Below are 144,179 nucleotides of genomic sequence, written 5' to 3' on the forward strand. Positions count from 1 at the left end.
CCACTGAGCCACACAAGCATCCCTCTTAGAAGTTATCTCTTAGAAGTAGTCTGTCAAGTGGTGGTTAGGTAATCATTTCAAAATTCAATTACAGTGACAGAAAACTTGTCAAAAGGCTAAGAAAATTAAAAAATTATATCCAGTGAGCTTTCCAGCTGTCATTTTCTAGTGGACATCAAGAGTTCAGTTACTAGGTATCACATTTAAAACTTGAGGGTGGGCCTAGATTTAAATAATAATCATACATTTACTTACCCTTTCTGAGGGAAAAGGGGGAGGAGTTAAAGTTTTAAGACGGGCTGTGTATTTGACTAAATGGAGTCAAGAATCTTACCACTTTACATGTATGAATAAAAACCTCATTTGTACCCCTATTTAGTATTTATAGCCTAGCATGTCAATGTACAGGACTAGGAAAAAAATTATTACTCCTACTTGCAAATTAAAATTCTCTTCACCTAGATCAGAAGGCCAACAATGGACACCTGGCCAAATCCAGCTGCTGCTGTTTCTCTGTGCTCCATGAACTAGCTAAGCTTGGTCTCTACATTTTTTAAGGTTGAAAAAGACAAAATTATACACTTTTTAACAAGTGGAAAGCACGTGAATTTCAAATTTCATTGTTCATAAATAGAGTCTTTGCATATAGTGTTTATGTATTGTTTATGGCTGCTCTGGGGGCCACCACAACAGAATTGAGCAGCAACAGAGACCTTAGGGCTTGCAAAGCCTACAATACTACCTGGTCCTTTCCTGAATGTTTTTTTTTTTTTTTTTTTAAGATTTATTTATTTATGATAGACCTAGAGAGAGGGAGGCAGAGACACAGGAGGAGGGAGAAGCAGGCTCCATGCCAGGAGCCCGACCCGGGACTCGATCCCGACTCCAGGATCACGCCCTGGGCCAAAGGCAGGCACTAAACCGCTGAGCCACCCAGGGATCCCCCTCCTGAATGCTTTCTGACCCTTCATCTACATACTCCCTCACTTGGAGGGGAGAACATTAGAAGTCCCAAACTGGCAATTCCCTGGTGAATTAGCCCCCCAAAGTCTTGCAGAGGCTAGGTTTGGTTGATTTTCAAAAAACATTTTAAAATGCTTTTAGATAAGGGATGAAGGCTCCAAGGCTCCAATTCATTACTTTCCTGCACTTCTTACTGTGTACCACCTTCATCTATTTATATTACCTGCCTCATTTCTAAAGGATTTGAGTTTGTAATGAATGATTTAGATGAGTGGTCCTTACACTTTTTCTGTAGGGCCAGACAGTAAATATTTTAGGCTTTGTGATAAAAAATAAGTTGGTAGAATGTTTTTAATGAACAAAATTCAAGATACAATTGAGTATAAATAATTACATTATAACTCTTTTGGGGGAATAACACTCATTCCATTAATTGGAGTTCTAAGTGTTTCCTATCATCAAAATCAGTCGTAAATGGTTATCTGTAATGAGACTTTACACATTTCATCTATAAAGAGGCCTTTTCACACAATACTGCCAAATACTGGCATTAATCCAGAAGCACAAGATTTTAACTGGGCATATTCATCACTTGGAAGGGATTTGTAAATGTAAAATCCTGTTAGATTCTTCCCTTAATACTTTCCTTACAGTATGTCATTACATAGTACATTAATCATTTCCAATTGAAGGTAGCAGCTCAATTATAGGTAAATGGATTTTGAAATTTGTGAATTTCCTTTGCATTTTCGCCAAGGTCCCAAAAATTCTGAACACAGAAAATGTGTTCACTGCTAATTTGAGAATGGAAAGATTGTTTCTTGTTTTAATTTTTAATAGCATTAGAAATGTAGAACAGGGATGCCTGGGTGGCTCAATGGTTGTGTATCTGCCTTTGGCTCCGGGCATGATCCCAGGGCCCAGGATGGAGTCCTGCATCAGGGAGCCTGCTTCTCCCTCTGCCTGCCTCTCTTTCTCTCTGTCTTCCTGAAGGGAGCCCAACCCAGGACTTGATCCCAGGACGCTGGGATCAGGACCTGAGCCAAAGGCCAGTGCTCAACCCAGGTGCCCCTCTACATATCTACCACCATTGAGTTGTAACATACCATAGCTGATTCCACTTCAGGCTGTAGTACAGAATTGGTGTTTTCTCAACTTCTTTTAAAAATACTCACCTATAGTTGTTCCAGGCAGAATATTCATAGAAGCTTCGGTAACTTCAAATTCAAGAGTTCAAGAGTGATATCTCAAATAAACAAGACCTAAGCAGTATTAGTAACATCTGTGAATTCATCAAGAGTCTAACTCACTTATTTTTAATTGACTTGATTTTGCTCACAAAGTCCTAAACTCTTTGAGCAACTGTTCTTACCCAAAGGCCAATAGTCCTACTAAACAATTTTACTTTCTCTGAACATATTTCTTTGGCTGGTGCATTCAAATATAATTAATTCATCATCAGTAAATAGCTCTCTTTGCTTGGCTTACAAGAATCACTTAGACTTACTTCAGTTGCACCCTTTTCATTTTTTAATTTTGTGAAGAAATCCTGCTGAGATACTTCCATATTAAATTTCTAGTCAGACAGTTGCTTGCTTGCCTGTGAGGGAAATACTATGATGAGTGTCTCTATTGGTAATGTCAACATATATTGTATTTTAGCTCAGGTATAGATGCTTTGTTTACCTAATATCAAAATAATTCACACAACACGGTGCCTTAAAAGCACATTAGAAGTCCATTTTTGTTTTGAAATGATTATACACTTGTAATAATAATATATTATAGCTTGGTGATTTACATGGCACTCAATGCTGTTGAGTTACAACCACATCACTGTGATTTGGACTATGCCGAGCAGCAGTATGAGCTGTTGAGAATCACTTCCTATCTTTCTTGTAACTTCTCAACTCTGTCATGAAGGCAGCCACAGGCATGATGTAAATAAAGGAGCATGGTGTGTTCCAAGAAAGCTATTTTTGGACTGAAGTTCAAATTTCATGCAATTCTCACAAGATATTTTAAATCTTTTCATTCCTTAGTATAAGAACCATTCTCAGGTCATTTGCCATACAAAAACAGGTGGTAGGCTAGATTTGGCCTGCCAGGCATAGTTTGCCATCCCTGATCAAAACAATCTTTTTTTAATGACATACACAGTAATAGTTTAGGGGTATTTCTATAAAATGTGGGCATACTCTTCAACTGAGGAGAACTGCAAAATGATTATTAGTGCTTTCTTAGCATGCAATTATCCCACCTTCAAAAACTATTTTCCTAGGAGACAGTCAATATTTAAATATATTTACCTAATAAATAATCAGATATGATTATAACTTAGATAAAATATACTTAGGAGAACTTATTTCATTTAAATTTTAATTTGATAATCAACTTAGAAGGCAGCAAGGGTAAAATAGAAGTGTTCAATACTAAAGTAACTGCTAAAGTTTTATGACATCATACAAATTATATTTCATTACATAAAGGTCTAATGGGGAGATGGAGAAAACATTTCCAATTAAGTGACTGAAGCAATTTGAGTTTTTTCTTCTGAAAAGACTTTATTTATCTGTCTTCTGGCGTTTAAGAGGTGGATCGTCATGATTCTCTGTAACAAATCCAGAAAACCTATATTAGGTAAGATACTTAACACTGGAAAATACTTTTAAAAAACAAATAATACGGCATTTTAAAGATTTTTAATATTCATACATGAAATAGTAACATTCCTGTGGGTTTATTATTTAATGAAAGAGCCTTCTACTATATTGAACAGTGTGTATGCCATGCTAAAAATCTACAAAATTGGGAGAAACCAGTCACTACTGAGTGGCAAAGAATCCTGAATTGAAATATCTACCTAGAATTAGTTTAACATATTTCCAAATTTTAATAAAATATATATGTAGCCCAGAAAGCTACATGAAAGCTAATACAGGTTACATATAATTTCCCAGAAATTGCTCACCTAGATTTAGGGTCTGGTTCTTATAGAGTATAGCAGCAGGAATCCGGAAGGTGATACATAACATTTCCTTGTTAGGGGCTACATTTCTTACTGGGTGAACTGAACTGCATGCCTCCAAGGAAATGCCTAATATAGCCCCGGCTCGCTGTTGAACATCCTCAGCAGGATTAGGATCTTTGGAAAAGCTGTAACAGTGCACAATGGGAAGGAGCTCAGTGTTGCATGATGGCCCATCTAAAAGTGATTTGAAAACATTGAGAAACTCGATAGCCTTTGCTGGCAAGTTCATGACAATGTGCACAGAGTGTTTTCTTTCTTTTGACAGTGGTCCCAGCTGTTCCATTAACTCTTTTCTGACTGGTCCTTGAAGGAAGTCTTTCCCATCCAAGTTAAAGACTTTCACCTTTTGGTCCACTTTATTTAATTTACAATTGTGCAATAGCCATTTATGAGATTCAGGATTAAGGTCATTAGCAAATACAGTGCAGTTTTTCTTTGCTACTGGAATGGCAAAAGGCCCAACCCCAGCAAAAACATCAAATAGTACATCCCCAGGTTTGAGAAGTTCTGTGATACGACTGTGTTCTGTAGAGAGACGAGGATTCCAATAGACTTTTGAAAAATCAAATTCATAGGTGTAGCTGTTTTCTCGAACCTGGAAAAGTTATTATACTTTAATTAACCTGATTAGTCTTAAATTTTAGGCATGAATACTGGATAGGTACATCCACACATACATTTACATTTAAGAGCAAATAACAGAGCATTTTAATTAGAATTGTTTATGCTATCCTCGGCCAGTTAACAACCCACATTAGACTTGACATGAGAGTCATCTCTTTAAAGCCAAATGGTTCTCCATTTCATTCTAATGGGTCATAAAGTCATTCCCAAATCACATGAGGAATTTTTCAGATAGGCCAACTACCTGGCTTAATCATACTCTATTTTGTCACCTGATGGAGAGAGAAATAAACCTATAATTTGAAACCTCACACTGCACACACTCACCCAGTCAGCATTACTTTCAGCCCAATTCACTTTCAGGAATCCTTTTTACTCACAATATACACACAGTACTTAGACGTTGCGTGAGCTCCTAAAGTCTAACTTAAATTTCTGATTCTGTTTGGAGCAAAGAAATTATACTGAGTTTTTACATGTATTTCATGGTATAAATGTAAAGGCTAAAGTATATCCTAAGAACAAACTGTAGTTGACTTAAGTCAGAAGCCATTTTAAAAATCACGAAAGTTTCTCAGAACTTTGATACCTCTGAGAATGACGCCACCTGCTACGATACAGGGCAGTACCAAATAAAGAATATGCAGCAGTCAATCAGGGTATGCTGAGGTAAGAACTGAGACCAGCAAAGGATTCACATTCAAATCTTATTGCCATACCAGACCTCATACATTATACACAAGCAGTAGGCCATGGAGGTTATACAGGGAAAGACCATTGCATGGACTCTGGAGTCAGGAGCCTGACTCCAAACACCCTGCTCAGTCATTTCTTGTTACTTCATCTGCATAAAAAGAATATTAAAAACAACCACCATTATTTTGTGGGCTTCTTAGGGTTTGTTATATTAAAACATTAGCTCAGGCCTAATAATAAGTGTTTAGTAAATGGTATCTTAATATTCTATCACTATTAAATTATGGAGAAATAATATACCTAATATTCATCTAAGTCCATGTAGCCCAGAATCTTAAAAAATGATTATTTTGCATAAACTCCGAGTTTTATAAAGTCCCGTTTAAAAGAAGTCAAAGAAAGACAAATGCCATATGATTTCACTCATACATGGAATGTAAGAAACAGATGAACATAGGGGGAGGGAGGAAAAGAGAGAGGGAGACAAACCATAAGAGACTCAACTATAGGGAACAAACTAAGAGTTGCTGGAGAAGAGGGGGGCAGGGGAGAGCTAAATGGCTGATGGGTATTAAGGAGGGTACCTGATATAATGAGCACTGGGTGATGAATCACTCAATTCTACTCCTGAAACCAATATTACCCTATATGTTAACTACCTAGAATAAAAACTTAAAAAGACATATCTAACATGTTAAAAGTCGACTATTTTAAAAATTTTTGTCAAGTTACGGAGTTTAACCTATTTCCTAGCTTGGGTACAAAATTTCACATAATTTTAACATATAATCATCTAAGACTTTTGGCTTTAAAAAGCTTATATATCCTCCAGTACTTCAGAGGATTTGGAGGGGTAGAGGATGAGATTTTGGGGGTACCAGGAATCTATTCCCACATATTAAAAGTATTTTTTCTTTGAAATAGATTTTTCTTATAAAAGAAGTATGTGCTCAGTAGAAAAGTATAAATATAAGAACACAAAGGTCACTAGTAAGTACATCAAATAAAAATATGCCCACTTAACATTCTAATATACGTGTGTATTTACATAGATATTTAGTTAAAATGGAGCTACGTATGATATATTGTTCTATATACTATGTTATATACCAGAATTTGTTCAATTCTCTGATGAACATTTAGATTGTTTCCATTCCTTTGTCTTGTTATCATAAAAATGATGATGAACCCAGTATATATACATCATTATAGTTTTGTCCAATTATATCCTTGAGATAACTTCCTGTAAATGCAATGCTAGGTCAAAGAATGTACTTATTCAAAATGGGAATATATTATCATGTACTCTTCCTGAATGAATATTTATATCGAATTTGCACTTCCTTTTTTAAAAAATATTATTTATTTATTCATGAGAGACAGAGAGAAAGAGAGAAAGAAAGAGAGAGAGAGAGAGAGGGAGAGAGAGAGAGAGAGAGGGGCAGAGACACAGGCAGAGGGAGAAGCAGGCTCCATGCAGGGAGCCTGACGTGGGACTCCATCCTGGGTCTCTAGGATCACGCCCTGGGCTGAAGGTGGCAGTAAATCGGTAAACCGCTGAGCCACCAGGGCTGCCCCGAATTTGCACTTCCATCAAAAGGATAAACGCTCACATTCTCACATTCTCATCAATACTAGGTTATTATAAATATTTTTAATCTTTGTCACCTACTAAAATTCTAAACATTAATTGATATAATCTGTACATAGAAGACAATAAAATACTACATACCTTGGTCATCATATTCTCCTCTCCAGATAACACTTCCATTTGGAAATTTCGGTATGTATTATCAATATTATTGATTTTATTTACTGCTGAGGTGATTCCTGGATTTTTGTCAATCATAACTTGGCCTGAAAAATGAGAATTCATAAAATATACTGCCAATTGGTTGCAAATAAAACTGAAAATATGAAATGGAAATAAATCATTTTCTTTTGGTTTATGGACAAAAATTGCATCTAGCGTGTGTACTGCAGCATGCAATTCTAAAAATTCAACAGATTAGCAAAGTTAATGTAGCCTCCATATAAACACAAAAAACCCACATAGGTACATTGTTAAAGAAAAAATTTTGAGGAGTTTAGGTCTACTTAATGTTTTTCCTTTTTTTTTTTTTTTTTTAACTAAATCTCAAATGGGCCCCATACACAACAATAAACAAAAAGGTAGACCATAAGGTAAAGAACAGGAAAAAGAGATGTAAGGACCATGGCAACAAATGGTCTCAGAAATCGCCAGCCTGTCCCCCATGGCCCCAAACCAAATGTCTGCTTTACTATGTGCTTAAAATATACGCCTTCACATTGGAAATATATAACAGCAAAATAAGTTTTCAAATAAAAGAAACATAGATTCTTGGGGTACCTCGTTGGCTCAGTCAGTTAAGCATCTGACTTCAGCTCAGGTCATGATTTCAGAGTCCTGGGACTAAACCCTAAATATCAGGCTCCCTCCTCAGTGGGGAGTCTGCTTATCTCTCTCTCTCTCTCTCTCTGCCCCTCCCTCTGTTCATGCTCTCTCTCAAATAAATAAATAAAACCTCTTAAAAACAAAAACAAAACAAAACAAAAAAACAGATTCTTTAGTCTTATCTAAATATAATGTTCATTTATTTAAATTGGGTTTTTTTTTTGTCAAATATTTGCCAGAACTGAAAAAGCTACAAAGATAATAAAATACACCAGAAATGGTATATTGATGCCCTTTAATTAAAGTCTACTTTTTTGGGTCAGCACTTAAAAAATTAAAAAATTTGTAAGAATCTATATGCCATCTCATTGCATAAAAATAACTTGATTTGTAAGTTAGTAAAAAGTACTCAAAAATACAAATACGCTGATGTATAACCAGAATTTGTCCAGTTTCTTTCTGAGAATTCGATACCTGATTTTGAATATGGTAATATCAATAAGCTTTAGCCAATCACTGTTCTCATCCTGTTCTGCTTCAGGTACCAGAATCCAATTTTTAAGGTACAGTATTTTGAAATAATGAAAAAAAAAACAAACCAAAAAACCCACAACTGTAAAAGTTTATAGTAAAGACTTTAAAATTACCACTGTATGAAAATGTTTCACTTTTAATCTGAGTGCCCCTTTATAAAACAGGGATGCCAAAAGGCATGTTTGAGTTAGGACAAGCAATGATTCATAGCAAAGCTTATCCTTGACACTTGCACCCAGTCATAATTATAAAGAGCTGCTTAGGTATTTATTGTATTATCACTGTGCATTATCAGCCCATTTCATCAATAAAAACAAAGGAAATGCAGCACAGCATATTTCTGAAATTCTACGGAGAACTACATTTTAAAGGTGAAAATAATTCCCAGAAGTTCTGACAATTACTCTACATTTAAAAAAAGATTAATTTGGCAAATACACTGATATCAAATATTTGTAAAAGGACAACTGCTATCATGATTACTCTTCTACTTCTTTCCTATCCCAAAAGATAAAGGACCCAGGCTCAAACTTGGTCTTACAGAGGTACAACGTACAAAAGCATCATTTCTAAAAGGCTAAGGGCGCTAAGAAACGAAGTGTGGTGCTGAAATATAGAAGAGGTTCAATCAGTTGAATCAAAGCATGTGGAAACAGTGTCACACTTTTGAAGGTAAAACACTAAAATTTAAACCTAGAATTCAACATAGGCTTGAGGGTCTAATAAGTTCTGTGTACCAACCAAAATGATGGGATGCCAAAGAATTCTGCCAAAGCAAAAGATTCAAGTTTAATCTATATGCTTGTATATTGTGTACATAAAAGCCTAAACTGATTTTTGGAGCCTGCTATCACTTGGGAAAGAATATTCCAAAATGGTTCTCGAAAGAGAGAGTATGTAGCCCAAGATCCACCTTAAAATGATGAAATATATAATGTCCTGTTTCTGTAATTTGACATCTAAGAAAATAGTTTTAAAAACTAAAATTAGAACTTGCTAATTACTTTCTAGCACATTAATATTACTAACACACTCTTACCAATTAAATGCTTGAAAGGTAGTTGATGATCTCGAAGGTTAAGGTGGGCAATATGTCCAACTCTGCTAAATCCTGAAGTCACATCTTGACCTTCAGGAAGCACAGCTTTCAAGATTTCTTCTGACTTAAAGTTTTCATAAGTTAGTTCCAAATTATATTTAGAGATCTGTGGATTGACATTAAGCTGCTTTAAAATACTGAGTTCTGCCCTCTCAAAGGAATCACCAGTAATTATTTTATAGGGATCCAGCATAATTAGTCTGTTTGCTTCATCTTCTGGGTCTTCAATCACACGTTTTATGCCCGGGCGCTGCAGTGCTGCTCTTTTAAGGGATCGCATCAATTTATTGACTATTTCTTTCCTTACTTTAAGCACTGGGATGGTGACAGTCTTTCTAAAAGCTGTTCTATCAAGCTTTGTCATTCCTCGAACATTAGAGGGTGGTGAAAACAATGCAGAGTCTCTCTGGTCTGTTTCTATTTCCGGCATGACTGAGAATCTCTTTCTTTGATCCCACAAGAAAATACCAGGTGCTCTGCTAAGCTTCTGTATCTGTGATGTCCAAACTAGTAGAGTCAATGATTCTGATTCAGATATTCTACAGCTTTCCACTTTGAAAAGTATTCTTGAGAATCCAAATGGCTTCCATAAGATCCTAAAAAAAAAAAAAAAAAAAAAAAAAAAAGGATGCCTTAAAAAAAATACCATTAAGGGGTACCTGGGTGGCTCAGTCAGTTAAGCGCCTGCCTTCCACTTAGGTCATGATCTCCAGGTCCTGGGATCCAGCCCCATATTGGGCTCCCTGCTGAATAGGGAGTCAGCTTCTCCCTCTCCCTCTGCCCCTCCTTCCCCTACCTCGGGCTCTTTATCAAATAAATAAAATCTTTTTAAAAAAAATACCATAAAGCTACAAACTTACATGATCAGAATAGGTTAAGAATAAAAATCTAAATTCTAGGGGTGTGTGCGCAGCTCAGTCAGTTAAGTATGGGGCTCTTGATTTTGGTTCAGGTCATGATCTCCGAATCATGACACTGAGCCCGGCATCAGACTTCATGCTCAGCCCCAGTCTGCCAGAGATTCTCTCCCCCACTCCCCCCATTCCCCTACTCTCTCTAAATAAAATCTTAAAAATCTAAGTTCTACAGTTTTAAATAACCTGCTAAATGCTAATAATTAAAACTTCTAGTGGTGTGTGACAAGTATCTATTTTCTCAGTGATAAGCTGTCTTTTATTAGCAGTAAGTAACAAATTTGCATCTTCAACACACCTGCTGGGAGGACAAGGGCTTCGTGATCCATCAGCCTCCCTGTGGGCAATGAACCTCTCCACCCACAATTTTCTGTATAATACATTTGGGATTGGAAGGCTGAAACTGGAGTTAAAAGATCATCTCTAAATGAAATGGTCATTATATTTATGACTTTACCGATGGCAATATTTGCCAGGATATTTTTGAGAGTGCTACATGCTTTACACATACTAACAATTTTGGGAGGTGTGTGGTATCACATCCTTATTTTGTAAACGAGTAAACTAAAGGTCAGAACAGGTTAATTCACCCAGTCTCGCTGCTGTAGGCGGCTGAGCACGGATTAAAAACCAGGTCTGGGGTCGCCTGGGTGGCTCAGCGGTTTAGCGCAGCCTTCGGCCCAGGGCCTGATCCTGGAGACCCGGGATCGAGTCCCACGTCGGGCTCCCTGCATGGAGCCTGCTTCTCCCTCTGCCGGTGCCTCTGCGTCTCTCTCTTTGTCTCTCATGAATAAACAAATAAAATCTTAAAAAAAAATAAAAAGAAAAATAAAAACCAGGTCTGACTTCAGAGCCTGTGGTCTAATATATTGCTGTGTTGTTTATCTTCAGTGCTTTACTACCACAAGCCCTGCCTATGACTTGGGGTTTCAGTATTCTGAGGACTGGGATTTGCTGTTAGATGCCCACCCCATTAACACTATCAGTTACTTTGTCTTCTAGAAAACCACAGAACTAACTGGAAGGGAAAAGGGCCCTGCCCCAGAACCCTGTAAAACGATTCTCAGACTTCACAGTCGGGGTTCAAATCTGGTCTAGCTGTGTGATCTTGTTATTTCTTAACCGGAGTCTCCGTTTCCCACAAGGTTACACACATTCCGTCCTACCCAGTGCACGGGCCCAGGCTCAGGGCCCAGGCAGTGGCGCTGACGGTTCCGCGCGCAAGCAGCGCGTGGCGGCGTGGCGGGGAGCAGACCTCGGTGGGTGCGTCCTGCGGCCCGACCCTCGGCCTCTCGGTTCGGGGGCACTGCGGCCGCCGCCTCGCCAACGTCACCACCCCAATTTCTGGCAGTGCTCCGCGGTGGACTCCAAGACTAGACCCCCTCACCTCATACTCCGGTACGCCTCGGAAACGGGTCGCTCGTGGGAGGGCGGGCCCTAGTGACATCATCACCGTTCGCCACCGAGTGGTGAGCGTCATCAGATCCCGCCCACTCCCTGTCGTCCCCGCAGCCCGGGTGAGGTACGGGAACCCGGAAGGGCCGCGCCCACAGCCCCGCCTCCGATGCGAGTAACGGCTGGAGGCCTGGGGTAGTATCCAGCAGATGGACCTGCTAGGCGGCCGGCGAGCAGCATGCAGGCGCCCTGGGGAATCGTCGACGCCGAGCGGAGCTGGTACGTCTCTGCAGAGGAGCCCGAAGAGGCGGAGGCGGAAGAGCTGAGTCCGTTGCTAAGCAACGTAAGTGGCCTCCGCTGGTTTCCCGGTGCTGAAGACCTCGGGGCTTCCCTGAAATGCCTGGCAGATAAGAGCGGGAAAACAGGGAGGCGGGGGTACGGCGCGGGGAGAAGGGAGAAGCTGGAGCCTCGTTCTTTGGGGGATGAGGCCCCAAGGCAGCAGCCAGATGCAGATGAGGGCGCGAACGTGATAGCGGCGTACCGTGGTCTAGAAAGAAAAGCTGAAGTAAAGGCGCCGGCTGGCACAGGTGCATGAGGCGCAGCACTGATTGGAGACGCGGGACCAGACCCGATGAGCAGCCCTAGCGTTATGTAACTCAGTGCTGTTTGTGAGTGTCTTTGTGGACTTCCTGTTCTCTCCACCAGTCTTGTGAGGTTTTGCCAGAGTCACAAGATTTTCCTCTTCTAGACTTAGTCACTGGCTGCCTAGAAACATCTTCATACAGAGATCCTTAGCGGTGAAGGAGGGGGGCGGGGTAGTCTGGTGATAAGTACATAGGCCCTTCCCTGACCCTGCAGCCTGTGCAAGGGGCCGTGCACTGCAGCAGTTTTTAGGACTTTGCTCCCAAATGCTGGTTTTTTTTTTTTTTTTTGGAACAGGGTGTTTTCAAGAGTACCTTCGGTAGAGCAAAGTGAATTGTTTCTATTTATCACATCATTATTGCAAAGTATTCCTGACCATCTTTGCATTTGAGCCGACTTAATTAAATATTATAGAGATTACTTTTGCAGCCCTGGTAAGTGCGGAGCAGCCATCGTCTCCAGCAGCCCCAAGCTGACTCAGTTCTTCAGTAATCGCATGAGCTGAGGCCATCTTCCTCCCCTCTGTACCGCCCCATTCCTATACTACCTTCATTTTTTTTGTTGTTTTTTTTTGCAGTCACAGGGTTAGTCGTGGCTTTTCCTGAAGTCGGCCTGGCCTCTGTACTGGTGGAGATGATTTTCCTAGGAAATGAGATTCCTGGCACTACTCTAGTAGGAGGTGGGAAAGGAAGAAAGGAAACCAGTGCTGCTTGAGAAACTAGTGTGTCAGGCAGGGCCTGTGGTTTGCATGAGACTTAGTCCATAACTTGTCATTCATTTCTTGATGAAATTTGTTTGAACTTCACCATCCAGACATTTAACAACAGTATTAAATTTGTGTGCTTGCAGGAACTTTACAGACAGGAATCCCCAGGTGTTTCGTTTGGTTTTTCTGTGTTTAATTTGATGAATGCCATCATGGGAAGTGGCATCCTTGGCTTAGCTTATGTTATGGCTCATACTGGCATCCTTGGATTTAGGTGAGTTTTTTTTTTTCCGTCTTTTACTATTACTTTTATATTTTTTTCCCATTTTGATAGTACACTGAAAATCAGAGATAGTCTCCAGAGCTCGTGCTATACAATGTCTAGATAAATTATTTCTAGGGTTTTAGCATTTTCCCACTACTTTTCTATCATTCCTAGTCTGTAGCTGGGAGGGATGCAATCTAATTTGTATTGTTTATCCAAAACTGGCTAATTTTTAAAAATGGAAATTTGATCCACACTTATAAATAACCTTAGTTGGCTAAAGTGAATTAAAGTTTATCAGCCATACAGATTACTTATAAATAGCAATTTTATGAGTGTGAAATTTATAATCTTTTCATTTTCCTCCATCTTCTCCTGTCCTCCTACTGTTAAGTAATCTTGTTTCCCTGAGTCTAGACATGTTCTATGCCTATTCCTTTTCATCTAGACTCAACTCATTCCAATTGGTCTCAGACAAAAGACATTCCTGGCTTTTTTGTGTTTCCATAGTACTTTGTATATTCATTCTATTATTATAATGTGTTGTAATGATTTGTTTGCAAGTTAGTTGCCAAACTGAAATCCTTTAGAACTAGATCTTAGCATTTAGCAGGTTTGTTTTATCAGTAGAAGCAGACCTATTTTACCAGGAAATTTAAAATGCATCGAGTCTCATTTAGGTTTATTTTCTGCTTTTATATTGAATTTCTTGATAAGCAAGCCAATTTTTAAGTAACCCAACTTGCCTTTTTTAAAAAAAAATACTTATTTATTTTTAGCGAGCACACACAAGTGGGAGAGGGAGAGAGAATCTCAAGGAGACTCTATGCTGAGCCAGAAGCCTGACCTGGGGCTCGATCCCATGACCCTGAGATCACAACCCAAGCTGAAACCAAGACTGGAACACTCAACTGTCTGTGCCCGGGCGTCCCCCACCCCAACTTTCTTTTATAATAGGTTATATGCACAAACTTATAATTAAAAAAAAATTAAGTAGGAGCCACACTAATGTGGAGCTTGAAATCATGACCCTGAGATGAAGCCTTACATGCTCTACTGAGTGTCAGGTGCCCCTCATAATTTTTTAAAAGTTTTTATTTAAATTCCAGTTAGGTAATATACAGTGTTATATTGGTTTCAGGTGTATGATACAGTAATTCAACAATTCCATACATCACCTAGTGCACATCAGGACAAGTACCCTTCCTAATCCCCAATCACCTGTTTCACCCATCTCCCCCACCCACTTCTGATCACCATCAATTTGTTCTCTATAGTTAAGAGTCTGTTTCTTGATTTCTCTTTTTTTTCCCTTTGCTTGTTTTGTTTTTAAACAAACTTTCATAATTTTAAAACTTCAAAACTGTATTTGACATCTTAGGCAAGATATTTTTGGGTTCCCTTTGAAAAATCACATTTTGTACTCCAGGGCCTTACATGCAGATGTATACCATTGAATGTGTTCCTATTGAATCATCACATTTTCCAGTTAGTGATACCAAGTTGTTATTTTGTGAAGCCTCAAGTGTACTGATAAGTGTACCTCTCAGTTTTGCCACTTACTAACAAGTATTAAGTAGACCATGAAGTATTTCTTCAACTTTTGAGGCACTCGACTAGAGCCAACTTTTTAGAAGCTTGTCCTGTCAGTATCCTCCTGAGAATAAGTAGGAAATTATGCATATTGTCTCTTTTCACACTTTGGGTGAAAGGACCCTAATTATTAGATTATTTGAACCTTTTCAGGTTGTGTCACTAGATGTGATAACTGGTTTGGTGAAAGTGTATGTGTTTTAATGGATGCTAGGAAATGCAGTCTTTTTTAAAAAAAAATTAGTGTGAGTAGGGGGAAAGAGAGAGAGAAATCTTTTTTTTTTTTTTTTTTGGTATATTTTTTTTTTTGGAGTTTGATTTGCCAACATATAGTATAACACCCCGTGATCATCCTGTCAAGTGCCCCCCTCAGTGCCTGTCACCCAGTCACCCCATCCCCCCACCCACCTCTCCTTCCACTACCCCTTGTTCGTTTCCCAGAATTAGGAGTCAGGAGAGAGAAATCCCTAGCAGACTCAGCTGAGTGGGGAGCCCACTATTGGGCTCCATTCCACGACCCTGAGATCATGACCAGAGCTTGAAACCAAGAGTCAGATTCTTAACCAGCTGATCCACCGAGGTGCCTCTAGGAAATGCAGTCTTAATTCAGTATTGTAGATGAAGGGGGAAGATATGATAGGGAGGTGGTCATTGGAAGAGTAGGGATAGAGGGAAGGAAAAAGAAGACAATGAGACTTCACAACTAAAACTTCTGTTTAGACATAAAATAGGAAGAAACAGTTATAAAAGGGAAACATTGCAAGGGCACTGAATGGCTGAACCAGCAGTCAGCAAACAAGAGTGCTGAAAGAGAAAATTCTTTGTTCTAAATAAAGTTTGTTTCTGATTTCTTTTTAATTTAAAAGCAGTATATTTTCATTTAAATAAAATTTGGTAAATACAGAATATGTTTTCTTTCTTTAGTGACCATAATCCAATTGCTAGAAAATACTCCCTGTGTACGTTTGAATGTGAAAAACATTTGTTTTTTATAATGAGATACTTCAAAAAAGAAACCTTTGTGAGGGTTTGACCATATACTCTTTTATATTTTAGTTTCTTGCTGTTGATAGTTGCTCTCCTGGCTTCTTACTCAGTTCACCTCCTGCTTAGTATGTGTATTCAGACAGGTGAGTAAAAATATTATGCTCAGTCATTTGTTGAAGCAGCACCTTAAGACGATAACCACATACAGGATTGGATGTCTCAAATTTAATTTCCAGCAGCATACATTATTATCAGGTTTGGTGGTTGAAACGGAGAATTTCAAAAGGCCAGTATAGATAGACCCAATCCTTGGGGAATACTTAAGGACAGAATGGGAGAAGGAAACTTATCTGCCTTTCCCTGTAGCACACAGCATAGTTTTCTAGATTAGGGTAGATTAGAGGAAACACCTGAAAGGTGTTTAAAGAATCCAGACCTTACCTTATGGGGAAGTAGTAGACAGGTGTTCATTCTGATCATATTTCTCCTAGGGTGATTATTACTTCCTCAGAGAATACCTTTTCAGATTTACTCCTGCCTGCTCTGCAGGAGGCAGGGTCACTAAACTTTGGATTTGTTTACAATCCAATTGTTACAAAGTTTTATATTTTTATATGTGAGTCTAGAATAAGACCCGGTTTTTTTGTTTGTTTGTTTTTGGTAAATGACAGAATTATGCAATTAAAATACTAGATATGTATATACATCTTTCCATTTGGAACTTTATTTAATTCAGTCATGTATTAAGTTCTTTTCAGCTGCAATAAATAAAAGTATATGAATTACAGAACTGCTTTTTTTTTTTTTTTTTTTTTTTTTTAGAACTGCTTTAATAGAGTTTTTCTTTTGGCGCTAACAAATATTCTGTGACCCATCAATACTGGTCTTTTTATCTGGATAGTGTCTTTTATGTTTGGATTAGGTTAGTTTTGATGCCCGAATCATGAGTTTAATTCTTAAATGGGTGAAATCACTTTGCTCTATCAGGTTTTGGTAGTTTTCAGACTTTAAGAAGCAGAATAGATACATAAAATTTAAAAAAATGGGAGTATTTTGGCTAGAAAAGATGATAAAAATCCAAAGGTATTTCTTGAGAATTTTGACTCTCCAGAGCATAGTTCCAAATCCTCATCTCTATTTAGTCTGTCTATGCATCAGACATACATGCAGATCTTTTTATAAACAGATTCATAAACCACATGGATTCTAATTCCAAGAATCTGAGGTGCAATTTAGAAATATGTTTTTAAAAGTCCTAATGGTGATTCTTATGCAAAACTGATTTAGGATCCATAGTTCACAGCTATGACTTATACCAGTATCTTTGGCCATCCAGCCTGCAAATGTGTGCGTGTGCTTTCAAGGGGCTTGAGTGACAGTGCAGAGAGAAAAATACTAGGAAACATGGGATCCCTGGGTGGCGCAGCGGTTTAGCGCCTGCCTTTGGCTCAGGGCACGATCCTGGAGACCCGGGATCGAATCCCACATCGGGCTCCTGGTGCATGGAGCCTGCTTCTCCCTCTGCCTATGTCTCCGCCTCTCTCTCTCTCTCTGTGTGACTATCATAAATAAACTTTAAAAAAAAATTAAAAAAAAAAAAAAAGAAAAATACTAGGAAACAATGCAGTAATATTGATCTGAAAGTACAAGTTCATAACGGCATCTCAAATTCAGGAATAATAGCATTAAATAAGTGTCTATAAATTCTGCTAACACGTGACTGTAATTTTAATGACATGTTTTAAAATTCTGCTTCTCTGACAAAATTATTTTTAACTAATTGTAGTTTTTAACCTCTTAGTAGGTTATTTTACTCTGGATTCTTCTGAAAGAGTAATATGTTAGTCAACTGTATGGCAAGTATGGCTTCATTAATTAAAATGTTATAACATGCTTTATTAATTTCAATAATTTGGAAGTAATATTCAATTTAGGAAGATTTCCAAGTAATGCTGTTTTTTTTTTCTCTTTCAGTTGATCTATATTTAACTTTAAAATTCTGACATTGTCTTGTTCTTTTCTGTAACTTTAGAGCATATATGAACTGAAAACCTCTGTTTCTTTCTCTTTTTTCTTTTTTCCTTTACTTTTGTAGCTGACTTGGTCCATGAACTAACTTCTTCATGGTTCTTCATATACATTGATCCACCTGTCTTCTGTTGATTGAATTCCTTCAGTCACTGTAAAATTCTTTGTGGAGGTAGGCTTTCAAAAAAAAATACACATACACACACACACACTTATATGCACACACATAAATGACTAGAGAATAACGGGTAACCAAATTTTTTTTCCTCAGTGTATTGGACTGTCACAAAGGAGTATTAGATCAGATTCTTTGATCAGAGAAAGGGCAATCAATAGTCTTTACAAAATATCTTCTTCAGGGATCCCTGGGTGGCGCAGCGGTTTAGTGCCTGCCTTTGGCCCAGGGCGCGATCCTGGAGACCCGGGATCGAATCCCACATCAGGCTCCTGGTGCATGGAGCCTGCTTCTCCCTCTGCCTTTGTCTCTGGCGCTCTGTCTCTCTCTCTGTCTCTCAGTCTTTCGTGAATAAATAAATAAATAAAATCTTAAAAAAAAAAATATCTTCTTCATTTATTTGCCTGGAGTACAAGAGAACTGTTTATTTTTATTTAAAAATAAAGGATTTCTTCATGTGAAATTCTGCTATTTTGGATTTTATATAGGGATTGGGGTCTCTGTAGACTGTTCTGGGGAGCTGAGGTAGCGTATAAGGTACCTTAATCTCTCTAGCCTTAGTTTGTCATCTATAAAATGGTAATGCTTTCCTTTTTGGATTGTTGTGAGAATGAAATACAATAAGGTATATAAAACGCCAAGTCTTTGGTCAGTGTTAGCTCTTGTTAAGAGTTCTCATTGATGCAAAAACCTTAAAGATTGCAAGGTGTTGTACATACTGCTGTCTCAGAAACAGGTGGCTTATTGTGATGCTTGGGGAAACTATTGTGCTTAGGGAATAAACCCATAGGTCCCCTCCTCTCATCTCCACATCACTATCAACAGCAGGGAATTCACTGATCCTACAACCTTTGTACTTTCCTTCATTCTCTTGTCCATATATCCCCTCTTTGTCCAGTTGAAGTTTCATTTTATGTTATTACAGTCACTTCCTCGCTCCTCCCTTTTTTCGTCCTACTCCTCTGACAAAACTCTACCAATGGTTAAATGTGACTCTGCCTACTTCACACATGCACCTGTGCAACAGAGTTGTTCCTGAAGAAAAACACACAACCATGCGGATTGATATCTCTATAGTTGAATGTCTGGTGGACCTATGATGCTATCACACAATCCTTATTAACTTCTTTAGTCTATTCACTTGCTTACGCTGCTATCTAGGAAATGACTTTTTCATATCTTCTCTTTTCTCTCAAACTTTCAACACATTTTCCTTAATTATAATCTTAGCAGATATCCTTACTTTCTATTTCACTGAGAAAATAGAAGGAATCATAAATGAACATTATAAGCTCTTGCCACCACTTATACCTTCCCTTTTCATATGTACCATATGCTGTTACTTTGAACTCTTTAGTTCTCTGAGAGAACTAAAGAACTCTAAGGCCTGCTTCTCTATTTCTGCTGTGATCCCATCTGCTTTCACCTACATCCCTCCAGCCACCCTCTCTGTTCTCTCCTCTTCTTTTACCTGTGTTTTCTTCCTATCAATTTATAAAGAATCTGTCATCTCTTCCATTTTAGGAATGATTCCAGATTCTTTCATTATGCTTTCATAGCAGAACTCCTCCAAAGACTTGTTTATGCCGGATAGTTTCCTTTTCTCTTATTCTCTCTTTCTCTTTCTCTTCCCACCTTAATCATCTTTTGGACCCACTCCAGTAGGTTTTCCCCCATTATTCCACTGAAATTTATTGTACTGATGACTTACACATAGTTACTAAATCCAGCAGTTAGTAGTCAGTCTTCACCTTAGCTGACTTCAGCAGCATTTGGTAGTTAGTTGTTCCTTCCTCTGTGTGATGCTTATTCACACTCTTCTGGTTTTTGTCCTATTTAACTGAATGCTTCTCTTTTTTTTTCTGCAAATATTCTTCGTCTTCTATCTTCTAAACATTGGAATACCCCAGGACTATTCCTCTGATTTCTTGTATATTCACTAGGGCTCATAGTGACCCTAAAATTTATGCCCTTGGCCTGGATCTCTCCCCTGATTTTCAGTCTTATATCCAACTGCCTCCATGACATCTCCACTTGGATACCAATATATATGTCAGAATAAGCAAACTGTCCATTTTTGCACTTCCAATCTATACCTTCCACTCTTTTCTCATCTAAGTAGGAAGATAATAGCATCTTCCTTCTAGTTGCTTAGGCCAAAGATCTTGGAGTTTTGGTGAACTCATTTTTTCTCCTCACACTCCAAATGCAAGCTCTGCAGAGACCCAATGAAAACTTAAAAATACTGTATTTAATAGCTTCAGAGAACTAAAAGAAGACATTGGATTTTTGAAACAAAGACAAGAAATTACTAAATTATTAAAATTATTACAGAGAACACAAGAATTCTAGAAATTAAAATTTTGAGTTAACTTAGTAGTTGGGTTGAAAGAGTTAAGGACATGTTTTAGGCCAGGAGTGTAAGGGGAAGACAAGAAGCTTGAAATGAGAGAGAAAAGATACAAAAATAGAGGACCAGTCCAGGAGGTTCAGCATACAAATAACTGGAATTCCATAAAGAGAGAAAAGAAAAATGTAATGGCAGAAAATTACCAACAGAATAATACCAGGAAAGTTTGTGTAACTGAAGGAAATTAGTTTCCAGATTGAAAGGATTCTTCTTAGCATCCAATATAATAATTGTAACATAGTTCATAACAACACACATCATTGTGAAAAATCAGAAGAATATCCTAAATCAGAGAATATCCTAAAAGCTTCCAGAGAGGAGAAACAAACAAAACTCTCAACCAATGAACCAAGAACTTTAAGAGCAAATGACTTCCCTTGGAATGTTTTAAATAAGAAGACTATATATAAAACACAATACCTTCAAAATTTAGGGGAGAGGACGGGTCCCTGGGTGGCTCAGCGGTTTAGTGCCTGCCTTCGACCCAGGCATGATCCTGGGGTCCTGGGATCGAGTCCCGCATCAGGCTCCCACATGGAGCCTGCTTCTTCCTGTGCCTGTGTCCCTGCCTCTCTCTCTCTCTCTCTCTCTCTGTGTCTCTCATGAATAAATGAATAAAATCTTAAAAAAAAAAATTTAGGGAGGAGTGATATCAGTATAGAGTCCTATACTCAGCAAAACTACCATGTAAGTATGATGGTAGAATAATATTTTGATACATGCAAAAACTCAAAAAATTATTTCCTATGCACAATTACTTAATGAGCAATGGAGGGTGCCATTTACCAAAGTTATGTACTATCAAAGAAATAGGGAATTTAGCACAGGAGAGAGGTGAAGGGAATTCCCAGGACAACTGAGCAGATGATCTAAGAGCCATCTCCAGATTAGAGTAGAATTTGCTTTTTTTTTTTTTTTTTTTAAGTAGGCTCCGTGGTGGGGCTTGAACTCACAACCCTGTAATCAAGACCTCAGCTGAGATCAAGAGTTGGATGCTTAACTGACTGAGCCACCCAGGCACATGTGAAGTAGTTTCCCCCCACCCCCAACAATGGCACAGTCAGCTTTCCAGGCCATGTTTGCCTTCAAGATTGTGGAAACCCTTTTTTTTTTTTTTTCCTGAAAGGAATGCCTCTCTTTTTTGTCTGACTCTAATAAGTCAGCAGTGAGGCCTGGTTGTCACAAAAGAATCAAATGCTGGAAGATTGAAACAAAGTATTAGCATGGGAAATAAAGAAATGGATTAGGGAATATAGAGGTTAAGGGAGTTAGAATTGAAAGGAGCTGATATCTGAATGTGGAGAGTAATAGAGAAGGACATGTCTAAGGATATCCCCCAGATTTCTGTTATGAGCCACTGGACAAATGATGGTGTCATTAAATGGAGATAAGAACATAGCCTGAGGCATTGATTTGGGCACCTGGGTGGCTCAGTTGGTTAAGTATCTGTCTTCAGCTCAGGTCATAATCCCAGGGTCCTGGAATTGAGTTCTGCATAGGGACCTGCAGAACTGCTCTACAGGGAACCTGCTTCTTCTCTGCCTCTTCCTCCACTCATTTTCTCTCAAATAAATAAAATCTTTTTTTAAAAAAGGAGGCTTTGACTCAAATTAAAAATGAGTTCAGTTTTAGATAGATGGACTTTGAAGAACAGTTGACTCTTGAACACATTTGAACTCTGCAAGTCCACTTATATGTGGATTTTTTTTTGCAAATATAGTACAGCAAATGTATTTTGTCTTTATGATTTTCTTAATATTTTCATTTCTGTAGTTTCCTTTATTATAAGAAGCCATACATAATGTATATAACATGGAATATGTGTTAGTTAATGTTATCAGTAAGGCTTCTGGTCAACAGTAAACTATTAGCAAAGTATCTGAGGAGTTAAAGGTTATATGCAGATTTTTGACTGCACAGGAGTTGGTACCCTAGGCCCTGTATTGCTTGAGGGTGAACTGTATAGATGGACAGGTCCCAGATCCGAAGCCCAGGGTGGAGGTTCATTTATTCAATACTCTTTTTATCTATTGGGGATACAGAGATAAATAAGACTCTTCTTTCCCTGAAAAAGTTCATAGTCTAATTGGGTAGACAGATACATAAGTAAAAAAATTATAATGGCAGTGTGATGGTTGTGGCTATTTGAATATAGGCTAGTAACAGTGATAGCTCATAGGAGAGAGTGATTTACCTTGTATGGGTTGGGGGCTGAGGTTGAGGGTCAGTAAATACTCCTTGAGAGCTGAGCTGAAAAGGAATTTGACTAGGGGACCAGGCAAGAGAGAATATTTCATATACAAAGGTATGTACTGTTTATGTTATTTAAGATGTCAAAAATTGTTTACTATTATATCTGCGTGAAGTGCAAAAGAGAAAATGAAGTTGAAGAGATAGATAAGTGCCACCTAAGGAATTTGGAATTTTTGCTGAACCAGTGAGAAGCAACTGAGGTGGTTGAAAAGAGTCAAGGAAAAAAAACAGAGTCAAGGAAGATACTGGGATTCACCACTTATTACTTCTAAAGGGAATTTTGGTCCTTCCTAAAGCCCACCAAGCAAGAGAACACAGCCACCTAACTTCCTCTTCCTAAAAGTAAGGTTATGGTCCTTTTATGAGGATTTTTTTTTTTAATTTATGATAGACACACACAGAGAGAGAAAGAGGCAGAGACACAAGCAGAGGGAGAAGCAGGCTCCATGCACCGGGAGCCCGACATGGGATTCGATCCCGGGTCTCCAGGATCGCGCCCTGGGCCAAAGGCAGGCGCTAAACTGCTGCCACCCAGGGATCCCCTTTTATGAGGATTTTAATTGTTAGCAACGATGAGGAAATAAATGAGTAAAATGTCTCCTTTGTGCTCAACCATTTTGGTTTTTTTACTTAAGCCCTTTAGAGCGGCTCAACACTGTCCAATTCAGCACCCTTTTTATTTATTTACTTACTTACTTACTTACTTACTTATTAGAGAGAGAGAGAGAGAATGAGCATGAGCTGGAGCAGAGGCAGAGGAAGAAGCAAGCTCCCCACTGATTGAGGAGCTAATGGTGGGGCTCCATCCCAGGACCCCGGGATCATGACCTGAGCCGAAGCCATATGCTTAGCCAACTGAGCCACCCAGGCACCTGCATTGCAATGCTCTTCTTAAAAAAAAATTCTAGGGCAGCCGGAGTGGCTCAGTGGCTTAGCGCCGCCTTCAGCCCAGGGTGTGATCCTGGAGACCCCGGGTCGAGTCCAACATCAGGCTCCCTGCATGGAGCCTGCTTCTTCCTCTGCCTGTGTCTCTGCCTCTCTCTCTTTCTCTGTGTCTCTCATGAATAAATAAAATCTTTTTAAAAATCTAAATGCTGCATTTACTATCTGAAATGGAATTCCTATAGGCATTATAACCTACCTGTGGTGGGCTGATTATTTTGTAACTCTAATACTTATATTTTTATTTTTGTTTCATGGACCTTAGACAGCATCCTTTGACTATCCACTATTTGATATTAGTGCTGCTTTCCTTTCTCTCACCTGTCCTCTCTCTATTTCCCATACTTCCCATATTTCCCTGCTACACCTTTATATTGCCAAGATTGACAATATTTACTTACTGTTTTGTAATCATATGTAAGTCATTCACGTTTTATCTTTAAGTTGAGTCTAAAAGTTGAAACTAATAAATAGCAATAAGACTATGTAAATGTAAATGTTCACAGCAGAGCCAAGCAGTTGGCAGATATTAGGATCCTAGAACTTTCTCTACACACGCAATATCACAACCTCTGTGCCACTGGAAAGGAGAATGTTTCTGGTATTCTAGCATTCTATTTCCTTTTCCTGCATCAAATTCTCTAAAATCATGTCGCACTTAGGGGATAAACTGACATTTAATTACATATTAAGAAAGATCAGAAGTAGCCATACAGTTGCATAGTGGACACTCAATAAGAGAATGAGGTGCATGACACTATTAGGGAGAAGAGGTGAGAGGAAAATGATGGAAAGCACAAGAAAGAACAGAATTTCAGAACAATAAGGGTGCATTCTAAATGGCCAACTTTCTGAGAGTTGAACTGTATTTGAATAACTCATATCCCTCAATTCAGATCCAAAGATAATATTGCTGCTGCTGAAACTTGGGCTTTGTACTGTAACCAGAGTTTATTAATTGTCCTATTTCATTGAGGAAAAAATGCATAGCAGACAGAACACTGGAGTAACTAGTTGGAAATATTCCATGACTTTATGGGAAGCAGCTTTCCAAATGATTCGTGAGGAGGCCAAACTCTTGGTCTAGCCAAAATAGCACTAAAGTGTGCCTTGATGGTACATTAAAGAAGAAATTTTCCCCCAATTTACTTGTTAAGATTTACAGCCTTTCTTTCTGCCTCTTGAAAACATTGCATTGATTTCTTTAATATCAAAAAATAATTTCCTAAAATAGATTGCTAACGACTGCTTTTAGTTATTTATTTAAGGAGAATTGTGCCAAGTACTGCTTGTATGGTTTCCTGTAAAAGACTGAATTAATTTTATAATTTTTATAATTAATGTTATTCCTATTCTATAGAAATATGCTACTAAGTGACTGGTCATTACCACATCTTATTTTGAGATCTCTCAAAACATTTTCACTTTATAAATAAGATATTAAAACATTGATCATATGAAAGAGCAGAAAAATATTCCTTATTAGAAGGCCAAATGACACTTAAATTACTAAACACTAGAGAAATTGAAAGTTGCAGCTTAAATCAACCCTATCCAATATTTGGTGGAGGAAATAGAACTATTCAAGGGGTATGGTTTTTTAAAGTTCCACCACCCTATTCTAGTCATTGTAGAATATTTGAATGCCCCCCCCCCCAAAAAGGAAGACAAAGAAAGAAGACTATAGAATCATTGTTACTAGTTTATAGTTCATCCTACTCTTTTTATGTTTTTATTTTATGGATCATATTTGAATCTAATTTTTTCACTCAAAATTAACATTTTCCATGTTACCATAAACATAATTTGTAATGGCTATGTATTACTGTATCAGGTATACCTATTATAATTTACTTAACCACTACCATTGTTGAATATTTAAGTAGTTTGTGATGTTGCTTTTTTTTTTTCAGTGTAAATTATGCATGATGATCTTTGCATATAATATTTTCTGATTTTAGTCTTATTTCCTAAGATGCAAGCTCCTAGGGGGAAAATGTTATATAAGTATCTGTATTTTTTATTTTTTAAAATTATTTATTTGAGAGAGAGAGAGAGAGAGGAGTGAGTGAGTATGTATGTGTGTGCATGTATGAGTGGGATGGGGAGGGACAGGGAGAGGAACAAGCGGACTCCATGTGGAGCATCAACAAGGGGCTTGATCTCACAACCCTGAGATCATGATCTGAGCCAAAATCAAGAATTGGCCGCCTAACCAACTAAGCCACCCAAGCACCCCAAAATGTTATAAATATTTTAAAGTTTCAGTGTTCAAACTGCATTCCAAACGTCATACCAATTTATACTACTTCTAGCATCTTAACTGCCCAAATGATAGAACAGAACTTTAAAAATATATCTCTAGGGTTGTTTTGGTTTATATGTTGAGATGATCCAGAAATCTATTAAAAAGAGAATATGTAGAGATAAAGCATTTGGCTGACTGTGTACATATTTTAGTAAAGCCTCAAACCAGAAGCCATTATTTATACTCATGGTGTCTCAAACATGGGAAAATGCTTCTAATTTGTGCAACATAAAAGAAGTATGATGACAGTGACAAAACTGAATGGCTAGCCAGACATGCTGATTTGAAAGATAAAGTGAAGATTTGAACATTGTCTCAGTCGCCATTTAAAAGTCTAAACATTTTTCACTCTAAATTTGGGAGTTTGCTGGAGAGGTTTTTTTTTTATAAAATTAAAAAGTAATAGAGAACAAGTTTGAGATTGCTAAAATGTATGCCACTACTGTCAGAAGTTGCAAATATATTTATCTTTATTAAGCTATTAGTTTGATATTTTTTGTAATAATAAAAGTTGTGTTAAAATATGAAAATTAAGAATGTTTATTTAGGTAATAGAAATACCAATTCCTTTTGGAATCTTTCTGTATTATGACTTTTGCTTATGGGAAAGTTACTTTTCATTTTTACTAAGTGTACAGTCTATACTTGTTTTCTGCTATTAAAAAATAAACCTTAAACTTTTAGATCAGTATCATCTTGATAACTTGCTCATTGACTGAAAAACTCTACATAGGTCATTTTATTTTTTTTTTATTTTTATTTTTTTTACATAGGTCATTTTAAAAGCAAGTTATTCAATATATTCCTATTTGTGACACTGAAAAGCCTCCTTGCTTTAAGTTCTTGGAAAGAAAGTTTTTCTTTAAGAAAGAACAGATAGTTTTAACTATAATATAAAAGAGAGTTGCTAAAATTCAATAACGATGTTCCTTTAATCTCCTACTTCAGTGACAGATCAGAGACCTTCTGGTGACTTGGTTCACATACACATAATATTTAGCAAACTTACTTCTCTATGTCAAATTAGATAGAAGCTAACATTTAGATAGTTTTTCTGGTTTAATTAAATTTGGAAGGCTTTGGAATATTAAATTTAAGGAATTGTGCCCCTATATATTATCAATTATGTTTAAGAAAACTAAAACTAGTAAAGATTTATCAACTAAAATAATTGTTAATTTTTTTGATGACATTCACTTTAGATACGTATATTTGGGAAAAAGAATTTTGGCATTTCACATTAGAGGAAAAAATTCCACTTCTTAGTTTTGTAACTCTACTTTTTAATTTTTATGTTATAAAATATATCCCAAATCTACCCCTGTAAGATTACGGTAGAAGTCTTTCATTGTGAAAGCATAAAGGTTCCTACTTATAATCAAATTATATATCCCAAATTCAAAACTAAATTATCTGTGTCCACTGTGTTTAGCAGTAGGTAAATACATTTTAAAAAATAGCTGTGTCGTCCATCGACTCTAATGATAGATTAAAGTTAATAATTTAAATTTTGCAACTAAAAATGTTAGAATTTTTGTTTTTAAATAGTAAAGTATTTTTTCAATATTTCAGATTTCTGTCCAACTTTGTAGATATACCATGGAAAGGCCACATGTGGCTTTCTTTTAAAATGCTTAATTTTACAAACCCGGTGATTCTTGTATACAAAAGTACAGAGGAGCTTTTTTGTTAAGTTAGTGACAATTTAAAGAAAACACATATGTGTCTTGAGAAAATATATTAAACCTTGCTTTAAAAAATGGCAAACCATATCTTGAACTGAATGGAAAAGTGTGTTGCTGTAACAAGCCTTAGCATCTGCTAGTCTGCTTCTGTAAGGTCAAGCACTTTTCAAACTATAGGATTACATAAATGTTTTTACTTCTCATTTTTACTGGTGGTGTCATTAGTTAGAACACAAAGCTATACAGGCTGAGGACAAATTTGGTTCTTTTATGATCCATTTAATTTCCATCTTTTCTGTGCCCACATTTCTTGAATATGTGGAATGAAAATATAATTTCATACTCTTTTATGATGAAAAAAGAAAATGTACGCCCTACTAATTATGGAGTAAGGAAAAGTGAATGTCTCTGAAAGTATGACACAACTTTCATACTTTATCTAATTTTATTCACATACACAGTTTTCAGAAATTAGTGCCAGTGAAAACTTGCTTTTCGATAGTGTAGTATGCAAGTACTGTTTGGGAGAAGTGGGGCTGTTCTTGAGAAATTAGTGCATTTGAACTATGCAGCCTGGGCAGTGATTGGATAGCCTTGGGATTTGCTAAACTCTACTTATTCTAAGACTCTATCCTTTTTTTTTTTTTTAAGATTTTATTTATTTATTTGACAGAGAAAGAGCACAAGCAGAGGGAACAGGGGAGGGAGAGGGAGAAGCTGACTCCCTGTTGAGCAGGGAGCCAATGCAGGGGCTTGATCCCAGGACCCCTGGGATCATGACCTGAGCCAAAGCCAGATGCTTAACCTGTGAGCCACCTAAGTGCCCAGAAGACTCTATCCTTAGAGATCATAAGTGTTCAAAAGTTTCCCCAGAACTGTTATTTCTGCTTTAAATTTAATGTGACCATCCAATAGCTATAAGGAATAGCAGAATAGCTTTCTTCCCTTTAAGAGCTGGCACACAGGGATCCCTGGGTGGCGCAGCGGTTTAGCACCTGCCTTTGGCCCAGGGCGCGATCCTGGTAGGCCCGGGATCGAATCCCATGTCGGGCTCCCGGTGTATGGAGCCTGCTTCTCCCTCTGCCTATGTCTCCGCCTCTCTCTCTGTCTCTCTCTGTGACTATCATAAAAAAAAAAAAAAAAAAAAAGAGCTGGCACACAAATGGTTTGTGTAAAAGTAAAAATTATAATCTCTTTTAACAGCTGTGACATCTTATGAAGATCTTGGCCTCTTTGCATTTGGATTACCTGGAAAGGTAAATTTCCTTCTTTTTTTTTTTAATTTTTTTTTAATTTTTATTTATTTATGATAGTCACACACACACAGAGAGAGAGAGAGAGAGAGGCAGAGACACAAGCCGATGGAGAAGCAGGCCCCATGCACCGGGAGCCCGACATGGGATTCGATCCCGGGTCTCCAGGATCGCGCCCTGGGCCAAAGGCAGGCACTAAACAGCTGCGCCACCCAGGGTTCCCCGGTAAATTTCCTTCTTACTGTTTCCAAAATCCAAGGAGACATTTTTCTCTTTCCAGTTCTAGTTAAAAGAGACAAGTATATCTAAGAGAAAGAAATTAGGGGACTAAAAGGAAACCAAAGTGAAGAATGACAGAATGATGGGAAGCGGAAAACAAAGAGATTTGTTTTCTTCTTTATATGCCCTTCTGGAAAAATGCACCAATAAACTTAACACTTTATTAGTAGTTTTCACCCTCATGAAGGAAAGCAGGGCCTTGAATAATCTTAAAACTGTAACAATAGCCTGTATTAAGTTTTTTTTAATTTATTTTGATTATATTAACTGAGTAAATCTTCATAAAGATAGGAAAAGAAAGAAGCATAGAATTAAGATGATAGCATAACAATTTACGTAAATAGATTATATCATTTAAGAGCCGAGCAGAGCTAAAAGATGATCAAGCTATTATTCCCTCCTTTATAGGTGAAGAAGTTAAGTCCCAGAAAAATGAAGGGGTTGAATTGTGGACAATGAAATTGTCCACAGTTGCTTAAAGCCAATATTACATGTAGAATTTCAGCCTCTAAATCAACTGCTTTTCCTCCTCAGAATAATAGAAATGATAGCTGTATTTATTGGGCATTCATTTGTGATAGGCGTATTAAACTAAATTGAGAGGTAAAAAAAACAATGTTTTCTTCCATAAGTAATCAGGAGTTAAATATTTTTGTGAGTGCTGTAGTACTTTGTTTCTGAAGATCTACCATACATCTAAACCCATTTTCATGTTGGTTGCAAACAGGGCTCTTTCTTTTCATTTATAAATCTGTTTTTCGTGTTTTTTGTTTATTTTGTTTATAATCTTAAAGGATATACTATCTGTAGATGCCCAAATCAACTTCCAAGAAGTTGAGTCTGGGAGAAAAAAGTTATAGTTACCTAATGTGGGGGGAGGGACCTGTATTTACATTCAAATTAACTTTATTTTTAAAGTACAAAGGAAGATATTTAAATCATGCTGTGTAGCCTCAAGGTTTGAACCTTAATAACCTGAAACTTGAAACCAAATGGAGAATATGGTACTTGAAGGTAAAGGGTTTTGTTAATCATCCTGATAACAGTTTCTCTTTCCTGAAGACAGGGATGTTTGATATAATCATTTCCTGCATCCAGTTTAACCAAGGAAAAAGAAAATGTTATTTATATAAGAAAACTCTCAAATTAATTTCATATGATCTGTAAATATGACTCTAAGCACCATCACTGTTATTTCACATTAGTATTTCCTTCATTCCTTGAATAACAACAGAATTTAAAAGAATGAAGAGTCCCCTTTCCCTAAAACTCTTAGAATAGTTGCATTATCATTAATGTATGCACTTGCTTCTGAAGAGACAGGTACACAGAGGATACTCTAAAGGAGGAGTTGCTGCTTGTTTGCCTTTTTTCTATTTCTCTCCACTTCCACAATTGGATTGAAACTTTCCTATTTCCTTCTTTCCAGATATGATGCAGAAATGGATAGGACATGATAAGATTGTCCTGAGAATTAAATATTTTTAAATATTTTGAACTTTTTAAGAAAGATTTTTTAAATCATTTATAAATTAATTTGTTTACTCACCAAACAAATATTTATTGAGTAAATACCATGTGCCATGTGCTGTGTAGTACTCACCAAAACATAGGTAGATAGACATTCTGGCTTTCTAGATCTTAAGCGCTTAAATTCAGCCAAAAATGGAAAGATAATCATGAATAAGTTGGTCTTATTGTTTTTTTACAGTGTATTAGTAGAAATCCAAATTTCATGTATGACTGACAATAGATATCAATTGCATATGAAAGATAGTGTGCAAAAGTTCAAAATCGTCTTTTCATAAATAACTGTGACATTTTGTAACTAATTTTTAAATGAGTTGACATGCAGAGTTTCTTCTGGAAAAGTTAGAGTGGCAGCTACTACATCTTCAAAGATACCTGTCATTAGCCTTGCTCTGCAGACCCCAAGGGCTCTAGTGTTTCCAGGATAAGCAAATGATGTGCCACTGATGGAATTCCTAGTAGAGGTGAATCTGAAAGGTGATCTGTTCCCAATCCATGAACTGAATGATCTTAGATAGCTAGTCTACTCCAAACATACATTGGTGTGCAGATCCATTGAGATTTATCTGATTGGAAGACCCAAGTGGAAGCAGAATGTTTAGTCATTTCCTATGAGTATACCTGATTACCAAGAATGGATAAGGTGTCTTGAGTTTCCCAAGAATCTCATCTAAATTACAAGCCAGCCAACGTATAGACTGAATTAAGTCCTTAGGCATATTTGGTCTGGCTTACATTTTTTTTTTTTTATTTTTAACTGATTGCCAACTAAGAAGAAATTTTGAAAGAATTCAGTTTCTGATTTTCCTTGAAAAATTAAAAAAATGTAGAAGATAGGGACGCCTGGGTGGCTCAGTGGCTGAGTCTACCTTCCTTCGGCTCAGGGTGTGATCCCGGAGTCTCAGGGATCGAGTCCCACATCGGGCTCCTTGCATGGAGCCTGCTTCTCCCTCTGCCTGTGTCTCTGCCTCTCTGTCTCTTTGTCTCTCATGAATAAATAAATAAAATCTTTTTTAAAAAATGTAGAAGATATAGGTACATTGGATCCACATTTCCACATGCCAGCGACAGGCCAGAGCTGAACAGCAGCTGCCCCATTTTGAAAGGGAAGGAGTTCTCCAATAGACTACAGTCTTTATGACCTTCGATTATCTTACACTAAGCCCACTCCATATTTTTGAGATTGAACTAATTTTCTTAAAATTTCAGATCTGCGAATATGTGGGCTCTAGAGTTTTCTGCTCTGGACTTTACTAATTCCTGGGACAGGATGTTCAAAAGCTTGGTGTATGCCATGCTGACACACTCAAAAGACTATAATAATTTTCTTCTATGCAAAACAGCATTAGCACAGCATACCTGAAGCTATAGCAGTCTACCTACTAAAGCAATGTCTCATTCTACCTACTGAAGCAGTGAAAAAGGGAAAATGAGACCAGATAGATTTAATTTCAATTTTCTGCTATTTTGATAATAATCACCAATTACTAGCTTTTTAACACTTTTAACTGTTTAAAATGACTGCCAAGAAAATTTTCAAAAGCATTCTTTATACTAACTATGGAACTATTAAAAAGGGGCTTTTTGAATTAGTTTTATGTATTACAAATGGCTGATAATGTATTCTTTTCAATTTCTCTTTGCTTCTGTATCTGTGTTTTAGTCATGGTTATTGGATTTTACTAAAATACTAATCCTTTTATATTATTTCTTCTTTCATCTTGTGAATACATTTGTTCTTTTATAGGTGATGGTTGCAGGTACCATCCTAATTCAGAATATTGGAGGTAAGCAATTGAAAGTGCACTGCTTATGCATAAATGTGATAGCAATGATTTCTTCCTTTTGTTTATTACCTTACTACATATTTAGCTAATATCCTGAATACCTTTGCACATATAGGTATCTTCAGAAACTGTCAGTGTTGTCCTCATTACTCTCTTTTTTAAAGATCCTTTATATTAGCAGCTCTTGTAGGACAATAGCTTCTAAATTTAGTTCCAGGTAATCTCTTGATTTCAGTCTTATTGTTAGGTCTGCAACACACCTCTAAAGCATTGGCTTTCTGTAGTTGTGATAGTGGTAAGGTACGGTTTGGAAAAACTCTCCAGGTGATTCTAAAATATTTCCCCTAGGGCAACCTTAGTGGCTCAGCGGTTTAGCGCCGCCTTCAGCCCAGGGTGTGATCCTGGAGACCCGGCATCGAGTACCACTTCGGGCTCCCTCATGGAGCCTGCTTCTCCCTCTGCTTGTGTTTCTGCCTCTCTCTCTGTGGGTCTGTCATGAATAAATAAATAAAATCTTTAAAAAAATAATAAAATAAAATATTTCCCCTTTACTTTTGTCCTAATTACTGCATTGGCATATACTGCTTCAGAGGGAGTTATGTTTCCTGGGTTGTGAACAATCCGGTGTAGATAAGCAATGTCCTCTTATAACCAAGACATTTAAAAGGACAAGTTAGTTTAAAAAATAAACAAACATGGGGCATCTGGGTAACTTGGTTAAGTTTCTGACTCTTGATTTTGGCTCAGGTCATGATCTCAGGGTTGTAAGATGGAGCCCTGCATTGGGCTCTACTCTGGGCACGGAGCCTGCTTAAGATTCTCTTTCCCTCTCCCTCTGCACCCTCCTCCCTCTCTAAAAATAAATAAACAAACCTGAAACAAGAACCATTCTCACATTTGTCTTGTATCTTGTTTTCATTTTAAAAGATCCCAATATTTGAGAGCCATGTAGAAACAAAAATTATGGGGTACCTGGGTGGCTCAGTGGTTGAGCTTCTGCCTTTGGCTCAGGTCATGATCCCAGGGTCCTTGGATGAGTCCTGCATCAGGCTCCCTGCAGGGAGCCTGCTTCTCCTTTTCTTTTTTCTTTTCTTTTTTCTTTTCTTTTTTCTTTTCTTTTCTTTTCTTTCTTTTTTTGTTTTTTGCTTCTCCTTCTCCCTATGTCTCTCTCTGTGTCTCTCATCAATAAAAAAATTTAAAATCTTTAAAAGAAGAAACAAGAATTACTGTTAATTATAGACAGTTACTGATTACATGTATTAAACATTCAAATCCAAAATATGGGAGTCATATTTGTATATGTTGTAAAGAAGTTATATAGTACTCAACAAGGTCTTCATTTTCTTTTACCATTCACTGGAGTGCTAAATAAATGGTATTTGTTTAAAGGAAGATACACAGGGAAAGTTGACCTGCATTTTGGATCTTGCATAAAATTGTATAGTCAGAGAAAATTTTAATCTTATTTCTTACATGTAATAGTTCAAAATAATTTAAAGGTGACAGCTTTAATAAAGTTCAACTCTGATACGATCTAAGCTATTTTACTTTAAATATCATTCAACCAAATTCCATCTTTAGGTTTTCTTGGTCAAGGAAAAAATTAACATTCCAACAATAAATTGTACTTGCTATTGTTTTGAGAATCCTGAACATTTACATTTTAATTATCTGAATGTTCATGGAAAAAAAAAGGAAGAATGTTTTCTTGGATGTCATACCAAATAATTTCGTTCTAACATATATTACTTCACTCTTAATGCTAGAAACCAGTAACCAGTCTCTTTCTTTATGAATCTGTATAATGTCATTGATTTTAAGATCTGCTTTAGAATAATTTATCTTATTTTAGTTAAAATTAATTGTTTAAATGTACACTTGTAATGTCTCATGTTATTTTCTCAATGTAATGTCTCCCTCATTATTCTATCTTATTACTAAGAACCATCACACTTTGTTTAGATTAGGTTGAACTATTGTTTGGCATTTTATATAGAAATTTCAATCCAGGAATTTGGATCCAAATGTGTGATGGCCAAAATGCTCACTGTTGTATTCTTGGTATCTTTCACTCGGATCCCTTCCTTGTTCTCTAATCTTGTACCTAACTATTTATTTTACATGATCTATTTTAGCAATTTTTTTTACCTAGATTGAAGCAATTTCTCTATATGCTTTTCTCCTCTACTATATTGTAAACTCCTAGTCCTGGGCGAGGACTAGGTCTCATTTCTTTTTGTACTCCCAGGACCTAGCACAATACATGGGGCTTGATAAACTTTTGTTGAACTGAACAGAGCTGAATATGATTTGTATGAGCTATGTATATCCAAGTACTTTTTAATATTCTAGATATATTTATCAAGAAAAAGAATAAAGAATGACTAGATTGATCACTGGCTTTAAACATTTGAAAAGCTGAACATGAAATTTAAAAAAAGTTCTAGAAAAAGAATGTCCTAGAAAGGATTCCTGCATCTGGTGGCAGAAAAATCATCAATTCTCTCAACTCTAAGTATGTTGATTGCTTGTTTGCTTTATATTATAACCTGTTGTTGTTGTTGTTCTTGTTGTTGTTGTTTTTACTAAAAGTGACTTAGGGCACCCAGGTGTTATGGTCAGTTAAGTGACCAACTCTTGGTTTCCGCTCAGGTCATAATCTCTTGAGTTGTGAGATGGAGTTCCGTGGAGACTCCCTCTTCCTCTGCCCCTGATCCAGTGTGCGTTTGTTCCTGATCCGGTGTGCATTTGCTCTCTCTCTCTCTCTCTCTCTTTCTCTCTCTCTCTCTCAAATAAGTAAATAAATCTTAAAAAAAAAAAAAAAAGAAGAAGAAGAAAAAGTGACTTAGAAACAGTCACAGCAATTTTTAATGTCCGTTAAATTCCGAAAAGCTGGTAATGTTTAGTTTTTGGAATATGTCCTCATTATTTTCTTCACATTGGCTAAAAGTTTATTAATTGAGAGCCCACTAAGTAATAACTGAAACATTTTCAGAGCTGTCTTCTAGTGCCTTAGCCAGATATGCGTAAATCATTCCTTTATTATAGTAGAAGTAGAAGCTTACTCTTATAAGCAGAACACTATATTGGAAGTCAGGTACCTTGAAGTCTGTCTACGCTAGTCTCTGCCATTGGATAGCCATGTATCTTGGGGAAATCCCTCCCTCATTCTCTTGGTTTGTTTCCTCTTAGCTAAATTGCTATGGGAATAGGATGAGAAACAGAGACGTAAGGTCTTTTCTTACTCTAAAATTCTAGTTCTAAGTTGGGATGGTAGGAGGCATGTTAACGTTACTTCAGAGTACTGAAATATTTTTATTACAGGTAAGTTCAGTAGGAGGGTTATACTTGGTTCAAAAGATGATTTGGTCTTTTCTTAGGTAACTAACGAATCAACAATTGCTGTAAAAGCTTTCATGGATGCTGTTCTTTGTCAGAAAAGAGGAGTCTCAGTTTTTCAAACTACCCTGTATGGCAGCTGCTGAGCCTCTGGGGTTAAGACCTAGGGACTCTAGCCTTAAGAAGTAGTTTTTTTAATTGACATAAGTTGGTTTTGTGGAAATCCTAAACACTTACTGAGCCAACTATGCTTGAAAAGAAACAGCATACTTATTTGGGAGGCTCTTGACTATGTTGTGCATATGACTTATATAATGTTATTTCTTCAAAATGGGTTTTGCCTTTTTTCTTTATTAATTAGAAACATGTTGGGTATTTTATAAGATGATATGAAGTATATAGCATAAGATTGAATTTTTATACTTTTTACATGCCCATCTGTATGCAATCTGGTTCTGATACCATTTTCTGAAAGATAGGATGATAATTATTAGTATAAATAGTTTGAGTTTTTGTCCTGATTGGTTAGTACTGAAAAGTGGTTACAATAGATCCTATCTAGGTCAAACATTCTACTAGGTACTTTAATTGTATTTATGACTTTTTTTTTTTTTTTTTTTTTTTGAGAAAGAGAGAGACATCAAGCAGGGAGGGGCAGAGGGAGAGAGAATCTTAAGCAGACTCCAGGTCCAGCATGGAGCCTGACATAGGGTTTGATCTCATGACCCTGAGATCATGACCTGAGCTGAAATCAAGAGTCAGATACTTGACGAACTGAGCCACCCAGGCACCCCTGTACTTAAAATTCTTCAAGGGAGATGATGTTAACCTTATTTTACAGAGGAAGAAGTTAGTGCATAGAGAGGATAAATAACTTACTTACTTTTACCCCTTAATAAAGCTGGAAAACTCAACTTCACTGTCTGCCTCTAAAGCCTTTTTCCTTTCTGCTGTGATACAGTAAGTGAAAAATCTGTGAAAAAGTTTAAATGTTGAGGATTTTTAAAACTCCTTGGGAAGGGCAGCCCTAATGACCCAGCAGTTTGGCACTGCCTTCAGCCCGGGGTATGATCCTGGAGACCCAGATCGAGTCCCATGTCAGGCTCCCTAAATGGAGCCTGCTTCTCCCTCTGCTTGTGTTTCTGCCTCTCTCTCTGTCATGAATAAATAAATAAAATCTTTAAAATTAAATAAATAAATAAAACTCCTTGGGGACAGAGACTATGTGTTTTTGTATTTCTAACTTGACCTAATTTCAAGTTGAGGAGCTCAATAAATAATGTTGAATTTTAAAATTTCTACTTAAAAGTCTCAGATTTTGCCTCAAAGAAACAATTTTATGTACTATATAAATGATAGAAAGAGACTTGAAAGCCCACAGAATAATTTATAGATTGGAATTACATAAAAATGAAAAGGCTGAAAGTATTGAGGAGAGTTAGATCTTATTTATTTAAAATAGAATATAAAATATTTTGAAATCTAATTAATCTTAGATTAATTCTTCCTAATTCTTTTATTCTTTGTAACATTTAAACTTTTTCTGGTTTTCTTAGGATTCTATGCCCCTGATGAATCTGTGAGAAAAATGGAACAGAGAGACCTTTAAAGTAAAAATAATCATGAATTGCTCTTAATATTTGTTACATGGATGTTTCAGTGAAGACCCAGTTATCCCCTACATCTCCCTATTATGTATATCCAAGTAATTTGCTCATTCATTTATATTCTTAGTACATAGCACATAGTAGGCATTTAGTAAGTAATATTTGTTATAGGGAGAAAGGAAGGAATAAGAGAAGGAGAGAGAGAAGGAAAACCCAGCAGCCTGGTTTGGTGCTTCTTTAGGAGGAAGAGACTTGATCAGCTGGGAAGAAGAGACCATGGAATATATTAGTGAGTATGTAGTTTCTTTAGGAAAGAATTTATTGTCAGAACTTAAAACCTTTTTTTTTCCCCCAGGATCAATGAGGCACCAAGTATTAGTCACAGGGCCCTGATGTAGTCTAACAGATTGATTGGAAAAATACAGTGTCTTTGAATAATCTAAACTTTATGATAGAAAAAAATGTGACTCACTAAATTTAGCCCTCTTATTCTGAGCTTATGGAAACCTTTGTCTTTGGAATATGGAGAGCCCTCTAGTAAAATACTACTTCCAAGCAATTCCTGATCTCCTCCCCACACTAATGAATTAAGGGACTGTAGTAAATCCTAGCGATAGCCCCCAGCTGCTCATTTCCCCAGGCACTGGAGTGGCATTTGCAGAGAGTCATTGCTGCTGGGACCCAAAGTCAGAAGAGAGACATCTGGAAGTTTTAATATTTAATGCTGTTACAGACAAGAGAACTCTGGCTTAGGGTTTGAATTTGGTAGGTTACTAGTAAAAGGATTAAGAATCCTAGTAGCAAGTAAGTGTATGTAGTTTCCAAGTAGGTCCTCTGGCTGTGTTGCATTATGAGATTCTTTTCCTAAAAACCAAAGTAAGTAGTTTCACGTTCATCTGAACTCTTGAGGTAGACCACTTAGTAGACTGAAATATTCTTTGAAATCAAACAGTAAACCCCAAATCATTTTTAGTCAAATCAGAAACAGTCCTGTGAACTAGAAGTGCATAATAAACTGAAATTAATTGATGTTTTTTCTGGTTTTGTATCCCACTCAAAGTGGGGAAAAGTGAGTTGCTCTGAAGAGTATGTTAAATCCTTACTTTGCTCTTTATAAAATATGAAGGACCACTATGTATATATAGCATTATTAGTTCTTTAAAGCCCCGATTCCTTAAAGGAGATTAAAGATTGAATCACAGCTACATATTGTGAAAGTAGAACCCTAAACATTACTAGTCTTACTGAAACTTCCTGAAAGTGCTAGAATGACCAGATTTTTCAGTCTGGCACAGATCCCGCAAAACTTACTCCAGCAGTCTTGATTAACACCTCAGTTTGGAAATCTTAAGTTTTAAGAGAAACTTTGCAGCCCCTGTCTGTACTCAAGCAGCATAATTTCTAAATCTCATAATCAGAAAGGTATTTAAATAAGATCATCTTCAGTTGAGAACTATAAAAATTTCAAATTCTTAGTATTTTTGAAATTCATGATTTAATGCTAGATAAATTAGAAACTCTTTAGTTTTATTTTCTGGTTTTTAAATTTTTAAATTTTATTTTTGTGGGATAGTGAAGTCATTTTAGATGCCTTAGTTTGTATTGTCCCCTGGGAGACTGGGATTGGACGTGCTGTTACAACGCCATCTGCTGGTCAGCCCATCTGTAGACATACTACAACTTTGAGCCTGAAGAGTACTGTTCAGAAATTCTAGAAAGCACTGCCTTAGACTAGGCAAAGCACTGCCTTAGCATAGGAAAGATATAGGAAGCTTGGAAGGAGTTTTTTTTTTTTTTTCTTAACAAATACTTCCTTTGATAAAATTTACTGGCAACATGTCACTTTAAAGAGGTTATCAAAGTAATACATTTCTTAGTAATAATTTTTTAATTATTTGAATATAGTTGACACACAATGTTACATTAGTTTCAGGTGTACAACTTAGTGATTTGACATGTTTATACCTGATGCTTTGTTCACCACAAAGGTAGTTGCGATCTGTCCTGTTACATCACTATCACAGTATCTTTCACTGTATTCATTATGCTGTACTGTTTATCCCCATGGCTTATTGAAGTTTAATTATAGGACCTCAGAATAGTAAATATTCTCCCATTGTGTTCAAATTTAACATCTTGATAAATGATAAAACAAAAATAAACATTTTTCTAGGGTTTGGGGGGAAATCCTCCTTAATATATTTTGATTTCCATTTGTGTACAAATTAAGGAAATGACATTTTGGGGGGTTTTAGAAAAAGAGATTTCATTGTGTACTATTTTGAGTGGGGATAGACTTTCACTGACATTTGGACATTTAGGAGGAATACCAGGTTAATAAGATGTGTTCAATAGAATAAACCATTTGCTATCTATGACCAAAAACATGTTTAAAGTAAAATTGAATCTCTCAGATGGAAAGGCAAACTTATTATTTCCTCCCATAGTACATCTGTTTAGGGCTGGCTGACTAATCCTTTAAGAAGTTGCTGAACTTTTTCCAAGTGCTGAAAACCTAATTCTGTTTTAAAAATAGCTGTATGTAATCTTATCTTCATACGTGTATTTTAAGAGTTTAACAAAAAGGATAATTATTTTTGCAAACTAATGATTTTTTTAGGCCCAGACTCCAACTGAGGCTTTATATTTTTTTAAGGAGTCCTGGGAAAAATAGTCCATAAGAGTACAGGGTTTGGGGGAAGAGGGATTGGTTTTATGTTGTTTTTTGTTTTTATTTCAGTTTGATGTTAATATCTCTAATATGTGAGAATAGGAAGCTTTTCCCCCGAATTACAATAATAGTTGGAGATTCATTAGAATCATAGTGATAGATGCAGTAGAGGCCCTCAGGAAACTCCTTAACTTGCCAGAGGAATCTTGGACTAATAACTTCACCAAACCAGCTACAAAGCTGAAATAAATTACACTGAAAATACATGTCAAAGTGAAATGAACATACTGTGTTTTGAGACCTCTCACTAATTTCTTTGATCTTAACCGTTGAATTCAGCATTTGTAAGCAATTTGTTATTTAAATGCCGATGAAGAAAAGAAAAAATTAATTCTAGAGAGTGGTCTTTTTGACAGACTTCCCTTATTTTTCTTTGCTGTGGTGATTTCTTCCTCACTTTGTTCCTGCACTTTTCCATAATAGTTAATAATAAGCTGGACTGGCTGTTTCCACTATCACTACCTTGGGCAAGTTACTTCTTTGTGCCTCCGCTTCTGTATCTGGGAAATAAATATCTACCTCACAGTTTTGTGGTAAAGGTTAATTGAGAAAATAACTTACAAATCAGTTAGAATACTGTGAGGTGTGGAATAGGCCTCCAGAATTCCCAAATGTTCAGTCGTCTTGGTTCTTCTCTCACGGGCCCTTCCCCCTTCCTGTTGTTTCTGACATCTTCCTGCAACCTCCATGTTACCGGCTCGTGTGTTTCTCTTTTATGATTAGGTCAACCAATATTAATACCTTACTATTTGCTATTGCCTAATCAAATTTTACTCTATTTTAGTCATTTCTCAATATAACAGTTGCTTTCTCCCGTGGTTTTCAAAGACTACTTTCAACCTCTGTGTTTTGATTAGATTGACACATTTTTTAATTTCCTTCCCAGGGCAGTTTCCATTAAATGAGTTCTATTGGTTATGTTTGAAATGAAGGAGAAAATACTGATTTAGTTAATGCGGTAAAATGGAATGATTTGTAATGACTTGAATACCTGTCATCAAGGTATGTGTTCTAGAACCAATTCTGGCTTGGTCATGTGGGGGCCAGAATCACTTAACCATAACCATGGCTAAAATGGATGACCCTGTTACAGCTATTAATTTAGAGTACAACATGGTATGTCTTGTATTAAGAGTCTATGCTATGTATTGATGTCAGCAGAAATCATTTACAAATTCTTGCTTATGACCTGTCTCTAAGATAAGTCTTTAAACACTTCCTTATGCCATTAATAGAAGACATGAGACAAGAGGTGTGGCAGGCAGCTGTTTGATCTAGTGAACCTTTTGGTTAAAAACAATGGGTATATGAACCTTCCTATTGATTTTGTATCTTTAAAACTTTTTTATTTTATTGAGCTAATTGGTTTTTTTATGTGAATCTAAGATGTATTTCCTAAGTTAATGTATATTTGGTAATCTCGTTTCTTCTCTGTATTATATATAATACATTAAGATACTAATCCTTCCGTGGAAGTTTACTTGTGGTTAAGAAAAAATAATTAAGGCAGTGAAAAGGATAGTGTTTTCTTTGTTTTACTTGCTTAGTCAGTGGGGCTTTTCCTCATTGGGAGCTGTGTGGTTTTGTAGCTCTTAAAACAAACACCAGCATCCTCTAAGAAAGTAGCAGTATTTTGCATGTTTTATTATATCTTGTATGCTGAGATCTCTTTTTGAGAGAGAAACGTGTGGTGAGTTCATGTTTCTTGAAATATACATGATTCTTCAGACTGGAATTTAATGAAATAGGACTCCCATTTGAAAACCAAAGAGGTAAGGCTACAAGAGAGGATAAATGTGATCAAATGATTAGCCAGGGGCTAATAGAAATTCTAGGAAGAATGACAGATTGTATATTAGAAAGAAATATGATATCATATTCATTGAAGCTTTTACAACTAAAGATCTAAAAGAAATAATAGAAAATTACTGAAAGAGATGAATGTCTGAAACTTTAGAAATGCATGTGGTGTTGGATTAATCCAAAAAAGAAAGACTGATGGACAAATAATAAATTACATTGTATAGGAAGTCTGCATTCCTTGTGCTTAAGGTACTTTGGTCTTTCTTTTCTTTTTTCTTTCTTTCTTTCTTTTCTTTCTTTCTTTCTTTCTTTCTTTCTTTCTTTCTTTTCTTCTTTTCTTGCAAGATACATTTAAGCAACTCTAGGCCAGTTTCAGAAAATTCAGCTCAGGATTTTCATCATACCATATGTGTATAATTCTTTGGAATAGATCAACTATTTTAAACAAAGACCCCAAATCCTTGAGTGGAGGAGGTTAATCTACACCTTCCTTTTGTTCTGTGCCAAACTGATATGTTTTTTCCTTTGGACGGTAAGAACAATACAGAACACCTTTTCATATACAATCAATTGTAATGTCCCCAAACAAAAAGAGTTTCAAGAAAGGTACTGTACTTCTGTTCGGGAAAAAGCTATAGTTCAACAACTATACTTTTGGGAAAGAATAAATAGTCATAAACTGGAAAATGTGTATATATGTATTTTTATTGCAGAGAAGTGAGTTTTTACTTCTAAATTTTATTTTGCTATGGGTACACCATTTTACTTAAAAAATTATGCATTTCTGGTTTTAGATGTGTAATTATTGTCTGTCTTCCTATAAATTTGTATACAAACTAGTATATTTCATTTTTTTCTTTGTTAAGTAGGCATAACCACTGTAATAATTGTGGAGAAATTTAGCTATATTTACATATATTGTTTGAGAAAACACACTCTTCTTAAACATTTGAACCTTTTAATCAATTTTCCCCCAGATTTTTACCATTCACACTTGGCATTCATTCGTGTTCTTAGTTTTTGTAGGTCCAAGGAGAAAGTGAAATGTTTCCTGAAATATAAATAAGTAATAAAATTAATGTGTATACAGAGTACACTCTTTATTCTTCTTGGACATATTCTTGTTGCCCCTTTTTTAATATATCCTTAATCTCTGGGGGAAAGAGATTATTACTTTGTTAACTGAAGTTCTGACTCCAATCATCTGGGCTTCTATATATACTTAAACATGTAAGCTTAAATTCAAGTATTTACATATAAATGAGTTCTATATTCTGTAACCATATTAAAATATTTCCTAATATGATGGAAGGTTTACAGGATTTGTTTTTGATAGCTACATCAGAAATAAGATCATTATTAAAATACTATAAAAGCTAGTTCTTTCTTGGATCCTATCAGATAAAATATAAGGAATAATGTTAGCTTCATATTGTGATAGCATAATACAGATGAGCACTGTTAATAAAAATGGAATAAAAGTTGTAAGTTTTGGGCAGCCCGGGTGGCTCAGCGGTTTAGCGCCGCCTTCAGCCCAGGGCCTGATTCTGGAGACCCGGCATCGAGTCCCACATCAGGCTCCCTGCATGGAGCCTGCTTCTCCCTCTACCTGTGTTTCTGCCTCTCTCTCTCTCTCTCTCTCTCTCTCTCTGTGTCCCTCATGAATAAATAAATAAAATCTTTTTTTTAAAAAGTTGTAAATTTTGTTCCCTTAATATGCTTCCTGGTTTCCATTGAATCTTTTCTGAATCAGTTTAGAGGACAATTTAAAATGTAACTCATTATGCATTTTGTTTTTGTTTTATAATAACGTGCATAATGTGTGTTGAGGGCAAGCAGAAACAGAGGGAAGAAGGGAAACTTCTGGGAGGGGGGATCTCTCTCTAGTAAGAAGAAACAAGTAATCAAAATTATTAGCCGTACCTATTAAACTCTTTATCAGTTATTACTAAACTAACTTCTAATACTTTGAACAGGATTGATAACATATACAAATTCGTGCAAAGCTTCAAAGAAAATTTCATTTATAAATGGCCTGTTATTAAGAACCTTTCTCTTACCTAAATAGTTTGTCTTGAGTTTGAAATGTAAACACAGGATATTTAATGAGCTACCAGTTATTCTCTACAAAGTTACTTATCTCCATTCCTGGTGTGTATATACCTTTGGGATAGTGTGGTATGAGTTAATCTTCCTCATGTTGTCAAAGCGCTAATGGACATCTGTGTTTCTAGATTATTCTTTAAATGGATACAAAGTATAGAATTCTAATAATTACTATTTTTATCCTTTTTGCAGCTATGTCATCTTATCTTTTAATTATTAAAACAGAGCTTCCTGCTACTATTTCAGAATTTTTGTCTGGAGACCATACTGGGTAAGAAAAAATATTTCATGTTGTACCCATTAATTTATTAACTCAATAAATATTTATTAGTGATATGATAAAATAGGACAAGATGGAGAGGAACTATCTCTTGGAGAAGAGGAAAGGACAAATTTCTGGGAATATGAAAGATTGAGGTAGGTTATGGGGGATGGTGGAAAGTATGGACAGTAAAGGTTTTCAACAGAGGAGAGGAGTGGATAACACTGCTGTCACTTCTTAGCAAACCACAGTGATAAAGTTACAACCACACTTGTGAGATTTCTATTCTAAAGCATGGTTTGAAAAAATAAATGATTTGCAGGGACTTAATGACTTCATTTCCTGATTTTTAACAATATTATAAACAATATTAAACCACATTATATTTCTTTTCTCCTTTATTATTTAAAAATACTGGGTTCTAAAGGCTATTGACTCATTTCTTTTTACGGGAAAAAAACAAATTTATTATACTTTTCATTGCATAGAAAAATTTTGAGAAAATATACTGGAAAAGACAGAATAAATTCTTTTAGGTGTCATCAAGTTATTTCACATAATTTCTAAACCACAACACAAAAACCTGTCAGACTTTTAGATTTAAAGATTTTGCTCTAATATTTGGACTTGTCTGGACTGCAGGGCAAGTTTTCAAAATTAACCTTTTTAGCTTTTACAACTTGGCTTCCATGAAAAAGTTTTTTTTTTTTTTTTTTAATTTTTATTTATTTATGATAGTCACAGAGAGACAGAGAGAGAGAGAGGCAGAGACATAGGCAGAGGGAGAAGCAGGCTCCATGCACCGGGAGCCTGATGTGGGATTCGATCCCGGGTCTCCAGGATCGCGCCCTGGGCCAAAGGCAGGCGCCAAACCGCTGCGCCACCCAGGGATCCCCCCATGAAAAAGTTTTACTTAGACAATTGCCAATACATATTTATAAGGAAAGTATGATATACTTTAGATTTCAGTAGGAACTGGAAGTCCTTTATGATTTTTCATCAGCAGAAGATATTGTGCCTTTGTGTAGTATTTTATAGTTTATAGAGTTTTCACATTCATTATCACATTTGATGTTCACAACTGCCGTGCTTTCTCTACTTTTAAGTTTTATGCTTTTAGTTTGATGAACAGTTGCTATAAGAGCTCTGTGTAATTCACTTTTGCATTTGCTGTAAAAATATTTGGGACAACTTCTGTTACTCAAAAAATTCTATATGACAAATTTATTTTATAGTTTAGGGCTAAGAACTCAAGGCAATGAGAAGTAGAATCAGAAATGTTAGAGTACAAGTAGGACGACCTGTTCTATCCATATCAGTGACCTCAGGAAATTGACTTTACTTTTTCTGGCCACATAACTTAATTTCGAGCCTTAGGTTTCTTCACCGGCTTAATTGGGGGTACCAGTATTGCCTTCTTAACAAAGTTGTAGGGATGATCAGATAGGATATATTATATATATACATGCTTTTGTAAGCTAATAGCATAGTGTAAATCTGGAGAATTGAGAAATGCCATAATGTGGGACGCTTGGGTGGCTCCGCGGTTGGACATCTACCTTTGGCTCAGGGTGTGATCCCTGGATTCTGGGATCAAGTCCCACATTGGGTTCCCTACTGGAGTCTACTTCTCCCTCTGCCCATGTCTCTGCCTCTCTCTCTTTGTGTCTCTCATGAATAAATAAGTAAATAAAATCTTTTTTTTTTTTAAAAAAAAGAAATTCCATAATGTTGAATGTCAAATATATCCTCAATTAGAAATAAAGAAATTTCAATAATACTAACTTATAGTAAAGGTGGATTTTCTCTGCTCTGCCAGGGAGGTCAGAGGCAAATTTGAATGTACTACATAAACTGTTCATCCTAATAGTTGTTACATGCTTGCCTTTTTCTTGCTCCTGAATTTGGTAACTTCTGTTTACTTTTTTTTTATTGTCATATGTCTTTATGGAAAGAGGAGGGATAAACATGCATATAAAATTTTAGAAATAATTAGGATAGTATGAGATAGAACTGCTATTAAAACTTAGGCCTTCTTTCTCTTTTACCATTGCTTTCATTTTAAATCAATTACCATTTATTTTGTTGGGGCTTTTTTAAAAAAAAAAATAAAATGGTATTTTTATATGTCAGAAATGGATTTTTAAAGCTGTACTTGAAAATACTGTGGCCTGTTTGCACCATTTCTGTTTTGATGAAAATTGCACATCTCTTTAACAGTCTCATCTTGTTTTACATATAATGTACATTTACTTATTTTGGATTTCAAAGTTGTAAAAAACATTAATAAGAGACTATATTAGTTGGTTAGAATGCAGATAAATCATTAATCTTCAAAGCTTAATTCTGTAAAATAATTAAGAAACAAATGTCATGGTAATTGGCAACTATCTGGGGGCAGTTTATTTCTAAATAAAGTTCCATAACAATATTTCTTCTGAGATCAATGTGATATTGATATGTTTTTATTTTAGGGTTTGATTGACAATAAAATGCAGTTAAGGTCTTTCAGGTATGTTATTTTCTGGGAGATTTGATGTACCTTTGTGAAATATAAACCTTTATAAAGATGTTATCAAAAAGAAGCCTTATGTTCATAATACTCTAATTTCAAAAATTACTGTTAGAAGTCAAAAGCTATAATACTTATCCCAAACTTGTATGAGGCATTTGTATTTTTCATAGAATAATTTATATTTTAAAAATCTATGGCTGTTAAAAGTTGGAAGCTCTCTGTTAACATTTAATGATCTTGTCAGGGGAATATGATTGACACAATTAAGTTGTCTTGCATTTGAGTTACATAATTGATATGGGATGTGAGTAAGATCCTAATTCAGAACATATGATACTCTTGTTCCATTCCATTCGAGAATGAAATTAAAGCAACTTATAAATAAATCTGGTTTTCATTAAAATATGGAAAAAAGCAACTGCATGCCAAAGCATTTGCAATACAGCTAAGGATTTATACTCTATATTTCATACTTGGAACATTTTTATCATATAGGATTAAATCCACAGATCAAACAAGTTTTTTAGGAAGTATAAAACTTTTTACTCTAATTCTTTTGGCTTTAAGGAATGTATATTTAGATTACAGTAGGAAAACAGGGGTTCTGTTAGATAATTTTTCCCCCTTAGGAAAAAATTTAAGGTTAGTATATTCTTCTAAAACCTTGATTTATAAAATATACTTATTTAATATGTGCTTTTTGAGATTACTTTTTACTGGTTCGTATTTCTCAGGCTGGGTTTTATTTTGCAAGTTTAATCATCCCTGTTCTTTGGAAAATATCCATTGCCAAACACAATTCAGTTGACTGTGACACGCACATCAAATCTAAACTAGCTTTAGTGTGCATTACTGAATTGCCCTATGGTTGAATGATAAAGAAAAGCACTGTATTTACATTGGCTTTATTAATGCACCTTAATAAGTATAAGAAATGATTAATAATAACCAGTAGCCAAGCCAGGGATAGAGAAATTATATTTGGCAATAACGTTCTTTTCATATTAGGAATTTAAAATTCAATCCTGTGACGAGGAGAGTATACGGAAAAGCACAATCTTAAGAAAAATGAGGCAGTATCTGAAAAATACAGTAAACTCAGAGTGACTTTCAAGAGTAGAGATTGGGAGCTCCTGGGTGGCTCAGTTAAGCGTCCAACTCTTAGTTTCAGCTCAGGTCATGATCTCCGCTTATGAAATGAAGACTGCCCTCTGCCTCTCTCCCTCTCCTTCTGCCCCTCCCTTTTCTCCAGCTCATGCACACGCTCTAAAATAAAGAAATCTTTAAAATAGTGAAGATTATTTCCATTGCTCTTGTCACTAAGATCATTCTCATCCTTTTGCTGCTTTCACAGACGTATAAAATGAAGCTTAGCCAAATAATCTATGAGGTCTCTTCTTGTGCTAATATACCATAACTGTCATGCTGAGAGACTGCCGGGAGGAGGTGACCTTGTCTTCAGTCCCACAGTTCAGTGCTTTGGGTGGTCTCATGGCTTCTGGGCATGAGTGAATTATGATCTGATGTAGTATAATTGTAATAGTATAAGTTATAAAGTTCAGGATTTCAAAACGTTTCTTTATCCTTATGCAAGAGAAAAAAGTCTTTGGTCCTAAGGATTGTGTTCTCTGCACAACTCCACCTTCGTGACAGTAGGAACAGCAGAATTAACAGATGGAATCTGCTCTGGTGTTCCATTGGGCCTTTTTTCTCCTGACACTGCAATTGTCTAGGTCTGATATTGGGTCCCAGAAGGAAGGAGATTTTAGGCATAGAGCCCTGGGCTTTTTGCCAGCTTCAGAAATTGAGTTGCCAAGTATTCCTCAGTGAGGGATGTTTTGAAGTTCCCATTCTGACACTTATTCAAGAGTGACTGGAAGATCAACATGTCCAGTATCATTTTGTATTCTTAATATGTATACCCTTAGGTCCTCCTGCATGCAGGAATTGAGAGGCATGTGCAAATGCAAAGAGCACAACTTCAGGTCTGTTAGTACTAGAAATACTTGTGCACAGGTTTTAGTTTCGGACATTTCCTAAAGACACGAATTCGAGTGAAAAAGGGAAAAGTGTGATCATGGTACTATTTCTGCTGCTGCTCCTTCTTTTGTTCTGTTTAAAAGGAAGTTGTTAACATCTACCAATGCCTACTGCATTATAAAGGACTTCCTCTTAAACCAGGAAATAAAAGACACAATGAATCATGTAGTCCTTGTTAGAAGCCAGGGGTTGAAACCGGTGTAGAAGAAAACTAACTTACTTGCTTTTTCTTTTTCTCTTTCTTTTCTTTTCTTTTCTTTTTTCTTTTCTTTTCTTTTCTTTTCTTTCTTTTCTTTCTTTTCTTTTTTCTTTCTTTCTTTTTCTTTCTTTCTTTCTTTCCTTCCTTCCTTCCTTCCTTCCTTCCTTCCTTCCTTCCTTTTCTTTCTTTTCTTTTCTTTTCTTTTCTTTTCTTTTCTTTTCTTTTCTTTTCTTTTCTTTTCTTTTCTTTTTTTTTCTTTCTTTCTTTCTTTCTTTCTTTCTTTCTTTCTTTCTCTCTCTCTCTCTCTCTCTCTCTCTCTTTCTTTTTTTCCCCTTCCTTTTTAATTTGAGATATAATTAACATATAACGTTTAACATATAACACCATAAATTTAAGGTGTACAAGATTTTGATACACTTACACATTTCGATATGGTTACCACAGTAGTGTTAGCTAACCCCTCCATCACGTTATATTTAAGATCTACTCTCTTAACTACAGTCACAATGCTGTATGTAGGTTAGATCCCCAGAACATATTCATCCTGTAACTACAAGTTTGTACCATTTGACCAATATCTCAGTTTCCTTGCCTCCTCCTCCCCAGCCCCACTGGTAACCACCATTCTACTCTGTTTCCATGAGTTTGGCTTTTTTTTAATTCTATATATAAGTGATAAGCTGTTATGATGTTTTTTTGCCTGTCTTATGTCACTTAGTTCTCAGAGTCCATCCATTGACACAAATGGCAAGATTTCCTTCTTATGGCTGAATAATATTCCATTATATATATATATATATATATATATATATATATATATATATATATACACACACACACACACACACACACACACACATTATTCCATTATATATATATATATATATACACACACACATATATACATATATACATATATATATACACACATACACACACTCTACACACACACCCCACATCTCCTTTATTTATCTACTGACACTTAGGTTGTTTCCATATCTTATCTATTGTGAATAATACTGCAATAATTATGGAAATGCAAATTTCTTTTTGATATCCTGTTTTCATTTCCTTTGAATATAATCACATGGAGGTGGCATTGCTGGATCATATGGTAGTTCTTTTTTTTTTTAAGATTTATTCATTTATTTGAGAGAGAGACAGCATATGTGCGTGCATGAGCAGGGGGAGGGACAAAGGGAGAGGGAAAGAAATCCTCAAGCAGACTCCTGGCTGAGCACTCTTGATGCCAGGCTCCATCCCAGAACCCTGAGATCATGACCTAAGCTGAAATCAAGAGCTAGGGGCTGAACCAACTGAGCCATCCAGATGCTCCTATTTTTAATTTTTTAGGAACCTCCGTACTATTTTCCATAGTGGCTGAACCAGTTCACCTTCTCACTAACAGTGCAAAAGACTCCTTTATTTCTACTTCCCCACAAACACTTGTTATTTCTTATCTTTTTCATACCCATACTAACTGTGGTTTTAATTTGTATTTCTGTGATGATTAGTGATGTTGAGCATCTCTTCACATACTTGTTGACCATTTGTATGTCCTCTTTGGGAAAATGGCTGTTGATTTCCTCTGCACATTTTTAAATTGGATTGTTCAATTTTTTTTTTTTTGCTATTGTATGAGTTCTTTATATATTTCGGCTATTAACCTCCTATATGGTTTGCAAATACTTTCTCTCATTCCATAGATATCCTCTTCATTTTGTTTATTGTTTCTTTTGCTGTGAAAAAGCTTTTTAGTTTGATGTAGTCCCACTTATTTTTACTTTTGTTGCTTGTGCTTTTGGTGTCATATCCAAAAAATTATTGCCAGGGCCAATGTCAAGGAGCTTTCCCCCTATGTTTTCTTGTGGAAGTTTTATGGTTTCAGATATTACATTTAAGTCTTTAATCCATTTTAACTTAATTTTTGTGAGCATTATAAGATAGGGGTCTAATTTTATTTTTCTGCATGTGTTTATTCAGTTTTCCTAACACCATTTATTGAAGAGACTTTTTTTTTAAGATTTTATTTATTTATTCATGAGATAGAGAGAGAGGCAGAGACACAGGGAGAGGGAGAAGCAGGCTGCATGCAGGGAGCCTGACGTGGGACTCAATCCCAGGTTTGCAGGATCATGCCCTGGGCTGAAGGCGGCAGTAAACCACTCAGCCACCCGGGCTGCCCTGAAGAGACTTTTTTCCCTATTGAGCACTCTTGGCTCCCTTGCCAGATATTGGCTGGCTCTTTATCTGCACAGAGTTATTTCTGGGCTCTCTATTTTTAATGTCTGTACTATACTGTTTTGATTACTATAGCAGCTTTGTAGTTAGTTTGAGATCAGAAAACTGTGATGCTTTGTTTTCTCTCTCAGAATTGCTTTGGCTATGTGGGATCTTTTGTGGTTCCATACAGATTTTAGCATTAATGTTCTATTTCTATAAAAACATATCATTCAGATCTTGATAGAGATTACATTAACTATAGATGGCTTTAGGTAGTATGACATTTTAACAAATTAATTTTTCCTATCCTTGAATGACAGGATATCTTTCCATTTGTGTTGTCTTCAATTTCTGTTATTAAAGTCTTCTCATAGTTTTCAGTGTACTGATCTACTTCCTTGGTTAAATTTATTTCCACGCATTTTATTGTTTTTGAGGCTGTGTAAATGGGATTGTTTTATTTCTTTTTTAGATATTTTGTTGTTAGTGTATAAAAATGTAACTAATTTTTGGTGTTACTTTTGTATCCTGCAACTTCACTGAATGTGTTACTTAGTCCTAACAGCTGTTTGGTTGAATCTTTAGGATACCCTTTATATAAAATTATATGATCAACAAATAAAGGCAGATATACTATTTCCTTTCCAGTTTGGACGTTCTTTATTTTTATTATCTTGCCTAATTTGTTCTAGCTAGGATTTCCAGTACTATGTTCAATAAGAGTGGTGAGAGTGGGCACCCTGATCCTAGAGAAAAAGCTTTCAACCTTTCAACTCCTGAGTATGATGTTAGCTGTGGGTTTGTCATATATGGCCTTTATTATGTTTGAGGTATGTTCCTTCTATACCAAATTTTGTTGAAGGCTTTTATTATAAAAGGTTACTACATTTTGTCAAATGCTGTCTCTACATCTATTGAGATGATTATATGATTTTTATCTTTCATCTTATTAATGTGCTGTATCACATTTATTGATTTGCATGTGTCCAATCACCCTTGCATTCCAGGGATAAATTCCACTTAATCATAGTGTATGATCTTTTTAATGTGCCATTGAATTTAGTTTGCTAATATTTTGTTGAGGATTTTTGCATCTGTGTTCATCAGGGATATTGATGTTTAGTTTTGGCTTTTTGTAGTGTCCATATCTGGCTTTCATATTAGAGTATACTACCCTTGTCAAATGAGTTTGGGAGTATTCCCTCCTCTTCAGTTTTTTTGAAGAGTTTGAGAATTATTGGCATAAATTCTTTAAATATTTGATAGAATTCACCAGTAAAACAATTTGGTCCGGGCTTTTCTTTGTTGGGAAGTTTTTGATTTCTGATTCATTGTCTTTACTCCTTATTGCTCAGTTCATATTTTCTATTTCTTATCATTCAACTTTGATGTGTTATATACTCTAGGAATTTATCTATTTTCTTAATTTAACATGTCAGTGGGCAACTTTAGCTGCCTGGTAGAAAAGAGGATGCATTTTCACCAACTGAGAATTCCCAGAGTATCTACCAAATGATTTGAAAAAATAACCCCTATTGTCTTTGATGTTCCCACCTGCATATTGGCATTAATTTTACTTTGTTACTATTGTGCTTCTGTATATATGTATATGTTTCAGTGAAAAATGGTTACAGAAAATATAGAAAAGAAAGCAAATAAAAATCATACACAATACCATCTTACCTAATAATTGTTTTATTTCCTTTTAATTTTTCTCAATAAACTTATTTATTTTTAATAAAGCTTTTTAAAACATAGATAATAGCCATATATTTTTTATTTTTATCATTAGTATTTTCCATTTTATTAAACTATTTTAAAAAACTATACAATTCCACTGAATATGCTTTTATTGACTTAGTATTTTCTGTTGTTAAACATATAGGACTTTCCTCCAACTTCTTAATGTTATAGGAATGTTGTATTCATAGCTTCATGCCCATAGAATTCTTTATATTATAGATTATTTTCTTAGATTGCCAAATTTTTATTGCTTTTGTTATATAATGTCATTGTTTTTCCAGAAGTACTAATTGACAAGATAGCACTGCATGAAGAACCAGTTATGCCACATTCTTGAATATTACTTTTTGAATAATTTTACTAGCTTAATTTCAGCAGCTTCATATTTATTTCTTTAATTAGTACTAGAGATTTTGATTTTTCTTCATGTGTATTTACTGGTTATACTTCTTTCATGAATTGTTTGTCCTTTATATACTAAAAAGTATTTCTAAAATTTTTTTATAAATTTCCACTCATGTATTTTATATCGGAAAATTGAAACCATCTATATGCAAAGAGAAAACAAAAATTACTCATATTGCTACCACATAGAAATATCTACTTCTATCATTCTAAGTATATCCTTATGACCTATTTTTAAACATTCATCCAGTTTTTTTATGTAATCAAAAACATCATCACACTTTTAACCTACCTTTTTTTTTCATTTAATATTCTAATACCTTCATGTGAAATATGTAATACTTTTTTTCCTGGTAATTCATACTCTTTCTTGAAAATTTGAAAAATATAGAAAACTGTAAAGAAGAAAAATTACCCATCATTCTACCACCCAGAGATGATGGCTATCAGTATGTTGCAGTTCTTTTCCATTTTTTGATGAATCTATACTTTTCCTCAAAATTGCTAATCATGCTATTTATATGTTTATGATGTTTTCATATCATTATATTATTTATTATATTATTCATTATATTGTTATACCTGTAAAATTTTCTTTTTTATGATTGTCCCATAGTCCCATCATTTGTTTTAAAATTGTCATGATCTTAGGTTTTTTGTTTTTTTTGTGTGTTTTTAAAGATTTTATTTATTCATGACAGACACAGAGAGAGATGCAGAGACATAGGCAGAGGAAGAAGCAGGCTCCTTGTGAGGATCCTGATGTGGGACTTGATCCCAGGACCCCAGGATCATGACCTGAGCCAAAGGCAGACACTCAACCATTGAGCCACCAAGGCACCCTGATCTAGGTGTTTCTGATTTTCAGTATTTTAAATGTTTTCAGTAAACATCTTTTTACAAATATTTTTGTATTTATTTATTTATTTATTTATTTATTTATTTATTTATTTATTTATTTATTTATTTTTTAAGTAGGCTCCACACCCAGCATGGAGCCCAATGCAAGCTTGAACTCATGACCCTGAGATCAAGACCTGAGCTGAAGTGCTAAAATCAAGTCAGGCACGTAACTGATCTGCCTAGAGGCCCCAACTGATTGATTGATTGATTGATTATTTATTTATTTAATTAATTATATTTTGAGAGAGAGAGTGCACACATGAGCAGGAGGAGGGACAGAGGGTGATGGGGGAAATAGACTCTTAAGCAGCCTCCATACCCAGCACAGAGCTATCTGGGGCTTGATCTCACAACCCTGAGATCATGGCCAAAATCAAGAGTCAGATGCTGGACCAACTGAGGCACCCCTGATTGTTTATTTTCAATAGTATGTTATACAGAGTTGAATATTTGAAGTCTTTTGATTTTTCTTGCCAAATTGCTTTCCAGAAAGGTAATATATAAATTTTTACCTGCACCAGTTTTAAAGATTTATTTATTTGAGAGACAGAAAGAGGGATGCCTGGGTGGCTCAATGGTTGAGCATCTGCCTTTGGCTCAGGGCATGATCCCCGCGTCCTGGAATCCAGTCCCACATCAGGCTTTCCGCGGGGAGCCTGCTTCTTCCTCTGCCTATGTCTCTGCCTCTCTCTGTGTGTCTCTCATGAATAAAAATTTAAAAATCTTAAAAAAAAAAAAAAAGGAGTGAGAGAGAGAGAGCACGCGCGCCTGTGCACAAGCAGGAGGGGGTGGGCAGAGGAAAAGGGAGAGAGTCCTTAAGCAGACTCTTTGCTGAGCATGAAGGCTCACCTGGGGCTCTTTCCTGAAACCCTGAGATCATGAAGAGCCATAACAAGAGCCAGACTCTTAACCAACTGAGCTACCTAGAGCCCCTACCTTTATCAACTTTGTGCACACCTTTTCATTCCTCAACAACACTGACTATTGTCTTTTAAATACTTGCTAATTTGGTAGTTGAAAAATGGCATTTCATTGTTTTGATATCTTTCTTAAATATAAATTAATAAGAATAATAGAATTTCACAAGAACATATTGTAACGAAAGGAAGTAGGCTTTTCCTAATGGTTATAACTGTGTGTGTGTGTGTGTGTGTGTGTGTGTAAATACAAACACCAGATTCCTCTAAATTTTAGTAGTCCTAAAATAGGACTTTTTTTTTCTAATAGGTCTTGGTATCTTGATGGACAAACACTACTAATAATCATTTGTGTTGGTATTGTGTTCCCTCTTGCACTTCTTCCTAAAATAGGTAAGTATTTAGAGAAGAGGGCAGTTTTTGGAAGGAAGGATGAAAGAAGATAATGTTAAGGGGCTTTTAAATTTCATAGTACCACATTTTTAGCAGAAGGGTGGTAGTGAATAATTTTGAACTTGGACTTATTTTAGGTTGTTCAGCCTTCAGCCTTGCCTAGTTAGCCTATTACTCGGTTTGCAGTAGTATTTTGTCTGCCCCACTAAAATAAAATCTTTACAGTGGAACATTAAAGACCAGCCTTTCCTTACAGTGTACCATTAGTGGTAAGCCAGTTCCAATTCTGCTGTACAGAGCTGCATAAATGATCTGTGACAGATAGTTGGAATGTTGTTATTCTCAGCCCTAAGCCCCAGATACCAAGCACTGTAATAGAAAACATGCCCACGATATATAGCTTTAGCCGTATGTTAGGATCACTTTCCTTATAAATTGCTTTTTATTTTACTGTTATTTTACAGGCTTTCTTGGCTACACAAGTAGTTTATCATTTTTCTTTATGGTGTTCTTTGCTCTTGTGGTAAGTTTAAAATATAATATATTGCTTATCTCCTCACTGAAATTGAACTTGTTGTGTTAATGCCTTTTTTTTTTTTAAGATTTTACTTATTTATTCATGAGACACAGAGAGAGGGTCAGAGACATAGGCAGAGGGAGAAGCAGGCTCCATGCAGGGAGCCCGATGTGGGACTCAATCCCTGGACCCAGGATCATGTCCTGGGCTGAAGGCAGGCGCTCAACTACTGAGCCACCCAGGCATCCCAATGTCTTCTTTTTTTAACTCTGTTTTCTGTCAGAGTTTTATTTCAGTGTGTTATTAAAGTACTTTTATTCCACAAAATTATTTCATTATTGTCTGTATTTTGAAGAGGCTTAGCTAGAGCATTGTTTCAAATTATCTCTTTTGGCTAATTAGAAAGGAGAGCACACTGATTCTGTTAAAACCTTAGGTGAAGTTTAATTCTTTGTATTAAGTGTGTGTATAGGTTTATTTCTGAATAATACTGGGTATGTAAATTATTAAACTCTTCCTTGTTACTGAAAAATGAGTGAAAGAAAGGAGCGACACAACACACCAGTAGTTAAACCATATTATAGAGCCAGATTTTCAAGCTGTCACAACAATTTCAGATGCATTTAATTTAGGTTAAATTATCTTCTGGGATGCAAAGATAAAACAACTTTAGATTATTAAATGAAGTGGAAGTGACCCTGGTTTTAGTGTACCAAAATACTTATACTTTAATGGATGCTTTTAAAACTAAAATACTTAAAAGTGTTTATATTTAATCATTTGTTGAATTTATCAGTATTAAAAGTTGTTACTCTCCCCACCTCAAATTGTCTGGCTTCTATCTTAGAAGTAAATTAATTGAACACATACTTTTCCCCCCTTTAATTAATGTAGATATAACTGACATAGAGCACTGTATAAGCTTAAGGTGCACAGTATAAAGACTTAACTTACAGATATAGCAGAGTGATCACCGTAATAAGTTTAGGTAACATCCATAAACGTGTATTTTTTAGACTTCACATTGAAAAGAGAAATAACAGTTATTTTCACCATAAATGGATTTTTTTACAGTGGTACTTTATTAATTTTCTGGTATAGTTGACACAGTGTTTTTTTTTTTTTTGACACAGTGTTATATTAGCTTCAGGTGTATAACATAATGATTTCAATAAATTTATACATTATGCTGTACTCACCATAACTGTAGCTGGCATCTGTCACCATCCAGTGCTATTACAATATCATTGGCTATATTCCTTATGCTGGACCTTTTATTTCCATACTTATTCATTCCATAACTGGAAGTCTGTTTCTCCCATTTCCTTTCATCCATTTTGCTCATCCCCCCCTTCCCTTCCCTCTGGCCACCATCAGTTTGTTCTCTGTATTTATAGCTCTGATTCTGCTTTTTCTTTGTTTATTCATTTGTTTTTTTAGATTCCACATAGGAGTGAAATCATATGGTATTTGTCTTTTTCAGTCTGACTTATTTCACTTAGCAAAATACCCTCTAGGTCCATCTATGTTGTTGAAAATGGCACTATTTCATCCTTTTTTGTGGCTGTGTGATATTCTATTGTGTATACACATACACATACACACACACATCTTCCTTATCCATTTGTCTATTGATGTATATTTAGGTTGCTCCCGTATCTTGGCTATTGTAAATAGTGCTTCAGTAAACAGAGGGGTGCATATATATCTTTTCTTTGGGTAAATACCTGATAGTGGAATATTGAATCATATGGTATTTCTATTTTAAATATTTTGGGGAACCTCCATGTGGTTTTCTACAGTGGCTGTACCAACTTACATTTCCTTCCACAGTGCCTGAGGGTTCTTTTTCTTACCACATCTTCACTAATACTTCTTATTTCTTGTCTTTTCGATTTTAGTTATTCCGATAGGCAATAACTCATTATGGTTTTGATTTGCATTTCCCTGAATTAGTGATTCTCAGCATCCTTTTGTGTGTCCATTGGCCATCTGTATATTTTCTTTGGAAAAATGTCTGTTCAAGTCCTCCGCCCATTTTTAAATTGGATTTTTTTTTTTTTTTTTTGGCATTGAGTTGTATACGTTCTTTATGTATTTTGGATACTCCTTATCAGGTATATCATTTGCAGATATGTTCTCCCATTCGGTAGGTTTCCTTTTTGTTTTGTTGGCGTTTCCTTAGCTGTGCAAAAGCTTTTTTTTTTTATAAAAAAAAATAGTTTATTTTTGCTTTTGTTTCCCTTGCCTTATGATACATGTCTAGAAAAATGTTGCCCATGGCTAATGTCAGAGAAGTTACTGCCTGTTTTCTCTTCTAGGAATTTTATGGTTTTAGGTCTCATATTTAATCCTAATTAAAGGTCTTTAGTCCACTTTAAGTCTATTTTTCTTATGGTATTAGAAAATAGTCCAGGGGATCCCTGGGTGGCGCAGCGGTTTGGCGCCTGCCTTTGGCCCAGGGCGCGATCCTGGAGACCCTGGATCGAATCCCACATCGGGCTCCCTGTGCATGGAGCCTGCTTCTCCCTCTGCCTGTCTCTCTGCCTCTCTCTCTCTCTCTCTCTCTCTCTGTGACTATCATAAATAAAAAAAAAAAAAAAAAGAAAATAGTCCAGTTTCATAAACTGATTGTTGAGAAGCATCTGTATGGTTAGGAATGACCTATGTATGCAAATAAACATATGGATGCAAAAGAATCAATCTAGATAACACTAAATTTTTTCCTCACAGATAATTGGCAATCCAAGCATTGCATAGGGAAAAATAATTTGGTTTTTATAGCCAATAGTTTGAAGCATATGAGACGTATTGATATAATACATCTTTTGTACTTTTCACAATATTCATATCTGCCATGGCAGATACTTTTAAATTTGATGCAGATTTCTTACTGTAGCAGTCATATGGAAATAATGTCCTTATTCTGCACTTATTGTAATGCTTTACAAACCATCTGCTCAGATTTTTACCTGTGAGCAAAATTTAAATTGATCTATAATGGGACAATGAAGACACTGTACACTTTTTTAAGTTCCCTTTAATTCTGACATTTATTTTAAACTTCCTAAATAATTATGTTTTGAAATACATAATGGTTAGGGAAAGGAAATGTGTATATTAACCCAGATTTTTTAGAATGGTGTCAATGGCTCCATTTTTTTTTGTCAATATGTATTTACAAATCTATATAATATCTGTATTACATTTTTGAAATATTTTATTTCTTTTTTTACATTTTAAAAATATCTTAATATAAAAATTTTAAAAATCAGTCCAGAAATCTTACTTTATGCTCTCCAAATAATGTAAATTGAAACTTACAGTCTTTTTAAAAAAAATTCTGATCAAAGCCAACTTTAATCTTCTATCCTCACATTTAAAAGGTTATTTGATGGCTACCAGTTTCCCAATTCTAGCATTGGCTACTAGCTTACAAATCTTAAGGTAAATTCTTCTCATTTACCTAATGTTTAATTTCTACTAGTTTTAGTATACACTGGTATAAATACCATTACTGACTACTTTTATGAAATTCAGTAATCTACATATCCCATGGAGTCATGGGATAGAATCAGGAGCCTCCACCATGAACCTCAGTGGTACTGTGGAGATCAAGGCAATTTTGCTTAGATTGAGCAGGATTCATTTTCATTTTTTTTTAACATTTTATTCATTCATTCAAGATAGGCATAGAGAGAAAGAGAGCAGAGACACAGGCAGAGGCAGAAGCAGGCCCCATGCTGGGAGCCCAATGCGGTACACGTCCCGACCCCAGGATCATGCCCTGGGCCAAAGGCAGGCGCTGAATCGCTGAGCCACCCAGAGATCCCCAGGATTTATATTCATTTGTAAGAGAACCCTCTCACAATGGCTTTAATTCTAAAAATGGTGGCATTCTTTTAAACTGTTCTTTCAAAACCAGCAGTTACTTAAATGAAATATTGGATTAAACCTAAAAATATGGACCCTTTATTATTCCGCATATGATCATGGTAAGAGATTAGGATGTTCTTCACATTTCCAAGAAAAATCCAATTTAAAAAGCTTGTTCTTGGGATCCCTGGGTGGCGCAGCGGTTTGGCGCCTGCCTTTGGCCCAGGGCGTGATCCTGGAGACCCGGGATCGAATCCCACATCGGGCTCCCGGTGCATGGAGCCTGCTTCTCCCTCTGCCTGTGTCTCTGCCTCTCTCTCTCTCTCTCTGTATCTGTCATAAATAAATAAAATATTTAAAAAAAAAAAAAAGCTTGTTCTTACCGAACCCCTAAAAACAACCATTTGAGAGTAAACCAGCTGAGCATCACATCACCCCAACGAAGTGTAGGTTTCATTACATGCACCAACAAATGATATGGCTAGCTTCTGCATTCCACTTTTTTTTTTTAAAGATTTTATTATTTATTCATGAGAGAGAGAGAGAGGGGGGCAGAGACAGAGGAGAAGCAGGCTCCTCACAGGGAGCCCAAGGCAGGACTCAATCCCCAGACCCAACATCACACCCTGAGCTGAAGGCAGACACTCAACCGCTAAGCCACCCAGGTGTCCCTGCATTCCACTTTTATAGAATTTATCTTACACCTATTATACCAAACAGCATTTTAAACACTGGCATATAAACTCCCTGATGACATAAAGCAAAGACAAAAATACTTACCCTATTAAAACAAGACACGCCATCACAGTCTTCAAACATTATTACACTTTAGCTTTCATAATTTGACAGTGCATTCATGCAACAATCTGCAGACAACTCATTTTAACAAAGAACACTCTGAAGCAATTATGACTGAACTACATCATTTCTTAGATAAGAATTTTACCAACATTACTTACTTAAACATTACTTAAATTAGCGGTAACAGTGGAACTAGGGAGTCTTCTCCATGCTGCACAGCAGGAACCATTGAGTGTGTGAAACTTGACTTCTCACCACTCCTGCGGCCTGCAGATGGCGGCCCTCATGTTGCCCTGTGCTCGTGGACTGGTTTGGTGATCCACAGGATGTTTCTTCTGATAACTTTATGGAATGGATTAATGAGAATAACCTCAAAGAATTTGTACATGGAATCTTCACCAACCCAGTAAGAATTCAGGACCCCTAGAGTCCCAAGTGGCATCCAGCTCACTCCTGTGCAACTGATTGAAGGCTTCTGGCAAACATTAGCTGGTTAGCACCATGTTGGACAGCCTTGGTTGAGGTCTCACCATTAGGAATGGCGTTTGGGGCCACTATATTGAATCTGATATATGACATAACCTTGCTTGGCCTTGTACCCCACCAGCTTGCCCGGGGTGGAGGGTGATGAGGGATGTCCTATGGAGAGAGAAAGGGCTGTCAGTAGCAGCAGCGGCACACCCAGAGAAGAAAGCACATTACGTTGCACTGCTTCTTCATAGCTCCTGAATGTACTTGTAAGCACCCATCTTGACTGACCTTTGAGCTTATGCCTGTACCAGATGGAAAGAAAAACTTACAGTTTTGTTTTGTTTTTAAGTGGGCTCCAGGCTAGGCTCAAATTCACCACCCTGAAATCAAGACCTGAGCAGAGAGCAAGAGTCTGAAGCTCAACCAATTGAGCCACCCAGGTGCCCCAAAACTTAAGGATCTGGATTGTCCCAGATCTTTATTTTGCATAAAAATTTTAACGTAAAAAAAAATGTTAACTTAAAATTTTGCCCCCTCTGAAATATCTAAAATTTGTAAAATCCATTTTATTTTAGCAGTGGTTCAGAATGTCAGTAACCAGGTGGACCAGGTCTAAAATGGACCTTTTTTGGTCCATTTTAGAAAACAAATGGATTGCCACTGTTTCCAAAAGTTCTGTCTTAAATAAGCCAGTAATCAAAACAGAAAACAATTTGTGGTCAGAAGGTTTGCTTGTTCCAAGGACTAAGTGAGGCATGATAGCTGCCTCAGACTTGTGGACACTGCTCTTAAGGCTCTATCAATCTCATAGGGGAGATAGGAAAAATTAATTGGAAAACAATAGAGAACAATGTAGACAACACATAATTATTGATTTATTTGCTTCAGAATAAGAAATGCAGCAGTTAAAAGGAGAGAAGGATATTAAACTTGAGCTGAGCCTTGAAGGATGGAAAGAACTTAGAATAGAGAGAAAGAGAAAAGAGCCTTTTGTGCAAGTGAATTTAATCTTCTTTTCCCCTTTGTCTTCCTAACCCCTGGAGTTATCTTCTTACCATGTTCTGTCTTCAACTTGAGTAAGGACTCCCTGTCATGCTCTGTTGTTGGGTATCTTTCTAGTCCAGTTCTGCACTCTATAGAACAGCACCTTTTGCCATCCCACTGTGTGGACTTAGGCATGGGATGGGTCTCTGCAGTGAAATTGGCTATAGTAATCAAAGTTTATATTAATATAAAACCAAACTGCTAATGATCTTTTCATTAACTAGAAATTAATTGAAAAATGAATGCAAAAATCATTATATTGTATTTTGGAGCCTTGTTTTGAAACATTTTGATTTGCCAGCCAAGTAATAATAGCTGATAAAATAAATGAGCTAGCTTACACTCCGGCCTTGTCAGAGTACTTGGTGCACAAGTGCTCAGTGCACGGTTGCCACCTTGCCACACAGGTGTCAGTTGGGGAAGGGAGTGTGCTGCATCGAGCTCAAGGAAGGGCTGAAGAGAGAGACCAGTGGCAACCGGAGACTAGTGTCTGCCCTACCCCATCCTCATCCTTCTTTGAAAAGATACCAAAAAATATATGTGAAATTATTGCTTTTGATTTTTTTCCTCTTGGTAAACTGACCATTTGATTTTATTTCATGTTGCAAACTTACCTAGAAATATCAAAGCAACTGGCTCAGTTCACCTTTTGTTTCTTTTTATTTTATCTTGGTGAGGGTTTTAATTAAGACTCCTTCTTTAGTTGACTCATTAGCTTAATTCTAAAAATCAACATTTTCCTTAGGTTTGTTTTATCACTATATAAAACTTGGTATGAATTAGTTAAAATCTAAAACTAGATAAATACGGAATAGGAATAGTATTTACTTATTGGTCTCCTGCTAAGCACAAATGCTCTCTTTATTCTCCCTTGCCCTTGGGTCTCAGCTGGGAGCAAATATTTACAGAGTAAATAAAATGCTCTGAAACCACTGCAACAATGGTAATGTCGACAGGACCACAACTGTAGGTCTAGGAAAAGGATGGCCACCATTCAGAGTAAAATCCTGAGATCTTCTCATTGATTCTTTCGGAGAAATAACATTCCTTTGGATTTCTTTTAATTTTTAAAAAATTTCTTTTTACCAGCTTGAGTTCACCTGCTATGTGGTGTTATTCTTAGCCCGCTTTATCTACATTTACTAAAAGTAATACAAGTCTGAAAAAAAGCCAGCAGGACATTACTTGTACAGCAGAAATCCCTGAACTCCTGCTTTGCATAAGTTCTCTATTTCTGCTTGTGGCCATTTCCCAAACTGCTATTAATATTTCTCTATCTGCTACTGATGCCAGGTCCACAAATAGTGTAATCTTACACTATTGTCACTAAAAACATCATGTTCCCATTTTGAGTTGTATTTTTTTTAATGCCTTGATACTTGTGGGGTTTTGAAAGTTGACATAAGAATACTATCAATCTTAAATTGGGGAAAACCCCACTAAACAGAAATACAGCATCCTCTTCCCCCCATCAAAATAGGTAACCGTGTTAAAGGATGACCCTTTCTAACTTGAAAAAAAATAATATGAGCAAAGAATCTTCTATTAGCTATTATTTGGTATGGTGCTAGTTTAATTGAAAGAATGATTACCTGTTTGAAATCAATTTCTTGTCATGAATTTTATAAGAAATAATCTTGAGTGTGGATTCTCTCTATTCTTACAGATAGTAATTAAAAAATGGTCCATTCCTTGTCCTCTGCCATTAATTTATGCAGAGCAGTACTTCCAGGTAATAGTTTATATTTTGTTTATTTTAAGCTAAATAAATCACACTAATAATGATATTTTTCCCTAATTATTGAGAAAGTAATGGCTATATTGCAGTTTGGAACTTTGTTGTGAAGTATTTTTATTTGAAAGCCTACTAATAATAAATACATCATTTTTGTTGATGTATTCTGACTTTTAATGACTGTTGGTTTCTCTTTTTCCCCTCAATCCTCTTAAACAGATTTCAAATGCTACAGATGATTGTAAACCAAAGCTCTTTCATTTCTCCAAAGAGGTGTGTAAGTTATTAACAGATACTTTTGGTTGATTTTTCACATTTCAAGTTTTAAGAGATTTGTGTAACAGGGTCTCTTAGGTCTTTGTACCTGTAACTAATTAATTTTCACGAAAGTGCTAAGTATAGGGTTGCCTACCAGAAGAATAATATTATTTAACACAGGGTGGCCCATTATAAAACAACCACCTTTTTTTATTTTTTTCTTTTGGCATGCCTTTAAATGGAGTCTGTTTTAAATGGGCCACTGCCTAAAAGAACAGATTTACCGAATGTCTGGTCTGGCCAATAAGGTCCTCTGTGGATACAGACTTCCTGTTGCTCTCTGGACTTGTAAAGCTAAATAGCCAATTATATCAAAAACTCCTCCCCTGTGAGTAGAACCTTGGTCTGTAGCTAAACAGCTCATCATTGGACTAGCAATTGAGTGCTGCTAATATATCTTCTGGCTGACATTACAAAGTTGAAATTTATGATGCTCGGAGCACAGACCAGAAGACCAAATCTCCTTGCCATCTCTGAAAACCAGGATACTGGAAATGTCTGTAAGAGCCAGAGCATGGGCAGAGGAGACAGGAACTGTGATATGGATGATACCTACTTTACTGTTCTAGAAGAGTCCGAAGTCTTCCCTGTTGCCACAAGTTTCTTCATCTATGCTTTTTGATTCTGTTGAAATCCAAGTCCCAGATACTAGAATCCCCTCCACTCTTGTACAACTCTATTATAGCATGTTAGTGTTATAGCTAACTCCTTCATGTACCATTTTCCTTTTTATCCCCAGTTCCTCAATAAGAAATGTCTCTCTGGCTCCACAAGGGAGATTACCACATCCTTTACATGATAAAGGCTATCTGCCTTAAAGATCTAGGTAGAGTAATTGACAAGCCAGGAAATTGAGCAATATATGAAAGAGAATTTGTGAATTAAACTGTCATTCCCTTAATCCAATGTCAGGAAGTGCTACAGCTTTCCTTCCTAGTTCCTTTCAGATATTTTAGAAGGCATTATATCCCAAGATAGGTCTTCAGTCATCTGGAATTTTTGTTGAAGGGCCTAAAGTTGTTAGTTAGAAGAAATCTTTTTATAGTAGAAAAGAGAAAGTAAGTTGTCACCATCCATTCTATAAAGACAATATTTTCACTTAGATAGTAACTTCTGTTTGCTTTATAACTTCCTCTGGCTCTTAAGTATTCTAATTTTAAAAAACCACTTATATTTGTGTATTCAATGGATCTTTAAGAATTTGTCAGTCTAGAATATATCCTGTTCATTCCTATTGAAACAGACCCTAGTTAAAGATCTAAGATGTGATAAATATTTTTAGTATTCCCTTAGATTTAGTTGGGGTTACTCCCAACATGTTATTGAAGCCATCTGAGAAATATTCTGGCTAGCACAGGCAGTCCAACTATCAAGTAAAACATTTGTTGGTGACCATACTTGTGTCTCTCTTTAAAACAAAACAAAACACCTTCATTTTATAAAGAGATGATTCATGAAAGATGAAATAGACTTACCCAAATTGATTTTTTTTTTTGAAGACCTGAGTTTATTGTCAAATGAAGTAGTGGCTTCAATAGAATAGCACTTAATAATTTCATTTTTAAAATTCTTTTTCAGAGTGTTTATGCTATACCTACCATGGCTTTTTCATTTCTCTGCCATACCTCAATATTGCCAATATACTGTGAACTTCAAAGGTACCATAGAATGCTGAAATATTTTAAGTGTATTAAGTTTTTCTTTTTGCTTCTTAGACTTTCAGATTGAGTGACATTCTCCTTTGTGAATCCTTCTTTCCTATCACTGGATTCTAAGTGTTTATTTATTTATTTTTTAAAGATTTTATTTTTATAAAACTACCCAGTGTGGGGCTTGAACTCACAATGCCAAGATCTCATATGCTCTACCCACTGAACCAGCCAGGTGTCCCTAAGTGTTAGTTTAAAACAAAACAACCAAGAGTTAGTTCTATCCAACTTGAAAATGTTTCCTGGAAGCATAATCTTTGTGCAGTAATTTCAAATCATAAATTCTAGTATATAGTTATTAATAAAGTAGGTCTTAATTAAGGAATCCTCTTGACTAGCTTGGGAGATATTTGTTTCTTTATATATAATTCAGATCACAGTTTCTACTTTTGCCAATTTTGTTTTTTAGCCCTTCAAAGAAAAGAATGCAAAACGCAACTCATACAGCAATTGCTTTAAGTTTTCTCATTTATTTTATATCTGCACTCTTTGGATACCTCACTTTTTATGGTAAGTGTATTATTTAATTACCAATGACAAATCATTCTGTAGTTGATCTCATACCTAAATATGGACTTTGTTTCTGCCTTTCATTAATAAACTAATTTGTTTTGGCTTCTGGAATTCAGTGCAGTACTGCATAGTATCTTTATGGACCTTAAAAAGTTGATTTTCTTTCTTTTAAAAATGTATCAACTGGGCAGCCGGGGTGGCTCAGTGGTTTAGTGCCGCCTTCAGCCCAGGATGTGATCCCGGAGTCCTGGGATCCAGTCCCGCATCGGGCTCCCTGCATGGAGCCTGCTTCTCCCTCTGCCTTTGTCTCTGCCTCTCTGTGTGTGTGTCTCTCATGAATAAATAAATAAATATTTTTAAAAAAATAATAAAATAAAAATAAAAATGTTTCAACTTCAAGATTAATAACTTAATATGAAAATTTTCTTAAACACCTAAGTAAAGCTTAGGGACATTGCTGTCTTTCCACAAGAAAAAATGTGCAATAATGATTTTATTTTTTAATTGAGAATTCCATATGTTAGACTCTAGTTGAGTTTGAGAGGTTGGGAGAATCACTCATCTTAATTGCAAAAGAACAAGTAAAGAAAAGGATTTATACTGGACTATAGTGGTACGCTTAGATATCAGAGATCTTTGACTTCAGACTTAAGTTGGCAGTGTACATTCTATGATGTACCATGACCTTTCCCCTTAAATTTTGTGAAGGATTCTTTTAAATTCTTATAATAACAGTAAATTCTTGAATATACTTTTCAGCTTATGAGTGCTTTTATAGCAACTCTCCAAGTAAATGGCTCTTATTACTCTGGTGATATTTAGCTGTTAGGACTCTGATTTCATGGTTGATAGCCTTGTGCACATGTTTCAGGTTTTAGACATCCATGATTACCTCTAATGGCACTTTGCTTCTCTCTCAGAGTTTTTCCAAGTCTGACAAGTTTTTGGACAATGTTTTCTTTTTTTCTTTTTTTTTTTTTTTTTTAGGACAATGTTTTCTTGCACACCTACCTTTACTAAACCAGCTACCTTTCCTAATCTCAGTGGAAAGAGTATGGATTTTGAAATCCAACAGATATGGCACAAATAACTACTCTGTTCTAACCAGCTATGTGACCTTGAACAGGATACTCACTTTGTAATCTCTTTGTCTCCTAATCTCTAACAGGGATAATTGTGTAGACTTATATTGAGGAGGAAATTAGTTACATGTTAAATCAGCCTCTTATAAGTATCTGGCACATAGCAATCTTTCACAAAGGAGAGCTACTGCTGGTGGTTACTATTATCATTATCATTATCATTGTAGTTATTTTATAATTTCAGTGATCGGTTTTTCAGCCCTTAATTTCTCACCATCTTTAATGAGATTTAAGTCAAATATGGTAACTTTAGAGTATTATGTTATGAGTATGAACTTAGAGTTTTTAGTATATAAGAAAATTATAATCTCTGTACAGTCCTTTTCTTATTATCTCTATGGTATTTTAATAGCAATAAAGACGAGTCATTAATCTAAATCTGCTCTTGCATTTTATGCTGATGTAGGATAAGGGTAGTGGAACTCTGTGTACGCCATCAGAAAAAGCATTATTTCCAACATGAGTATGGTACCCTACTGGATACACTACAAAGAAAATTAAGGCAGATGGTTAAGCTTTTTTGATCATCGCTAATGAAACAGGATTCTTGAACTATATATAAGCTCTAATTTGCGTAGTTGGGTTTGTAAATTTTTGCAGATTTGAGCTCAGTAACACTTTTCTAGATCAGTCAGAGATAGCAGGTTTACTGTTGGGATTCAGCAAAAACTTAGTGGAACAAAATAGCTGTATATTTTTCTAAATTAAAATTGTCACCTGGCACAAATACTCAAATACTCTAGAGATCTTCAACATTGAGAAAAAGTCCAAAAAAGTCCTCCTCCTAATGGATAAATAGGTATCTGGAAGAAACCTCAAATAGCCTGCCAGTCTCCAGGATAACTGAGGAATAGTTACATAAATTTTTTTTTAAGATTTTATATATTTATTCATGAGAGTCACAGAGAGAGGGAGAGAGAGGGAGGCAAAGACACAGGCAGAGGGATAAGCAGGCTCCATGCAGGGAGCCTGATGTGGGACTTGATCCCAGGACTCCAGGATCACACCCTGGGCCAAAGACAGGCACTAAACCACTGAGCCACCCAGGGATCCCCCAAATAGTTACATAAATTAACAGGAGATGCTGCATTAAATTCTAAGAAAGCTTAGATTGAAAGGAAAGTGGAGGAAGGATGGATGCTAATACATTTATTGAGCTAACATTTACTCTGTAAGTGCCCAGTATTTTATAACATTGCTTAATTTCATCCTTACAACTCTAGAAGGTATAGTTCACATAGGTTGAGGAGTTTGGCCAGCCAAATAACCTGTAGCTTATATTGAGGAGGCATATCACCTACCACTCTCCGCTCTGTGAATAACGAGTTAGAATTTGAATCCCAGTTCTGACTTTCTCCAAAGTTAATGTTTTTGTTACCGTGTTGCCTCCTCAGAAATTATGCTCTAGAACCCAGATTTCCTTCACCCCAAGTTTTTAATGAGCTTTTAAAAACCTGGCTCACTTAAGCTCCAGGAATATCTATATATCTTTACCTACCTTCCTACCTACCTACTTCCCTGCCTGTATTCCTATCTGTTGTTATGTGAACACAGAGGCTGAACATTTTCATTATGTAAATGAAGTTTGCCCTACACAGGAATGGACCTTGTTTTCAGGTAAAGCTGTTATGTTGTCTCTGACTTAATCCACTGCCAGTTCTTTAGAGTACCTACATTTTCTCTAATGGCCAATATTCATCTAAGAAAAAAAATCTCATCATTGGTGGGTAATAGATAAAAGAATGACATTAAAGTAATTCCTTCTCCAAAGACAAAAGAAGATTCAGATATTGATTTTACTGTTTACATTAGCTTTTGAGGGGTTGTTAATTATAATTAAAGAACACCTTTTATGGTATATTTCTATCGAGATAATGGTAGCTCTCAGTCTTATGGAAAGAAATTGCTGACTGAGCAATCAAAAGGGTTAATCCTGGTTAAGGCCTTCAATATGTTTTGTAAATGAGCAACTGAAGCCCAAAGAAGCAAAATGACCTGTCACACATTTAGTGGCGTATCTCCTGAATACTAATCCAGTGATCTTTCTACTACTCTTGGTTATCCTTATAAACTTCATATGGTTTGACATGTTTATGACACAGGATAGCCTCCTGACTTAATAGCATATATAACTTGCAGAGAACACCATCGGATCCTTACTGAGATTTGTAGAGATTTGTCTGAATTCAGAGAAATGTGTTGTACTCTATCCCTTACGTATGTTAAGGCTCAGCTAAGAACATAGAATTGACTGCCTCAGAAGTGTTTTCATCCTGGGAAAGTAGATATATAACAGATATTTTGAATTTGTAATCTAGTTCTTCAGGTTTCTCGAGCTGCTTGGGATCCTTTTATCCACCGCTCCCAAGGCTTAGTTAATATCTAAATTTTGTCAGATTACAGGGACCTATAAGTATGTACCTAGATTAATAATATTGGCTCTTTACAGATGTTAAAGCATTATATGCTGAGGAAGAAAAAGTATTCCTTTGGGGAACCAGGCCAGTGCCCAAGTATTACATCATAACCAGACCATTTTTTAAAGTCTACAAAATTGTTAAGCAATAAGTGTTAATAGCTCATTTTCATGATTCAGAAAGTGGAAATAAAATAGTTTGCCATATTTTTTCAAAGGCTCACAAATATCTCAGATTTGGAAATAGAATCCAGCTTTCCTGGCTCTTCTTAATCTCTTACTTAGTCCATTAGTCTCATATCATGTAAAGTAGTTCTTTGGTATTTTAGAGAATTAGTTTCTCTCCCATTTCCGTTATCACTAGTCTAGTTCATTTCTCATTACCTCTCAGTGATTATGACAGTAACCCTCTAACTGTTCTGTTCTGCATATCTTTTTCTTCCTGCTTAGTTCAGATCATAATACACTAATCTTTATAAGTCATTGCATCTCTGTGGCCCACCTCATACGGTTTACCTATGAAGAGCTCTGCTACTGGGTCTTTAATGCACTTTCTGGGCATATCACCTACCACTCTCCGCTCTGTAGCACATCCCGCCTCAGCCACTGGAGCACTATTGGTCTCCTCATTTTCTCAGATGCATATTCTCTTTGCTACTTTGGGGCTTCTTCTGCCCAGCTCTTCTTGCTCTGAGAGAAAATCTCTTTCCCCACACATACATTAACTTATTTAATGCTCTCAGTAACTCCACAGATCAAAATAGTATTGTCCCCATTTTACAGATGTAAGAATTGAGGGACTCTGAGAAGTTAATATACTAATAAGTACAGGACTTTGAACATTCGTCTGTGTAGTCCCAGATTTCAGGGCCTTCTACCTTCCTGCTACTCACTAGATCATAATGATTCTCCCCAAGCCTCCCTGGATTTCCTCCTTGCTCATCCCAAAGTCATAATTCCCTTTCCCTATTGAGAATCACCCTAGCTCTTTGTTTAGAGCTACTCCTGCCACTTATGTGTGTATCTGCATTTATACACTTTCTATTATATGTATGTGTTCATCTTATTGCTCCTTTATGTTTTAAGATCCTTGAAAACAGATGTGTGTTTATTTCCTCCAAAGCATCTTTTCCAGAGCATTACTCTCAAATTTAAAAAGCACCATTCTCTCTTAAATACAAACTAATCTGTCCCTGCAATCCAGGGTATGGACTGTTCTTAAGAACACTCACTCTACATACCTCTCATCTGACTAGGGGTGCAGAAAACGCTGTGAAACTGGAAGAACACCGTGGAGCAAAGCATGGTCAACATGTACACATTCTGTCACGGACTACTGTACTGGCTTGTGGAATAAGCCATTTCCCTACAACTACATTTTCTTATGAAAGGGGAATCTACAGATGAAATGTTGAGGAAGCAGACAGCAGGCACAGAAGTATGAGATTCTAGAAAACATTGCAGTATTGAGGAAAAAGCATTGGCTTTGGCACCAAAAAATGTGGGCATGTATCTCAGCGACTCTTCCCCTTTGTGTTGTGTGACCTTGGCCAAGTCAGTTAATACTTTTTAGCTTCACTACCTGTATGAATTGTTATCAGAAGGAAACGCATGATACACTCTCAGTCATACATGTGAAAGCTCTATTTTTTTTTTAAAGATTTTATGTATTTATTCATGAGCGACTCAGAGAGAGAGGCAGCAACACAGGCAGAGAGAGAAGCAGGCTCCGTGCAGAGAGCCCGACGTGGGACTCGATCCTGTGACATGGGATCACTCCCTGGACCAAAGGCAGGCACCCAAAAAAAAAAAAAAAAAAAAAAAAAAAAAAAAAAAAACAAAGGCAGGCACCCAACTGCTGAGCCACCCAGGCATCCCACATGTGAAAGCTCTTTACAAAACAAACATAAATGTTCAAAACCTTCAGATTGTGGAAAAGTTCTGAAGAGATATTTATTTATATATATATTCATTGTCATAATTTTAAAAGTTCTGCCTGTGCTGATTTCTAGTGTAACTAAAAGAAAAGATTATAATTTTCAAAAAGATATTTAACTCTTGTCTCTGTTTCATAGGATAGGAGAAAGTAGAGAAGGATATGGTACTGGGAATACAAAATTTGTTAAGATCTATTTGTGCAAGAAAAATAATTCTGCTTTTATTGACATCTTAGTAGTTTATAATGTGACCCTTATTATTTTTTTTTTAATTTACAGACAAAGTGGCGTCAGAATTACTACAAGGCTATAGCATATATTTGCCCCGTGATGTTGTCATCTTGACTGTGAAGTTATGCATACTATTTGCTGTGCTTTTGACAGTCCCTCTAATCCACTTCCCTGTAAGTATTCTTAAAGGGCTTGTTGCTTAATGTAGCAGCTCCCTAATATGGCAACACTAATTCTTTGCAGACTAGAAAGTTTGAATCACATCTAGTCTTGTATATCTTATTCATTTGTCAAGTAATTGATCAAAGACCTCATACTTGCCTATGGCCCCATGAAAGCACAAAAATAACAGCGAACCACTAAGCTAATTTGTGCTTTTTGAGATTTAGTTTAGATTTACGCTCTCCCACAACATTGTTTCCAATTTAGAGACTATGGTTCTTCTAAAGTTTTGGGTTCCTCCCCCCCTTTAATTCTGTATTCTGTTTTCAAAAGAATGTGCATGAAGAGGCAAAAGTTAAGTCAGCAAAACTAAGCTCCTTCTGGTTTATTGTAGATTTGTTTTCATATAGACATTCTAATTTAATCTTAGTCAAAATATTTTATGTGCTCTAGAATTATAATTAAGGGGCAGAACAGATCTTCATTTTGTATTTAGTTACCATATGTAAGAATCTTAAGAATTTCTGACAAAATGGAAACAGAGACTTTAGGTATGAATGGTTCCGCATGAATGTCTTGAATCCCTAAACAGTGAGTTCCCTAAGAACTGGGCCTTCAAGATTTTGGCCCCTCCGTGTGGAGAGTACTGGCAGGAGGGAAGAGCGGGGACATAAATACGAACATTGAACATGTGATACTGCCTGCTGCCCGCCTTGGCAGTGTGAAGTGTCATGGACTAGTTTTTATATTTACATACTATGAAATAGATAATATAAAATGAAATAGTAAATGATGTTTCTTTCCCATAGCATGATTTCTTTTTTTTTTTTTTAATTTTATTTATTTATTCATGAGAGACAGAGAGAGAGAGAGGCAGAGACAGGCAGAAGGAGAAGCAGGCTCCATGCAGGGAGCCTGACATGGGACTCGATCCCAGGTCTCCAGGATCAGGCCCTGGGCGGAAGGCAGCACTAAACCGCTGAGCCACCTGGGCTGCCCATGATTTCTTTTTCTACTTTGAACTTTTTGTTCTTCTATTTGTGAATTTAATGAAAATGATTCTCGGAGATTTCATCACAGTATTATTGTTGGTCATTTTGAAAATTATGCAACCTAAAGAAATTGAATACAAATGTTTCTTCGTGAATTAAACCAAAATAATTTTTATGAAGTTCACACAGAAAGGTATATTTCTTAGTTTATGTGTCATAAGCACTTTATAATAATGGTTTATGCTATATTCCTAAAATCTAAATGGTGTAGGGGCAAGAAGTCATGGTTACTGTATTGTACCTGTGTTTCCTGAAACAAGTATTTTGGTTTTGACACTTCTTCTTTGCTTAAATCTATTTCTTTTTCTGTTAAACAGGCAAGGAAAGCTTTAATGATGATGTTTTTCTCCAATTTTCCATTCTCATGGATTCGCCATTCTTTGATCACTCTAGCACTCAATATTATCATTGTTTTACTTGCATTATATGTTCCTGACATTAGGAATATATTTGGTGTAGTTGGTAAGTTTTCTGTTTCAAAAAATCCCATGTAACGAAATGGATAAAATTGTCATCCAGCCTCACATCTGAATCTGGTAATATCCTCTTTTTTTCTTTCTCCCCCTCAAAGGTTCCAGTACATCAGCATGTTTGATTTTTGTGTTCCCAGGACTATTTTATCTTAAACTTAGCAGAGAGGATTTTCTCTCATGGAAAAAGCTTGGGGTAGGTTAATTTTGTTTATATCTTTTAAGAATTCTATTTTAAGAAATAATTTGTCATTTTATAATTGAGTATTTTATCTACATTGAGAAAGTGTATTTTGAACTGTAATAGAGTTTATTGGAGAAGGTAGAGGTTTAAAATACTCTAATTATTCTTTATCTTTTTATTCCACAGGCTTTTGTTTTGCTCATCTTTGGAATTTTGGTTGGGAATTTTAGTTTAGCACTAATCATTTTTAATTGGATTAATAAATGAAGGAAATATTTTCTCGCTTCTTATGAAGAATAATTTACCTCTATATGCAAAAAAGGAATAATTATGGGAGGCACCTTGGATAAATCCCTTTTTATGTGGGTAAACATTTTTGTAAATATTAACAGAACAGAACAAAATGGAATAAGGGGAAAGTGGATTTATAGCAGTTTTAATTAAAATAAATTTAAAATGCTCTTCAATATAATCAGTCTTTCTGGGTCTTTTAAAAAATAATAGACTTTATTTTTAAGGGTAGATTTAATGTTTATAGAAATATTGAGCAGAATGTACAGGGTTCTTATATCTCCCCTCACTGCCAGCACACCCATAGTTTCCCATATTATTGACTTATTGCATTAGTGTGGTACATTTGTAATACTTGATAAGCCAGTATTGATACAATATTATTAACCAAAGTACAGCATTTACATAAGAGTTCACTGTTGATGCAAGCATTGACAACCACTGATCTTTTGACTGACTTCATAAAAACTATGAGCCTTTCCCTGTGAGCCTTTTCTAGAATGTCATATAGTTGGAATTGTATTATTTAACCTTTCAGGCTGGCTTCTTTCACTTAACAAAATGCAGTTAAGTTTCCTCCTTGTATTTTCACATAGCTTATTTCTTTTTATCATTAAATAATACTCCATTGCTTGGATGTGCCAGTTTGTTTTTCCATTCACCTGTTGAAGGACCTCTTGATTGCTTTCAGAGTTACGAATAAAGCTGCTATCAACATTTGTGTGCAGGTTTTTGTGTGGATATAAATTTCAGCTTATTTGGGTTGATACCAAAGGGCACAATTGCTGCATCATATGGTAAAAATATGTTTAGTCTTACAAGAAACTGCCAAACTGCTTTCCAAACTGGCTGTAATATATTACATTCCTGACAGCAGTGAATGAGAGTTCCTGTTGTTCCATATCCTCGCCAGCATTTGGTGTTGTCAGTGGTTTGGATTCTTGCCATTCTAATGGGTGTATAGTTGTATCTCATTGTTGTTTCAATTTGCATTTCCCTAATGACATAATGATGTTGAGCATCTTCTTATATGCTTATTTGCCATCTGTATATTTTCTTTGGTGAGGTTCAGATCTTTCGTCTTTTTTTTTTCAGTGGATTGTTTTCTCATTGTTGAGTTTTAAGCATTCTTTGTGTATTTTAGATACCAGTCCTTTATCAGATAATGTATTTTGCAAAGATTCTCTCCCCCAGTCTGTGGCTTGCCTTTTCATTCTCTCAACAGTGTTTATGGCAGAGCAGAAGTTTTTAATGTTATTAAATATACTGGATCAATCTTTCACTTGTTTGTTTTTTAAGAAATCAGCATATTGAGTTTATATACAAAATTGAATGTTAGCTGTGGGATAATGTTGTCAACATTAATCACTAATAACAAAACTGCAGGATTATTTCATTTGGTATTTTGCTCTGTCTCCAAATCTTCTCTAAGAAACTTTTGTGATTTTCCTGTTGTTCATTATGAAATAGAGCTGTGATGATTGGCTGTGAATTTAGAAGTTCTTTGAGCTTTCTCATTTGTCACTAAAGCATGTGAGTTTCTATCACATGCTGATGATTTATATCATATTTTGTGTGGAGACAAATACTGATGATTTATATCATATTTTGTGTGGAGGTTATAAATCATTGTTTCCCATTGATGTGGCTTATTTCTGATTGGAAACCAAAAGCTAGATCTCTCCTTTCCATGAGTGTTCTATGTAAAGGGCACCTTGTTAGCAGCCTACCAAAGCCAGGGTGTATCAGTAAAAATGTAATTCTACCCCTGTGTGCATGTAAAGTAGGGAACTGCATGCAAAGTACAATTTGCATGCATGGAAATACACACTTTTGCAGGTGCCCCTTTGCTCCCCACTTAGAAAATGGGCTGCAAAATTGACAACTGAGCTTCTCTTTTGAATTAAGATATTTCTTTGGCAACTGGGATCAGTGTAGTATAATGGAAAAAGTCCAAGTTTGGGGGTTAGAAAGACTTAGATTCAAATCTCAGTGCGTTTAGGCAAAGTACTTAACCTCTCTAAGTCTCCACTTTCACGTATGTATTAAATGGAGTTAATACCAATTATACAGCGTTGTGTTGAGAGGATTAAATGACCTTGTATAAATTAGGTGCAGGCCAAAATGGGCTCTTTTAATAGATCAGATATTTATCCCCTTTTCCCCATCCCTTCATCTAGACCAGTAAAATAGATTTGCTTTTAATCAGAGACATGGAATTTCTTCATCTTCCATCTTGCCCAGCTAATATGTTTAGATTCTTTCTCTAGCCTTCACTCACAGGGGAACTGGCCCCACGTGTACTCTTTGTAGTGTTTTCCCACAGTTCTGACCCAGCTGTACTCTTCTAATATCTTCCTGAAACTGGGCACTTAGCCTGGTCCCATGGGCACAGCCAGGCAGGGCTTCCCATGTGGCTTCAGGTCAGCCAGAGCCCATTAATCTGATAAGCTAATTCTTGTACCCTCTTTTTCTGTTTATGAAATTATAGATCCAAATACAAATAGGTGTTCAGCTGCTTACATAAATCTAATTCCAGTAATACCAAAATAACCCTAAATCTGCAACAGATGCAAGGATACCCCCTGGGGCAAATGTTAAGTGTGATGACAGCTGGGCATCAGTTAATACATTTGTCACCTGCTCATGGGATAGGATCATGAGAGGTTTGGCAAAGGGACAAGTACCCTATTGAACACCCTGCACCAAACCTAGTTAATATAAAGAGAAAATATTTGTGGAAGTGGTTTTTTAAAATTATTATTTCACTTTAATATCCTGCCTAATCTAGTTGCCTGGTCAGAGTCACAGCTTCCCCCAAGAGTTTGGAGGAAGCTAGTAAAATGGCAGGTAAGAGCAGTGCCCCCTTCACTAGGATTCCCAAAAAACCTTGTTCAAGTACTTGGCTGCATTTTTCCTGGGAAGTATAGGCCCTTGCATTATGGGCTTAATGTTCATAATTTATTAGGTAAGAACTATTTAAAGTAAAACTAAGTAAAGCACAAAATATATACTTTTCTAACATTTGGAGACTTGTTTGCTAAATTAAGGGACGAAGTGCTGAGAATATAAATTACTTTCGTATGTTGAGGGTGAATGTTTAAATTGTACCTTTTTTTTTTTTTTAACAGAACGTTTACTCCTGAGCTTAGCATTTAAATGGTTAAAACAAGCCTTTGAAGTTAACACTCCATTAAGATGAATGGGGGTAATTCACACCTCTGCTGGTGCTGTATTATTTCAGTCTGGCTGTGGAGAAAACAAGACAGGAGTAGGTTGATTTACTATGTGAAGGCCCTTTAAACACCCAAGGTCTGGAAATCTTTGTGCTTTTTTTTTCCTCCTCTCCATCTAGAAACAGAATCTGAAGTTCAGCACAATCTAGGTATAGAGCTGAAATCTAGAAAGTACCATAGATTCTCTACTGTGGCAATTCCTAACTGGCATTTGATGGGTATCGGGTTACCAGATCAGCCCAACCTCTCTGAATTTGTTTGCTCCTGTGTTTCTTCTACCAGGAAACTGTTTAAATGTAAGGTTAGTACCCTGGTAAATTCACCAGCGGAAAAGCAGAAGCATACCATCCATTTTCAGGTAAACTTTACACATGCCTTTAAATGGGTTATGAGCTAATCACCGGCCTTCATGTGCTTCTACTTTTTTTACCTTTCCAAAATCTCATGTTCTATATTTGCCTACATACAACACATTCATCTTTAAGAACTTTTTTCTTTTTCCCCTCTTTTGGGTGGACGATCCCTGAAGTGAACAGAGATCAGCTGGGAAAGATTGATTTCTTTCTCCATATGACCTTGTACTGGGTACTATTTTGTATTTAAAATATGTATTTCCCCTATTCGTGGAAGTGACATAGCCATTTGAGCCCGAAACGATTCATTTTGGAGCCTGAGAGTAAGGTTCTGTGGGCACAAATGAAAATGAGATGTGAATGAATTTGGAAGTTCTCTTTTTAAGGTAAACAGATTTTTCTCTTCTCCATTCTTGTCCTGTGTATTTGCAGGATCAGGTTACTAGATAATCTGTGGGTAGCTGGGTGTGGAGTCTCTAGCGCTGACATTGCCAGTTCAGCATATAGAGATGGAGAATAGATGCTAGAAACAAAAGGACTCAAACAATTAATTTTAATCTGATTTTCTTCTTGGCATGTTGACAGTACTCTGTGGCAATGTTAGAATTAGCCCTATTGAAAAAAGATTTTGTTTCCTGCTAATTATTCTGCCTAGATATTATGAGTCATAATTTTGGGCCTTAGAACTTCTCAGAACATTTTATAGTACTGAGAAATTTGCTTTTCTAATTTAAACACACAATTTATTCATTTTTCTACCATTAGCCTCCTGTAGTCTTCTCATAATTAAGAGGGAAAAATAGGAAAACAAAATTTTGGTGAAGGATGAGTAAAGATATTGTGGATGTGGTTCTCTTGTAACAGTCAGAATTCTTTGTATTTCTTACTCTTACCAAACAATCTGATCTGTGTTTTTACCGTCATCATGATCACTGTCCTAGTTTGTGACGCTGTCAATCAAGACGAGCAATTATAACCAGCAGGAAGACTCATCTTGGCTGGTGGCCAGGTGGCCAGGTGGGAGTGAGAGGTTTATTGGAGTATGGGACAAAGTAAATGCGCAGAGAGGGAAATTGAGTTGCTAGGGGAAAAAGAGACAAAAGACATGGTAATATGGGATGATGTAAGGAGAGAAGACTTGCAGAGAAATGTTTCTCACTTGTTTGAACGTATATGTATGTTATATCCATCAGTGGACCAGTGTACAACACAAGCCTAGGGACTGGCTAATTCAAATTCACTGAGCAAATATTTACTGAGCACATAATATGTACTAGGAATTGCACCTCATCCTAAAGTTGTGAAGTTAAATAAGACATCTGAATTTCTTGCCTGAAAAAAGCTTGAGTAAAACTTGGAATTTTCTGATTGAACCTTTTCAGATGGACTTGATTAGTGAAACTGTTTAACTCAAAGGAAGAAATATATATCTATATTTTCAGATATTTATATACAAGTAGACTTTTTTGTTTTAAAGATTCTGGAGTCATACTTACCTGTGTTCAGATCCCAGTTCTACCTCTTTTTGTCTAATTTTGGACAAGCTTCTTGAATTCTCTGAAGACCTTCATGTTTAAAGACTAAGTTTTCTCTCAACCAGAGGAAATACACCTTGTTTCTTCAAGTTAGATTGCATGATCTTTGGGGAAAGCTCTAGTACACTTGAATTAATTGGGCACTGAATTGAATATATGTGATTTTGACTGTTCCTCAAATCACACATCTCTTCTCCCTTCTCTGTTTCAGCCACCTATTCAGTAGCCGGATCAGAAAATAGTATTCTAGAAATAATCCTGATCAGTGCAGTTTATTTTCACTACTGATATATTCAAATACCCCAGAAGAATTTACATCAGCTTTTCCACAATGACAATACACTTTAGGCTCATAAAGTATGTGGTCACTAAAAGCTCCAGGTGTCTCTTAAGTGAACTGCCAGATTTCTAGGTCTTGTACTTGATTTTAATTTTTTTTAAGTTTGAAGGAATATATATTATATATATATATATACATATATATAGACATATTCATAACATACACACACATTATCTATATATGTTAAATTTTGTCTTGTTAACTTTAGCTCATCCTTCCAGCAGTTGAGATCTTTTTTTGAGTTTTGATTCCAATGCATCATTATTCCCTGCTTTTTGACATCCCTCATTATCCTGCCAGCAGCCCACCACTAGAGACTTTTCTTCCATGTTGTTATGAATCTCTTCTTTGGGTAAAGTTGTCCCGGTCCTGTAATGTCATCTAACCTGTATTTCTTCAGTCCTCCTGGAAGTGTCTCTCAAGTCAGTAGGTACAACCTAGATTCTCATCTATTTCCGGTATTTCTAGTTTCCTAGGATATTTCTGCTTGGATGCTGCACAGTTACTTAAACTCAACATATTCTAATCTATCCTCCCAGCTAGTTTTCTTGCTTCCATTCCTGCCACCTGCAATCCATTTTCACACTGCGGCCAAAGTAGTTGTTTAAAAATGTAAATCAGATCATGTCACTGCTCTGCTTAATTTCCTCCAAGGGCCTCTCATCTCGTTGAGAATGAAATTTATGTCATGGCCTACAAGACTCTGTTTGGTCTACACCTGCTTATTTCTCTGACCTCGTCTCATATCTGTCTTTCACTCTTCTCTAGCCAGACAGCCTTTCTGTTCCTTGAATACATGAAGCTTGTTCCCACATGCTTACTGTTTTTCCTAGTTCGAACATTCTCTTCAAAGACCTTTGCAAACCTGGCTCCTCATCATTCGAGCCGCATCTCAAGTATAACTGGCTCAGAGAAGTCTTCCCTGATCCCTTTTGGAAACAAGCAGCCCCCAGCATGCAGTCATGCTTTATAGCCACCCTGTTGTACATGTCATTACTGGGAGTCTTATTTGTTGTCTATGTCCATTAGACTGCAAGCTTGTTAAGAACTGGGACTTGGCTGTCTTGTGCATCACTGAATTCTTAGAGCTTAGTATGGTACTCGGTACTTGGGAGTGACTTAATATTTGTTAAATGAGGGACGCCTGCGTGGCTCAGTGGTTGAGCGTCTGCCTTCAGCCCAGGGCGTGATCCTGGAATTCCAGATCGAGTCCCACATTGGACTCCCTGCATGGAGCCTGCTTCTCCCTCTGTCTATGTCTGCCTCTCTCTGTGTGTCGCTCATGAATAAATAAATAAAATTTTTTTTAAAAATTGTTAAATGAATACATAAATCTAACAGACCATATATCTTTTCACTCTTTACCTCTAGTCTGTTACCACATCAGTTCTTCCTTGGAAATGTCTCCTAGATTTGCTTTTATCCTATCCCCAACCTCCCGCCAGTACCTGAATCTTAGCCTTTATCCCTTTGTGACTGGATTAGTACAGTTATTTGCAACCCATGCTGTTCTTTAGAATCACTTGGGGAGCTTTCAAAAATGACAATGTTCAAGATCTACCCCAAACCCAGAATCTGGTGGCTGAGACTCAAGTATCAATATATATTTTAAAGCTTCCCAGATGATTGTAATGGGCACCTGCTGGATTGCTGCATCAGCCTTCTAACAGCTGTCTGTCTTTTAATTCATTTTGTCTGTTGTGTCCATTGATCTCCTTGGAATCCTGCTTTCATAATGACTTCCCTGCTCAAGAGCCTGCAGTGGCTCCCTACTGCCCGCCACATTAATCCTGCCTTCCCCTGTGTCATCTCCTAAACTCTATTTCATCCTTTTCTCTCTTTTCTACAGTCTATAATACACTGAAACCATCTCACTGCCCGGTGCTTGATTTGCCTTTCATTACTCTGCTTTTCTGTGTTTACTTCCACTCTCCTACTATCCTCTCCCTACTCTGACTTCTACATAAACACCTGGCCTATCATTATTACTCCCTTCTACCTATCCAGACATTTCCAATTCCTCAAGGCCCAGCTTAAATTCCTCCTTGGAAATACTTCATTCTCCACTCCAACTTATCTCTTAGTATACAGATAATTCTTCTGGTATGTGTCATTAAATACCTTGGGTTTCTTGTTTTTTACAAATTGCTTTGTGTTATAATTTTTTGGTTGGTAGCATTCAAATTTAATTGGTACAAATTCATAAGTTACAAAATTGCCCCCCTGTCATTATCTGCCCCAATCATCCAGTTTTCCTCCTTGGAAGCAACAACTCCTACAACTTTCTATGTCTTTGCAAAATATATCTTAAGCCTAGCTAACTATATATTTATACAGAACACATAGACACACACAAATGTTGGCATACTATATGTAGTCCTGTGCATCTTGATGTCTTTTACTTAGAGATAGATATTTAAGCATATGTATAATTTCAGTTGTAAAAAAAACCCCACAGAACAGGAAATCTGCTTCTTAATAAACCTTTAAGTTTACAATAGATTGTTAATTATATGTACATTGTTATACATATAGTAGATCTATAGAACTTTTTCATCTTGCCTGACTAAAACTCTGTGTCCATGGAACAGTAGCTCCTCATTTCCCCTCTTCCCAGCCCTGACAACCATCATTTTACTTTCTGCTTATATGAGTTTGACTGCTTTAGTAGATCATGCAGTATTAGTTCTTTTGTGACTGGCTGTTTCACTTAGCATAATGTCTTCAAGTTTCATTCATATTGTAGCATATGGCAGGATTTTCTTCTAGGGCTGCGTAATACTCCGTTATATGTATATACCACAATTTCTTCATCCATTCATCTGTGTGTGGACATTTAAATTGCTCCATCTCTTGGCTATTGTGGATAATGCTATAACAGACATGGTAGTACAAATATCTCATTCAATTCTTTTGTATAAATATGTTGAAGTGCAATTGCTGGATCATAGGTAAATTCTATTTTTAATTCTTTGAGGAACCTCCAAATAGTTTTCCGTAGTGGCTGCACTGTTTTACATTCCCACCAATAGTGCATGAGGGTTCCAATTTCTCCACATTCTCACTAGCATTTGTTGTTTTCTGATTTTTTTATAATGATCATCCTAACAGGTGTGAGGTGATATCTCATTATGGTTTTGATTTGCATTTCCTTAACAGTGACATTGAGCATCTTGGCTATTTGCATTTCTTTGGAGAAAGGTCTATTCAAGTCCTTTGCCCATATTAAATAGTTATTTCCTTTTTTTGTTACTAAGTTGTAGGAATTCTTATATATTTTAGATATTAACTCATCAGATAAGATATATTGTTTGCAAATATTTATCCCATTTGCAGGTTGACTTTTTATCTTGATTGTTTCCTTTCTTACGCAGAAGCTTTTACCTCAGTTTTTTTTTAAGAAAGGGGAGATGTTATGAGAATGAGTTGGCAGGAGAAGAGGAAGTTGAAGAAATATCTACAGCCCTTTTTGTAAAAAAGAACATGGATCTAGTGATTGAGGAGAAGCCGAGGGAAAGAGACAGTGAATGCTAAGCCAGTGGTGGGAGTCTGGAGCCTGTGAGTGAAAGTGGCCAAAGGGTGTTTTACGAACAGAAATGTCTAATATTCAGCTTTAATTTGCCTGCCTGTGTCTTCCAAAACCAATAAAAATGATACACAAAAATGCCTTATGTGTGCTGCATTGTGTGTATGCAGACCCTTCCCTGGAGCCACATGGGACAGAACAAGAATAATAGCATCTGTGCTAGCCAGACGATCAGGACTCTCAGAAAAGTGGACTTCAAAGCCAGCAATGACCGGAAAAAATGCAAGCCACTGCTTCTTCCCAGAGTGCTGGGGATATCAGAAGGGCTGTGAGGCCATCCCCCTATGAAGATGTGATTGAACCGACTAGGCTTCGCTCCCAAAACAAGGCCACTTCAGATGCCATCTCAGAAGCACCACAGTGTCATTTCGTTGACTTAACTTCACTCATGATTAGTCTGCAGTTCATTAGGGAAATGCCTCTCTTTTAAAGACAAAAGACCAAACCTTCAAAGTGGATCTCCAGGGTTGGGGCAGCTCTATGCTCTAACACTTCCCCTTAGAGTCATCTCCCGGGGTTCTCTAGAACCGAACATGGTAGTTCAGAGATGGTCTCTCAGAACTTGCCTTCTATCAACCTGAGGTGTTTTGTGTTTGGGATCAGAGCCCCTTCACCAGACTTCTTGTTGGATGGTAAAAATAGGAATCAAAGGGAGTGAGGCCCCTAGGGAAGGGCACTCCCATGAGGAGAGAGTAAAGACCATTATTGTAGTTCCCTGGTTCTCTTACTCAGTTCTCTGTTTATATCTGAGAGTTTGATATTTTAAATGAATGGGAGATCATAAGTCTCATAAAATAATATACCAATCATGAGTAAGCCCTTGTGTATATGGACCAGGCACCAGGCCAAGCACATGATCACGTGTCATCTGAAATAGGTACAGTTATATTCCCCTACTTAATAGATTAGAAATTAAAGTTTAGAGGAGGGCAGCCTGGGTGGCTCAGCGATTTAGCACTGCCTTCAGCCCAGGGCCTGATCCTGGAGACCCAGGATCGAGTCCCACATCGGACTCCCTGCATGGAGCCTGCTTCTCCCTCTGCCTGTGTCTCTGCCTCTGTGTGTGTGTGTGTGTGTTTCTCATGAATAAATAAATAAAATCTTTAAAAATAAATAAATAAATAAATAAATAAATAAATAAATAAAGTTTAGAGGGGTTAGGAAGTTAAATGACTTGCCCAAGGTCACACATCCAGAATGTAAACTTAGGTTTTTGTGTGCTTAGCTATCGTGCTAATGGTTAAATATATCTAGCTGTTGGAGTTTTTTCCATGAAAAGGTTCTGCTCATGGTAGATACATAGTCAACACCAACTGTATGCAAGGCTGCTTTATTCACTTAAATGTTGCTCCTGACATCATTTGGGCCCACTCTTTGTTCTCTGAGTCATGGCCTGTTGCCATAGCATTATTTTTTTTGTTAAGTATTTCAGAGGAAATTCTCTGCAAAAGAAAGGTATGTGGGCTTCTGGTAGAGCAGAATGTTTTCCAATATTTGTCAATCAGACATTGTGAAAACTTGGACCCCTTGAAAAACAGTGTTAGAAATCCTGAAATCCGGGTTCCCTGGGTGGCTCCGTGGTTGAGCATTTGCCTTTGGCTTAGTTCGGGATCCCAGAGGTCCTGGGATAAAGTCCCGCATCAGGCTCTCCACGAGGAGCCTACTTCTCCCTCTGCCTATGACTCTGCCTCTCTCTTTGTGTCTCTCATGAGTAAATAAATAAAATCTTAAAGAAATCCTGAAATCCTGTGTTCTATGACTTTCTACAAATACAATTTTTAAATATCCAAATACAGCTCAGACCATCAACAGACTGATTAAGTGTTTTCTGGACGTTGGACTTCTTCTGGATCCTTAGGCCTTCAAAATAAATTTTGGGGATAGTCATAAGACTGCCAATCTTTTATTTTGCAAATCGATCAAGGGCATTAAGAAAAAAATTGCCACCTATCATTACTATCCTTTAAAATAAAAAGTAAGGAAAGACATATAGCATAAAAATAGAATACAGTTCCTTAAATTCAATAGGCCTATATTTGTTAAAAACTTGCCATGTATTCTCCCCTCACCCGACTTATTTTTAGTTGGCTTTCTCCCCAGTAATTGCTGATCCTAAATTTTGGAACGTAAAAATATCTAAATAATAACTGGTTTACAAATTTACAAAATTTGGCCAAAGTTTCAGCATTTAGAAAAAAATACCATTTCTACTCTAAAACCTCATAGGTTTATATGTTATATTGAGAGTCAATCAGTAATGATTATACCATGATGATATTTATATTTCACAAGGAATCAAAATGCTTGGATACTCCCCATGCCTTTGTCTAAAGATTTGTCATTCATTTGCATTTAAATAAATTCTTTGCTTTCACTCATCCAAACTAGTTCTCAACTTATTAGCTAACCAGACTAAATAGAGTTGCATTCGTTTTAATGTCAATGTAAAAATGGTTTTCCCAGATTTTTTCTTTTCAATCAAATCCCCCAAAAGCTGTCTAATCACTCCCAGACTCAGTTACTTAAACATTTCACAATGTTGTCACTTCTATAGTAAAACAAAAAGAAACTTACTTTCAGTAAGTCAGAGAGCCATACTCTAGCAACTTAGAACTTTATTCTGATGAGAGAAAATTCTTAAACTCCATTTCCAACCTCATTTGCAAATGGGTGATTTTGTCACATAGGTACACGGCATCATTCAGTACATGTAGTAATTGTCCTTCAGTTGGTAAATCACTCCCAGAGCTTACAATCCAATAGAGGCAAGCTGTATACAATAACTAGGATTATAATATCCTGAAGGACAGGGTTTGGCTTTAGTGCATGCCACGTGCATGCTAAACATCAGTGTACACTTGTTAAAAGAATGACATAGCTTGGTGAGGGGACGTTAGAAGCTCTGCTGGACAAGTTTATAGGGATGGAGGCTCATGGCCTTCTTGGTGAATGGGAAAGATTTTGTAGAGGAAGTAACAGCTGAGTAAAACTGCAGGACAACCAAAGTAGAGATGAAAATGGGAGGAATGCATTTCCACTTGAAAATAAATGCATAAAAAAAATGAAAGGTATATTTTAGAAATGACAAAAATTTTGCCAGGAGTAAAGATGTAATGAACAGTTTGAGAAAGCTGAAGGGTAGGATCCTAGTTGTAGAGAATTTTGGAAGCCAGGCTGAATTTGGACTTCATTTTTTTAGAGTGAGCACACATGCATGTGAACAGCAGGGGAGAGGCAGAGGGAGAGAGAGAATCTTAAGCAGACTCCACGCCCAGCACAGAGCCTGATTAGGGCTCTATCTTGAGACCCCCAGATCATGACCTGAGCCCAAATCAAGAGTTGGATGCTTAACTGTCTGAGCTACCCAGGCACCCCTGAGTTTGGACTTTAAATCAAACAAAAGGTAGAGTCTTGGTTGAAGGCCTTTGAATAAGACATGTCCCAAAATGATGATAGAGAAATATCCATTGCCTCTTTGCATAGACTGTTCCTATCATCATCTTCCAAAAGGTGTGTGTGTGTGTGTGTGTGTGTGTGCGCGTATATATATATATATATATATATATATAAAAGCACTTGAAGCCTTCAACGTCTGGTGATCTAAAAATCACAATTTGTTCCGAAGTCTTAGCTCTAGGGGGCATGAGGAACTTTCCTGGAGTTGTGGGAAATTGCTCATGCCCTCAGATTCCCTGAAGGCCCTTGGCATCTTCAGGGGCTCCCCATGAGTCCTGCCTCTGCACTTTTGCACAGCCATTCATGCTGTGTTCTTGTTCCTCTGAAGTTCCTCTTCCTCAAAACTCAACTCAATACTTGCCTCTTCTGGAAGGACTTCTAAGATGATGACATCATGAAACTATTCCATTATGCGGGAAACCCATCCGTAACATCTTGGTGCTACATTTATTTTCTTTACATTATGAAATATACAACTTCTTATATATTTACATCTAGTCACAACTCTACTAGGCTTTAGGAAAGACCCTGTATATCCTCTGTCCAGGACCCGTCTCCCATCCCCACCCAACCTCACAGGACAGTGTGGTGCACTTGGTGAGTAGTTGGTGGTTTAAGAATTTGCCCTGAACAACACAGGATTTCTTTGGACCTGAAGACCTGTAGAGACTGTGGAGTGTGGGTTTTCACCTCTCTTTGGCTCCAGCTTCTTTTCACTAGCATGTATAGAATTTCTAGAACAGCCGCACCAAGACACCAATTACTTCATAAGCCTTCTTTCTATCCTCAGTGCCTCCAGTTTCTAGTGATGATAGGTATGCAGGCTGGTAACATAGTCACGCTCTTAATCACCTGGGATCAGGCACCACAAACAGTAAGCATTAAAAAAAAAAAAAAAAAAAACCCAAACCCTTTTAATTGTATCCAGGTTTAATTTCTTTCCAACTGACTTTTACCCTGCTTCATTCACTCTCTCAGGCCTAGGGCTAACAACGGTAGGTCACATACACACCTCCTAATTCCATCCCTCCAAATTTTGTGTAGTGATCTCTAGAGCCTGTTTGTCATGTAACCTGCTGTGGGGAGAGGCCCAGCTGAGGGAATTCGTGAAGCCAGATGGACAAAGGCACACTTCTATCTCCAGGTTCCAGCCTAGTAGAAACCATAGCACCTGAGGATTTGGAGCTGGCCCTCTTCCTTGGAACTTGTGCCCTCCAGAAATGTATTTTAGGCTGCCTGTCCCCGCAGGCATCCATTCTGACTGTCAACAACTGCTGCTTCAGACTGAGCTTCGGAGTCCTACCTCAGGGATGCAAATCAAAACAGCTCAGACTCAAGCCTGGGAATCAAGTCCGAATGGATTGATTTGCATGGAGGAGCTTTGTCACTGAGTGAAGCCAGCCAAATTCCCCCGGCTCCCCAGCCCTCCGGAAATAAGCTTTACAGGGCCTGGGGGCCTGGGCCCAACAGGGTGGGCGTGATTTGAATATTCACTGCCACAGCTGCTGCACCCCAGCCCGGCACTGGTCACTGCCATCCGTTTCGCTTCATTTTACTGCCTCAGAATCCCCCTGTGCATGTTAGTGGTTAATACAGCAGCCAGGAGACGCCAGACAGCTCTCGGCACCTGGTTCAAATTTAAGGCTCATTTACACATGATGTCACACACGCATTGTCAGCGCAAGGGAGGTCAGGATGGTTCATTTTGGGAAGGTTCACATTGTTGAGTCTTTACAACACTCACTGCTATTAATGCTTTAACCATCTGACTTGGATTTCAGTTTTCTGGCATGAGGTAATCCAAGGCAGTAGATTTATATGCTGAATGGGAAGCCAGCAGTGGTGGCTAATCACGCTGGTTTGCAGATCTGCACCTCTGGAGCCTTGGGATGGAATTAGAGGGCCACATGGCATGTAGCAAATCATGGAGGTTCTGAGCAGAAGGGGAATTAGCCAGACCTGGAAGCAGGGGCTGTGAGGGGGTGGTGGCCTGAGGTGGAAGGCTTGACTAAGGAATAAAAATCAAAGGAGGTTGGACCAGGGTCTGAGCCCAGAGGCCATGGGATTGCTTCAGTCTGGCCAGGGTTTTGGGGGTCGTTGCTTGATCCATCCTTTCCAAACCCACCTTCCCCAGCCGAATTCAAGTTTCTCACGTCTTGCAAAGCTTTCCACACAGGCCATGGCCCTTTCTTTCCTGAATCACTGAGGAGACACGGTAGTGCTCTCCTGCCTCACCAGCCTATGTGCTAGCTGTCTCCTGGCTGCAAGTAATGGCAGGGCAGGGACCATCACTTATGCTCTTCTGAACCTCTGACCTCCTAGCCCAGTGGCCCCCACCCCCAGGGTATGCTCAGATGGATGGATAACCCCTTCCTCCTTCATCTAGGCTGTGTCCTACCTAAATCATATTTAAATGTTGAGATCTTTGGATGACCACCACTATCACTTGTACTGTCCCCTGGCACATGGCTAAAACAATAAAACTGGTCTGCCTATTACATCTGCAATAAGAGTCTCCTTACCTCCAAGAAGTTCAGAGTATGTCCTTCAGTCCTGCCTACTGCCTTGATTTTGGACCAAGGCCTATTGCCATGGGTCCCCCCCCCCCCCCCAGTGGGCTTTCTCATTCTGTGAGTCTCTGTTTTAGTCAAGCAAACAAGCATTATAAAGGGGATGACATCAGCTATGATGGCGGCACACTGAGGGGCACCTACCCTGGGCCTGAGAGGGTTCTGGGAGTAGATGCCCCTCTTGAACAAGTAAGAGTGGATCAGTGAATAGGAGCACGAAGGGCCCTCCAGGCAGAGGGAGCAGCACAGGTAAAGGCCTAGGGGCATGATCACATGCACCTATGAACACACCTGGACTCTGACTGGACGGGCTCTGAATAGAGGGTGGAAGGAGGAAAACCAGATCGTACCTGACCCTTCTCTACTATCCCCTGAGTAACATGGATGATGCCCCTGACCTCAACACTGGGGAAGACATCTCGAAAGTTTTCTTGGGAAATGTCTCCTCAGAATGATCCTATAGACACAATTCTTTTCCCAGTGTCCTCTCACCATTGAACATACCTAGGAATAATTGAAAAATAAGGCAATTGGATGCCCCTCTTGTGAGTCAGCATCACTTCAGAGCAGTCTTTAGTGTTCAGCTTGTAAGCCATGCTGAGTATCTCATACTTGCCCCTTGATGCTTTCCCACTCTGCTCTAAGTCAAGGAGGTGGACCCCTGCGGACTGTGTCAATGGTTCCCTTGCTTCTGGCTTCAGATTGGGTTCAGCCAAAGAAAGGTACCTGTGGGAGGTCAGAGAGGACAGGAAAATGAAGTCAGGATAATTACTCCCACAACCCCCTCTTCCAGGTCATGTTGGCTGCACCTCTCTGCCAAAAGCACAACTCCTGTCAGGTGGCACAATTCCCATCAGGTGGCCCTCTCCATGTAGCCATCCTTGCAGGGGACTTCCTCTTTGCCCTTCAGTCATAGGGTAATAATAACTACCTCTCCCTCACTGTCACTAGCTGTTATTCACTAAATTGTATCCTCTCCCAAATTTATATGTTGAAGACCTAACTCCTAGTACTTCAGAATATAATGGGACTTAGAGATAGGGCCTTTGAAAAGGTGATTAAGTTAAAACAGGGCCTTTAGATGGGCCCTCATCCAATCTGACTTCTGTCCCCATAAGAATAGGGAATTTGGACAAAGAGACACCAGGGATACACATGCACAGAGGGAAGAGCATGTCTGCACACATTAAGAAGGCGCCCATCTGCAAGCCAAGGACAGAGGCCTCAGAAGAAACCAAACCTGCCAACACCTTGATCTTGGACTTCTAGCCTTCTGAAGTATGAGCAAATGCATTTCCATTGTTCATGCCACCCAGTCTGGGCTATTTTGTCATGGCAGCCCTAGCCCACTAATACCCTGGCTGGAAGGGTACTTCACTGTCCTTCAGTGATTTCCTTAAACCTTGCTTTATTACATTGTGTAAAGTTTCTTTACTGCACTTTCCTTTTGAGTGCATCATCTGTTTCTTGTTTCCTGACCGAGAGACAAGCTTAGACTCCAATAGGAGGGCTTAGTGACAAAGGCAAGGATGCAGGTGGCAGAAAACAGCTCCAACATAGACTCCCTCCATTGAGTATAACACCCCAAGTACTCTAGCTCTACTCCAAGATATTTCTCCTCCTTAGGAGCTGAGTGGCTGCTGTTAGGTAGGTACTCCCTCTGAGCTTCAATCTTCCTATCTGAGAAGCATAGATAACGAAATCTACCTCTTCAGGGGTATTTTTGAGGTGAATGTTGGATGCGAATATGAATTAACAGAGAATCTCAAACCCTACAAAGAAACAAAGTGCTCTTCTATAGCATGTCTGTAAGCAATTTCATTGATAAATATGCACAAAGCATTGAAGTCTTCGAAGGCAAGAGTATGGTGATTTTCACTCTGACGACAGTCCTGAGTATGGTCGAGGGAGAGGCTCTGCTACTTGCTCAGCAGCCCCTCTTCACTAAACAGAAAGAAAGAAATCAACTGTTCCTTTTCAACACTGATACAGGCCCCATACATACAACAGGTGAGTGTGTGCATCTCTTTGCCCTGTCCCTCCTTTTCATTAGGAAGTGAAGTCAAATGAACCAGCTGGAAGCCAGAGCAGCTTAGACACCTCAAAAGGTACACAGTGTGGAGTAGGAACACATGGTGTCTCCTGGATCCCGTTCTCTATTGCCAATAAATACGGCTTCTCAGCCACGTTATCTTCTCCTGCCAAGGCTGAAACAGTCTCCCTCGCCCCCCAGCCACCAGCCACAAGGAGGGAGCTCCTGGCATTACACTCAAGGAAGCTGCTAGGCCGGGGGCAGGGCCCAGCCTCCCAGATGACAGCTGTGAGCTCACGAACAGGCACTGGAGACTGAGACAGAGTCTGGAAAGCAAAGGGACCTGGGGACTGCTGGCATTCTCATTGCCCTCTCTGCAAGCTGGACTCTCTACTGACCCTTCCCAGCGTCGGGCCGAGGACCCTGGCTTCCTCCTCAGCTGGACCTCTGGCCCTGCACAGGGTAGGGCTGGCTCCTGGAAGGAGGCTCCCTCAAGGCCGATGGGAGCACCTCCCTGCTGCTGTGGCTGTCACTGAGGCATTCTTGTGAATATGAAAACCATATTGAAGAATGACATGGCCCTGTGGCCTAGCCAGGTGAGAAGACAATAGAAAGCTCAAGATGTAGACCCCTAGAAGGAACATCACCTCCATTCTTAAAGCAAACAAACAAAAAACTCCAGAAAAATGACAAGTTTACTCATTTTTTTCAGACCCATCGGAGAGCTGAGGTTCCAGGGTAGCAACCAGGCTGAAATCTAAGGATGAGTAGGGGCGCGTGGAGAAGCACGGCCATAAGCCCTGGCTTCCTGGGTGCAGATGTGGCCAACAGATGTCACCTGGAATAGGTAAAGAATTAGTGGAGAATGAGTGTGGGCTGGTGAGGGAGCCCAGCCTCTGGGGATCACATATACAGGGCAGTTTGCATCTTTTTTTGCAGACTTTCTCCATGAAACCCATCAGATGCTCACAGAAAAGACAGGCCAAAGTCCTGAGAAAGAATCCTTCCATGGGGGCAGGTCCGGGGAAGACACAAAACCACCCCCCCACCCCTCCTCACTCCTTCTGGAACAAGAGCCTTAATCTGCAGGAGAAAGGACAGAACCTCATTTTCCTTACGGTACTAATAAAACTGATGGTAGGAAACACAAGAACAAAAACCAAAAACCCTTCATCCAAGGGGCAAGAATTCAGAAAACGAAAACTAAAACTTTGTTGCCCACAGATGTAGTCCTCAAGAAACTTCAAGCAGGAACATGTATCTAAACGATGATACGAAGAGCAGTGAGGATTGAATATTTGAAGGTAAAATAAAATACATTACAAATTTTTCAACTATTCTAAAAAAGACAAGAGACAAGAGTAAAAACAGTATTATGTATTATGTGTGTTTTAAAATGCTGTTAATAAGGTAGAAGACATAATTTTTAATATTGAAATAGTTTTGCTAACCCAGGATAAACTCCATTTGTTTATGATGTATTATTCTTGATTTTTTCCATCTAAATTTCTACTTTTTAAATACTGACATAAGCAATTTTATCCATTTTTCACTTACTTGCTGTTTATTCCCTGTATTCTTTTTATATATTTCTAATTTTTAAAGGATTTCTGCACCATTGTTCATGTGGGATATTAATATTTTTAAGGAATTTTTTTTAATTTTTATTTATTTATGATACTCACATAGAGAGAGAGAGAGGCAGAGACATAGGCATAGGGAGAAGTAGGCTCCAGGCACCGGGATCCCGACGTGGGATTCGATCCCGGGTCTCCAGGATCGCGCCCTGGGCCAAAGGCAGGCGCCAAACCGCTGCGCCACCCAGGGATCCCGGGATATTACTATTTTTAAAACTATCTTTGACTTTGATGTCAGGATAATGCTGGCCTCAAAATTAATTGAGATGTGTTACCCCTCTATTGCATATAATAGGTGCTAATTTCTTTTCTAAATGTTTAATAGAACTTTCCAGTGAAACCATCTGGATCCTTCTTTAGGTTTCTTTATTGTCAAAGTTTTCAGACATTTGTATGTATCATTCAATTCCAGCAGTTTGAATATAATGTATTTTGGTGTGTTAGCGGTTTTATTCACTTGTATTTATCCTGCCTGGAATTCTCAGCATGATGTCTTTCATTAATTTTGGAAAATTTTGACCACTGTCTTTCCTAATATCTCTGGCTCATTTTTTTCTTTCTTTCCTTTCCTTTTCTCTCTCTCTCTTCCTTTTGTTCGTTTTTTTCTCTTAAGAATTCCAATAGGAGTGTTTGATACTATTTCACGGCTCTTGAATTCTCTGGGCTTTTTTTACCTCTGTGTTTCAGTTTTATTTCTACTGATCTCCCTTCACCTTCATGTGTACTGTTTCTATCCTCAGCTGTACCTAATTTATTTTTGAGCCCATCAAAGGCATTCCTCATCTTTACTGTTTTTAAATTTCTGACATTTCTACTTGATTCTTTCTTATGGTTCTCATCTCTTTGATAAAAAGTTTGATGTATTTGTACATATTTTATCATTTCCACTAGGCTTCTAATATATTAATATATTAGCTATTTAAAATTCCCTATTTGGTAATTCTATCTGGATCATCTCTGAGTCTGGTTGTGTTGATTACTTTGTCTCTTAACAGTAGGATTTTCCCCTCTCTTTTTATGCTTCTCCTAATTTTTTTATTGATGCAACATTTTGTGTAGACCAGAAGGCTGAGGTAAATAGTATCTGTGCCTGGTAATGGACATCTACCTTTTTCTGTTAAACTGAGTGACTATAGCAGAATTTGAGCTGGGCTTGGAGTTTTTGTTTTGTTTTGCTATAATTATATTCAGTGCATGACCAGATTCAAATTGTTTTAGCATTACCTTATGTTTAGGATCATGACTGGGGTATCAGAGGGCTTTTCTCAGTGTTCTTTCTACAGCTGCAGATTTCAGGCTTCACTTTGTGTCTCTGCCTCAGAAAGGTTTTGTTTTTTTTTTGTTTGTTTTTTTTTTCCATGCTCTTCTGCCCAGCTGGTGGGGGTAGGCCACTGTTACTTGTTACTGGGTGCTGGGGACTGTGGGTGGGTTTCATCCTGGTACACTCCCCAGCTGGGCCTGTGTATCTGGGTCTCAGAAGTGTGATTTACTCAGAAATTCCACCCCTCCTCCCTGAGGCGCGTTGAACTCTGCCTCCTGTCAGATGCAGGAGAAGGTGTCCTGTTCTTTCCCACTGATGATAAACTTCTTGCAGGATCTTGGGCACAGGACTGTTTCCTGCTCTTTTTCTGGGAATAGAGGATTTTGTTTTTGTTTTTGTCTCTTACCCTTCTCCCAGCTGCAGTAGGTCTTCATCTGTGCCCCAGTACCACCGAGTTCACTGCCTTTCCCCAGAGGCTTAAGGGGAAGAGCACCTAGGTGTCATTCCATGCTTTCCCTCCCACAGGACTACACCATAGAGAGGAGCTGCTTTGGTCTCTTGCCCTACTTTCAATCCTTTCTCAAGCAATAGGTGGAGGCCTATGATGAAAGCCTGCAAGTGGGTGTGAATTCCACTTGTATCTCCAAGTCCCAGGGGCCCTATAAGCTCATGCTAGCTCACTTTTAGCCTTTAATAATTTATTACAATTTTTAGCTGAATTCTTTTTTTTTTGTATGCCACCTGGTATCTCTTCTTCATATAGTCAACCACAAGAAAGTCCTTGCTTATGTCATATCTTTCCTTGAAAGAGCTATATTTACATAGATTTCAAGCTTTTTGATTCTATAGGAGGTTAGCTTTCTGGTGGGTTTAACGAAGTTTATGGTTTTGTAGTTTATCTGACTTTCTGGGCTTGTGAGGATGGGAGAGGCACTATTTTCAGCTTTCTATACACTGGACAGAAGTGGAGATCATGTTTTCATATCTAATCAAGCATGTACCCTCTCCATCCTTTTCCTTTCAAAATCTTTCTTGGCTATTCTCATGTATTTATTCTCTTAAACACCCTCTTAAATTTCTCATCTCTCAATCTCTCCAAAAAGAAAATTCTTTTCTGATTGAAATGGTTTTAAAATATGTAGACTAATTTGGGTCCCAGATAGTGTCGAAACTCCCATCCCTATGATCTGAACATAGCAGCCAAAGCAGGTGTTGTGATTGGAAGAATACTCAAAGGCCAGCCTGCCTTGAAACTTTGCCCATTTGTTCTGGTGCCTTGAAATTCCAGCATTGGAGGTAAAAGAAATACTCCCAGAATCTTAAGGGATTGAAATGCAAGCAGTTTGCCTTGGAAGGACTAATATAATAACTAATTTGCAACCATCACTTCACTTACAAATTAAGGCCATGGAACAAAACAGAGTTTTGTGTGATTTGAGTGAGTAAGAATGTGAACTTCTGTATAAAGAAGGGAAGGGGATTCTGTTAAGCACATGGGAGCTGGAAGGGAAATTACTGAATCTGGAACTGAGAGCATCTGAGTGGTTGCAGATAAGAATGATCAACCTCCTGGTGGAGAAGGACAGTGGAAGGGAGAGCCCCTTAGCCACCCCTGTGGTCTTCCCACTTCAATCTGGCCACAGAGGAAGGTCAGAGGCAGGGCAGATGAAGCTCCTTGGAGCAACTGGGCATGACCAGGCAGCAAGGAATATCTAGAGGGTGTGTAGAAGGAAACATCCTCCAAGAGGAATCAGCAATTATCACACCTGTTGATTTGTACTCCGAAGGCCCTTGCAAAGAGGAATCTTTTGGAATCCTATGAAACAAACCATCAAGGGTTTCAGAAAGAATTTTCCAGTAAGGAGAATAAAGACAAAAATTCCAAGAAAGAAAAAAATTCTTGATGTTTTCCACAGATCGGTTTAGAAACAGAAGGAATGATGCGATCCAATAAAAGGCAACAATCCTTGGTTGACCCGAGACATTTCATAGACCAAAAGTCAGAGCCACACAGCCGGCACAGACACCCACATGGAGGCCTAGGCTTTGATTTTTAAAATATACCATTTTTGTAAATTAATATTAAATTTTAACCAACGCCAGCACCTCATCAAGGAGAGGCCTGTTCTTTGCCAAACTCTTCCGAGGGAACCTGCTAGGTTTGAACATAGGTGTCAGCAAACATTTCCCAGTGTGCTCTGATGGGGAAATATTTATTTTGTAACACTCCTCCATGGCCCCAAACACAATTATGTGACATGTTTTATATGACCATGGGGATTTGGACCAAGATTTCATATTCATGATGTACCCTAATATTGAGAAACACAGTTTTAAACATGTTTTTTTTTCTTTGTCATGGAGAGGGTGCTGCATCCTGGAAAAGTGGGGCTTTTTAACCCTGAGAAAAAATAGTTTGGGAACACATTTTGGTTTGGGATCTTGATTCCTGGAAGGTCTCTAAAGGAGGTGAATGGGTATGTGAAATAGTTATTAGCAATGCAAGTGGGTTTCACGATGGCCTGTAAAAATATATTTTTTTCCATCTCCAGAGCTATTATGCCTTTACTAAAGCTGTTGCTTTTGCTGTTCCTGCTGCTGCTGCTGCTTCTTTAACACAAAAGACTTACCACAGAGTCATTTTCTGCTTTGGAGGGATAACATTTAGAGCAAGGTATAAAGGACATTTGCCAGAATAATTACCTTTTAAGGCAAAGATCTCCACGATTTTATTTGGACGTGAAGATGCTGGCATAGTCTCTGCTCTGTGGGTATACACCACTCTCATCCAGCAACCATGGGAAAACTGGCTGCCCTGCTAGGCAAGGCTGCAACAGTAATATCAATCACATGTTCCAAAGGGGGAGATGTGAGTATCTGCTAAGAAAGGGCTCTGTAGGGAGAAGCCAGAGGAATGGCAACAGCATGCTGAGCCAGAAACCAAGAAGGGATCCCTCTCCTTTTCATCGTCCTCTCTGATGTGTTAGAACATGTCCCTGTGGGCACCTTCCTGGCTGGGGTGTCAGGATTCAGTGTCCCCAGCCCAAGGTGAGTTTATGAGCAGAGGGATCACTTACATGGCTGTTGCATCTGAAACACATGGCAGTTCAGTGATTTGGAATCACGAGAAAGAAGGTAGAGTTGTGTTGTGACCAAAGACAAAACTTGGGCTAATGTTTGTAAGATCGGCCAAAGAGCCTGTGCATTAATGAGTGTCCTGCTGGTAGTTCTGTTAGGAAGGACTATCATTTGTCCCTAAAATAAGACCTTTTATTAGAAGAAAATTGTTTTTATAGAACAGTAACGCAACCAAACTGATCAGAGGGGGATAATTTTTATATAGACACCAGCAAAAATCAAATTCATCATCTGATAACACAAACACAATAGGAAATGCAAAAGTGTAAGTTCAAATATTGGTATATTGATTCATGGTCCATCTAGTATAATATTTGGTTTGAGGAACAACTGGCCACAGTCTCTGCTTCATCAGCATAGGAAATACCGTCCTCCTCCTATATTCTCTTCATAATTTACTATGCTTCCTTAATCCAGTCACCTCTAAACCAATTATCTGCTCCTAGTTGTCACTGTGTAGAAAGTTAGTACTACCTTTTTTATCTTCCTTCTCAGTGCATAAGGAGTAATACTTCTTTTTAGGTACCTACGTTTATGTTGATCTCCAAGGTAGAAAGAAACAAGTCATTCTGTTATTTTGGAATTTGGAAACAGCTCTCCATGTTTATCTTCTTTGTGTAACTTTCCTAATTTTATAGCTTTTTATCACATTTTCTTTCATCCCTCATCTTTCCAGGAAAAAGAGAACTTTTTTGGCAGCATAGAAATTATTCCATTTTCTTGACCATATTACTGCATTTCTTTGGATCTTCTCCAGGTCCCTTTTGCCTTCCCAGCAAAGAGATGTTTTTAAAAAGCACTTATTTGGGAAATAACATCAACATGGTTTATTATTTTTCTTGCTTCATTAAACACCAGTTTGCTGTACTAACAGCTGTCGGTAAAGCCAAAAGTTAGTTAAGTAAGTAAATAGTTTAGTTTAAAAATAGAAGTGTTGACACAGGCATAATGTATTAATTTGCTAATCCTTTTGGGACTCACACACACATTACTAATTCTGTACACACTCCTATAACTTCAGAAGATCCAAGGTGGTGATAGAATTATGTATGCACCCTTAGCTATCAGTCAATGATCAATAAATTGGTAAGTTATGAATGTATTGATATGTTTATACAAATAACTCAATAGGGCTATAGAGTGTGCAAGTTAATTATAGGTTCCCACAGTTGAACAGCTGGAGAAAACACCTAAATGCTATCTAGACCAGCCCCATATTCTTAGGTTTGGCAACACCCAAAATGGGCAAATCCGACTGTCTTGTAAGTCACATTCCTTTTAGTAGACACTGACTGTGGCCAGCACTGGGTCAGGCACCAGAGGCAGGAAGATCAGTGGGGTCTGGTTCTAGCTCTGAAAGTAGGGTGATGCAGGTTTACTGAGCCCCTAGGTGATTGACAGGATTATGCTTTGATACCTGTATACTGCTGAGAGGAGGGCCAGGCACATAGTAAGCCTTGCCTGAGTCATTATCAAGGTTTCAACATTTTAACTTGGTTTCTTTTCCCACATCAGAAGGAAATGGCCTGTGTAACAAAAGCTAATGAGCAGTGCTGTCTTAGACGTGTGAATGGAGACTCTTGGGGGCCCGGAGAAAGGGGAGTTTGGGCCACCTCGGGCACCTGGGACCAGTAACAAGAAGAAGGAGGTTAAGGAAGAGCCTTCCAGGTTGGGGGAACAGCAGGTACTAACTAGACTTGTTCTTGCTTCATTCTGAGGCAATTTCTTCATGTTTTGGGCTTTGGAGAGCTATCAGAACACTGATAAGAGATGCCCCAGTAGGGCCCTTGTATTTGAAGGCTGGCAAATCGTCCATAATAACACTTCCCTTCCAGACTGTAGCCTGCCCAGTTCCCCTTGTCTTCCTTTGGGGGATTCACTTTCATCTTCCCTTCCTCTTTGTTTGGTGGAGAGGCAGCTAGGAAGAGCCTTGGCAAAATCACAGAGTAAATGCGGTACCTTTGCCTGACTCCCTCCTCAGCTTGCCGTCCATCTCCCGTCCCAGGGCTGCCCTCCCTGTGCCCACTGGACTCAGGAAGCCAGGCTTCCAGCTTTTGCAAGAAAAGGAACTTGCAAGCTCGGCGTCAGGAGTCTTGGGCGCTGCCTGCACCCTCACGGGAGCCTTCCGAGAATGGCTGCAGGAGTGCCTAAGACCAGTGGAGTTCCCAAGAGTTCCGGCGACCCCTGGCACCGTGCTAACTTCTTATTTTGCTAAGTGAGAACGTCAAAAAAGAAAACAAATTCCGGGATCCCTGGGTGGCGCAGCGGTTTGGCGCCTGCCTTTGGCCCAGGGCGCGATCCTGGAGACCCGGGATCGAATCCCACGTCGGGCTCCCGGTGCATGGAGCCTGCTTCTCCCTCTGCCTGTGTCTCTGCCTCTCTCTCTCTCTCTCTCTTTCTCTTTGTGTGACTATCATAAATAATAAATAAAAGAAAAAAAAAAAGAGCCCTGCTTGACCATGGCCCAGGCCTCAGAGAACACATTAGTTCCAAATGCCCATGGAAGTTCAGAAACATTCACTGTGTGGAGGGAGGTTAACATGCTGAACATATCAGACTTTGGCGTAAATGCTGCTCTGAAGGTAACTGTCACCTTTGAGGTACCTGGCATTTCAGGCCGACTTGGGACACATCAAGTGTCAATAAAGTTTGATTAATCACACAGCCATTCCAGTTTGCTATGGACAAGGTCAAAGTGCTAGCATTAAGGAATGAAATATGCAAAACCTGCATTTCTATTTTTGGTCATGCTCTGTGGCGTGGTTTCTTGAAGAAATTGCCGTGGCACAGCAGGATTCGAGGAAACGGTGCTGACGGCCTCACTCTTCTCACATTGTGATGCCCAGGGAAGGATCAGCCTGCTGCTGACTTGTGCCCTGAGTGAAAAATGGGTTCCAGGTAGAACTATGACTCCTTGCAATTTACTGGATCTTGCTCAAGAGAAATATCCCGAGTATTTATTTATAGCTGCAGACTGCCTTTCAGACACACTCCTAATTTATTGTTCTTGAAATTGAATTGGTTGTAATCACTGATTATGGAAACATTGAGCAATTTTGAGGCGGCCTGGGAGGGAACCTTTGTCATCAGATTCTGCATTTAAACCCTGCTGTGTGCCTTTGGTCATGATTTGATCTTTTCACTGTACTTTCACATCTGCAAAATGGGGAGATACCACTTGTAATGCAGAATTGTGGAAATTAGAATAACTGCAGTGCCCGACACATAGCAGACTCTCAACAAATAGTTCTGGTAATTATTAGCAATAATTTTTTAGGGTGGGGGGAAAACAAGCTCCTTTGGCATTTACTTCCCTGTCTGGGACAGGGGTGTGGTTTGGGGGTGGTGCTGAGAGAATATGGTCTCTTTCATTGTGCTTACTTCCAGGAATGTTTCCTCCACACAGGGGCAAGGTGGTGTCCTTCAAGGGTGGGGTAAGGAAGTGGGGGAGCAGCTTCTCCTTGCTCTCAAAAGGCCAGGGCCCTCCCCTACAATGCCTCTGCTGTTACTGGTTGCTCACAGGACGTGTGTCCTTCAGTTAGGTTGAAAAAAATCCTCATATGGCCCCCAGCAGGGCACAAAGCAAATGCTGGTTGATTGACTTTGGAAGCCAGGTTAGCACAAAGCAAGTAGGGCTTGCATGAGCTCAGGGACAGTGAAAACAGATGCCTAACTACCTTTTCCACAACCATTCCTGCCTCTTGCTCACTCCATCAGAAGAATGACTAGGATGCCTCTGCGTACCCAGACCAAGTTCAAAGACCGGACATTGAAGTGTAATGTCCTATTTAATATTAAAGTCCACTTCTGCTGTTCGTATTGCTCTTTGTAAACACTTGGCACTCAATAAATGCTGGCAGACAGATGGCAGCAGTGATGCCAACCAGCTGCTCTGAAAGTACCGACTGCCTAGCTCCCAGAGCTGGCTTCTGGTAGGGAGACGTTTGCCTGGCTTTTGCGTCTTGGTGTGTGGCACCGCTCTGGCTGAGGCCCCTCACCCCTACCCCTTCCTCTATTTAGCACCTGTCAATCTCCTGTCCTCTGTGGAAGAGCCTGTTTTTCTCCCTGCTGGGCCCCCCACTTCTGCAGGATTTCCTCAGTGCTATCTGTCCAAGTCTTACAGCTGTCCGTTTCTTACAGCTCACGAAACTCTGGGACAAGAAAAGCTAATCACTCTAGACGAGGTGTGGCTTCAGTCTTCACCTTTGTAGCAGCCCCTGGGGGTTTTTCTTACCAGGACAACGGTGAGTCTCTGAAGTATGACCAGCCGAGGCCCCGGCCCTTCTCCCTCTGGCACAGGTCAGATCTCTTGGTGTCCCCTCCCAAAAGGTATATCCCCATGTGATCTCCAGAAGTCTGAGGAATGGGAAGGGAATGGAAGGGTGTTCTCTGCCCGAAGCTCAAAAGCCCCCTCCCCTGGGTACGGGCCCATGTGCCCAGCCTGAGTCCCAGCACAAAGCTCAGCCTGTCCTGTTTGCTCATGCGTTAGTTCATGGCAGCTGGGGGCGCAAATAGGATCACATCATACAGTTTTTAATTCTGTGTAAAATGCTGCCATGAAAATGGGCTTAACTGCTTTTCAGTATGGTCATTATGACTCTCTAACTTCCCTTCCCTATGAAACCTTGCATGAGTCATGGCTGGAGAATCTCACTCCACCCCACCACCCCGAGAAGCAGAAAGGCTGGCTTCCTGGGGTTTCTCTTCCTGGCAGTAAACCCCATTGTCCCCACAGGACTGTTATAAGTGATCCAAGGTTATGGCCAGGGAGCCCGTAACCTGGCAGGGGTGGGGAGTCTCCTTACCAGTTTACTCCTGTCCAGGAGGGAAGACTGCTGCTACAGATTTCCCATTTTGGGGGAGACGTGAGATGGAGGAGAACCCCGAGACCTACCAGACACAGAGGGGGCTGCCCCGTGAAGTCCTCCCTGGCCAGGATCTTCCCTTTTCACACTCAGGTCTGTTTACTTTCAGGGTCAGCTTTAACCGTGAAGGACAAAACCCCACCTAGGCCTCTGTTAGTTTCCAAGGGCTGCTGTCACAAAGTACCACAGACAGGGGGACATAGACAATAGAAGGTCATTGTCTCACAGATTTGGAGCCTGGAAGTCTAAAGTCAAGGTGTTGGCAGGGTTGCTTCCTTCTAAGGTCCATGAGGGAAGGATGTGTTCCAGGCCTCTCTCCTGGGCTTCTTGGGGGGTGTCCTCACACCATCATTTCTCTGAGCCCAAATTTCTCCTCCTTATTGGGACACCAGTCATATTGGATTAGGGCTCATGCTAATGACCTCATTTTAATTTAATATCTCTTAAAACATCTTCTCTCCAAATACTGTCACATTCTGAAGTATTGGGTCTTAGGACTTCAATGTATGAATTTTTGAGGGGACGCAGTTCAGCCCAGAAGAGCCTCCTAAAGCGAAAGTTTATGTTAAGGATTCTCATGGCCTTGAGCTGAGGTGGGCCTATGTGAGCGGCGACTCCAGAGAGTCTTTCCTCCTCCATCTTTCTCTCTCCAACCTTTTTCTTCTCTCCAGGTGAAGTCAGGTTTTTCTGTTACACATGCTCCTAACACCCCTTTGTCTCTTTTAAGAATTTCCCAGTGTGGGAATCGTATGGTGTGTTGTGAGGTTACCTACTCACCGTCTGCCTCCACGCTAGACTGCAGGCAGCAGGGCAAAGGGTGGTCCATTCTTTGCTGCATCCCCAGCACTTGGCCCCGGCGTGGCACGTAAAGGTACTTAGCTCTTAGTTGTTGAGTTGAACATCTTCCTCTCTGGATGTTTCTACTCCCCTCTCTCACTCTTTCCTGGCTAATTCCTCAGTAGCCTCTGATCTAATTTACCAACATTTCAAAGTCGCATTCCATATACCATATTTCACCTTGTACCATTTGTACTTTGCCTAATGTTCCCCTTTAAAATAATTCACATTTTGTACAAGCAAATTTATTGTATTTAGTTTAGTTTTAGAGCGAGTGAGAGAGAGAGAGAGAGTGCATGTGAGCTGGTGGGGAGTGGAGGGTGGTGGGAGGGGCAGAGAGGGAGAAAATCTTAAGCAGCCTCCACGGCCTACACTGGGCCCCCCAGGGCCTTGATCTCAGGCTCATGAGATTGTGCCCTGAGCTGAAATCAAGAGTTACAAACTTAGCTGACTGAGCCACCCAGGCGCCCCAAGCCAATTTATTTTTAAAAGAAACATGGTGTCACAGGTTTGAGATTCTACTTATAGGTTTAAATGAGTAGATGATAAATACATAACTATTGAAATAAAAGTTTGCGGGCCCTGTCTGCTGATGTCCTGGGGGGAGATTTTCTACCCAGCTTGGCTGACCGTCTGTCAGGCCATATCCAATAGGGTGCTCTTGGCTGTAAGTAACAGAAACCCCAGTGCAGCACACTTACATAACGGCACTGAGCACCTCTCACAACTGGAGTTCTGGAATTGTAAGTGTGAAGCCCGGCTGTTCGAGGGGCTCAGTTCTCGCCTCAGAGAGTGAAGTTCTTACCACCCTTGTGCTAGTAGCTTCGGTGGTGGTTTAACTTCTGACAATAGCAAGATGGCAGCATCGGCTGCAGCATCACATTGAGACATGGCGTGCAGAGACTGGAGGAGGTTGTCTTTGTCATTTTTTCTTTCCTAGAAGTCCTCCAGCAGACTTTTCTATACATTTCATTGGCTAGAACCGAGTCACATATGCATTCCTTGAAACGGGGAAAGAAATGACCAGGTCCTGTGGGGTAGAAAGGATTTTGAGGTGATGACCTCCATGTCCATCAGATATGTCAATGACTAGTGTATGGACGGTTGTCATCAAGGCACAATGGCCCACGTCCATTCAGTGGCTACCCCTCGCCCCAAGCTAGCCGAGGTCAGCCAGAGGCTGGGCCGGGGTATGGCAGGTGCCCCAATTGACACATCTGTGCTCTCCCTTCAGGTGACCATTTCTGTGCCTTCAAGCTCAGCCTGGCTCAGGCTGAGCCATCAGCTTCCAAAACGACGCTGCCTCCTCCCTAGCCCCCGCCCCCCCCTTCTGGCTCACAGCAGACCTGAGCAAACAGAGCCAGCACCCACCCCACCTTGGCCCCTGAATCTGGGAAGAGAGACTTTGCCCTGAGTCTGCTTTTGATGGGGCTGGGCCAGACCCGCAGGGCTCATTTTCTCTGTCTCCTGCTAAATTCCCTGGCTGCTCCTCAGCTGTCAGGTTGCCAAGCCCCGAGCGTCTCCTGGCTCCATCTACAGCAGGAAATGGGCCTGACAATTGTTCTTCCAGAGCCGGTGATTTTTCAATATGTATTTGTGCGGATCCCACCCACACTTCATCTCTAAAGCCCAGCTTGTGTTCAGCTCTGATTTACTAAGCACGTACTACAAGCCCAGCTTTGTACTCCGCGCGGGGGCGGCACAGAGGGGGCGCGGACGGGCTCTCTGCTCTGGGGCTTCGACTCTGGCCATCGCGACAGCCACACACTTGGCAAGTGAGCTCACCGGCCAGGGAGGCTCGGTTTGGCTACAGGTCACATAAATGGTCCAGATGAAAAATGCCCTGTGGAATCCGAGGAGGGCAAGAGAGGCAGGGGCAGGGGGTGTGCTGATTACTCTGTCTGCCCCAGACTCCCACCCAGAGACTCTTTTCCCTGCTGGGTGCCCCGGGGGAGACCGCTGCGGACCGCATGGACCGGCCCCCCTCCCGACCCCCATCTTGTAGGTGGGCTTGCCCCTGGAGCCACAGGCAGGAGAGGGGAGGGCAGAAGGAAAGTCAGGCCTGGGATTTATTCCCCCTGCTTCCTCCCCGTCTTGTTACGATTCTGGTTTGGCTGGTTCTTCTAAAGCCACAGCCCCTGTGGAGCACTGGATGATGTGGCTTCCTGCTACTGCTTGGTCCCTGGTCCCTTTTTGGTTTCCCTGAGCCTCCCCCTCTCCTCTGAAAATAGTCCCTTTATTCCTCAGAGTTCCCTCAAGTGTGCTGGGACGGGGACTAGTGAACCATGTTAGGAAACACCCTCGAAGGAGCAGAGCCTGTGGCCGGGCTTCTTCGGAGCAACAGCTGCGGCTGGATAAGCTGAGAGAGAAGACAGGGCTTTCCAGGGGAGCACCACCCAGGCAGAGGCGCTGGGGAGCAAAGGTGATGGTGGAAGTCCTTGACCGCCTCGTGAGGGACTTGGCCTTCCTATCTTGGGTTACATGGAGCTACTGGAAGATTCTGAGCTAACAAAACAAAAATTTTGACTTTATTATGAATGGTTTTGTTTGAATTTTGTTTCTACTTTTTCTCTGTTTTTGAGTTTACTAACAGCTAAATTTACAGGTTGAATTGTGTCCGCTCTGAACCGCGTATGTTGAAATCCTAACCCCCAGTACCTCAGAGCATGACCTTATTTGGAGAGAGGGTCTTTGCGAAGGTAATAAAGTTATGGTAGAGTCGTTCGGGTGGGCATGACTGGTGGGTGTCCTTATGAGAAGGAGAAACTTGGACGTAGATGAGCATGGAGGGAAGAGGGTGTGGAGAGACGTAGGAGCAGCTGGCCACCTACACACCAAGGAGAGAGGCCTGGAGCACATCTTCCCTCACAGCCCTCAGAAGGAAGCACCCCTGCTGACACCTTCATCTTGGACTTCTGGCCTGTAGAACAGTGAAATAAACCATTTCTGCTGCTTAGGCCTCGCGGTCTGTAGCACTTTCTATGGCAGCTCCAGCTAATCAATCCGCTGTGTGAGGGTCTTATGTGCACAGTGAGTTACAGGCCGGTTCTCTCAGCTGCCCTGGCTCTGCACACTTACATTCTGGATATTAATACTTAGAGCTCGTGCGCCCTTTCCATGGTTATCAACATACTCGTTTACTGAGCGCTTATTATGCGCCAGGTGTTCTTCTAGGGTCTGGAGAGACAAACAGATGAAAATCCTGACCGTCCTGGAGCGAATTGGATGTTTCTGCATTTGTTTCTGGTCTGTCTCTACCAGCAGAAGAGCAGCTCCATGAAAACACAACTGGGTCTGTGGTGTGCATGATGCTTGGATGTCTGTGGAATGAATGAGAATGAAGCTAAGATTAAATGTTTTTGCCCAAGGTCAGTAAGTGAAGGCCAGGCCCCAGGTGCTGCAAATAAATAAACAAGCTGAGCCTTTGGATCCCTATTTTCAACTCAATATCTCTTATCAAACCGTAGGGACAGGGGACTTCGAGCATGAAAAGGGACGAGCCACTTTATTGGCTTTACTAAAGTCTGTAGCTCGCAGTTGTTTGTTTGGTGCACAGATGCCATGACTCAGAGGACCTGAGGGACATATAGTCTTTCTGTGGAATGTCCATTTGGTTTCAAGCACATGTAAATACCCAATTAGCTTGAAAGAACTCTGATCTGCCTGTAGGCCAGCAGTGGCCACCCAAGTGCTAGTTGGTCCAAGGAGCCCTGGCTACTGTGTGAGGAGCAGGGCTGGGTGCTGTCTGGTGTGGCAAGCTGGCTGGTTTGATTTGAAACCCTGTGATACATATTTTTAGCTACACTCTTTATTGGAGGCAGGAAGGAAAAAGAATGAAGTTATTAGCTTGCCAGAGCCCCAAGATATGGAACAAAGATAGCAGGTTCCAAATGCTGAGAGAATCCTTTACCCCATAACTTGGGAATTCTCACAGACATCTGACCCAATACCCACCAACTCCATTTTCTTCTAAGGCTTCCCCTGCATCCCACCTTCCTCAGCTTCATCTCTCCTCAGTGGCCCAAAAGCCCAAGATTTTCTTTTGGGTCACAAGATCATAAGTATAATCATCTTGACAGTGTGATTACACTTCAGTTTCCTTATCCCCTACCAGGCAGGAAGTCCTCAGTCTGTAACAAAGGGGGTGCAAAATGCTACAATGTTTGCAGAGTGGAGGACAGCAGCCCTGGGGCCACCACGTCTGAAAGGCTGTGGACACTAGCCTGGAATGATGGCCAATCCCCAACGCCAGACTCTGATATTAGGGCAGCCAGGCCTGTTGCCCAGGGGTCAAACACTCTCAGGGAGCTCCATGCTCCTCCAGCTCTCCTTTAAAAAAAAAAAAAAAATCGATTGATTGATTGATCTATGAGAGCATGCACAAGCGGGGGGCGGGGGCAGGGGGAGGTTTAGGAAAGAGAGAGAGAGAATCTCAAGCAGACTCCCCACTGAGCATGGAGCCCTCACAGGGCTGGATCTCGCGACCCTGAGATCATGACCCGAGCTGAAATCAAGAGTCAGACACTTAATGGACTGAGCCACCTAGGCACCCTTCCAGTGCTCGTTTTCAAGCATCTTCCCAACAAGACTACACTTAGACTAACAGTCATTTGTCTCTTCTAGTAAAATGTGTGAATGATTTTTGTTCACTAATCTGTTTTTTGTAACTACAGCGGTTTCTAGATTACCTCCATTACAATGTCCTTGTACTCTCCTAATGTGCTATCTCGCGTGGGAGAGGAAGGGTGGAGGGCGGCCAGCATGCTGGGAATTGGGCACAGGCGTGGGTTGGGCCATGGGAGTGTGTTGCCTGTATGAATGTCATCATCTTGTATGTTGTGGCAGAAAAAGTCGGGAACCAACCCTCTTTCAGGTTGTTAAGAGATGGGCTTCTGGAAGACCCATTAACAGAATGCCTTTGGAAACCAGCTTGGAAAATTTGACACATTGTCACTTTCATCTGCTAAGCAGCTTACAAACATTCTCCCATTCCTTCCCATGACTCCCTCCAACTTCTTTGCTTCAGCCCGACCATCTGAATTTTCCAAGTGAGATCACAGACCCAGAGCGGGCTGGCTCTGGGCCCTGGGATGGTATCAAGGGCAGATGGGAGGTTTTGGGGACAGGAGGCATCAGTCTTCCGGAAAGTCACCCATTTCTCTCTCTTGTGATATTCAAAACCTGCCTGTAGCAAGACAACAATCCCTACATTCCTCAGAGCTCCAACCTCCTGTGTGGGAGCAGCCACAGTCTCTGCACTGAGAGACCTCCTGGCTGTCCTGGCTGGTGGGGACGCCAACTTCCTGGGCTGACTCCTGGTGCCCCTGGGAATGCAGATGGGCTCAGGCCACTCTGCAAGAATGAACTACCCCGGGGCCAGAGCTGCTCCTCTGACATTGCAGAATGTGCACCGCGACAGGCTGAAGCCCACCCCAAGGGGTCATTCTCTCTTCTAGGGCACCTCGGGAAGTGCCTTCTGATTCACCTCCCCCGACGTTTGTTGCAAAGGCCCAGCAGAGCAGTCTTAGGCCTGCGGCCTGCCCGGAGCGGAGCGGGACTCTGCCCAGTTAGCGGCTCTGGGTTTCTTGCGGGCCTCGCGCCCGCCCTGCCAGAGGCGTGATGGATGCCCCGGGCTCCCCGGGCTCCCCGGGGGGCAAAGCCGAGGCTTGACCTGAGGTGGGAAAGGAAAGCAGGTTTGTAAATAAACAAGGGGAGTCGGAGACCCGGGGCCTGGCTCCCGCCGCGGCTTTCCGGGCTTCTGAGGAGGGGAGCTCCTGAGGCTCCCTCTGGGGCGCCTGGGGAGTCCGGTATTGTTTTTGGATTTCGCTAAGATGAACTCCAGATGATTTTCCAAGGGCTGATTTCACAGCACATTTGCTCCATCTGAGCAATCACTCTCTGCAACAGTTGGATTTCCATTCGCGTTTACCTCGTGTGCCCGGAATCGGGACTGTCTGCCTCCTTAGGGTCGAATCATTTTATTTTCTTTGGGACTCGGCCAAACCCTTTCCGTGGGCCGTGGTTCCATCTCGGCATCTCCCTTTGCGTGCGGGCAAGCCCAGACCAAGTTCACAGGTTTCCAGAGCATGAGGACGATGCCCACTCCTTATAGAATACAAAAGTGGGGAGAGAATCACCAAGTCGTTTAATCTCGCAGAGATAGATATTTAGCTACAATGGAAGCTTCAAAAGCCAGAATGAGGGATCCCCGGGGGGCGCAGCGGTTTAGCGCCTGCCTTCGGCCCAGGGCGTGATCCTGGAGACCCGGGATCGAGTCCCACGTCGGGCTCCCTGCATGGAGCCTGCTTCTCTCTCCGTGTGTCTCTCATGAATAAATAAATAAAATCTTTTTTAAAAAGCCAGAATGATGCCCAACTCAGGAAATACCGCGTTCCACTAGTACCAGTCCCAAGGTACTTCCCGAGGGGCTGAGGAGCTGTGATGGCACCTGGATGGGCAGCGCTGTGTGCGGCAAAGCACCCCAGAGACCTGCGAGCGGGTGGGGGCGCCCAGTGTATCCTGACTGAGCTGCTTCGGAGACTGAATGCCTGGGGGGCAGATGCAGCTGACCTTGCAACGAGAAGCTTCGTGTCTTCGTGTGTTGAGTTGCATCAGAGGCTCATTGTGTTTATTTAATTTTGTATCTTCAAATTTTTCCAATATTTATCCTTTCCCGGTACAAATAAAACCAGCCCTCGAAGTCAACCTGTAGGTCATCTTTTCCCACTCAAGGAAAGACACCTAAGCCTAGCCTTGACACACGGGTCACCTGATGCCGAAATGGTTACAGCGGACAGCCTTATGTCCTCTGTGAAATGTACTGCCCATAGCATGGCCAGTGTTGACCCTTACTGGGACACGTGTCCTCCGCCAGGACGGCCCCTACTCCCCGAGCGGAGTCCTAAGATTATCCCCACTCATCCCCACAGTTACTGCCCTCTGACCTCACTTAGGTGGCCATACTAATGTGGCTAAGCGTCCATCTCTTCTGGTGCCGTGGGGGCCTCCCCAGCATGTGGTACAGAGATGGAGCCATGGAAGGTGCCTGTTATTTACTTGCTGGTTGAGCCCCCCTCTTGTATGGTGGCTCATGTTCTTCCCAATCCCACTGTTTCCTCCAATCCCTCTACCTCTGCTTCTGCTACCCTCCTTTTCACATCCCCAAGGATATCCAAACACAGTGCCTGGTGGTGGTCCAGCTGGGGACATCCATGCAGCAGAAGGAGGAGTCCAGGCTCTGGAGTCCAACTGGGATGCTGGCTTGTCTCTGCCACTTGTTACCTGTGGATCCCACATTTCTCAAATTCTCTGAGCCACAGTGCCCTTATCTGTAAAAACAGAAAGAGGGTTAATGCAGCTACGAGTCTTACTTCATAGATGATAGACTCTGGTGTTAAATAACTCCCAAATTTTAGAGATGTATGAAAGGAAGGAGTTCCTCTCCACTGGGGTTTATTTTGAAGTTAATAATGGCTAGGGGGGCCTCTCAAACTTATTTCTTAGAAGCCTGGGATTTCTTTGAATCCAAGAGAAATGTGCATTTAAACTGAATTCTAGAAGAAAAGAGAGGAAGTAGAACTTTGCCAGGACCTTGGGGGTTGAAGCTCTTATGTGGCTTCCTTCGCTGTATTCTGTGTGTCCCTGGACTGTGGGGATCAATTTTAATCAGTTGACGAATAGGATGGCTGCTTGTTCCCTGACATTGGCCTTTGTCATGCTAGGAGATGGCCCTCGGGACTGCATCTATCTGTTCATTCTTCGTGTCTTTTTCTCTCTACTCAGCCCTTTTATTAAACATGGATTGGTGTTTATTTAAGCTCCCAAGATCCCACGAATGGGATCCCTGTGTGGCTCAGCAGTTGAGCGACTTCCTTCGACTCGGGGTGTGATCCTGGGGCCAGGGGATCAAGTCCCACATCGGGCTCCCTGCATGGAGCCTGCTTCTCCCTCTGCCTGTGTCTCTGTCTCTCTCTGTGTGTCTCTCATGAATAAATAAATACATAAATCTTAAAAAAAAAATACTCTTCTGTTTCCCTGTGGCTATCTTCTGAGTGCTCAAGATCCCAACTAAAAAAACCCCAGGGAAAAAAAAAAAATAAAAAAAAATAAAAAAACCCCAGGGAGAAAATTGTGGGTATTTGAAGAAGAAATTGGCAAATTTTCTATTTTCACTGTCCAGGTGTCTCTACTGCTTTTCACTCCACTACCTCAAGATCTTGGGAAAAAGCACTTGAGGATCTGGAAAGAGTTCATTGCCTCAAAACTTGTGATTAGAAATGTCTGTTTTCAAAAAAAAAAAAAAAAAAAAAGAAAAAAAAAAGAAATGTCTGTTTTCTACCAGTTTGAGCATCATTACCCTTAGGGTTCATTTGCTAACAAAAAGAGTCTATGCTCAAAATGCCTACATTGTTGTTCCTGGGAAAAAAATGGCTCTTGAGTTATGGTCCAAGGTTAATGGAAGGGCTGAGAGTTATGAAATCCAAACGGCCAATTTCTCCCATGCAAGTGATGCCTGATTCTACAAACTTTCGTCCTACCAAATTATTTATTTGAGGCCTACTAAGAATTATTAAGCATTACTAAACTTTTGAAGAAAGCATTGTTTCATATTATAAAATAAAATGTAATGTAAAAATATTTAAGTTTTTATAAAATATACACACATGAGAAACAGGTATTATATATAATAGAAATGTGGTATAAAATCATATGTGTATGTTTATAATGTTTTTATAAAATGAATAAAAAATTATTATTCCTCTAATTATTTTTCCACTGGGTTTTGTTTTCTTCTGGAAGGAAGGAACAGGCAGAGGGACATAGGTTGTGGGGACTTCTGACAGGTGTAAGGTCATATCTCATTGTGGCTTGATTTACATTCCCCTCAGATGAGTGATGCTGAACATCCTTTCACGTGTCTTTTAGCCATCTGTGTGTCTTCTTCAGAATACTATCTATGTCCTCTGTCCATTTTTAATTGGATTGTTTGGGGTTTTTTTTTGTTTGAGTTGTGTAAGTTCTTTATGTATTTTGGATTTAATGGTTTATCAGAGATATCATTTACAAATATCTTCTCTCTTTCAGTGGGTTGCCTTTTTATTTTGTTGATGGCTTCCCTTGCTGTGCAAAAGTCTTTTATTTTAGTGTGCTCCCAATAGTTTATTTTTGCTTTTGTTTCCCTTGCCTGAGGAGACATTATCTAGAAAAATGTGGCAAAGGCCACTGTCAAATTACTGCTTGTTTTCCTCCAGAAGTTTTATGATTTCAGGTCTCACATTTAGGTCTTTAATCTATTTTGAGTTTATTTTTGTGTATAGTGTAAGAAACTGATCCAGTTTCATTCTTTTGCATGTAGCTTTCTAGTTTTCCCAACACCATTTATGGAAGAGACCATCTTTTTCACATTGTATATGCTTGCCTCCTTTGTTGTAGATTGACCATATAAGCATGGGCTTATTTCTGCGCTCTCTATTCTGTTCCATTGATCTTTGAGTCTATTTTTGCGCCAGTACCATACTGTTTTGATTACTGTAGCTTTGTAGTATATCTTAAAATCTGGGATCATGAATGAGCTTTGTTCTGCATTTTCAAAATGGCTTTGACTATTCAGGGTTTTTTGTGGTTTCATACAAATTTTAGTATTATTTGTTCTAGTTCTGTGAAATGGGTTGGTTGTCTTTCATCTCTATTTCCTATGTGCAGAATTTCCCATCTGCACATAGAAGAACAAAGAGAACAAATCCAGCAGTGCAGGCTTCTGCTCTATCATAAGAAAAGGTATTTGAAGATGAAAATCAATGTGGAATGATATTTTACTCACAAGCTTTTAGAAGACATATAACAGAGATCAAAGGGAGTCAAAGAAATCAGGAGACAGTGGTTGATTGTATCCTTCCAATCGTAGTTGTGCCTCAGTTTGGAGGGAAATAGGTTCCCTCCCACAGACCCATTGATGTGAGCTGTAGGACCCTCTAGGCTGCAGAAGAGACTAGAATGTCTCAGAGCTCCAGCTTAGGGGTTTCATGTGGTCTCTGGTGGTTAGTGTGTGGGCAGGGCCTCTGGCCCCCAGTGTTGCACCAGGTTACATAAAGAGTCCACAGGATGTGTGATGGGATCTGGGCCCACCAGGCTTCTCATCAACCCATAGAAAAACACAAACACTCCAGATGTCACATGGAATGGCTATGCTTTTTATTTATATTTGTTGTTTTTTGAAAAATTAGAAAAGTATGTTTATTACGTGAATTACGAATTTCTAGGCTGTATGAGAAAGAAAATAAATATTGTTGTACACCTACCACCCAAGTAACCACCAGTGAAATCCTGGTTCTGCTTCTTTCAATCCTCTGGGCAGGTATGTGTGTGTGTGTATAGATGTACAGGCATGTGTGATCTTGGCAGGATTCCCCAGCATCTTGTACTTCTGAAGAGGCTCAACCTTGTGGTGTATACTCCAGAAGGCCAAAGTCCTCCCCAGTGTTTCTGGAAATTCCATGGAGTCTTATGTCCTCTGAATTAACTCTTCCCACAAGCATCTATTTCTACAGCCATTTTAATTGTGTTGTTCTGCATTTCATAACTGAGATGGATATTAGGTCTTTCTCTGGATTTCTATCCCAAATGTCCACTCGCACAAGGCATTTACTGATGAAGTGGACTTTCCTGAAAATTTCAGGTGGGTCCAGAGTTGAGGTTTTGATGGCAGCCACAGTGGTACCTTCAAACGGAACACCAGGCATCTTTGTGCCTTGTAAGCAGCCCTTACAATGTGGAATTCTCCTTCCCCGACAATGTGGAATTTCTCTGGCTGCTTTACTCTAGGAAGTCTCAAAATCATGCCCCTTGGCTCCTTGCTCCTCCTTTGGCTCCATGTCCCTTTTTCCCCATGGTCATCACCACAGCCCCCCAGAGTTCTTCTGCTGCTTTGCACCTGTTCAATACTCAACCCTCAAGATCTCCCTTCTAATACAACTGGCTTATGAAGGAATTTCCTTAAGCAAGAACCTTTTTTCTCATAGCCACTGTTATAATAATAAAAATGGTGAGATCATATTCTCTATAGTCTTCATTCTGCCTTTTAAAATCAACTATTACATTTTTAGCACTTTCCCATGTCATTAGTATATATTATTAAATAGATGCTCTGTGGTTCATTTCACTTTTCTACTATTTTTGGGCATCCTTTGCTTTCAGGACATTTATAAAGCAAAAATGATTAGCTTAAAGAGTGTGAATATTTTTATGGTCCAAAACCAATTGCCAAATTGTCCTCCAGAAAGGTTATGTCAATTTGCACACAGCTGTAAATGAGAGTGTCAAGTCCCATTATTCTTTAAATGATTTGCTAATTTGGCATTGGCTGTGGGAAAGACTATCTCAGGGCAGTGAAGTATCTGGTCAGTTACAGCCACAGAGAGTGTGGCTGAGAGGGTTCTTGGCCTGGCTGGACTCAGAACCTCTGGTCCTGCTGCGCCACCCAGGCAAGGATGTCCACTGACTTGAGTAATTCACACAAGTCCTCACCCCCTGCCTCCAGCTCTTAGAGATGTAACATTCCCTAAGGTATCTCTTATTCCACTTTGGGTATGCTGCCCTCAGCCCTCCTCCCAGCCATCCCACAACAGACCAGAGGAGCTTTGGGTACACCAGCCTTCTTCCCCATTCAGTAGGGCCCTGGGTCTCTGATCCCACCTCATTTGTTTCTGTCTCCCTCACTGGAGCCTGAAAAGAATCAGGGCATCAGCTGTTCATTAATCCATCCCTCCAGTAGAGTATTTCATGGGTTCTGCTTTCTCCCTTCCTGAAGGCCTCAGGAAGGCACACAAACAGAGCCTCAGAGCTCTCCTTTCCAGATCCTCTTCTTTCCTTTTTGGAGATGGAAGACATCTAGGGAATCTGAGGCTGCCACCTTTTGCCCTGTCAGGACCTTAGTGAGTTCTGCTGTTCCCACTTGGTGAGCAAAGCACACATGTGCACAAGCAGCTGAGACTCTGGCTGTTCAGACTATTTTTAAACAGACTAAAAATACTGACTTACCTCAGAGGATTATGCTGAAGGAGCTTGTTTAGGGTATCGGATGAACCTTTACGAATATGAAATGCTTTGCGTCACCTGCTCTTCCACTGCACAGGTTCCTCCCTTGGGAACAAAGCGGGAAACTAGTTATAAACTCAGGCTGGGCAAAGGAACTGGGGTGATGGGCTGCCTGGGGATCAGGGGTCCCTCGTGGGTTTGGTGATGTTCGGTTCCTTTTGGCCTCTCTGTCTCTGGACACCTCCAAGGCAGACCTTGGATCCCCAGGCCCTGTCCAGGCCCAGCACGTAAAAAGTGCCCTGGAAGTGTCAGTTGGTGATGGGGAGGCAGCAGGATGGGTGTCCCTTGGCTGGAACGCTGCAGGCGATTGAGGCCAGCTGCCCGAGATATTCTGATTTCCAATCTCCCTCTTTGGATAGGAGAAGCTCAGGCACATGCACACACTTGTCTACCCTCCTCACCTACCCACCCCAGCCCTTCCATGGGGTCCCTGGCCTCAGTCCCTCCTCGGGACATCTGCTTCCCCAGCCTAAGCCTCTGGGGTGCTTTCAGTGTGGCAGAGTGGAAGATGATCAAGTGCTGTCCTGTTCCAGGTCAGGCACTTTGCATTTGACCTTGAGGCAGAGGCTCAGCTGCCCTGACAACCCGCAGCCTCCGACAGCGACACCTCCCGCAAAGGTAGCCCGGCACGTCCTTGGCCACCGGCTTCCTGGGGATGGTAAAAATAGCTGAGGCCGAGCAGCTGCTGAAGGATGAGTTCTGGAAGGAGATGATTGATTCTCACAGCTGAGCCGCAGGGTCAGGGAGCAGCATGCAAGCAGAGAGGCTGGGGTGAGGGCCGGGCCTGCCCGGGCTCCTGCTATACATAGAGCTGTTGACAGAGTGATCATGGGCTCTCCCCACCTGAGGGCAACACAAAACAAGCTAATTCAAAGGAACTGCTAAGGGCTCTTGAGAAATGAGGCCGACTGTGCACCTTTTCTTTCAGGCCAGACATGACCTTTCCTGATACGTGCAGTCATTTCCTCTCCTTTGTCTGGGACAAGACTCCAAGTGGGGAGAGGGATCACTTCCAGGGAAGGCAACGGGGTGGGGTGGTAAAGCGAGAAGAGCCCCCACTCGCCCTAAAACCATGGTGAGGAGCTGTCGGGGCTTATGAAACACCATGGGGACACCGATGTCAGGCCCCTCCTGGTGGCCTCGAATTATTGCTTGCTCCTCCCTCGGGCTGGAGCGGTGCTCCCACTTGCCTTGCCGGGAAACTAGGTTTGGGTGATGTACCAGGGCTGTGGGCTGAGTAATCACAGCGATCCAAGGTTAACCATGCACAGGATGCTCCTGACATTAACAGAGTAGCTCTTAAGCCCGTACCCACATCATGAGGCTGCTGGGTTGTGCGCAAGGGAAGAGCTGGACCTGTGAAGTTGCACAGCTGGTGTAGATCTGGACTAGTCAGAGACATGGCCATATGCGTTTACTTTACAGGGCATGTTTTTTCAGGCAATCTATCCCCCAGTGTTCTCTAAAGTAACAATAATCAGGTGAGAGAAAGAGAGAGACGAAAAGAGAGAAAGACATTTGTGGAGGAGGGAGAAATTAAGAGACAAATGAAAAAAGATATGTTTTCAGATGAGCTTATGAAAAAGCTGATGAGTTGAAGAAATGGCTGGGCAGAGAAGATAATCCGGATGGTTTCTGCCCCCCCAGAGGGAGGCGTATTGTAATCAGGGCAGAGGGCAAGGGAGAGGAGGACCCGCTGATTTTCACTAAAGAGATGAAAGGAAGACTTTGCAGAGGAGTCTGGATTAGCACCAGGGGCTTGAAAGTGAAGAGGACCTTCCCTTTGTGTTCTTTGTCTCTTCTGGAGTCATAGGAGATGCATGCACTTAGCTTCTCTCCTCTTTGCTTTTTGCTCATTCTCTCTCCTCTGAATTACTGCTGCAGAGCTCTAAAACCTTCCCTGGAGTCACCACTCTCTCTCCCACCACTAATCTAATTCCCGAGTCACCTCTACGTCCACCAATGTTTGAGGGGATTATATGTTGTTATATGCAGTTGAATCCGAAGCGACCTGAATTTCTAGTTACACAAAACAGAGTCAATTCAAAAGAGGTAACCACGATGATGAGGGGTCTGGAAAGGAGTCAGACCAGCTTGTGAGGGTTAGGGGGACTTGTAGATATTATAACTAGTCTAGAAAACAGATTTTGGAACACCAAGAAAATAACCCTACAGGTTACCTCTAGGTCTGTCCCTAATATTTGTGGGAGACAAATGGAAACTTTTCCTTCCAAATTCCTCCCCTGTTGCAGACCCAAAGAGGCCTTACACACATGTACATGTGGGAAGAACCCACGACCAAGCTCTGTCCCTGCAATCCACCAAACAGCTGCCACTTGGCCACTGCCTTGGACCAAAGTGTACACATTAGCCACCCTTCGGTGGACAGACCTGGGAGGAGGCCACAGACTGGGGCCATTTGGGCAGAATTCCTAGGTTCCAGGTCAAGATAGGCACATCCCCCTGGTCCCACAGATTCTTCATCGCTTCATGGAAAGCAGCGTGACCTAGGAAGGGGTAGAATGGGGATGCCAAGGTGAGAAGCGCAGGGCAGGGACCCAGCTGCCCAGGTATAAATCTAGTACTTGAGTATGTCAAACTCAAACTTTCCAAAATGGGAAGAATTTCCTGCCAAATCTCCTCCCCCCTATTCTGCTACCGTCATCCTCCCTCAGGGGAATTCTGAGAGTGGAAGCCCTTCTCCATCTCCAAAGCAGCTTTCTAAGGGCTCTAATTCCTTCACCCCTTCAGAATCTTCTCTCTCTTTCAGCCCTTGGCTTCTACCCACTGACATCTCTCACTTGTGCCTGGACTGATTTCCTGGCCCCCCGGGCTGGTCTCCTCCAGTCTCCAAGCTGCCACCCCCAGCAATCTTTCCCCAGGGCAGATATGACTTCTATATGTTCCATCCCATTTAAAGCATGTCACAGGCTCCCTGTGCCAACGGGATCAAGTCTAAGCTCTACAGCACACGCATCTCTGTAGCCCGCCGCGCCCCCTCCACACTCCCCAACATCAGACACTGAGCCTTGCCCAATACACAGAATTACCCAATGCAATATACCCTTGCTGATCTTCCCCAGCTCCTTGCTTTTCCCGCTCCCTCTACCTGAAAGACCCTTTCTCATCTGCTGGTCAACATGCACTCACTTTCTCCCAAATGGAAACCTTTCTAATGTACCCGGCTCTCCCTCCCGTCCCCGGGTACAATTGATCACCTCATCTATAAACTGACCTGATATCCCACAACATAGCAATGAAAATACTTTCTAGCATTTACTTGTTTACAAGTCTTTATTTCCAATCAGACTGTAAGCTCTCTGAAGGCAGGGCCTGGCATAGAATTGTGTATTAAACTGAAATACAAAAGTGTACCTGGAATCGATGCTTCTTGCCACAGATCGAATCATGCGATGAGCATATATTACTTGATTTGTTTTTACCAGATATTTTTTTATACGTAAGTGATTCTTAAACAACAGGCTCATCATGAGTTTCTGCTGTGCATCCAAAACATGGATGAGTCCATAAAAGGTGCTCAGTCTTGCCGAGAACCCTTGGCATTGCCAGCAGCTGGAAAGGCGCTCAGAGCCTCCGGCAGCCCCAGGCCTGTGGACTTTGTGTCACAGGTGCCAGGGTTATTTCAGGACAAAGGCTAGGTCATTGCTCCGGCCACTTGGCTCTGCAACTCCTTCTTCCAACTGGAGCTTCTTTCTTACCTGAGGCAAAGGAGAGAAAGGGGAGACAACAGACAGGTATGAAATCCACTTGGCTGGTCAGGGACCAATGCCCATTCCACCCATCCGTGATGCACTGAATGGGCCAGTGCCAAAGATATAATCGTGAGCAAAACACAACCTTGCCCTTGTAGGGCTCATACTCAGCCCAGAAGGCAGGGAAATAAATCAGTGTGAACAGTGTAACGGAATGCCTGCCAAAATAGGGTAAAATATCAAATGATTGAAGAATCCCGAGCGTGGACTGCCACCCACCTCCTTCCCATGGCTACTGGCCCGTGTGATCTAAGCCTGGTTGCTCTCCAGCTGCACGAGCCACTCTGTCCTCTTGCTCAGTGGTCTCTCTGGACACATCATCCCCTCTGAACTACATACCACTGGCTGCTCATCTTCCAACTGCTGCCAAATATCCTTCCTCAAAGAGGCCTTCTTTCATTGCCCCATCTATGGTAACTTAACAACTTTAATAGTTATTATTTGCTCTCAGTTCCTAGTTTATTTCCTTGAAGACATCTGTCAAGTGCAACCATCTTACTTATTTATATTTCATTCTCTCTCTAATCCACAAAAGACTAAGCTCCATGAAGGCAGAGACTGTACCCATCTTGTTTTTGACAACATCTGGCACATAGTAGGGACTTAACAATCATTTGTTAAGCAAATGACAGAAAGAAGGGTTCTTGCTGGTTTTCTGGCATGTGGTGGTGGGAGGGGGGAGATGTCATGGAAGGCTTCCCAGAAGACAGGGCATTTGAATAGCACCTTGTAACATTACAAGTGTTTGCCAGATGGAAGGACTGTTGCAGGTGCACCAGCAGGGATCTGATTCTGACAGTGGTGAAGGCCAGGGCGGGCAGGGGTGTAGCTCGCCTGGGGTGGTAGGTAGGGAGACAACTGCTATCCATAATCTCTCCCTTTTTGTGTATGGCCCCTCTTTGAGAGATGCAACAATGAGGGGAACTATCAAAAGTCTACTTCAACATCTACCTCTTGGGCATGCCCATCTGAGCTAAACCTTCAACATAAGCAAAATCGTTAGAACTCAGAGAGCTACCTGAGGGACCCAACGAGGATAGCAAGGACACTCAAGTGACCTCAGATGATTCCAAAACCTGAGGAAAATACTCCAGCAAGCCTAAGTCATCTGATCATGAGACTCATCTCCTGACTGTCTCTTACTGCTCACAAAGAGCTGGCCAAGGACATCCAGCTCTGCAGCCACTGGGCCAAGTTCCCAGGGACAGACATCCACTCTGCTCTATCCCCCATCACACTCAAGGGAAAACACACAGAATGGGCTTGTGTCCATGGATTGGCAGACACCTGCTCCAGAGCCAGCAAAATAACCATCATCTTTGCACTGGGCCAGCAGGCAGGGCTGTTGTGGGCAGAGCCGTGGGGATTTATGACACCCGGGCTCACCCTCAGACAGTGCCAGGTAGACTCTCCAACTTCATCGGGCAAGGTCTCTCCCTTCCAGTGATTTATGAATCCAGACTGAGCCAGCCATTTTTTCCCATTTCTTCTTCCTGCCTTTTCTCCTAGGACAAACGGGTTCCACACCACCATGGGCACTCTGGGTGGGCCTGTCTCCCCACAGCACCTGCTGTCAGGGGATGGGTGGCCATTGGTCAGCAGCCACATATGTTTTGCTGGTACTTTCAGCTCTTTGCGTGGCATTTGGGTCACAACGCCAGTCAGTCATCATTCTTTTGCTATGGCTTTATTGGTTGCCAGTGTCTACTGGCATCCATCTATTGCAGGCCTGGCTTAAAACTATGAGGTCAAATTTTTCTCTCTCTGCTTTTTCCCTCCTACCTCCATTTTTCCTTTGATAGGAACCCACAAGTCTGATTTCTTGGCATGAAAACTGAGGGGGTTGGGGTTTCCTTCCCTAAGAGTAGAACAGTCATGAAAGCTGCCCTCTCCATGCTGCCACCAAGCAGCTAGTGCCCTGAATCCACTATGTTTGTGCTGTACAATGAGTGGGCCTTGTGTTTTTTCTAAATCATCCCTTTGCTCCAAGAAGTCAAAGAGGGAACAAGAAAATGGCATTCACCTCTTCGTTGTTTTTAGGTGCCCTGGCATTACTCCCGTGCCACGTCAGGGCATTGGTGTCCTCAGGGTCTGGGACATGGCACAGCTAAGACAGAGTAGGAGGGAGGTTGGGAAGTACCTCCCAGCGTTGCCAGCTTTGGAAGCCAGAGTTCCCTGGCAAAGAACCTTCATTCACTCAAACCCACAGGGGCGCTTGGGTGTTTACCAGGTAGAAGCAGGCATCTACAGAAAATCTGAAGCAAAAAAGCAAAAGCAAGCAGCCCATGATGAGGTTAGGCCCATTCCCCGCTGCCCTGCACTGGCACATGGGAGGAAGCGTAGGCAATCCCCGCACCAAGACCCACAGCAGCCCCCCTGCATTGTACTTGGGAGAACTAACAGATGCCAGGCTGACTGAGCTCCAGATCCAAATGTGACAGCCAGCCGAAGGATATGGCAGGTCCCAGGAAGGCCAGCCTGTGGCTCTCAGTGTGCCAGGCTGCTGCATGTGGCTGCCACTCCCTCTGGTCCCTGGTGGCCTCCATGGCCTCCAACAGCCTCCCTGCACCCCTTCCTTCAGCAGAGCTAAGCACAAATGTGGCCTGGAGGCTCTAGGGTGCTTTGGGGCCTCATGGATTGTAGCAAAAGCACCCACTGTGCTTGTTGTAGGGATCCCTGCTCTGGGATGATGCCCTATTGTGGGTGATTAGTAACACACACCACCCCTCTGGAATGCTTCCTTTCTGTCCCGCGCTGTGCTAAGTACTTTAATGTCATCTCACTGGATCCTTTCAGCAACCTGTTAGGAATGTGTGATTTTTCAACTCTTGTAGATAAGGAGACTGAGCTTCTTTTGAGATTAATTATTCAAGATCGTACAGCCAGTAATTGGGGGGAGCCAGGAATTCTACACATGACTCCAATGCTCCATGCTTAATAAGTGAATTATACCGCCCCTTTCCACAAGGGTTATCAGAATTCAGATAATCAGGGAACTCTAGGTAAAGTAGGCAAAATTCCTAATAGTTAAATCCAGGCTATCCAGGTAAAGTAATCAATTTCCCAGAATATGAGTGGGAGTGAAGCAGAGACACTACCTGTCCTTCTGTATCACTAGGCAGCCACTAGCTGTGATGGTTTCCTCTGTTCCTAATTATCTGCCAAAGGCCCCACCTCCCAATACCGTTGCGCTGGGGATTAGGGCTTCAACCAAAGAATTTTGGGGGCACAGAATATTCAGTCCATAGCAATCACATAACCAGTAAATGTCAGAGCCAGGGTTTGAATGCAGATAGTCTGACTCTAGTATGTTCTACTGCCTTGTGATATCTTCCGCAAGCGATATTCTATATGGGTGTTTGTTAACCTATTTTCTTTAGCTCCATAAAATATTTTGACCATGTTTCTATTTGAGTAAATGTATCTCATTTTAGTGATTGTACCATTAATGCAGTAAGGATCCAAAGAGTCCAAATTCTTCTACTGGATATTCACGTGATCTTACTGCTTTATCCCTTGGTAATATAAGGACAACGGTAATGATATCATGCAGTTTGGGGGGCTTAAATAATCCATGCCAATATACTTATAAATCATAGCATTCTATATAAATGTGAGTCATAATGATCACTGTTACGATTATATACCAGGCTGAGGAAACTTCCCACTGATGGGCATATTGCAAGGAACAGAACTACTGGTTTCCCTGATGTTCTCACTTGATGAAAATCTGCTTGTGATTTGTCCTCCCTTTTTTATATGTTATATTTAACTACAAAATGTACATTAAAAAACCGTTCCTCCAATTCTGTGGAATTAAGTGCCAGTTTCTGACCCTGGCATTAAGGGCCTTCTCCACTATGACCTGACTGACCTTCTCAGCCTAATCACCCTAGTCCAGCCTCACCAGAGGACACATCATTTTTTTCAGTCGTCCTATACTTTCTTGTTTCTATGTTCTTAGACCGATGCTCCTATGACCTCCCCTTTAAGATCTTCCCAAATATTATCTTCTTTGTGTTTTCTTCCTTGATCCCTGTTCAGCTCCCACTTTCGAGTCTTCTTCTGCCTTGAGTTCATATTCTGTGTCCTACTTGTCAGGGACATTCTGACAACAAATAGTCTTCAAATGGAACTCTCCAGAATCTTCAGTGAAGGCCTACAGCCTGGGAGCTCTCCTTTGTCGGTCCCTCCATCACAAGGACACTGATTTCATAGAGCCCCAGGATGCTTAATGGTGGAACACATTTCTGACTTTGTTTCACAAAAGTTCCACATCTTGAAATGGAAGCACTGCTGTTGTTGCCTTGCCTGGAGGTTTTCTGCATTTTCTGTCCAGCTAAAGTGTGAGTTCCAGGAGGGCGGAGGCCATGTGTTTGTAGCCAGCTCCCACTGACCCCGACCATGGGCAGACACAGCGGTGTGTAGAGGGTAAAGGCACCATGGCTTACAGCGTGGCAGCTCCTGATTTGTATGGGGTGGGGCGCATTTACCAAGAAAGCACCACTATCTGCTCTACACACCACCTAGGGCCCTGTAGCAGCGAAGAGAAAGACATCCGGCCATTGTTAGCCATCCCTGAGCCAAAGGAAATGGAGCCACAGAATGATTCCCAGCAGGGCTCTGATGTGGCTGGTGGCTTCTACTTAACCAGTTGGGAACCCCTCTGCTAGGGAATTGATAGAGAAAGTCTTTCTTACTCCATTGGTTTTTCAACTGAATGGAATATGTTAGAGCAGGGGTTGGCAACCTTTTTTCTGTAAAGGCCAGATAGTAAATACTTTAGGCTTTGCGGGCCATGTGATCTCTGTTGCAGCTCCACTCCACTCAGCCATTATAGCTTGAGGACAACCACAGACAACACATAAACAAATGTGTGACTATGTTACAGGCAAACTTTATTGTGGACACTGAAATTTGCATTTCTTGTTAATTTAACATCATGAAACAGTATATTTTTCTTTTGATATTTATAAACCATTTAAAAATATAAAAGTCTGCTTTAGCTTGGGGGCTATGGCTGGTCAACCTCTGAGTTAGACCACCATGGGGAAGACTTTCTTTTGCCATACGGAATTTCTTTTCAGACAATTTGTATCAGAATCACTGAGGGGTGGAGGAGGATGCTGCTAAAAGTGCAGCTTCTTGGTCCCCTCAGCAGACCCAGAGAACAAGATTACTGGGGAAGCTGCCCAGGAACCTACAGTTGTCCCAGATTCTCCTGGATGAGCACAGAACACACTATGTGTGGAGAACTGTTTCAGACAAAAGGAAACCAAGAGCTTTCTTAGGAGAAGTTTTTTGGTTTTGGCAGAAAAATGCAACAAAACAAGTACTTCCTACCTGAGCAGGTTCTTTTAGGATATTTTGAAAGCCACTTAGGGTTCTCCCTACACTTTTATAAGGCATTTTAATCTTGTGCAGACTCCAAGTGCCATGTTTTCTAGAGAGAATGAGCTCAACTGAGCTCTTCTCAGATAGATAATGTTGATTGCTAATGAGGTGTCCAAGTCCCTATTTTTGTTTCTAGCTAAAAGAACCACGGTTTTGTTTTGGCATCCAGCCTTAAGGAAGATGACCCTGTTACGGTGATAAAATGGTAAATACTTATCAACTGACTCTTTGGGGGGAAACAGCCCTGTATGTAGCATCTGCCAATTCCTGTGGTATAGATATGCCCATTGTGGCCAGTTTCAAGATACCGACATGAGGTCCCTAAATGGGGGAGGTTGGTAAGAGATGGGCACTATCAGCTTCTGCAAACTGGCCTGAGTTGGCTCCAGTCCAGTCCTACCTATTGCCACTCAGAGATAAATAGTCTAACTCAATCATGGTGATCCTATCCCCATGTCAGTAATTGGCTCGTGAGCAAAAATATTATGGATGGGATTGGGCACTTTAAGAAGTTTTCTTTGTTAACAAAGGAATGAATGAATGGGTTTTTACCTTCCACTGGGCATGAACAGACTGCAATAATTCACATCCCCCTATGACGTAATACTGGTAGCCATCATGGAGGTCGTGGAGGCAGCTAGCCTATGGACAAGTGAACACATCATGGATTGGAGAAGAGAGATGGGAAGGGCGTGGGTCTTTGGTGATGTGATCAAGCTGCCGAATTAACTGGTTCTGACAGCACTGTATGTCAGGACTTCTAATTATGTGCATTCAGAAAACTTGCAAATTGCTTAAGTTGGTTGAATTGGGGTTTTCTGTCACTCGCAGCAGAAAGCTTCTCAAGTGATCTTTTTCTCATTGATCACTCAGAAATTAAGAAGAGGGGATTTGTGAGTTATCACCCAGCCTCTAGCACCTCACCATGGGCAGAGGCGGAGCGGAACTTTAAGGGCTCAGAGTCAATAAAGCTACAAGTTGGCTTCTTGTGGCTCATTATCTTTTCCCCTGAACTACCCTCCAAAGCCCACTCACCAGGGGAAATGTCACCAACTTTCTGTTTCACCTATCTTGCTCCAGCAATGCCAGCAGGAGCGATGTAGGGCATTATCAGAGCTTCACAACAGCGTGTGTGGCTGAGATCTAAATGAATTTCATCAGCATGATTAAATACTTATTACATGAGTCAAACATACGGGCTACATTAAGCTAGTGAACTCCCAGGAACCTCCTCTTCTGTTTATACAACCCATCTGGACTCTCAGATTACTTTAAAGAAATAGGATAAATGGAGTTCGGTATAACAGCCAGGTCGTCTTTCAGCATCGTACTCTCAGAGGAAACTCATCTTCCATTGCTAACTCTGGCTTCCATACAATTGGGTGCAGAGGTTTTTTCCATCTGCTTCTGGCCTCCGTTAAAGCCTGACATGATGCTGAAATTGAGACTTTAAGTGTAACTTGCCAGGACATGACAGACATACTTTTCTCATTGAAGCATGGAACATTGTCTAAAGTCATTTGCAAGCACAAAACTTGGGCCTTTTACAGGGAGGGTACACCTTGAAAGCAAAAGAAAGGACAAAGTTTAATTAACTTACCGGGGCCCTGTGGTCGTTATTAGAAGCTCTTTATCAAATTAAAGGCCTGCTGGGAAGGCAGCTGAGTGCCTAGAAGCAGTGACATGCGCTAAGTGCCAAAGTGAGTTTTAATTGGCTGTTTAAATGAGGAAAAGCTCCCTGTGGTGTGACAGACACATAGCCGGTGCGTGCACACACACACACACACACACACACACACACACACGCATGCATGGAGTCCCAGGCAGTCTGGGAAATCACAAGAATCACATTTTTGGAAAGCTGACATCCCTCAAGAGGGACCACAAACCTACCAGGACGGGAACCCTGAAGTATGTGCTCTATGCTCAATAAATGCCATTTGTTATTTTTGATAATAATAAATAACAGGATGGAGCAGTAAGTTGTCTGAATGCTGCCAATTTTATATTGTATGCAGCCCAGCTGCATTGCCAGGGTCCTCTTACTCTAGAATCGAGCTCAGGGTTTTGCTTTGTTCTCACGTCTGTCAAGTCATGGACATAACATGGAGTCATGTTAGCTACCTTGCAGGAATGTTCGGAGAGATTTATACAGAGCTCCTAGCAGTGCCAGGCACACACTGAGAGCCCAATAAATGATAGTTATATCAGCCACAATGTTTTTTCTACTATATTCTTAAAGATTATTGGAGATTATTTATTCCTCACCTCCATAGTTAGGAAGAGAGTCACCGCAGAATGGTGGCTAAGCTTTGGTGTCAGATTTATGTGGTTTGCGAGCTGGTTCAACCACATTAGGGAAACTTGCTGGGCTCCAGGCTCTTTTTCTATAAAATAGGATGAATCATACCTACTTCATAGACTGGTGGGGAAATCATATGATTGTGCTAGGAAAGAGCATAGCATCATATGTGCATATTTTAGGTGTGACCATCAGTATGTTTATTAGGGTTACGTTGTGCTCCCCGGTGAGAGATTACAGAGTGGCTGTGGGACAGGCCCCAAGGACACCTTGCCTTTTCACAAAGGCAGCTAACAGAGGTTCTTTGAGTCAAGCCACTGGTTGAGTCTATGGGATGGAACGTTATTGAGGTGGCAGAGACAGGACTTTTAGGAGTTGGGGACACACTGAGGACACCTGGGGAGTGGGGTAGACAAAGGAAGAGGTTTGCAGTCAGCCTTCTGCTGGTGCTCATGGCATTTCTTGCCCCCTGAGAAAGCTGAGGTTCCCCTGTAGTTTGGGTATGAACACATTTTGACCCAGAACAACTCTGTGGCACAGTTGCCGGTCTGTGGCTTATATTACTGAGGAAGTTTCTTGTTGGGTGAGATCTTCAACTGGTAGGGGAGAAATTATTCTCAAACAACTGTTTTTACTTCACATGCAGCTTTAGTATCTTTTTTTTTTTTTTTGGTAAGAATTTCATTGGTGGTCTGTGCTATCTATTTAACAGGGGCTTTCAGATGAAGTTCTTGTAAGATCAAGGTCTCCCATGTTCCTTTACAGGGTGATAGGCAGTAGCCGCCGTCCCTTGGCTCCTCGCCGGCATCATGGTTTGGTGTAAAGTTATGGGGTGGGTGGGGGAAGGAGGAGGGAAGGAATCACATGACTAGAGAGGGCCGGAGAGCTGATAGAGCAACCATCTTTTGAAGAAGTTAAAGGTGTCAGAGAGCCTCAGCCTACAGCTGTTGATGAGGAACTTAACGATAGGACTGTGGGGCCTTGGAGCCATTTTGAATTGGGGGATGTTTTCACAAAGGCTGCAAAAACAAACATCCCCGTTTGAAAGCATGTGCTACGTGCATTTAAACACACACACCCTCTGTTCCCAAAACACTTCAACTTGGAGCTATCCTTAATACATCAGCAAGGAAGAGAACAAACTCCTTCCTTTCTCAACAACCTTGCTGGGGCTTGGAGGGACAGCTCTCACTCAATTTTGCAGCCCAGTAAGGCTTTGAACATGAAACAGAAGCGTCCCAGGGCTTTTACAAATGAGCCACAGCAGGCTGGATGTCAGGGTATGGATTCATGGGCTGCCGGGGGGTTAATATCTCTTGCAATTACAAATCAGAAAAAAGCCTGCATTCTTCTTCATTTCGCCTGTTTCACACATCCTTGGCAGCTGGGCTTCCCAATGCTTCATTTAGGCCAATGCCCGTGAAGGAACGGATCAGCAGGCGCAGGCCATCAGGCGGCCATTTTAAGCCCTTGGCCTGGGTCCTCACTCCCTGTGCTCGGGTGAGACAGACAGGCCTTTGTGTGCCTGGAGCCGGCTAAGCCAGGATGTGACTGCGAGCTGGAATCTGACCTTTCATGGGCTCCAGCACCTGTCAGAAAAAACGAACAAGCTTGGGGTGTTTTTTCCGCTCCGGACTTAAATGCCAGTTTTGTGACTCCCTCACAGTGGAATTGTGCCAAAGCAGTTGTGGTCAACCCTGGCTCTCCGAGGAGCAAACCTGAGACGTGAGTGATGGACGGCCCTGCGTTTCTGAGAGCTGGCCGGCTCTCAGCCCAGAATGAATGCAAGCCAAGCAGAGGACTCCAGTGCTCTGAGTTAGGAAACTGAGCGCAGAACAGAACAGACATATTACTCTGGCAACCCTGGGGAGAGGGGGTGGGAGGGCAGAGGGAGCCTGCATGCAGCCCTGGAACAAAGACTCAGTCCCCGTGACCCTGACAGGCAGCCATAAGGGGACAGTTTGGGCACGCTCCCTCCTGGCCTGCCGTAGTGGTCTGAGCGTGAATGTATTGGTCACACTTGGGTTGGACTCTGCTACTTATGATCTGCAGGACCTTGGGCAAGTGATGTAAAATCATTTGAACCTCACTCAGCATCCTCAACTGTAAAGTGGGGACAAAAATGCCTAATCCCAAAGATTGTTGTGGATTAAATGAGATAATATACCCAAATCACCAAGCTGGAGGAGGAGTGAGTGTGCTGGCACCACTGATATTTGATTGCCCCATGGACACATCCTACTCTTACTATGGCAGAGGGACTGGCCTTACTCATCAGTGACTTCCAGAGTGGGAGGACAACTTTCTCTTAAGTATGGCTTCAGAGGATTATTTTCAAGGCTCCTTGGTGACCTGATCTTCTGTTGGAGGTGGCTACAGCTTCCATAAGGGGCTGGAAACCTTGGCATGTCCAAGTGATTGGTGCCCTTTTCTCCACTCCAAGTAGCTTTAGAACCCTACAAAGGGATGAAGGCTAATACATACTAATACTGCAGCCCAAGGAGCTTGCCTCTTTGAGGGAAACATGGCTACTGTGCCTTCATTCTTGGCTCTGAGGATCCTGCATCTGCAGAGGTATCAGGCTGTTAGGCCACTTTGTTTCATAGACTAGTGATCCAACATTAAGAAGTAGCTTCTCAGGTGGAAGAAAATGTCTACAGTTATATAGATGCCTGACCCAGAGCTTGAGACATGCAGATATCAGTGGAAAAATCCAAAGTCTAGTGGCACCTGGGTGGCTCAGTGGTTGAGCATCTGCCTTTGGCTCAGGTGGTGATCTTGGGATCCTGGGATCAAGTCTCACAAAGGGCTCCCCGCAGAGCACCTGCTTCTCCCTCAGCCTATGTGTCTCTCATGAACAAATACAATCTTTTTAAAAAAAATCCAAAGTCTAGTCATCATCCTCAAAATTATTGATACTTTATTTTTTAAGTTATTTTATTTTATTTATTTATGATAGGCACACGGTGAGAGAGAGAGAGAGAGGCAGAGACATAAGCAGAGGGAGAAGCAGGCTCCATGCCCCGGGAGCCCGATGTGGGATTCGATCCCGGGTCTCCAGGATCGCGCCCTGGGCCAAAGGCAGGCACCAAACCGCTGCGCCACCCAGGGATCCCCTATTGATACTTTAAAAGGAAATAAACATCATCATATAAAATCTGTTTTTGATGACATGGATCATAAATGAACATAAATGAACTTCATTTTAGAAATGAGGTTTCTGTTTCTTTGCCTTTACCCCATCTCATGAAAACAACTGGGTAGATTTTTACCAAATTTGAAGAGTATGTTAGGGTGGTATGAAAATGTAGGCTCTGCCCTGGGGGAATCTCAAAAGATAAGCCATCATTTTTCAGAGGGAATGAAACTGAAATTTCGTGACAGGTAGCCATGACTGGCAGCTGGGGAGTACTGGCCCCAGAACTAAGATACCGGATTAAGAAAGCAAATCACTGTACAGGATCCCTGAGTTGGAATGTGGTTATTGATTCGCAGCAAGCTGCTTCTCACATGAGCAGCTCTCTGGAGTCAGATCCATGAGTAGAACATGTATTTAACTCTTTTCCTAAAGAACACAGTCAGTTAGTAAACAGAAGTTGGCTATCACCCTTATATAATTTAATTTTAAAAAGAGAGTTACTTGACTGTACATTTTGTAGCCTTTTGCTCCTAATATTTGAAACACTTTGCAGTGTACCAAACACTTTGCTTTAAATGTATCACATTTAATCCTTCCCAAAGGTTCCCCCATAAAGAAGCTTCTGCTCTTCCTATTTCATGGAGGAAGGCAGAGGCTTAGGGCAGTCGAGTAACTTCCCCAGCATCACCTAACTAGTTTATTCTAGGGCCCAAATTCCTTAGCAAAATGCTACGTTGCCCCTTCCTATGGTTTCTTAAAGTGTCATTCCTTTACTACAAAGATATTCAGATGGTCATAATTTGATTTGTTCTTTTAAAGGGTTATTTTAATCAATCAAATTGCATGCTGACTATATATTCCTCTATACCTCTCAAAAATGTCTGAGTTTTAAAAATTCAAATGAAATTTAAGAAATGCTCCAAATTAGATTTTCACTGGTAAGCATGTTATCTGATCATGTTATTATTTGGTATTTGATAAATATTCACTGCTACTGTTTGGTACTCAGTTGAACAGTTAAAAGGTGGCTTGTTTTCGTCTTAATCTGAAATACATTAGAAAGGGTCAGCCAAACCCGGGCAGGCTTTGCTAAAGGTTTTTTGCATTGGTCACAGTTTTGACTTATAGATCACCAATTAGTTGCAGATGTCGACAGTAATATGAAGTGTAGGAAGGGTCAGGAGAACACTTCGTTCCCATTTGAGAGGAATTTAGAACTTGAAAAAATAGTCTGTTAATTCTGAGCTGCCAACATATACACATTCATGCATGTGTGTAACTCCCTGGAAAAATAATCAGATTTTTGGAAGCAGTAGGCTATAGTTCTATAGACTTAATAATTCAATTCATAAATACTTGGGTTTTTATAGCATAATCATAACAAGAAGAATAACAAGAATCATTTTCATACTTCTGTCATATCTATAACTCAATAAATACTTGATTTTTAACTCTAATGACTACTGTTAAAAATAATAACAGTAATGAGAAGCACAGCTATGTTCATGGCAAAGTGCTGAATGTTCTGTTTGTCTGTTATCCCATCAATCCTCACACCTACTCTCTGAGTTAGGTTGCACCATTAGCTCCACTTATAGATAAGGAAAATGAAAGGTCATGGAGGTCTCTGGAACTTGCTATAGCTTGGGTGCCTCACCCGTGTATGCTATTGGCTTCCTCATTGGGTCATGCTTGGTGTAAGGCATTTTGTTCGTATCTCTTGAGGATCCATGTTTGGGAAAGATGGTATCAACTTTCTAAGAGCTAATGGATTTAGGAAGGGCTAAGATGCAGACATTGGAATTTATAGGAGGAAGGATATGGAGAAGTCCAAATTCTTGGTGAAACAGCAGGAAGGAAAGATTGCTTCTGGAGCTCATTGATCATCAGTCGGCCAGCTGTGGCCCATCAGCTAAATCTGGGGCCAACGTCTGTTTCTATATAGCCCTAGAGCTAAGAATCATTTTTATATTTTTAAAAGATTGAAGGAGGAAGAATAGAAGCTGTAGGAGGAGAAGGAGCTAAAGGAGGAAAAGAAGGAAAAAATATGTGACAGACCATGATGTGTGGGCCATAAGGTTAAAATACTATCTGGCCCTTTACAGAAAAGGTTTGCCAATAGTTCAGTACTAATAGAAATAGAATTCAGTCACATATGTAATTTAACATTTTTCTAGTAGCCACATTAATAAGGTAAAAATAAATAAAACTAATTTTAATAATGTATTTATCCCTAGAATATCCCCTAGAATATCTAAAATATTTCTTCAGCATGTAATCAATATGAAAATTATGAATGAAACATTCTAATTTCATACTACATATGTGAAATCTGATGAGCCTTTGACACAGTACATCTGAGTTTGTACTAGCCACATTTCTAGAGTTCAAGAGCCCCAGATGATAAGTGGCTACTCTATTGGGTAATGCAAGTCTGAGTGATGAATGAATGGACAAAGTTTTGATGTGGAGAGTAGGAGAACATCTTGGCATAGTCTCAAGCAGGGTTCCTCAACCTTGGCCCTGTTGTCATTTGGAGTTGTATGACTCTTTGTCATGGGAGACTGTGTACTGTGACAAGTCTAGCCTTCCATACAAATAGTAGGTCCCCTCCCAAGATGTGGCAATCAAAGATGCTTCTAGATATAGCCAAGTGTCCCCTCAGTAGCAAACTGTCCTAGGTTGAGAACCATTGCTCTAGAGCATGAAAAGCCTGTGTATGGGAGCACACCTGGAATTACCTAGACAGTGTCCTCTGAATCAATCACTCTGATGGAAGAAGGACAATTGTAAGAGAGCAATGAGAGTTTTGGTAGAAAAAGATGAGGGCAAAGCCCAGGGTAAAGCATTTGAAATTTATTTTCTCAGCAATGATAGCCATCAAAGAGCTTTGAGCAGGAGAATGAAATTAGCAAAGTTACAAATTAAAAACATTTTTTCTTCCATCTTTGAATAACTAGATTCTTTCTCTTTTTTTACTGGCACAGACAGATTTTTTTTTCCCCTTAAAGGAACGCATCATTTTAAGAGCCAATGCCCCCACCCTGTGTCTGGTGGGTGGTTTTTATTAAATTCCAGTAGAGGGATGGGTTTCCAAAGCAATCATCCAGCCCCTTGGTGAGCAGGCTCCCTGCCACTCAGCTGACATTCCACCCCGCAGGAGTTGAAGAGAGAGGAAAATCAACAGTGAGCAGGCAAAGGGACTGTAGCTTATGCTATTGGAATTTCTAGTAGAGCCACTTGGTGTTGCAGGTGGGGCCAAATGGAGCAGGGCACAGGGGTGGAGACAGCCTGATAACACCCTCTGTATCTTACAGTTGCTAAATTATTTATTTACTCAACTCCTGACATCCAAACACCATAGAGTTTTCTAATTCCCCTTTAAATAGTAATATTATTAATAATAGGAATATGGGTAGGTCTTTATAGCTGATCATGCATTTTTGTGTACAGAGTCATATTTAACAGTCATGCATCATGATATAATGCGAAGTAGGAGTGTACACTGTGGATGTATATTTTGGGACTTAATCTTTTTGGAGGCTCTGATGCTTTTGTCCAGCTTTGTTGGATATTCTGTTTGCCCCTTGGATCCACTCTCCTCCCCCACCCCCCACCCCTTCCACCCTGCTCAGTGCCCTGGGAGGCTGGCTTTTAAGGATTGCATCAGCTGGGCTCCTTTGCCCTCATTTCCTGCTGGGTTCAGCCAAAGGGAGGCACAGCAGGAGATCACAGGGTGGGGGAGAGTGAGGTTGGGGTATTTGCTTCCCTGCGGGGCTGTGGGTTGGCAGCTGCTACATCCCTCCACTGAAGACCGCAGCTCCTACAATGGCAGGTCTCACCAGATTCCAGGAACTGCTTTTTATCTCTTTGTCCTTTCAAGCCTGAGGCCGGGAAGGCACAGTACTATTGTTAGCCCTGGGGTACCTCATCATCCCTTGTAGGTTGACCCATACCCCTTCAAATTATCCATTTATAAACTCTCTCCAGTCACCCCTTTAGAGTGTCCCATCTGCTTCCTGCAGGGACCCTGGCTGACATTCTAGCTCTGCTAAAGAGAGTCCACATCTTTCTTGACCATCTCAACATCCAATCAAGAAAATTCAAGCAAGGCTAGGGTTTGTCAACATGTTGACCCCATTTTATCCCTTGAGAAGGTAGGCATGGAGTCTCTGTAGTTTTTCCTGGGTTACCAAGTAACGCAGTACACAAGAACTTTAATCATAAGCATAAAATCCACACACCCAATTCTCTTCCAGGGAGGAATGTGTGTAATGCTTAATTCAGTGTTTTTCTTTCTGGAATTTCTAACAATAATAATGGAAAAGGAACTTGGGGGAAAGTGTCAAAGAAAATCACATCGGTGTTTTCCTTTCCTTATGTGTAGATTGTTTGAAGGAATCCAAACCCCAGCTTGAGCTACAGTATCTAAACCAGATATGTCAGCTGTCAGCAGGCTGGCCCTGGTCATCAGCAAAGGGGGCTGAGCATGTGCTCCCCTGGTTCTACTGTGGGAATAGGCCTGGAAGTCATATCACCTGTCCTTCTTCATGGACTCTTACTAACTACAAAAAGAACAAGCCCTGCTCTAGGTTTTGTCTCAGCCAGTTTAACTGGAGGAAATAATAAATGTTGATCAGCTGAAAAAGGCTTATCTTTATTAAGATGCTTTCCAGCCATTAGTGAGCATACTCTAGGGTCTTGGTAGCATCTAGGTTAATAAGAACCAGTAACAGCAGAGATACTAATGGTAGGTACAGTACCTCCAAACTATAGCAAAAGACAAGACAGGAATCCTCAGGCCATGCTAGACAGAGGGCAATGAGTTGCCTGTATATTAGCCTCTTTAGGCAAATAAAGGTGGGGCATAGATAAACTTAAGATCTTGGGGCTCTAGTCTTGCCTCATGGGCTTACTCAGGGCAAATTCCTTCAATATTTTAATCTCAGTTTTCCAGGAAAGGAGATGAAAGGGACTTAAACACTATTAGGTTGAGTGCCTCTCAGCCCCAACTCTGCATTAAAATCACCTGGGCAGCTTTTTAAAAGGGTTTGTGAGGGATCCCTGGGTGGCGCAGCGGTTTAGCGCCTGCCTTTGGCCCAGGGCGCGATCCTGGAGACCCGGGATCGAATCCCACGTCAGGCTCCCGGTGCATGGAGCCTGCTTCTCCCTCTGCCTATGTCTCTGCCTCTCTCTCTCTCTCTCTCTCTCTCTGTGACCATCATAAATTAAAAAAAAAATAAATAAAAATAAAATAAAAAAAATAAAAGGGTTTGTGAGTTCTGCTACACACCAATTAGATTAGCGTTGCTGGGGGTGTGGTCCTGGCATTGGTGTACATGCTGCTCTTGACAGTGCAGTCTTCAAACCAGATGAGAGAGACAGAAAGACACACTGGAGAAGGAGAAGTGGAGAGAGGGGAAGAAAGAGAGATGAGAGGGGGTGGTGGTGCTGGGTTTTGATGGAAAAATGTGCTTTCTACTATGGGTCATGATGAAAAATTTTGAGGCAACTCTATGCATCCTGGGCACTTGATCAATAAATGTTTAATGACAGGAAAGAAAGAAAAAGGGAGCATAAGAGGAAAAGGAGGAAAGGAAGAGTGACAGAAGGACACTAGGACAGTTTCCTGTCCCCAGTGTTTGTGGAAATCGTGGGCACAGCCACAAATAACTTACATGAATTTGCAAAAAGTTTAGAAGGAACTAAGGAAGACAGAGGAGAGAAAAAGGGTGTAACTAAAAAGTTCACGAACCAAAACCTCAAAAATCAGTCCTGACATTTCATCATCTCACATTTGACTCATTCTGGCTTGTGAGCCTTGATATAGGAGTTTTCAATGAATTTTAATTTCCTGTTGGTTTGAGGAGATTCAAGACTGTGATATTTTAAAATAGTTTAAGGCAATCCAGTGCTTTCTTGCCAACTGGATTTCTCTTTGGCCAGGCTCTGATCTGAAGGTGATTCAAGCATTGCTTTGTACCCCAGTCTGAGATAACGAGGATAAACTTGATCTCAATACACTCTTTAGGGTGAAAGACCTTCCAGAAACCTCTGTGGCTGTTTAAACAGACTATTCCATGAGTGTACTATGTTGGTGCACAACAGAAGATACAATAACGAGACAAAGAGGGAGGAATAAATTCATCAGGAAGACATAATCCTAAATGCATATGCACCTAATAAGAGAGCTTCAGAAACATGAAGCAGAACTGGATATCTACCTAACATAGATGAAAGCATATGTCTTCACAAAAAAAGCAAAAATGTTATAGTACCTTTATTCACAATTGCCAAACAAACCAAATCTTCTTCTTTTATTTTTTAGAAAGATTTTATTTGTTTATTCATGAGAGATACACACACACAGAGGCAGGACACAGGCAGAGGGAAAAGCAGACTTCATGCAGGGAGCCTGACGTGGGACTCAATCCTGGGACTCCAGGATCATGCCCTGGGCCAAAGACAGACGCTTTACCTCTGAGCCACCCAGGCATCCCCCAAATCTTCTTTGGTGAATACTAAACCAAATTGCAGTATATCCACACAATGGAATACTACTTAGCAATGAAAAAGGATGGGCTACTGATACATTCAACAGCATGCTAAGTTGAAAGAAGGTAGATTCAAAAGGCTGTGTATGTATGTATGATTCCATTTATATGACAATGTAGAAAGGCAAACCTATTGGGACAGGAATCAGGTCATTGGTTGCAAGGGACCTGAACCTGGAGAAATGTAACTAATTTCAAAGGAAAATAAGGAAATTTTCTGGCTGTTGGAATGTTCTATGTCTTTAAAATCTTTTTTTTTAATTTTATTTATTTATTCACAATAGACACACAGAGAGAGAGAGAGAGCGAGGCAGAGACACAGGCAGAGGGAGAAGCAGGCTCCATACAGGGAGTCTGACGTGGGACTCAATCCTGGGGCCTCCAGGACCACGCCCTGGGCCGAAGGCAGGCACTTAAACCGCTGAGCCACCCAGGCTGCCCTGGAATGTTCTATGTCTTGATTGTAGTGGTGGTTATGTGACAAGCATGAGTATCTCAAAATTCATAGGAGAGTACACCTAAATAGGGCAAATTTTCCTTGATGTCATTTATTCCTCAATAAAGTAAAAAAGCATTATAGATGAATAATGTAAACAATCTTTTGATAATAAATTCAACAATTTGGATAATAGGACAAATTCTTTGAAAGACACATTCAAGGCATGTGAATAATTCTAAGTCTATTTTAAAAAATCAAATTTGTACTTAAAATCCCTCTCACAAAGAAAACTCCAGGCACTGATGGCTTTACTGGTAAACCTAATGTTAAGGGAAAACAATTACTAATTCAATTGGGAATACTTCCCAAATAATTTTATGAAGCTAAATTTACCTTGATACTAAAACCAAGGACGTTACAAGGAAAGAACACAGAGATCAATTTCCCTTATGACATAGCTCAAAAAATACTTAGCAGAATTTGAGCAAATTAAATCCATCAACATATTAAAAATGTAATACATTATGACCAAATGATATTTATCTCAAGAATGCTCAATGTTGGTTTGAAATTTTAAAAAATTGACATAATTCATCATATAACATATTGAAAAAGTAAAATTAATGATTATCTCAATAGATGCATATAAAGTATTTGACAAAATACAACACTTATTCATAATAAAAGAACTCAGCCAATGAGAAATAGATAGGGATTATTTTACCCTGATAAAAATAACAGGTGTGGAAAACCTGCAGTTAATGTCATACTTGATGGTAAAAGACTGAATGATTTCCCCTAAGTTCGTGTCCTCTCTTCCTGCTTGTATTCAACATTGTACTGGAGATTTTAGGGGATATAGAGATACAGCAAAGGAAGCAAAACTGTCTTTATTTACAGACAACATGATTGTCTATGTCGAAAAATTCTTAAAAATCTACAAAAAAGTTATAAGAATGAGTGAGTTTAGTAAGTTTGAAACATGCAAATTGATTAAACAAAAATAAATTGTATCTTTATTAGTCACAAATCACTAGAAATTGAAACTTTAAAATATAACATTTACAATGCCATCTAAAAACATGAAATCCTTAGGGATAAATTCAAGAAAATATGTGTAATACTTGTATACTAAAACATAAGACTCTGTTGGAAAAATTAAGACTTAATGGAGAGATATAGACAAAATAGAGAATCTAAAAATAGATTGATATATACATGGTCAATCAAATTTCAAAAAAGATGCCAGTGTAATTCAGTGGAGAAAGGAGAGTCTTTTCAAAAAAACAGCTGATGTCCAGGCATGCCTGGATGGCTCAGTCAGTTAAGTGTCTGACTTCAACTTGGGTCATGATCTTAGGGTACTGGGATAAAGCCCTGAGTCAGGCTCCCCCCTCAGTGGGGAGTCTGCTTGTCCCTCTCCCTCTGCCCCTCCCTCTACTGGTGCTCTCTATGTCTCTCTCTCAAATAAATATATAAAATCCTTAAAAAAAATTAAAAGTCTTTTTAAAAAGTCGATATCTGTAAGAAAATAAATGAACTTTGACTGTTACCTCACACCATATACAAAACTTATTTTAAGTAGGTAATAGACCTAAATGTAAGATCTAAACTATAAAACTTCTAGTAGAATATATTTAAAAAAATGAATTGGGTTAGACAAAGATTTCTTAGAATACACAAATCATGAAAAAGAAAAGTTAGGGACGCCTGGGTGGCTCAGCGGTTAAGTGTCTGCTTTTGGCTCAGAGCATGATCCTGGAGTCCCTGGATCAAGTGCCACATCGGGCTCCCTGAGTGGAGCCTACCTCTTCCTCTCTCTATGTCTCTGCTTCTCTATCTCTGTGTCTCTCATGAATAAATAAATAAATAAAATCTAAAAAAAAAAAAGAAAAAAGAAAAAGAAAAGTTAATTAATGGGACTTCTTCAAAATTATAAACTTTTGCTATTCAAAAGACATTATCAAGAAAATGACAAGGCAAACCACAGACTGGGAGAAAATATTTGGAAAACAGATATTAAAGACTTATAGCCAGAATATATAAATAACTCTTAGCATTCTAATAAATGAGACGCAAATGGACAAAGATTTGGACAGTCAGTTCACTAAAGAAGATATACAAATGGTAAAATAGGACATGAAAAAATGCTCAACATCAGTCATCATTAGGGAAATACTAGTTAAAAACAATGAGTTATTGCCATACATGTACTTGAATGACTAAAATTAAAGATACTTATAATACCATATGTTGGTGAGGATGTGGAGCAAATAGAACTCTCTTCTATCACTGATGGGAAATGTGAAATGGTACAGTCCTTTGGAAAACCGTTTGTCAGCTTTTTATAAAATTAAATGTACACTTAGAGCAGCAATGCAATCCTCATATATTTACATAAGAAAAATATCATGTGTCCACATAAAGATATGTACATATATATTCATAGCAACTTAATTTTCACCAGCTAAGGCTGAAACAATCCAAATATCTATAAACCAATGAATGGATAAATAAATTGTAGTATATCCTAACAATGGAATACTTCTCAGAAATGAAAAGAAATGAACTACTGATACATGAAACAACACAGTGAATCTCCAAAGCATTACACTAAGTGAAAGAAGCCAAAAGTGGAAGACTACCTGACTTGATGTATATGAGATTCCAGAAAAAGCAAAAACTTAGAGTGACAAACCACATTAGTTATTGCCTGGGTCTAGAGACTGTGAAATGAGATTGACTGCCCCTGGGCATAAGAGTACTTTTTCGAGTAATGGAAATATTTTATATCTTGACTGTGGTGGTGATTACATATTAATCACACTCATCAAATTATACATTTAAAAATGGGTGTATTTTATTGTTTATACATTATAACTCAATAAAGCTGATTTTCAAAAAAGATTCTATGTCTGGGGCTTCACACAAGTGACAAGTGAAAAGTTCCTTGGCAAACTATGGGTGCAGGGAAAGGTGAACAATTAGAGCAGTTAGTAAAATCCATCAACTATACCGGGTCTGATTATAATAGAGCCTATCTATTGTTGGAGATATCAAACCTCACCCTTGATAAAGAGTCTGTTACTTCACACTCATCTTGTGTCTCCTTCCCTTCCAGCTTTCTGGCTGGTCCTCTAATGCTGTCATTTCTTATTACCACTTGAACTGAAATCTAATGTTTTTGTGCTTGGACCTCACGTAGTTTCTAAGAGACTAAGAATTCAAAAGTTTATGGTCATCTGGTCAATTTAAAAGTGATCTTTACTTAAACTCATTGGTATTTGCAATGCCAGCATTTCACATGTTATCCTTTCCCAATGGAAAAGCTGAACAACGAAAGAAGAAAAATAAAGCTAATGAATTAGATACCATGGAAAACCATTTAGGGATTTTATAAACTTTCTCTTTAAATGTAACAAGCCAGTTGATACAACCACTACAATTTATGGCAAAATAAATTATTGCTGTTCCAGGCGCTGGAGTCAATGAAGAAAACCCAGTATATTCCTATGAGAGCAACAGATGCTGGGACTCTTTCTTCCTCAAGAGACCTGAGCTCTAGCAAAATGAGAAAACTGGCCCAGTGCCGTGGAATCCCATGAGAAATTGAGATGGAAATCACAACAAAAAGAGCAGAAACTTTTCATGCTTTTTAAGTTTCTACTCCAGTTTGATGTGAACAAAGCTTTGTATACAAATCAAAAATACATTTAAATTTTTTTCTCCTTTGAACACTTCATGGCTTTTTGCATATGATAAAATGAGTCTGGTAGAGAGGCAGGGCTGTGTCTGGCTGAGTTTAGAATTCATTCAGTCTCTTTGGTCTAGGTAAATCCCACCAAATGAGAACAGTTTGGCATTTAAATTTGTTTACTCTTTGTAAAATAGAACTTCCTGTTTTTCTTCCTGTTTTTTTTTTATTTTGCAAAAATCTCTTGAAATGAAGTAGCATTTAAATATTTTTTTGATGAGTTGAATGCAAACAGAAGTATACAGATAAAATTTCCCCCAATTTCCCCAAAACTTTATTAATTAAGAACTAGCCAAACATACTTTAGGTTTGGGGATGGATTTCAATCTCAAAACATTCAGGAAACTCAGACTGCATTCCAAACTGAAATGGTTTTGTTTTGGTGTTTTGTTTGAATTTTACATGGGGAACAAAACACTTGGGTTTGTCTTCACAAATATGAATCTGTTTTCAGTACTTACACTTCAACTGTTACACTGATAGGAAAGTTTTCATTTTTTTTTTCCTGGAAATGAATTCAACTTTTATTTTTATTATTATTTTTTAATTGAATTGGTTTTTTTAGATTTTATTTATTTATTCATGAGAGACACAAAGAGAGAGAGAGAGGCAGAGACATAGGCAGAAGGAGAAGCAAGCTCCATGCAGGGAACCAGATGTGAGACTCGATCCTGGGACTCCGGAATCACGCCGTGAGCCAAAGGCAGATGCTCAACCACTGAGCTACCCAGGCATCCCTGAATTCAACTTTTAGAGAAATGAGAGATTCTATCGATAATTGAGTACCCAAGTCTGTATTGGGCAAGTCCCATGCCTCATTTTTACAGGAGCCCAGTGCCCTCTGCTGTTGTACCCATTGTGGATGGACCTCATTCATGAATGTAGCCAGTATCTCTCATTTTCAGTTCCTCTTATCCTCTGAGACCTCAAGTTTCCCAAGTTCAATTCTGTTCTCTCTCCAGAGTCTGTTCCAATTTTGCTATGCAGCTCTTTTCACTCTTAGCCATGTAATTAGGAAATTGGACTGCAATCCTTACTCTTTGGGACAAATCCCACTCACTCCCCTCATCTAACTCTGTTGGTGGGAGCCTTACTCTGAGTCTGGGCTGTGCCGGTTATGGAAGGGAATGGAGGCCACTTGGAATCCCAATGAACTCAATGAGGATGAATTCTGGACCAAGGTCTTGGGAGAAGAAATACCTGCTGAACTGGAATAAATGGCTACAGAAATTTCCAGGGGCAGTTGTCAATGGAACTAGGACAAAGAAAATTCTTTGGGGTGTCATGGGCCAATGACTTTTCATTTCCTGGGAAAGGTATTGGTAGGTATGAAAACTCCCAATCTGTCCAGCCAAGAGCAAACACAAACTAGTGAAGGACAATTACTTGATTACTTGTAACCATAGCAATGATTGAAGCTGTTGATTAACGAGATCTTCAGAGTTTCTTCTACTCTTTTCTTCTGGTTCTCTTCGTAATTGTGACGATTAGAGCCTGAAAGGGAGAAAAGACCGGAAAAAGAAATAAAACCAAAATTGATCAGCAGCGCTACCTTTTAGCAGTTTAAGCAGTTTGAGTTCATGTCTGAATCACTAGGTAAAATAAAAAGATTAATGACTAAAATGTGTGTTGAGAGATCCAGTAGTCTTTCTCTTCCCCTGGGGGGACTGCTAAAAGTGTATTAACCCATGTATAAGGACACTTGCCCGTGTCTTTGCAGCTTATGTATTAGTACTGTGGTGACTGAGGGACAAAGTGACAAGACAGAGTCATCCTGCCTCCTCCTTTCCAGTGGAAGAGGCAGGTAGCCCATCAAGAGGACCATGGCTCTCCAGAGCACCAGATGGTAATAGGCTCCCCACGGGGATGCCAGCAGCAGGGGTAGCAGATGGTCCCTTGCCTGTGGACAATCTCTGGAAAGAGGATTCGTACAAAAGGGAGCAAAGTTTCAGGCACTACCATGCAATATGTGCTATGAAATGTTTAACAAATGGCTGTCCAGGAAAGAAATCTCTGGTTTGTAGCATTGGCCAATTTTCATGGTGTAAATGTTCTCCCCATCCCCAGTTGCAAGCTCCTGACCTGAACAAGGAGTCCTTGGAAGAAAAGTTGGGAAGAAATGAGCAAAATCAGCTCTGGCAAGCGGGGGAGGGTAGTAGGCTCAAGCATTCCACTGCCCCAGGGGTGAGGCCTGCAGGCCCCCTGCAGAAGGGAGGGAGGGGTCTAGCAAATTCTTAGGGAAACTGGTGTATTTTCTATAGATTGCTGCTCTGTTTGTGTTCCCTCTCTTCTTTCAACATAAACAACCAACATTCGGTTGTGATTCCTTCAAGTATGACCTCATGAACTCAGGGTTTAAAATAAGTCATTTATCAGAACCGAAACCAACATTTGGACTCAAATAGAAAGAACTAGACTATAACTCTTATGAAATAACAAGAACAAATATTTTTGAGTATTCTTCAGATAGCATCCTATAGCTAGTCACATACAATTTGAGATGGTCGAGAAAAGATAGTATTTATCAAGCGCCCACTTACATGTATTAACTTATGAAAGGTGGTATTATTAGGAAAATTGCACCTTTTAGACAAACAGCCACGGTGAATACTTTTGAATAAAACTACATGTTATTCTAGTTTGAGATGGTTAAGAATAGCAAACATTTATTGAGTTCCTACTATGTACCTGATATTTTCCATGAACTCTGCATTGAATTCTTACAATAACCTATGAGTAAGGTGTCATTATGATGCTTATTTTATTCATTTATTTTTTAAAGATATTTATTTATTTATTTATTTATTTATTTATTTATTTATACAAAGCATGAGCAGAGGGAAGGGCAGAAGGGGACACAGACTCCTTGCTGAGCAGGGAGTCCTTGACATGGGACTCAATCCCAGGACGGGATCATGACCTGAGCCGAAGGCAGACACCCAATCAAATGAGCCACCCAGGCACCCCATGATTCTTATTTTACAGTTAAGGAAATGGAGGACAGAAAGTGACATCCTGAAGGTCAGACAACTCATTGGTGGCAGAGCCAAGATTCAAAACCAGGCAGCCTGGCACCAGAGCCCATTTATACAGATAGGACCCCATCATCTTTCCAAGTTCAAATGTTCCTAGGGAAATCCCTGTCAGTTTAGATGTCTGACCTTGATTTAAAATCAATGGGCTTTTTATTGAAATGTTTCTGTGCAACCACCCTTCCCAACACACACTTCTTTTGGGGTATAAACACTACCTTTTTCACTTCTGCAGTAGATACTTTTTAGCCTTACGTTATTGTGGTCTGTGATTTAGAGCTGA

At 39.6% G+C, this 144,179-nt stretch overlaps 2 protein-coding genes and 1 pseudogene across 5 annotated transcripts; 1 reads left to right on the forward strand and 2 right to left on the reverse strand.

Annotated features, from left to right (window-relative positions):
* Positions 1 to 3,324: 3,324 nt before the first annotated feature.
* On the reverse strand, positions 3,325 to 11,805 carry TRMT5 (tRNA methyltransferase 5). The gene is given in 6 exon segments (XM_025442392.3): positions 3,325 to 3,532; positions 3,534 to 3,574; positions 3,935 to 4,589; positions 7,047 to 7,171; positions 9,304 to 9,959; positions 11,665 to 11,805. Coding segments are annotated over 6 exon segments (1,530 nt in total). The 5' UTR covers positions 11,670 to 11,805; the 3' UTR covers positions 3,325 to 3,484.
* Positions 11,806 to 11,881: 76 nt separating this feature from the next.
* On the forward strand, positions 11,882 to 85,340 carry SLC38A6 (solute carrier family 38 member 6). Of its 4 annotated transcripts, none has more exons than XM_025442395.3 (16): positions 11,882 to 12,015; positions 13,164 to 13,294; positions 15,935 to 16,008; positions 28,870 to 28,922; positions 32,476 to 32,515; positions 44,294 to 44,372; positions 55,619 to 55,701; positions 56,166 to 56,224; positions 64,077 to 64,142; positions 64,365 to 64,418; positions 66,042 to 66,121; positions 66,582 to 66,682; positions 72,460 to 72,584; positions 73,943 to 74,087; positions 74,197 to 74,291; positions 83,409 to 85,340. In XM_025442395.3, exons 1-16 carry the CDS (start codon positions 11,911 to 11,913, stop codon positions 83,451 to 83,453), a joined length of 1,335 nt encoding a protein of 444 aa, XP_025298180.3. In that variant the 5' UTR covers positions 11,882 to 11,910; the 3' UTR covers positions 83,454 to 85,340. The 4 variants fall into 4 exon arrangements, with proteins under 4 accessions (XP_025298180.3, XP_025298179.3, XP_048969187.1 ...); XM_025442394.3 differs by lacking the exon at positions 83,409 to 85,340 and adding an exon at positions 74,466 to 74,751; XM_049113230.1 differs by lacking the exons at positions 28,870 to 28,922; positions 44,294 to 44,372; positions 83,409 to 85,340 and adding an exon at positions 74,466 to 74,751.
* LOC112656897 (60S ribosomal protein L15-like) lies at positions 61,065 to 61,644 on the reverse strand (annotated as a pseudogene).
* Positions 85,341 to 144,179: the final 58,839 nt, after the last annotated feature.

This window comes from Canis lupus, chromosome 8 (genome assembly GCF_003254725.2).
Source record: "Canis lupus dingo isolate Sandy chromosome 8, ASM325472v2, whole genome shotgun sequence".
In the NCBI taxonomy this organism is placed as follows: domain Eukaryota; kingdom Metazoa; phylum Chordata; class Mammalia; order Carnivora; family Canidae; genus Canis; species Canis lupus.

Excerpts from the sequence above, each read along its gene's own strand:
- SLC38A6 (XM_025442394.3), top strand. The coding sequence starts at position 11,911 with ATGCAGGCGCCCTGGGGAATCGTCGACGCCGAGCGGAGCTGGTACGTC. Across the intron at positions 64,419-66,041 it reads TCTTTCATTTCTCCAAAGAG|AGTGTTTATGCTATACCTAC; the intron begins GTGTGTAAGTTA and ends ATTCTTTTTCAG. Across the intron at positions 72,585-73,942 it reads TCCCTCTAATCCACTTCCCT|GCAAGGAAAGCTTTAATGAT; the intron begins GTAAGTATTCTT and ends TCTGTTAAACAG.